Source organism: Haemaphysalis longicornis, unplaced genomic scaffold (genome assembly GCF_048455015.1).
Source record: "Haemaphysalis longicornis isolate Haplotype H1 unplaced genomic scaffold, Haemaphysalis longicornis Haplotype H1 scaffold_14, whole genome shotgun sequence".
Lineage (NCBI taxonomy): Eukaryota > Metazoa > Arthropoda > Arachnida > Ixodida > Ixodidae > Haemaphysalis > Haemaphysalis longicornis.
The window spans coordinates 33,373,458-33,517,636 of NW_027526245.1; the positions used below are offsets into that span (position 1 = coordinate 33,373,458).

At 48.7% G+C, this 144,179-nt stretch overlaps 2 protein-coding genes and 1 pseudogene across 3 annotated transcripts; 2 read left to right on the forward strand and 1 right to left on the reverse strand.

The window, feature by feature from the left end:
* Positions 1–4,812: 4,812 nt before the first annotated feature.
* LOC144165035 (uncharacterized) lies at positions 4,813–6,166 on the forward strand. The gene is made up of 2 exons (XM_077695195.1): positions 4,813–5,523; positions 6,034–6,166. The coding sequence occupies exons 1-2, from the start codon at positions 5,259–5,261 to the stop codon at positions 6,114–6,116; spliced, it is 348 nt and encodes a 115-aa protein (XP_077551321.1). The 5' UTR covers positions 4,813–5,258; the 3' UTR covers positions 6,117–6,166.
* A 262-nt stretch (positions 6,167–6,428) lies between these two features.
* On the forward strand, positions 6,429–7,622 carry LOC144165036 (uncharacterized; annotated as a pseudogene).
* A 6,964-nt stretch (positions 7,623–14,586) lies between these two features.
* On the reverse strand, positions 14,587–118,760 carry LOC144165037 (uncharacterized). Of its 2 annotated transcripts, XM_077695197.1 has the most exons (4): positions 118,428–118,760; positions 113,180–113,407; positions 108,587–108,828; positions 15,056–15,234 (listed from the first exon to the last, which is right to left on the reverse strand). In XM_077695197.1, exons 1-4 carry the CDS (start codon positions 118,608–118,610, stop codon positions 15,201–15,203), a joined length of 687 nt encoding a protein of 228 aa, XP_077551323.1. In that variant the 5' UTR covers positions 118,611–118,760; the 3' UTR covers positions 15,056–15,200. The 2 variants fall into 2 exon arrangements, with proteins under 2 accessions (XP_077551322.1, XP_077551323.1); XM_077695196.1 differs by lacking the exons at positions 108,587–108,828; positions 113,180–113,407; positions 118,428–118,760 and adding exons at positions 35,864–36,067; positions 47,819–48,262 and having other exon boundaries at positions 14,587–15,234.
* Positions 118,761–144,179: the final 25,419 nt, after the last annotated feature.

Consider the following 144,179-nt stretch of genomic DNA (forward strand, 5'->3'; position numbering starts at 1 on the left):
TTGTTCATTGTCAAGATGAACTCACTTCGAAAGGCGTTGCCACGAACCATTTCCTGTACAATATATGTAGATGATGTGCAAATATCTTTTAAATCATGCAATATGTCAATCTGCGAACGCCAAGTCCAGCTTGGTGTCAACAAACTAGCAGGCTGGGCAGATCAGAACGGTTTTAAGCTGAACCCAGTCAAGAGCACTTGTGTTGTGTTTTCCAAAAGGCGTGGGATCAGGCCAGATCCAGACATCAAACTGAATGGTGTCTCGATTCCGGTCAAAAAAGAACACAAGTTCCTCGGTATAATTCTTGATGAAAAACTTTCCTTTATTTCTCATATGAAACAACTAAAACAAAAATGTCTTAAAACAATGAATATCCTGAAGGTTCTCTCCCATCATTCGTATGGTTCTGACAAAGAACTCCTACTACGGCTCTATACTGCTTTGGTTGGGTCTCGTTTGGACTATGGCAGTGTGGTATATGGGTCGGCGAGTAAAACAGCATTGCGAATGCTTGACCCAGTACTACACTTGGGGCTACGGCTTGCGTCGGGTGCTTTTCGCACTAGCCCTGTCGAGAGTCTATATGTTGAATGTAATAAGTGGAGCCTTGAGAACCAGCGAACGTACATGGACTTGCTTTATGCTTTTAAAATTTCATCTCAGAATAACCACCCTTTTTATCCTGTCCTTAACGATACATCCACATCTGTGCTGTTTGTAAATCGCCCGTCCATTACTCCGCCTTTTTCACTTCGAGCGAGAGAGCGAGCCTCGGATCTGAGTGCTTCGTTTTTAGACGTGTACAGGTCATCCTCTTTAAACATTTTACCGCCTTGGCAAGTTCGCCCTGTGTCCTGTGACCTTTCTTTTATAAAGCTTGACAAAAATCGGGTACCGCGAGCTGCAATACTTCAGCACTTTCTTTCTTTGAAGTTCAAATACCCACGTGCTGAATTCTACAGTGACGCTTCTAAAACCTCCACTATGGTGTCGTGCGCTGCTCATGGTCCAAATTTCAATGCAGCCAGAACCATGAGCGTGCACACAACAATTTTTTCAGCAGAGGCGTACGGAATTTTACTGATTGTACGACATATCCTTGAAAATCAAATTCCCAATTCTATCATCTACACAGATTCTTTGAGTGTTGTTCGCGCATTATCATCGCATAAACCCCCCAAAAACCACATAATTAATCTTCTATTCAACACTATCATGTCGGTGTATGCGGAGAAGCATCGGCTGCTCCTCTGCTGGGTCCCAGGACACGCTGGGATCGCTGGGAACGAGTTGGCGGACGAGAGGGCCGGTGCTGCTTCACTCAGGAACACTGTCGACATAACAAGCGTACCATATACAGACCTCAAGCCTCACATAAAACAGCACCTGCGCAGAACATGGCAAACACACTGGGACGAACAGACAGACAACAAACTACACGTAATAAAGCCACACTTGGGACGGTACACAACTGACTCACACAACAGACACACAGAAGTCGCCTTGGCAAGGCTACGGATAGGGCACACCCATGCGACGCACTCGTATCTGCTGACGGGATCTCCTAGACCCCAGTGCGGCAGGTGCGGAGAGGCCCTATCCGTAGTGCACATACTAATCACATGCAAGGCACTTCACACAACACGACACAAACACTTCAGAGAACTCTACAGACAACATCTCCCCCTACATCCATCGTTTTTCCTAGGTGATGATGCCATTGTTTCCGTGAAACGTGTGTTTGAGTATTTGTCCGACGTCAAGTTTTTAAACCTCATTTCCTATCACGCATCATGAAATCTGGCCCTATACACCAGCCATGCTCATTGTCGTGTTGTGATTTTACTTTTGTTTTTGCTGATTTTACTTAGTGTTTAAGGTTTCACCCCTATCATCGACTATTGTTTTGGCGCTCTTTGCCCCAGTTGGCCTTGCGCCATAAACATCCAACGATCATCATCATCATCATCATCATCAAATCGCAGGCTCGTGTACTTCCTTGAGTACAACGGTCTTCTCGAGAGCTGCCAGGCAGGCTTCAGGGCGGGGCGATCAACGAACGATCTACTCGTAGCTCTTGAAACATATATAAAGGATGCCTTTGTGCATAAGCAATTTTGTCTGACGGTGTTTTTCGACGTAGAGAAAGCCTATGACACCGCTTGGCGGTACGGTATCCTTAGTGACCTAAAGTCAATACGTGTTGCGGGCAACATGTTGAACATCCTTTGTAGTTATATGTCGGAGAGAACCTTTCGCGTCAGAGTTGGTTGTGCACTGTCAAATGTTCACGTGCAAGAAAATGGCGTGCCGCAAAGTGGAGTGTTGAGCTGCACCCTCTTCATAGTAAAAATTAACTCTCTTGGAAAGGCACTGCCACCTACAATCTCTTATTCTGTGTATGTAGATGACGTGCAGATATCCTTTAAATCGTGTAACCTGTCCATCTGCGAACGTCAAGTCCAGCTCGGCGTCAAGAAACTTGCCGCCTGGGCTGACAAGAATGGCTTTAATCTTAATCCCGCGAAGAGCTCTTGTGTTCTGTTCTCCTGGAGGCGTGGCGTCCACCCGGACCCAGACATCACTCTTGCGAATGTGCCAATTCCTGTGAACAGGGAGCACAAGTTTTTAGGTATTTTATTCGACGAAAAACTTACATTCATCCCACATATCAGACAGCTCAAATGCAAATGCTTAAAAACAATGAATATTCTTAAGGTCCTCTCACATCAATCTTATGGGGCCGACAAACAACTCCTGCTGCGCCTGTACACAGCGTTGGTGGAGTCTCGGCTCGACTACGGCAGTGTCGTGTTTGGGTCGGCTACAAAAACAGCACTGAAAATGCTCGACCCAGTGCTGCATCTTGGCCTTCGCCTCTCATGTGGCGCATTCCGCACTAGCCCTGTTGAAAGTCTTTATGTCGAGTGCGACAAATGGTGCCTAGGGCATCATCGGGAGTATGTTGACCTGTTGTATGCATCCAAGATCGTGTCTCTGACCAACCATCCTTTTAATCCCATCATGAACGATACATCAAATTTACAACTCTTTTTAAACAGGCCATCCATTCCCTTACCGTTCTCTCTCAGAGTTAGGGAAGAGGCTTCTGCACTCCATGTCCCCCTTTCAGACACGCACAAGACAGCCATTCATAATTTCATCGCACCATGGCATCTTCGTCCTGTAACATGCGACGTGTCATTCATTCGTGTAGAAAAAAATAGGGTACCCAGGAATGCAATTCTGCAGCACTTCCTGTTCCTGCAGGACAAGTACAGGTGCGCAGAATTCTATAGCGACGTGTCCAAAACTAATTCTACTGTCTCTTGTGCAGCGCACGGACCAAACTTTAGAGTTATCAAAACAATGAATTTTCAGAGCAGTATTTACACGGCAGAAGCGTATGGCATTTTACTCGTGTCAAATCACATCCTGGAACATAAGATTCCAAAGTCCATCGTCTACACAGATTCTCTAAGCGTTTTGCAGGCATTGTCATTAGGAAGGTCGTCAAAAAACTATGTAATCAATGGTCTTTTAAAGGTCATAATGACTGCATATGCTTCAGATTTAGAAATAACCATATGGTGGGCACCAGGTCACTGTGGGATCCCTGGCAATGAGACCGCTGATCAAATGGCTAGTGCTGCTGCTCTCATGACCACAGTTGACATAACAACAGTACCTTACACCGACCTAAAGACGCACATCAGACGACAGCTTCGTAACACATGGCAACTACACTGGAGTGAACAAACAGACAACAAACTACATGTAATAAAACCACAACTGGGACGCTACATAACTGACTCACACAACAGATACACTGAAGTTGCCCTGGCTAGGCTTCGGATAGGCCACACACATGCGACGCACTCCCACCTGCTCACTGGAACTTCGGGACCCACGTGTAGGAGGTGTGGAAAGGGCCTATCCGCAGTCCACATACTAATCACATGCAGAGCACTTGACACAACACGACACAAACATTTCCCTGAATTATACAGACGACACATTCCTTTGCACCCATCATATTTTTTAGCCGACGAACCAATGTTTTCTAGTCAGCGTGTTTTTAAGTTTTTAGCTGAGGTGAGCTTCCTGCAGCTCTTGTCATATCACGTGTAATCATCCTGGCCCTATACACCAGCCATCTCCATTGTCCTGTTTTGCATCACTTTATTGTCTTTTAGTCACATGTTCTAGTATTTACGGTCTCATCACAATTCAGTAACTTCTTTTTGGCGCTCTTTGCCCATAGTCGGCCTTGCGCCAATAAAACCCAACTATTATTATTAATATTATTATTATTAGCTGCGCGAGAAGCAATTAAATGCACCTCTCCCCACTCGCCGATTGACTCCTCCTCCCTCCCTGCTTCTTTCAAAACAGCTGAAAACACTGGGAATAGCCATGTGACATCGCGACTCTCGACTTCCGTTCTGTGCTAGCTTCATTCCTGCGCCTAGGCACGCGTCAATCGCTGCGGGCCCGCCTTTGCCTCGGGATCGCGTAGGAAAGAGGAAGAGCAGCCGGAAGCCAATGGCAGTGACGTCACCGGCGGCCGACCTCGCCGGCGATTGGGCGAATCAGGGGGTGCCTTCGCCATTGCGTCACCCGCGGTCGGCTCGCTGCGGCGTCGCGCTCATCGGCTGAGAAAGGCGGTCTTCAAAAATTGTTTACAAATTATCCGTACAACGTATGGGGCTCACAGTTGGCTCAAAAATCCCTCGTTATGTGTTCTACCACCTGAATGCATTTGATTGCCACCTTCACAAAGCTTTTCTGGGTCCCTTTAATGATAAAAGCGTCCACATTAGAGGGGGCTTTGAGACAAGCTCGAGATGATGTTCTAGAAAGCTTTACTGCAAGCTTGTTCAAAAAGTGCAGCATTGAAAATGAATTTGATAGCCCCAAATATTGTGTGCAGTGTATGAATGTGAGGGCAACGGCAACAAAGCCAGCAACGCGACAACGATGTATAGTGTACTCGAGCAGGTTTGTTGCTCATAAATGTAGTTTTATCTTTGTAGCTGATATAGTTCTCACCTATTTTAGCAGACTTACATTAAAATTTTTTCCTTTTATTTTCTAAGAAAGCCTTGCAAATATCAGGGCTGATGTGAGTTGGGGCTGGCCTGGCCAAGATTCTAGTACATATGGTACAACTGCTTCTGTGAATCGTGTAGATTACTGTCTGCGTCTCACATTTTTTATGACTTCAGATCTTTATTCTGGTGACTTATGGTTCTCTCATGTACCCCAAAATTATGTCCAAATTTATGGCTCCTATTATGCAGGTGGACATCGGCAGTGGCGTGCTAGTTGAGGAGGGCGCACTGGAGGTGTTGCGCAGCAACTGCCCCGGTGCTGCCGCAAGGTTCGCGCGAGGGCTTCTTCGCATTGTGTTTGCCCCCGGAAAGCTGCGGGGCAGTTCCATGCTGGGCAAGCCGTGCAATGTCAAGAAACATGGCACGCGGAAGGAGGCGCTCGACCCCACGCGGCTGCAAGCTGTAATCAGTACGTTTCTTTTACTTTTTTTCTTCTTCAGAACCCTCCTTGTTTCTGCCAGTTATGCCGTTTGTTTTGCCATTTCTGAGTTTTGTTTTCACCTGTGATTTTATGGGCATACAATCTGTTCTGCTTTTAATTTTGGCAGGAAACTGGGTTGCTTTTTGGATAAGGGCAGTGTTGGTCTTAACAAGGCATAAGAAGTCTGAGCTCTTATGTGCTGGAAAGGCATGCAAAACAGTGAATTTACGAGGAATTTACTTTTCGCTTATTTTTGTGCATTTTCCTTCTTCCACTGTATTTAAGGCACTCATTCTGTGGAAGCTATATACAACTGAAGGCAGTCCACTCCCTACCTGAAGTTTCACAGGGTTAACATTTGGCTAGAGCATGTGCACATTTAGAACTGTTGCCTTCTAAAATAGCCAGCTTCTAAAACCGGCATGCATCTTGAGCATGTGATTTGATTTCAGACAGTGCCTGTGTAAACATAGGTCTGTTTCCTCTTGCATTGTTCAGGCTGCACAGTGAACCTGTACAAGGCGGACCCGGGGAGGGTCCGCAACAGCATTTCAAGCATGCTGGCAAGGGAGATAAAATGAAAAGGGCACATGTAATCCTGCACTGAAATAAAGGAGAGGTAAAAATGGGACATTTGTCACTGTTTCTTCATTCTATATAATGCATGTCTGGTCTTTCGTGATGAGGCCTAGCTGTATCGAGATTGTTTTTGCTGTATTGAAATACCAAGTAATGCAAGCAGCACTTTAATAAAAATGTAACTTGAAACTTTAGATGTGCTCGGCAGAGGCACCTGGACACATGTTCGAGAGCTGAGAGTTGATTCAGTACATTCAGTTGAACTCTGTAGGACATCTGCCTGAACATCCCAGCGCGCCGCTCTGTGGGCTCGGTGGCTGCGCCACGGAACAGTCATCTAACCCGCTCTTGTTCGTCATGCAGGTTAGTAGACAAAGCTCTCTGTTTTCTAAAAAATCAAGCAATTACTGTCTGGTACAGCTGCCGAGCCCGCAGTGTTGTGTATGCATGGCCTTCGAATGCATTGATGTCATACATTGTTTATTGCTATTACTGTCTGGGGACATTGAAAGCAATCCAGGGCCTCTTGATGATGGTACCGTTATTCTCGATGAGCTAAAAAAAAATATCTGCTGGGCAGGCTACGCTTCTCTCCGAGGTGCAAGACCTAAAAACGCAACTGCATACTACGGAAAAAACTATCAGTGACCTAAGTAATAGAATAACGCAGCTCGAAAAACACTACCAAAGCCTTTCAACCGTTCAAACACAAATAACGGCGTTACAGACCGGTGCAGGCGCCACAGCTCGTCACATTCAAACGCTGGAGGCCCGGTTTGACGATGCGGAAAACCGCTCGCGACGGAACAACCTAATATTCTATGGTCTTCCAGATACTAACCATTCTGAAACTTTCTCTGAGTCCGAAGAACTAATTATGAGCCTCTGCAGCGAACACTTAAACGTTGAAATTGACCCGAAAGAACTTGAAAGGGCACATAGGCTCGGCCGTCACAAGCCTGGCCAGAACCGCCCGGTCTTTGTAAAATTTACATCCTTTAAAACTAAAGAAACGATCCTGTCTAACGGCAAAAAACTGAAAGGCACAACTTACTCAATAGGGCAGGATTTCTCTCGTTCGGTCCAAAATTCACGGAAACACCTCATCGCCTTCGCTAGAAGCAAATCCACCGCTTTTTCATGCCCTTACAAAACGTTGCTGCTTGGCTGAAAGCGGTACGTCTTCGATGAAATGTCACAAACCGTCAAAGAAATCACGTAGCAATCCAAAAAGCACCGCCAACCGTCACACCGCCCATGCAATCGATTACGTCCAAATATTTCCACTTCCGTAATCTACACTAACGCCCGCAGTTTTCTTTCTAAGCGCGAGCAAATATCTAATCTTGTTTTGTCATCCGACAGCAATATACTCGTTTTAACCGAAACGTGGCTGTCAAGTGACGTTACGGACAATGAAATCCTGGCTGATCTCCCGAATTTTGAAGTTTTTCGGAACGACCGCAAAGGGGCTCGAGGGGGAGGTGTTTTAATCGCCACTAGCAAGTCGCTATCGTGCTCAGTTGTTGATATTACATCTGACATAGAAATATTATGGCTTCGTATTCGTTCTACGCCACTAACTCTGCTGCTTGGAGTGTGCTATCGGCCCCCACAAAGCAGCCCAGATTTTCCAGAGAAACTTAACAACATATTGAATTTCCTCGCTGTTAAGCAACCCAACGCGCATGTCCTGCTTTTTGGCGATTTTAACTATCCCGATATTGACTGGAAAGACCAAGCCGCTTTGACAGGGAGCAGTACTGAAACAAAAGAATTCATAAATATCTGCTTGAACTTTAATCTCACCCAGCTGGTTTCGGAGCCAACCCGCGTGACAAACAACTCAGCCAACATACTAGACTTGATACTAACAACGCACCCTGACAGTTTATCTTCACTTACATACCTTCGTGAAATCAGCGATCACAAGGTCATACACTCAGTCTGGAATTTCGACCAGTTGTCCCGCAAGCCTCATCCTAAAACTATCAGTCTGTACGATAAAGGAAACTACGGGGCAATAAATAACGAACTTCTAAATTTCTTTCCGGACTTCGAAGCAGAATTTTGGAACAGATCAATAGAGGACAACTGGACGATTTTCAAAAACAAAATAGGGAAATTGGCAAGAAAGTACATACCGAAGACCACATTTCGCGCATCTTGTCAGAAACCATGGTTCACAAAAACCCTGAAAAAACTAGACAATAAGAAGAAACGATTATTTCGGGCTGCCAAGATAAAACCTATAGCTCAGAATTGGGATAAATACTACGCGGCCGAAAAAGCATATTTGCTCGCCATACGCAGCGCGAAACACTCGTTTTTTCACACAGACTTGCCCAAGATTCTAACCAATAACCCCAGAAAATTTTGGCAAATCATTAACCCGCACGAATCCCGCACTGTTACATTGAAAAATGAAGCTGGCGATGATATGAGTCCTGCTGACAGCGCTGAACTGTTCAATGCTGCCTTTTCATCTGTTTTTACCAACGAAACCCATATACCGTTTCCTGCGTTACCAAACTGTATCCTGTCTAATATGTCGCCTATCACATTTGTTCCATCGGGTGTATTGTCTGTTATCGAAAAATTGAAACTGTCTTCTTCAGCAGGTGTGGACGAAATCAATTCTAAAATTCTTAAAAACACGAAATCTATTTCTTCAGTGATTTTGTCATTGTTATTCTCACAGTCACTTCGCACAGGCCACTTACCAGACGACTGGAAGGTGGGGAAGGTCACGCCGGTCTTTAAATCAGGTAACAAAGACAGCCCCCTAAATTATCGCCCAATCTCTCTTACAAGCGTACCCTGTAAAATCATGGAACACGTCATCTACTCCCAAATCATTCACTTTCTTGACGCCAATAACTTCTTCCATCCTGCCCAGCACGGGTTCCGTAAGGGTTTCTCTTGCGAAACCCAATCAGCCCTTTTTGTCGAGGATCTGCACACAAGTCTCGATACTAACCTACCGACTGACGTAATATTTCTGGATTTCTCAAAAGCGTTCGACAAGGTACCCCATAAGCGACTGCTAATGAAACTTAGATCTTTAAATATACACCCTGATATTTTAACTTGGATTGAGGAATTTCTAACTAACCGCTCCCAGTTTGTTTCACTCGAAGAAGTGCCCTCTAACCCCCTTCCAGTAACATCAGGTGTCCCACAAGGCTCCGTTCTCGGTCCCCTTCTCTTCTTAATTTACATTAATGACCTAGCTTCGTATGTCTCCTCTAGTATCCGTTTGTTTGCTGACGACTGTGTAATCTATCGCTCAATCACTAACCCGACAGATCAAACCGCTATTCAAGATGACCTTAACCACGTGCAGGAATGGTGTGACACCTGGCTTATGAAACTTAACCCCAACAAATGTAAAACAGTCTCTTTCCACCGCCGTCGCAACCCCTCTTTGTTCCCTTACGCAATCGCTAACGTCGCCCTCGAACACGTGCAATCATATAAGTATCTCGGTGTCACCCTATGCAATGATCTTAACTGGCGTCTGCATGTTACCAACATTATATCGTCTGCAAACAAATCCTTAGGTTTTCTGAAACGTCACCTTCGCCACGCCCCCCAGAATGTAAAGCTACAGGCCTACAAATCCCTTATCCGCTCTAAACTGGAATATGCGTCTCCAATCTGGAACCCACACCAAGCATATCTCATCGACTCACTTGAGGCAGTTCAAAACCGTGCTGCTATGTTCATTCATTCTTCATATGCGTATAATATTAGTGTGTCATCCCTCAAAAAAGAATCTGCTCTTTTAAACCTTGACGTCCGCCGTCGCATTTCCAGCCTCTGCCTGTTTCAGAAAATTTTTCATAGCCCATTCCGTCATCCCTACATTATTCCACCAGCCCGCATATCTCACCGCACTAGTCATCCACTTCAAGTTGCCCGTCCACGTATTAGAACGACCACTTTTTTTATGTCCTTTTTTTACGTACTGCACACGACTGGAATGATCTTCCCCACGACGTCGTGGCCATTTCCTGTCCATCAACATTTTTTGACCAACTGTCTGCACATCTTTCGCAATGAAAACCCCTGTCAATAAAAAAAAACTTTATTTGTTAACCCACCCCTTATGTAATACCCCCTCGGGGGTCTTTAAGGAAATAAAGTGAAGTGAAGTGAAGTGAAGTAGGCATTTTGCACTGCGACAAACCTTACGACCTAATTGGCTCGATTTTTCTTTCGAAGTAACTATGATCTGGGATGTTCCCACATGGTGACAGTGGTCAATACACTTTCATGTGACATCTCTGAACGGGATCTCAATTAGAACAGCCAATATACATGTCAGCAAAGAGTATATTCGAACTCAACAGGTACTAGTCAATAAACAATCAAAATTCGGCAGCCAATTTGCAATATGGTAACTCAATACTACATGTCAATAGAACTCTCAACACAATCTGATCAGTGAAGTCCACTAACTTTCAATTGAAACTCGGCGACCAATTTGCAATCGGAACTCAATAGAACGTTTCAATAGAAAGTCAATTGACTCTCAACACAATCTATTGAGTAAAGTCAATTGACTTTCTATTCAAACACAATGTTGAGTTTCAATTGAAACGCGGCGGCCAATTTTCAACGAGAACTCAATAGAACATTTCAATAGAAAGGCAATTGACTCTCGACACAATCTATTGAGTTAAGTCAATTCACTTTCTATTGAATCTCAGTAACCATTTTTGTAAGGGTTGTTTTTTACGGTGCATGTGAATTTTTTAAATTCCACTCGTCTTACTAACTAGCACTGTTACATTGTTCTGTTTACATCCAAAGAATGCGCTTGAATACAAGCAATTTTTTGCGCATAATTCCCTTCATTTTTTTTCGATTTCGTAGCCATCAGAGCGTGGACAAGAGTGACTAGTAAAAAATAATTGTGTGGCACTGCATTTCAGGCAGCAATACAATACTCTACCTGTAGAGCTCTCCACAAAATTCATGGCACACTGGCTAGTGCTAGCACAAAAACTCATGTCCTCCAAACCTCCTCTTCGATGGGTTCCATACAGTTATTTCTCGTAGCTTGTAATCGTGCAACGCTTAGTCATCACAGAGCTTGTGCAGTGGGTCTATTGATTGGGTGACCAAGCATTTTTTAGTGCATCTGTATATTTATGCAGTGAAAGTGCAGTGCTTTTTCTTTTTGATGCTTGGTGAAATGTAATGCCAATGGAGTTCGCAAACGTAAACTCTGTGAACAACGTTAATGCATTTACAAACGTAAATGCTGTGAACATCCTTCTCTCTGCAAATGCAATTAAGGTGCTTTGAAGTACACAGTTTACAAGAATTTTTTATGCGCCATAAATATGAAGCAGCGATATTCGAAACTGCAGTTGCAACAAAGTGTAACTTATAGCTCTTAATGTCATGTCCCATTATCTGCCTAATTATGACAATCACCAGAGCCATTGTGTACGGCATTTCTTACCTGCTGGATACAGATGGTTTGCCTTTGCTCTATTTTCTCTGTTGAAGAACTTGCAGGGTGTGAAATACTTGCTGTGTTTTCCGTGCCAAATATTATCACAATAAAAGACCAGTAATGCTTATAGCCATGCATCGGTGGAATAACTGATTGGAACGCATCATTTTTGTGGAAGTGAAGTGGCGACAGGTTCACTCACAACTGCTGTATACAAGCGCCTTGACTTTATGGGTGCCTTGATTCATAACGACCAAGTATAGTACATGAAACATCTTTTGCTCATTACTGTAGTGTACTACAACCAGCAAATAGGCAACTAAGTTAGGCAGTTAACTTAGGCAACTAAATAGGCAACTCACGGTGGTCGTTCGCACAGTTTCTATAAAACAAATCAAACCTGCTTAAGTTTTACCAAGAACTACGTGGTGATTCAAACACACTCTGCTACATCGTGCAAGATGGGAGGAAATGAAGAAAGTGCTACACTATTTTTTTATTCCCTACAAAAAAAGTGTCATCGGTCACAACGCAGAATTAAAACTTCAGTTCCAACAGTTAAACTAAAATATTTAGCCTTCAATATCCCTCTAAAGAAAGTTGACGGGCAAAATTCAGCCTTGCGGTAAATTTTTTATCTGTGACGTTGCTTCGTTTGCAAAAATGAAAATGAATAGCTCTGGGCAGGTCAAACATTTGACACTTGCCAAGCAAATTTTTCACATTTATGTAATTTTCATCTCACACTTATGCATGCTCATGAATTCGAGAATGACAAAATACTTAACATTTATACTCCCCACTCAGTTCCCTGTTTGTGTCCAAACCTTGTATGAGTAGACTATCACTTCAAGATCCGGATAGGTTTAAGGTATACAGATACTTGCTGTCCAGCTTTGCAACATGGCATTATGAATATAGGGATTTTTTTTTTATTTCGTGGTATGTGCATTGAGGCCTGATAAATCAGGTGAGAGATTACAAGGGTAAAACCTCATTGCATAAAAACGGAGGTCATGAAGATGTTCCAGAAGCGCACAAATTACAAATCTGTTAGTGCAATTGCAGCCATTGCAATCCATTTATTGGTGACATTGTTTTATACGGTCTAAACTTCCGATGCACAAGGGTGCGTTCATGCCCAAGTGCTAGGATTTTGGTGAATGGCCTTGAAAATGTTGAAAATGCTGAACCGCGACCTTGCGCTTCCGCGTACAATAATATAACTCGTTAATAAAAGAGCCGCGAATGAAACGAGGCCACTTAAAAAAATGCAGAAATTCAAAGAATTGTCTACTAATGCGCAGCATTCTTGTGCCGCTTCTCTTGAGTGAGAGTCTTTTATAGCCAAATGTCTTCGCTTTTCTAAGTCCTGTTCGTCAAATTATCTCCATCCACCCTATTATAACGATCAGGGGTGTTACTTTCGCCAAATCTGCATTTTTTGCAAATAAAGGGCGTTACACTACTCACCATTTGTGTATTTTTTATATTTTTCATGTTTAGTTTTTCAAAATTCTGTTCGACCAATTATCCCGATCTACGCAATGATAACAATTGTGGTACTTCCGTAAGTTGTTTATATTTTTCTTAATTTTTAGTTTCTCAAAATTTCGTTTGACCAATGATCTTCATTTCGATATAATCGTGAATAAACGTGGTACTTCCGCGAAACCTGCATTTTTCTGGAAATGCAGGGCGTTACAAGTTTCACGGCCGAGCGCTTATGCGGTATGCGCGAGAAAACGCTAAGATATTCTTTGTGTGCTCGTGATCCATAAAAAAAACGCAGTATCTAGAAAGCCGTCGACGGCTGTTTACCTGGGCGTTGGAGCGGCGTCAACGCAGCAATTCTGCAGGCGTCGCGACACAATGTTATATAGAGTGAGTGATTTAATATTGGTTCATTACCTTACAAGATGCGTAATTTACTACAGCCCCCTATTACAAAAACAAAGGTCAAGGCATGTAACCGCACCACCAGAAGAGCTACTACGAGCAGAAAAAAATCAGTACACCATTTCATGCTTGGTACACTTGCCACTCGCGACGAGACAGCTGTTATTTTCAGCACGACAGTGCGCCTTACGTGCTAGTTATTTGCAAGCATTGTCGTAAAGGGCACTTTCCGCCAATGTCCGAGAATACTTTTGGTAACAAGGCAGAAGAACTGTTATTAACTCCGTTTGCATCGATGGAATAAATCCCCGCACGGCGCATCATACTGTTGGAGCGGGCACACAGCTTGACAAAAGATTTCCGCTCGTACCAATGTACTTAAATTCCCGCAAACCGTAGTATTATGCCTCCTTGGTAGAGTGATTCAAGAACGGTGGTCTAAAGAAAGCCACCAGCCGCCGAATGCATTATTTAAGACTTATGCTTGACGCGGAACAGAATGAAAAATACTTGTAAGCCCATCTTTGCACTCCCCAACAGCCCGTGGGTCGTGGCGCAGTGGTTATGATGTACGCCACTTGATGTGCTGTAGTAGACCCAGGTTCGATTCTCCGCTCTCCGTGTATGTGCTTATGTGTTCTTTGTGTGTTTTCTATGATGTAACATGTGATAAGGCGTTTGTCACGGGGTGCTGGCGTTGGCCTGGCAATGCGAGCGAAAAAAAACAGATAAAATCAATTTTGGCTGAGTGGCTCTTTTTTTCTTCTTTTTGTGAAAAGCATTAACGCCGCTTATTTGAGGGGCCGTATGATTTGGGGGCCGCTTCGCAAGAGGGAATAGATTAGCATAACGGGCCGCGTAGAAAAATTACGGCCAGCGGCCCGCTGATCACACGTCCTGGTGTTTAGATAGCCCTCTGGTTAGGCGGCCCTCTAGAGGGCCGCTTAAACGCCGGGCCGCATGTACGATGGGCCGCGTGTTTGGCGGGCCGCTTGCGCTCGAGGCCGCCTGAACTGCGGGTTTATAAGCTGCTTTAAATTGACGCAGCAGCCCGCCTGCATGCGGGTCGGATAACCAGGAATTAACCAAGAGTGTAGTTCTTATTGGAGTGAACACATTCGCGTCGATTAGGAATCTGATGATAACGAATGCGAAATTTTAAATTAACGTGCGAAGGAACCAACAAAAACTATTTATTTTCCATTTCAAGTCTACAAAGCTAGCACATAGATGTTAACATGGATGTTTACACAAATCTATCCTCTTTTCTATCTACTAGGTGGCAAGTAGCAACCATACGTTCATTACCAGAGATGTTTTTTTCAGAAATTGTTACCAATGTGAGGTGCCTAAATGGAGCAAAATTATCAGGGCTGAATAACAGTTCCTATTTGATAAAGGTCAATTGGGCAGACTAATTAACCGTAGAGTTAAGTAATTGGTAATAATAATGTCGTAATTGTATGCAGTTCATGACGGCAACACATTCAAGTCAGCGAGGTCGTGCACAGGTCTGTTGAAGGGGCAGACAGCCGCGCGAAGGCGGACTTCTGGTGGCTCCGGCGTCATCGTGTGTTGTAGGTGCCGATGGCTAGTGCCTGAATAAGCGGCGAAGTCACATGTGGGTTACATTGTCCACTAAAGTCGTCTAGCTCGATGTCATACACCATGATAGGCACGTCCCCCATCCCGTCGTCGTACGAGTTGCGCATGCGCGTTAGGACCTCGTCGGGTCCCATGAAGGCCGCCACCTGGGCACAAAAAAGAACAACGCTGGCTGTTTACTCATCACTTTTTGCCTGCCTTAAAGTTTGGCACCTACGCCTAACTGTTGCGGTGCTCCTAAACGCGAAACTTTTGGTGGCTCTGTAAAGAGGTTGATTTGTCCGTCGAAGCAGATGCATAACATGCATCGATGGAACTATGCATAAGGTAACAGATACACACTACAAATGGGAAACGCTCTGTTTGTCACTCGATTCAGCCGACTGGTCAAAAGTTGAAGGAATGTGTAAACAAGTGCGTATAGGCAAGATGTATCGAAGTTGCGGAAACTGGTGGGATCTATCATAGATGCAAACACTGTTCAACAAATATAGAACATTACGCGCGATTCAGACAAAACATACGTATATACCTGACTACGGCAGCGTCAGGTATAGCAGAAACCTGATCATAGGAGCGTTTCTATAATTAATAACAGGCGTGAGTGTGGTTTTTGAGCGAGGAAATCAGAGCGCATTGAAAACAGCGTGCGCGAAGAGTATGATAAAAGCAAACCTAAAGCAGAAGATGTCTCCTTGTGCTGTTATAAGAAAAAATAGAATCACCAGACCCAAACAAATGGCGTGCCAGGATTGTCAACGGGGTAAAATAGAGTGGAGTTGGGCAAATTTCCTTTTATTCTATTAACCGTAAGCGGGGGTTGAGGGGAGAGAAACAGCGAGAGCGTTAAGTGGCATATCATCCGGACTGAGTTCGGAATACAAGTGGTAAGTGGGTAAGCTTATTTTCTGTCTATGGCATGACTTTGGGCTAGTCGTGTACCCATTGCTATTAGAAACAGCGCAAAAAATGTCGATGCAGTAGACAGACGACAAGCGCTGACAAAAAACTAAGGAAAATGTTATTAGAAGTGACTACATATAGACCGCACATGCGTAATCTGACGGTGCGAGCAGGAAAGCAAAAATAAAAGTATAAACTACGTGAAAAGGGCACAGTTAACATTCAAAACAGCCATTTGTTCTTTTTATGGGCCAAGATAGGCTATCTGGCGCCACCGAAGGCGAAGTCACGCAAACATCACGCCTAATGCCAATGAGTGATGACTCGTAGATTTCATGGGATCACAATCCACACGTTTCACGTATTTGTTGGCCTGGTTCTGCCCGCGACCGGTTTTGGGTCCCTTTTCATTGTTGACCATGGCAGGCAGAGTGGTCAACATGTTTGGCGCGGAAAAAAAAAACCATCTTCACAACTGCCTTGTCTCCGATCTTCTTGAGGACGTGCAAAACGCCGTGCACGTAGGGGATGATGTTGAGGCGGCCCTGCCGTCCTCCTCCGACCTTGTTGCCTTGTCCGGACTCAGCAACGACTCCGCGGAGCTGCGCAGCAATGAAACCGGGTGCCCTGCCCACCTGAGCCTGCGGACTTGGAAGTCTAGGCTCAAAGTAATCGTGTGGCGACAGGACTTGGACACGGCTTTCTTCATGGCAGCGAGTGGTATACCTCGTTTCACAACCTTCGAGATAGCCTTCGAGATAACCTTCGAGATTGAAGGGCCAAGAATCTTGACTTGTTGTCTCTTGGTCTCTCGTTGGTACGGGGAACGTCGTTGGAACCGCCGAGGTCTCCGGAATCCTGTATTCTGGGTTTGTGAATCTTCACATACCTTGAAGATCACCAGGAAGTCGCCTACGTAACGAAATGTCTTCACTACTGTCAGGTCAGGAATAACGAACTGAAATCGGCGGTCGTAGGGAGCAAGTAGAAGGTCACTGAGCACAGGTGCTATAGAGGAACCTTTGAACACCCCTCCCCCTTCAGGTAGAGCTCGTTGTCGTGCATCACTAAACGTGACCGCAAGTAGAATGCCAGGCGTTCTAGGAAGGCCTTCGTTTCGATACCACATTCACTTTGGAACTTTGTGTTTTCATACCCACCGATGGGCTCACTCACAGCTCCGAGTATCAAGGCATGAGGTAGGGAATCGAACATGTCTTTGAGGTCCACGGAAAGGCCCTTAAGAGGTGCCGAGGTCTGTACTTCCAAAAAAGTCTCAGGCCGCTCAGGGATTCCTCACCAGGAGTCTTCTGTCGGTACATTGGACAGAGAGCGCTGGAAGAAACTTCCATAGCAGTTTTCACAAGTAACCCTTTCCTGACGATCACTCTAAAAGGACATGACTCCTTGTGTGTCTTGGCACTGAAGAAACACTGGAAATCTATACCCTTGGCCTTGTTTATTGCGGAAGAAAGTTTATTCAACTGATGGATTTCGCAAAATTGGATGGCGTCTCTCTTTACGTGCCGAGGTTTCACCTCTATTTAAGTACAGTGTGTTTGTGTAGGTACAGTTTAGGTATGCATTTTTTGGATAGTATGTGTTAGTCAGGTACTGTGAGCCAGCAAGCGTCTTTATTGGGGATGACGACGAGGAACCGTAAGTGAAAACTTTTTTATCAGCAGAGCTGTTTGGGCTATAGCTCTGGCCACGACTTTAACAAAAATTAAAGCCGTTCTAATCAATGTGAACGCTGTCGAAAGGGCAGAGCAGCGATTCGCCATAACGGTCTGTTGGGCGGTTATCCGCTCACTCTTACCACCCATAACGCTATTCGCCGCCCTGTCTCACTCCTCTCCTGGTGAATTTAAGGGACGTTTGTCTTACTCATTTCAAATTTCCCGCCTTCACAGTGCTCGCGCGCCTCTTGCCTGAAACTGCGCCAGCGGGAGCTCTGTTCTTTTTGCGCTTGCTTTTCCTCCCGCGCGTGCAGGCGTTACAGTGCTACTTTTTTTCGCTTTCTGTCGTAAAAACCAACTCAACCAGCGTTCCTAACTAAAGGAACGCGGGCGCTGCCGGTTAATTACGTGTACTTTGCCTCAAATGTACCTGCAGTTTTTTTCGCGCCGAAGAACGGGTAAATGACGTGCGCCAGCGGTTCACGTGTTTCGAACGCTTATGACTATATAAACCGCATGGCTTTCGAGGCCTCGGTGGGAAAGCCGCGACGACAGCCGGTACGACGGAACGCTGCGGGACTGTACTTGGGTCCAGCGAGCGAGCTACGACAACAAGGCGAGTTCCTAAAGTGCTCTGCACCTAAAAAGTCGGCTCCACCGCGTGCGCCCTAAAAGCGCGCACAAAAAGAACCGACGTCCTACTCGCGCTGTTCCGGGCAGAACAAGTTTAAAAAAATTCAGAGCCCTTCCACCCCGTGAAGAGGGATGGCCAGCAAAGCTGCGGTGCCGAGCCTCAACGTGAGGTTTCACTGGGTCGTAGTCCAAGGGGTGCACGAAGCAAAACACGTTTTTTTGTAATTTGCGATTGAGCATTGTTCCTGGTTTTTAACTGAAAGTCCAGTCCTGTCCACTCACTGCTCCTCACGCATGCTCAGCACGGCTCTTCACGAGCCACGTGAAACGGCTATCAAGCGGCTCCGACGCAGCGTCAGACTTGGCTACTGTGCAATAGAGGCGCACACCTGGGCACGCGCCGGCGCCAGTGCGTCTGCCTCGGCTATAACGCAACAAAATCCACTTTAATCCAATCCAATGCAAGTCAAGCCATGCCAAGCCAATCCAATCGAATCCAACCCAATCCAATGCCCCTCGCGCTTGCGCAGAACGGCCCTTCGCGGCACACGCGAAACTGCTCAACCTCGGCCAGTGTAGCTTACGCTACAAAACACACAGGAATCGTGGGTAGAAATTTATAATAGCGCGTGTATGGTAATCACGGCGCATGCTCTATGAAGGCCCTATGACCTTTTTAATTTTGTATGATTTTTTTCCACGCCCCGGGGGTGTGGCGCACAGTTTTACGATTCCGGGGATTTCAGTGGGCCCCGCAACGTGGCGCTACGCTCGCTAGCGATTCCTGTCTACATCGCTCTGGGACCGGAGACGATCTGCTGGATCCTAGCCATTCACAGCTTTGCTGTAAAAGATGAAAGAAAAAGAGGTGCGCCAGAAAACTCCGTTTGGCGAAGAGGAGAGACGGATGGTTAGGCGTCGCGGAGAGAAGTAATAGCTGCGTGAGGTGTGGCGACGGGGAAGAGGTGGCACGCATGGTAAAACAACTAACGAAGCAGTGCAGGGAGAAATGAGATGGGCGTCGCTTGAAGTTCGAGCAGCTCACAGTTCAAAATGTGTTTTGAAGGTAGGTTGAGGGCAATATATGAACGTAGGTGAACAGCTAAAATTTTTAGGTACCTATACTTGAAAAGCGTGGACAGGCAGTGGTTCGGAAAACTGGAAGGCTAAAGATGAAATACGAAAGAAAAAGGGAGATTCCAAGACAGCTAAGGTAACAAAGTGAAAAGGAAGGCGTTTAGAAACAAATAAACGGAGAGAAAGAATGGGAGCTAAAACGTCGTTGGAGGAGTACGGGGCAGAAAAATTGGACATCAGAAAGCAAAATTTCTACAATAATTTCAATGGCAGTGCTTTGCTTTGTGAGACCACAGCAGGTTGCTTAAGAACTAAGAGGTTTTTGGGGAAGTATACGCAAAATGATGGGGTATGCTTGGTAAGTGGAAAAGAAACCAGCTATGCGGCAAATAGGGTTGGAGTGTGAGTGTATCCATCTCAATCTAGCAACTGTATTTATTTATTAAACACTTAAATTCCACCCCACAAATAAGGGTAAATGTTGTGAACCTGTTCCGGAACAGCTTCAGAATAACGAATGCACGAAGACAGCTGCTTGTGTATCATGGAAACGACACCGTGGAAAGAAGCGTGGTTTAGTTGAACGCAATCAAGCAAGCATCGCCTGGTCAGCGAGATATACACTGATACCTTTGCATGCAATTTAAAAACTATGTTCTTTCGCTTCGGAACGCTTATCCGGCAAATGACGTGACCCTTGAATTGCATACGCGTAACAGGCTACATCAGGACGGGAAACCTTTGTTGGCAGTCATTAAGCAGGTGGTCAGCAGTCATCGCCGAAGAGCAATGTTGTCAGCGTGTAATGTAGACCCGCGTACACCGACTAGGAACATTATACATAGCGATTGTCAGAAAATTAAACGCGCCGCTAAAATGCAGTCTGCCGCTCCAGTTTTAAAGCGAAGCTTTCTACCTCTACGAGCCAACGGTTCTTTCGCGGTTTGAGGGACAATAAACTCCAACGCGGCGGAGGAGGTGGCGGGGCGGAGAGTTTCACAAACGGAGCACATTGTAGATGGCGCGGCGAATTTACTCGGCGTTCCCCGCGCGGAGGTGCCTGTTCGCCTGCGGGCGCGTCGGCGGCACAGCTTTGTCGTCTGCTTTAGCTACGGTTGTTTTGGGCCTGTTTTCGCGCAGCTTCGTGTCCATTGCGCGCTTCCTTCGCACGGCTAGATAAACGTGTTCGATCGTACCTCCTGGGTAACCCGGGCCTGACGGAATTAATTGGTAGTACGGCAAAGGTACGCTAAGGATTGGTTTGCAGGGCGGGAAAACAAAATGTAGAGACCACATACAGACATCTGGCCATTAGAGAAACGCTGCTTTTTGCGCACTGCTTGCCAGGAATGGGACTCAATTTTCTAAAGTGATGAGTACCAATTCGGTTGTGTTTTAAGAGGTATTACAAAAGGTGGAAGGAGCAACTGGTTCTGATACTAAGTGATTATAAAAGTTCTTTCTCAGCTTTCTTGTAATTCTTAAACTTATCAAACTGACTAGTTTTAATCGGCATAAATAGGAATCACTAAGCTATGCGCATGTGTCTCGCGGTGGTGCAGCCCCGGGCTAGCCCATCAGGATGCCTAGGTGCCGCTGTCTCATCCTTCAAAAGACCCTCATCTCCGTTTTCTCTTTGCCACCGCACGGCCGGGCTAGAGCAGCGGCGTCCGCTGCTCTAGCCCGGCCGTGGTCGACGCTGCTGCGTTCGGGACGCCGCCCCACAAATTCTAGGTGACGCCTGGCAAAATCTCTGGTTTCACTCTTTATAGAGGTACGTGTATGAATCCAAGTTACATCGCATGGGCAATTGTTGTAGGTGTCGTTTAAGGCTTTGCTTTTCAATCACCTTCACAACGTGGACTGGAGCCAATTTTTTTATGTCACTCTCCTAGCAAGATGCCACGATCGTCTGTTGGGTTACCACGAAGGACAAACGAATATCTTTTTCCTGTGCAGCGTGATAAGGTATCCTGCTTCGTAAATTCATCGTTCTCACAAAATAAACTTTACTTGTGCTCAAAGAAGCGGCATTGACACTGCGTCAGGACATAAAAAAATACATGAATAGTAAAAGAAACAAGGAACTCGATAAGATAAGTAAAGATCAATGATATTCGTTTCCCCAATGTCCGGTGGCGATCAGGAACCAAATCGCCCGGGCTTCGGTTGATTTGGCAGGAGGCTCGCACGGCGATGGTGTTGAAGTTCGTGGAGAAGGTGGCCGAATTGACGAACTCCATGCGTTTGTATTTAATAAAGAAAAACGGAGAGTTTATATACAACTATTTACATTAAAGTAACTGGATACACCAGCAACAAAAAGCAAGAACTTCAAACTTCAGTTAGACGCTAGCTTTAAGTGCGTACAAATCACTCCAGAGCCTCAAACTCCGTCTAACTCTCCTATGCTCGGAGCGCACACAAGCCGCTCGAGAAACGACGGCCGGGATTCTGTTCCCGACGCAAGACCCGTCTAGTTGCCCGGTACACAGCTGTACCCTAAGCTTCCTACGCGATCCTCAAGTCTGCCACTCGCTTAGGGGGCTCAAAAATCCCAACCAAGCTTCAGTGGTCGAGACTCCTTCTCTGGTCGGGAACTGCCTACCTGAGAGCTCATACAAGAACGCTATTTTGCGGCCAAGTTCGGCCTTATAACACTGCGGTATTGCTCTCTCTTTGGCACGCCCCTCTAGCTTTCGTACACGCGTTAGGGAGGGCCCAAATTCACATTTACAGCTGTCACTCAGCCATTTGCCGAATATTCAACAATGCGCACCATCTTCGGGTCAAAAGCCGGCGCGCGGGCGACCAAGCATGCAGTGGCGAGTACACATGCCTCCGAAGGGAGGGGGTGAAAAGCGGCGGCCACCGAAATGTAGCCGTTCCGACAGTGACGCGCGACGATAGGATCTCGCGGAAAAGCCGACGCTGCCGTGAGGTCAGACAACGGTAATTACCCCTTCGTTTTTCTAGGGGCATTCCTCCGTACAGACAAGCCGTCTCCCGAACGTGCCGCAGCGAACTGGCGACGGCCGCAGCGTAGTGTCGGCAGTGCTGTGCCGCCAGATCGAGCGGCGGCGATCTATCCTTTGACAGGCGAGGGCGAGGCGCCTGGCCACTGACCTCATGAGTGGACCTTACAACGTCGTTACGTGTTAGCGACAAACAGTGGTGGAGCGTATGTTCGAGTTAGCCGTTGTCGCTTCTTTGAGACACCAAAGTAAACGATCAGCTGTTACTCAGCGCAAACGAAGCACCCTTTCACGATTTTGCGATAATGAAGAACCCACGTCGGGTAAGGCGATAAAAGTTAGACTTCGGAGTGGAAACGAACAACAACCGTTACTACGTACTTGGGGTTATGAGACACGTCGCTTCCCTTCCCGAACGAAATTAAACGCAGTACAGCCACCATGCTTTAGCCTCGCGCATCGCCGACTCGTACGCAAGAAAAGAAAAACAAGCGCTTCGCCGCCGAAATGCTGACTCCGCTAAACTCAGCCGGGTATGGAATGTATAAATCTCCTCCTTAAATAAAAGAAACCTGGGAAACTTTAATATAAAATTAACATGAAGTACAAGTTGTTTACACGACTAACAATTTATACACTCTTCAATATATTTAGAGCTTTTGTATTCCGAAAAAAGTACTTTAAGTCAAGTAAAGGTGGCAGTTCTGTCAAGCCAAGTTCCAAAACCACGTATCCTCCAAGCATGGCCGCCTCCGGGGAGGGGGGGGGGGGGTTGATGCTGCCATTCTACAGCTCTCATAGACACTAACGCCAGTGTCCCCGCTAGCGTAAATTAGTCTGAAACTCTATGTATCTGGTAGCTTTGTCCTGAGCTCGGGTCTACTTAGCACAAAAAGGCATAATGGTGCTCTGCAAGGAACCACAGACGGTTCCGTTCCTTCCAAACAAATACCTTCGTCATAGCTGAAGCTTCATGCACATCGAGGAATACTTGCCTAATATTAGGCACTTGGAGGCCATAGCGAGCTGCTTCATCTGCCTTCTAGCTCCCTGGAACACCACAGTAGCGTGGAAGCCACTGAGATTTTAATAAAGCTAAGCTTTTAGTCTGTGCCTAATGATGTCCATGCGCGAAAACGCACTGCAGAAACGCCATCATCCTCCGACGAAGATGCTGATCGTAGATAGAGTGAATAAAAATAAAAACTTTCCTGCGAAGCTTGGAAACAGCTCCTTTAGGCCCCCTCCGCTAAAGGATGGCGTGCAGTTGAAGTGACGCAGGCGTGCGATGGCGCAACGTATACAGACCTAACGTCATGTTCTGAGCTGAACGTCGAAAGCCGTTGCCCTTAGCTCGACGTACGATAAGAATTGCGTTGTTCTGCATGCCGCAAAGCTGTGAGCCAAAGGACGTCCAATCGAACGACGCACATAGAGGTTAAATACCTGGAACCGGCACCCACTCGAGAAAGTAATCACTGCACACCAAGCAGCCCGGAACGATTCACGCCATACACCCCAAACGCAAACGTTCCACCTTCGGATTGCATGCCCAAGAGTTGCTGCTGTTCTATACGCCTCGAGATTCGCGATCGCTGCGCCGCCTGCCGCCGCTTCTCCGCGGCGTTTGCGGGATTAGCGCTTCGTGGCTCATAGGTGGTCATGCAGTGTTTTGGTTTTCTTTCGCTTCTCTTTGCCTTTCCGCGCTCTAAACAACTTGTTATGGTGACGTCTGTAAGCTGTAAGCTAACTGCACGTTTAGGGCACTTAAAAAAAAACATCTGCGTCTTGGTAGAGCGCTCTAACGCCAACAAGAGCTACCCGGGGAGGCGGTTCTGCGCGCTTCTTGGCCGCTCTTGCGGGCGTCTGCGATGGCAGCAGCATCGAACACGTCAGCACAAGTGAATTCTATTTATTGTCGCCTCGTTTAGACCTGATATTGGCACTGTAAGAGGTTGGTTCGTTTTGCAGCGCGGACAACAAATGCGGCTTTGCTTCGAATATGTACGTCGTAGCAAAATATGTTTCGGGGACGTGATAGCCAAATAGCTGACAAAAACTTGTGCCTTTTATGAGAATATAAGCCATGCGAAAATGTTAAGTACAGAAAAGAAAATGTTAAGTCAGATATGTGCCCACTCATGCCTTATAGTAAGAACCAAGGTATATGTTAATGAAACCACGGGAAAATGAATGGTCTGCAAGTAAGGAATAAATAGAATAGTCGTACGGGAATGAAAAAAAAAAAACGAGTGCAGCTTCTGAAATGCTAAAGACGTTTGTTTGAGCAAGGTAGGATTCACCAGACCAACTAGATGCGAAATGCACTGATATTTCGCTAGAAATGCGGGGGGGGGGGGTGAGGAGAAGGACGCTCAACTATCGTTGTTAACAAATGCGGAGCGAAATCAACGAATGAACGTTTTAGTAATCACACACACAAGCTGCGTGTTCACTTTTCGTTTGTTTTTCGCCTTGAAAAACGGCTGATCCCTCGGCGGACTCATTTTTTGAAGAATACAGGGTAGGCAGTTCACAAGCGATACAAGGTGTCGTTGGAAGAGTTGATTGATTAATTGCAGGGTTTAACGCGTCGACGCAACGGAGACGATGAGGCACGCCGTAGTGGAGGGCTCCGGATTAATTTTGGCCACCTAGAGCCTTAACGCGCGCCGAAATCTCGTACACACAGGCTCGTTGGAAGAGTGTCGTATCTGATAAGGGTCTCCGATTTCGGTTTATGCTAGATTCTGCAGTCTCCCTGTGTCATGACTCATATGACGGTGTTTCGAAGAAGAGTTTGGTCAAGGACGCGGATTACTGTATAAGCCCATCTTCGCGCTTCTCGTGGAGGATAAATGTAACAGATGAATCTTTGCGAGCGCTCACCTCGGGACAAGACGACCCAGCATTAAATTTGTCGTCGTGTGCTGACTCCAGAGTGTAATTTTGCATTATCCATCGTACTTCTTTGGTACAATGTTTGTGAAATTTATGCCGCATTGGCTTGTTCATGGTACTGATCAATATCTGATATGTGATATTGGCAGGCGTAACTTGCGTGCTGTCAGGTATGAGTGCTCCGCTAGATTTTGTAAGTGTACAAAGTCGATTTACATCATAGTGTGTATGGCCGCAACATGACCATCGGAGGAAACACTGCTTACGGAGACACGGTCTCTAAATTTCAGGGCAGCGGAATTGCAATCAGCTGCATGCAAATGCTGGCTTCGGGACGCCGGCCTGTGACACACGCCCGGCGCTCATATAGATCTCACTAAGATCGCGTCATAAACGTTTATACGCTCGTGAACATACCACGCTTGCAAACAGAGTGCCTGATCCACGTTATTCGGTATTTCGAACGCTGACAAACGGTAAATCGCTGTCTTGAACGAGCCCCAAAAGCAACGGCGACAGGGGGGAGCGGGCCGGGGACTCCCGCGCCTGCTTTCGAAACGGGCCGCTAGGGAGATTTCAGTGGCGCCCCTACAGGCCGCGCTCGAGGCGTATAGAGAAGTGGTGTATACGTCTATAGTAGCACATACTAGAGTGTGCTACTGGCCAACCAAGGAATTCATCAAGACAAAGCTTCGCGTTCAACCATCATCATCGTTAGGTGTACGGGTGCATGATTTTTTGGTGTCCGGTGTCTACGGCCAGATGGTACAAGTATGTTATTTTACGAAAGTTAATTTTCGTGGGTGCTGAAGCAGGCGTTGCGGTGTATGCTATGGAGAGCTGCCTTGGAGTCTGTGAAAATATCTACTGCACCGATGGCTGGTGGAGAATGTACCGGAAGGCTTCCTTGATGGCGTGAAGCTCGGCTCATATGTTTCACGCTCGAGGCGATGAAATGACGAAATAAAATAAACTGAATGAAATGAAATAAATAAATAGAGATCGCAGAGGAATTGCGCTCAAGTGTACATAAGCCGTAGGCAAAAATGTGGTTTTTGCAAGTGCACAGCCGAATAATGTCACCGTATGTTAACTGTAACAGGTCACTTTCGACACATTCCCGGAACGTTGCATGTAATGTATAAAGGCGGAAGGGTTACAGGGTATGAAATAAGAAGCCTTGTGTTTTGGTGCCTGACGTGGAAAAATGCAGTCTTCAATGTTTTGCTGAAACTTGAGTTACCATTTTCTATGATACACGTTATTATATAGGTTTTGGCGTTCTGAGCTAAGCATTCCTTGGATAACGCTTGTGTAGTAAGGTTTCCTTAGCTCCCACATATAGCTGACCACCAGCGACTGCGTTGAGACTTTTTGGGCAGGCAATGCGGATATAGTTGGAGTGTGTGATTGATTGCCTCGTTCATCGTCCCCACGCGGGTGCTTGCCTCTGCCAGAAATGTACGCAACGTCACGAGTGTTACCCAACATGTCCCGTTTCAGTATAAACCACGCAGCTTCATGCTCTCGATACTTCCTGTCTGTACAAATACATGTTCGGTCACAATACCTCAGCTCCCCCGCATAATCACAATTTACAGCGGTTTCAGCCGAGCAAGACGACGCCGGGCGCCTTTCTGGCGAAGGTATTGATGCTATAAGACAGCGCCTCGCATGCCAACGTAAACACAGCGGCATAAGCTAATCTGTGGTGTAGGGACGGCGTGGCCTTACGTAGGCTACTACAAAAGCTTAGCTGACCAATTACCTGCAAAATGCCGAAAGTTCTCGAATTTTCAACTCTACTATCAATAGGCCTCCTGCTCTGCCCAGGGGGCGCTGCGCAAGCGGCTTCCGGGCAGTACTTCCGGGTAGTACAAAGCTGTACGGGTCCCATAGGATCCCGTGTTGACAGAAGCAAAATGAGCTCGACGCTCCCGATTATTTTGCGACGTGGTCACCAGCTCATCCCCGAAGCGTCCGATCTATTTCAGCGATCAACTTGGCATTAGGGTAAAAAGCTTTGCAGCGCTAAACACGTTTACGGCGCCGACGAAAGTGCCGGGACCGTGGCGGCGTCTGCTACTCGCAGGTTCACCGATCAATGGTCGTACGAAGGGAAATTTTAAGTGAAATTTATAGTGTAAACTAATACTCTAGGTGACAAAGTCTTCTCAAAAACAGCCGATCAAAAAAGAAGAGTGACGCAATCGACGATGATCGCGCTTTAAAAAGCCAGCGAGTCCGGCGGACCGCCGGCTCGCCTGCTGCGGTGCGCCGCTCTTTTGCGTACCTGCACACTATGCGTCCACTTTCATTAAACAGTGCTCGTTTGCGTCGCCGTTACGAATACATGGTGCAGCCTTAGCTTGCAGTTTTGCTGCGTGTCTCAGTGACAAAATGCCGCGAGCATCAGAAGCGTGAAATCTGTTTTACGATTCCGAAATTAGTGGCCGTAAAACAAAGTGGTTGGGGGAACTAAGAGGCCGCTCGCTTTCCGTGTTTGCTCTCACTTTACTTAATTACGCTCTTGCAGCATACATTCCCAGTTCGCACTTAATAGCCTAGAATGAGGGTCACCAACGGCCGAGTTCCATGCAGCCGACACGGCGGAGGGCTGGACGGCAAATCGGGTGGGAGGAGGAGGGGGGCTTTGAATGCAAAGAGAAAAAAATCACCGAATTTCTGATCATATTTGACAATAATCTGGCGAAGTGTGAAGATGGGGGGGGGGGGGGGATTCAACTGGAGGACGCCAATTCTCTGTTCTGGTCTCGCTGTCTAACTCCATTTGAAATAAAAATTGGCGTGTCGGCGTTCAGATTCGGCGTCCCCTGCACTAGAAAACCAACACAGTCAGTGATGATCGTATATGTAAATATTCGGGGCCCCGCGGCGTGTATGCGGCTGTGTTATGTGATGTTACAGAAGTACACATCTCTGCAGGCAGCGGGCGTGTGATTTGGTGCATGCTTTGCGTCCTTTAATAGCGCCTATTTGGCGCTATTGCCCCACCTACTCGCCAGTATGCATGTACCCTGCCCTTCGTAAATTGTGCGGCGCAAAACGTTACGCAAGAATCATTTAGTTTGCGAAAATACGAAACAAAATTTCCACTCGTTTCAAAGGCGGTGCCAGGCCAGCAGTGTCAGCTGAGTCGGCTGCGCAATTCTTGCGTTCACTTGCCAGCTCCCGCTGAAGCAACCTTTTGCAGTTACCTCAGGATATAGGATGAGCAGCGTTCCGTGTTTATGCTACTCGTGAACTTTCCTTTGTCGACCGCACGCAAGAAGAAACTGTAACTGTCGTCAAACAGTTAAACCACCTGACCTGGCGATACTGTCCCACGCCGCGACCACCGCGACAGCTCGCTCAAAAGAAAGCCGACAAATCAGCTTGTTTTTGCGGATATTATTTTGTTTAGCCTCTGCAACTACTTTAAGGGCTATTTCATACAATATGCAGTCATTTAAACACGTTACAAAGCGCCACAACCAACTTTCACTCTGGCTTATAATTGAAAATACATGGAGGGTGGCGAGGGTCGTCTGCTTTTGTACTACCCAGAGGCGTCGGTCACTAGGGGCGCTGCATGTCGCCAAAACTCCAGCGCAGGAGGCCTATATGCGGGTAAATGCAGCACACGAGAGTGTCCGCGGTAAGTAAAATCCCCACCCAGAAAGCTGCAAAAAAAAAAAAAAAAGCAGCAGCGCTGAGCATCAACTCGGTATTGGGCATTACACTCTCCCGCGCCTTTGCTGTTCGTATCAGACGAACACACGTAGGGGACACATGCAGCAGCGAAATCTGTGTACAACCGTTTCTGGGGGTGCTTCGCTGCGCAGTTAAGACCAAAGGTGCTACTTGTGCTATTCCAGACGGCCCGAAATTGAGCGGAACTAGGGAAACACGAGCTCCAGCGACGCCCACGCAACGTAATGATAATATTTCGGGGCGGAGTTCACGCGATTTAAAAATGCCATTCATGCTATTTGCTCATTATTGGGGTGACGTAACCTGTCCAGGGGAGCGCGTTTCGTGGAGGCGCGACTACTGCGTGGCGCATTTTTCACTGCGTTCTCTCGCTCTACTGCTGCAGTGGTATTCGTGTCCATGCTTTTCTTTTGTCTGTGTAGGAGTTTATTGATGTTATAAGGGAACGCCAACTATCTAGTTTGGCCTCATGGCGCACACGTTTTCCCATCGCCTTTCCCCTTTTGAACAGTAAAAAGTTTCCCGAAGTGGGGTACCGGCGGTGGAAACCCCACGGCTTGTCCTGGGCGTCTCGCGCCCGCCTACAGTCCTCATTCCACCACGGCCTCCTCTGGTTGCGCGGTGCACCAGAGGCTGGGGGAATTGACTTTTCGGTGGCATCGAGGATGTGCGCCGTGAGAAGGTGGGTAGCTGCTTCCACGTGTAGGTGTCCAATGGATGTGTGGAGTAGTTTGGATGTTTCTGTAAATGTACTTCAGTTCGCTCTAGCTTCATTGAACCTGTTATGGGAAGGTGAACTGTTCGGGCCTTTACCTAAGTATGTTAATGTGGTTGGGAGGTGGTCACTACCATATGGGTTAGTGCCAACATCCCCTTCAAGAGATGGAAAGAGTACTGCAGTGCCAACAGCCAAGTCGAGGTGTAAATAAGTGTTGTGTGGTATATTATGGTATGTAGGCTTGTTCTTATTGAATGGGCATGCTCCCGAAGATGTTGGATATTTTTCGATAAGGCGACCTCGGGCATCCGTGCGAGCAGAGCCCCAAAGAGAGTGACGGGCATTGAGGTCGCCCAAAAGAATGAAAGGTGCGGGCAGCTGATCTACAAAGCCCTCGAAATCCGAGTTAGAGAGCTGGAAATCAAGAGGGATGTAAACGGAGCATAGTGTTATTACCCTATTAAAAATTATGGTACAAATGGCAGCAGCCTCAAGGACGATCTGTAACTGGATAGTAACACGCCAAGGACTTTCGGGCAGTGATGGCCACACCCCCAGAAGATGTACCACCACCATCCCTGTCCTCCCTGAATACTAGGTAACTATTAAAAAAAATTGTATGTTTTGAATTTAAATGTGGTTCTTGTAGGCACATGACACTTGGCTGATTGGAGTGCAGTATCTCGTGCACATCGTCAAGATTTTTAAGAAGGCCTCTACAGTTCCATTGAATTATGTTTTCTCTTCCCATTATTTAGTGTGAGAGCTACCGGAGTGTGTAAGTTTGTGTCGCCTTTCGGGGCTGTGACTCTCGTCTTTTTTGGCTTGTCGAATGGCTTTGGCGTCCGGACGCGTTCCTTGCGGTGCACCGCAGACAAGAACGGTCCGATGTCCATTTCGTCCTCGGATGTCCGCGGAGGGCCTGTGTGATCAGTCTCCTTGGACCGGGCACCCTTTTGGGCGCGCGTTTCCTTGCCCGCAACCGCCGAGGGTTTCAAGAACGCCTCGGATGGCGCAGGAGGTGCGGTGGAGGTGGGAGCTGCCGCTGGTTCCTCTCTCTATCTCCTGCGTGCCCTCGCGTATGGTTTGGGACAGTGGATCGAAAGTGGAGGATGCAGCATTACTCCCACCAGACGTGGTTGTCTCCACAACCAGTGCTGGCTCAGCGAGCACTGTTGAGACGGGATGGGCCACCACAGGCAGCCCAGGGGGAAGAGGGGGGGGAAGAGGGGCGGGCGTGGGGGGACAAAGTCTCACTCGCAGTACTGTGTCCCCGCCGAAGCCAGACGCCGCTCCGCCCCCCGGCGAACGGCGTCGGCGTACCTGCCCAAGGGAAAGAGGCGAACCACTTCCGCGCCTCTGGGAAGGTGATTTTTCAGTGACCTTGATGCTGATGATTTTCTTTCTAATTGAAACTTTTCGCATTTTCTGGAGTAGGCCGCATGTGGACCTTGGCAGTCTACGCAAAGAAATTTGCACGTTACAGTTTTCGGACGAGTGGTCATGCTGGGCGCATTTTGCGCAGGTTAAGTCGGCCGCGACACGAGTTTGTGCCGTGTCCGAAACGTTGTCACTTGAAGCAGCGCCGCGGGTTCGGGATGTAAAACCGGGCTAAACATCGGATGTAACCTGCGTTGATGAGTTCTGGAAGCGTCGACTTGTCGAAGGTGAAGATCAGGTGCTTTGTCGGTATTTGTTTGTCATCTCTGCGGATGGTTTTGCGCCTGACCGCTGTTACGCCCTGACTATGAAGGCCCTCCAGCAGATCAGCTTCAGATTCATTTAGTAGGTCATATTCGGAAATCACGCCCTGGGAGCGGTTTAGGCTGTGGTGGGGCGTCACTCGGATGGCCAGATTGGCGATGCGGGTTTGTGCAAGTAGTTTATCAGCCTGATCCTGGCTAATGACCTCAACAAGGATTTCACCAGATTTGTTTTTTGGCTGTATATGAATCGCCGGTGACACCTTAAAGAAATTTGGAGACTAGAAGTACTAACTTGGAACCAAAAGGTTCAACTGGTCAACTGATTTTATCACTAAGAAGCGAGAGTAGTTGTTCGGTTTCGGAATACTCAAGTTAGGAAGTGGTGTGAAAGAAACTTCGGATCAGCCCTTTTCGGGGGCCGATCATGTTTGGGGTGGGGTTTAGATAATACCATAAGCTATATAGTATAAAAGCAAAGGACGGGTGTACTTCCTTCGCTCGGGTTACCCTGATACCGAGAGAGGTCGCGGAGCTCCCTGCCTGGTAAACTAACAGGGAGCCCATCCGCAGGAGCTTGACCTGGGCTCCGACGGCCACCGTTTGAGGTTTCTACCCTTCGCCTCAATACACATCGCCACGGTAGGATCCAGCTTATGTATGGGGGCTCGGGGTCCGGGATGTCGCCAATACCGTCACCATAATTACTCAAGGTGCCCCGTGCGGGGAAGAGCGAAAGGTAACAATTTATACGGGTGATTCCGTGCTGCGTCTCATTTTACAATTATTTCAATAATTTGTTTAGAGAAATTGGATACATACTTCGAAGCCGTGTACGGCTGGTGCGTAGCGTGTGACACAAAAATATTTATAGGAAGTCAATATTCGTTGATGAGTATGGAGTTGTTTTCGCCGGTTGCTTCCTACCCCGCCCCCTTCTTCCTATTTTGCATTGGCCCGTAGCCAGGATTGTAGCGAAAAAGATAAAGAAAACAAGAGCAGCAGCGGCGCATAGCTGGCCCGCAGAGTGGGAGACGCGCGCATCAGCGGAGTGGGCTCCCAGCGCCGGCTCATTGCAGGGGCCGCAGGCAGGAACTAGGCCCCTTGCGAAGGCCGTACCAATGAGCGCACGTTGCCGCTCTAGACCGGCAGTGGCGATTCCTGACACCGCTGGACTACCGAAGGCAGTCCGGCAAGAGACGGGACCACCGCAGCATCTACAGGTGTTGTAGAGGGAGCAGGTGGCTGCTCAGCCGTGGGCTGGGACAGCAACACATCGGCAACAAGGCTGCACTGTGTCGCTGTGCTGACCGAACGCCGCCCCAGCCCACGGCGGGCAGCGTCTGCATAGGATGCGGTCGAAAGCAGCCTATGCTTTTGGCGAGCCTGGGCAAAGGTGATATTTTCTGTTAATTTCATCTGTAGAATTTCTTTTTCTGCTTTGAATTTTGTGCAGGTTTGCGAATAAGCAGCGTGTGGGCCAGTGAAATTCGGGCATTTCACTGTGCTGTTTCGAGAGTCATCAGGCGGATGGTCAGTTTCTGCACATGTAGCACGCGTCAGATTTCGTCGACACGATAGAGTTACATGGCCATATCGTTGGCACTTAAAGCATCGCCTGGGTTTGGGGACATATGATCGTACATTACAGCTTAGGAAGCCCACTTCGACATTTCGGGTGGGGTTGTGAAATCGAATGTAAAGACAAGATGCTTTGTTGGGATATCTTCATTTGCTCTCCGGATTACAATTCATCTGATAGCAGTTACTCCTTGAGGTTGAAGCACCTGAAGAGGTTCCACCTCTGTCTCAGACTAAGTCGTTTTCAGAGATGACGCCGTGAGAGGAGTTTAGGGTTCTCTCTGGAGTCACAGTAAACGGCAGGTGAGCCAACGTGGCTTGTTTCGGGAGGTTTTTGCTTTGGTTTTTGCTTTTTACTTCAAAAAGTAGGTCACCGGATGAGAGCTTTTTTGCATCGTAGTCTGAGCCACCAACAGACTCGGTGCATTTAGCCAAGAGAATGACTGACTTCTTTGCAACCGGGTGTCCTGTGTGGAATGGACTACAAGATATTTATGAAAATGTTCTGCCTTCTATTTAGAAAGTACTACGGTGCGGCCTCTTTTGGGAGGCCGATCATTGGAATGGGTTTTTTTAGAAAATGCCACACGCTATAGTATACAGCAGGGGACGGGGGTACTTTCTTCGCTCGGTTTACCCTGATACCGAGAGAGGCCCCGAAGCTCCCTACCTGGTAGACAGGCAGGGAGCCCATCCGCCGGAGCTTGACCTGGGCTCCGACGGCCACCGTTTGTGGTTTCTACCCTTCACCTTACAACACACCGCCACAGTTGGTTCCAGCTTATGTTTGGGGGCTCGGGGTCCGCGGTGTCGCCAATACCGTCACCATGATTACTCAAGGTGCCCCGTGCGGGGACGCTGTGAAGGTGGTTGGAAAGCAAAGCTGTAAACGACACTCGTAACCATTGCCCATGCGACGTCACTTGAATTCACATACGTGGCTCTAAAAAGAATGAAACCAGAGATTCTGCCAGCCATTACCTTGGAATTCGCAGGGGGCCCGAGCGCAGCAGTAGCGTCGGCCACGGCCGGGCTGTGCGGCGGACGACGCCGCCGCTGTAGCCCGGCGGTGAGTCGGAAGTGAGAGAAAACTGAGAGGATAGTCTTTCGAAGTGTGGGACAGCGGAACCTAGACACCCTGACGTGCGGGCTACATCCCCGCGCGACACCAGCGCAGACAGCGAAACAACCCGGCATGCGAGCTTAGTGATTCCCATTTATACTGTTTTAAACTAGTTAGTTTAGTAATTTTGAGAATAGTGAGAAAGCTAAGGTAACTTTCATAATCTCTATTTATCAGAACCAGTTGCTCCTTACGCCTTTTGTAATACCTGTTAAAACGCAACCCAATTGGCATTCGCCATTGTAGAAAACGGAGTCCCAGTAAGGGCCAGCAGTGCGCAAAAGGTGGCGTTTATCTAGCAGCCAGATGTTTGTATGTGGTGTCTACATTTTGTTTTCCCGCCTTGAAAACCAATCCTTAACGTATCTGTGCCGTCGACCGCTTAATTCCGTCGGGTCCGGGTTACCCAGGAGGTGCTCTTGAACAAGCGGTGCAAAGGAAGCGCACAATGGACGCGAACCTGCGCTAAAACCGGTCCGAAACAACCGTCGCTCAAGGAGACGACAAAGCCAACGGAATGGTCCCGCCGATGAGCCCGCCGGCTCCAGCGCATAGGGAACCCTGGGTACTAGCGGCCTATCGCCGCGCCATCTACACTGTGCTCCGTGAGTGAAAACCGCCCACCCCCTCCCAGTTGCGTTGAAAGTTTCTTGTCCCGCACGCCACGAAAGAACCGTTGGCTGGTAGAGGTAGAAAGCTGCGCTTTAAAAACTCTTTCGGGATAGATATATGCCTGCTACGGTGACCCTGAACAATGAACCACGCTGCAGCAGCTGCGAACATGAGCTTCACGAGTTAATTAGGCCGTACAATATCTATCCCCGAGTTTCCTCCGAGTTCTCGTGTCAATCACACAATCAGCCCATTCGTGGGCGCAGCGTAGCGACCGAAGCCCCACCCAACCATGGCTGCCATGACGTCCACTTCGCCGGTGGGGTAGCATGGCAGCCACCAAGTCACTTGCATTTGATGCTCCGGTAACATAGCTTAGCATCAAACAATGGACGAACGAAGTCCCCAGGGCGCCACCAGTCAAATGCTGCCGCAGTCGCGGGGGGTCCTGTCCGCACGAGGAGTCCCATCCAGTCCGAACGATAGGAGCGGCCAAGACAAAGATTTTCCCACGGCAGCCGTATTCATACACAGCAAAAACACAAGCGATGACACACCTTCAACGTCTAAAACAGACTCGCAAAATGTTGAAACACGCTTTGATACGCTACTCTGGGGCGATATCTCAGACTACGCCCGCCGTGCGTACGTAAACAGCAATCACGTTTGACAGTCGGGTGAAGGGCGCGTTCCTTTTGCTACAGTGAACTGCTTCGCTTACTTGGTCTGGGCTTGCGCTGAGCTGCACTGGAGCCAAGGTAAAACCACGTAGGAAACACATTTCAGTGGAAGAACAGAACACGGAAAAAATCGGAGCCGCCCCGCGCCGCTTTTAGAGGGCGGAGCTTTACAAGAAGGCTGGGGCAAGGCCGGAGTTTTAAAAGGAATAGGTAGGTTATCTACCTTATGCGACGGAGTGCAATCGCAACTCCATTATAGATGGCGCTGCACGCTGATGTACGCACAAGCCGTGCTTTTTCAACGTGAGCGGCCTGAACTGGGCGCGATAATAATGCCAAGCGTGCACCGCACGATTGCGCCGGTGTCGCTTGAGGTTTGCCGGATCACTACTATCACTACTTTGTTAACCCGAGCAGGTGGAAACCCGGGAGCGAGCAATCTAGGGCCTTCTGTAATAGAGCCCCAAGCGACGCACCTCGAATTGCGTGCCAGCAGTCCGGGACGCCAGGGCGCACTCCGGGTGATTTGGAAAGCGCGCGATGCTGATACCCCGACGGCCGCCGCACAGGATTGCGTAGCGCATCTTTTCCGGCTGCTGCGTCACTCCAGCCCATTGGGCTTCGCCTGTGGCCGGAGCGTAGATCTGCACAGAGGCCGCCGTGAAACTGTCGGCTCCAACCTGGAACGAAAAAAATTTGTTTAGCGCAGACTTTCGCGGCCGTGGGGTAAGCCTTTTAAAGCCTTTGTTGTCGCTTCTAGTGGAACTAAAACTTTGCACCTTCATCCTGATGCCGCTGGACTCCGCATTCCCGCACAGAGGAGAACAGTCCCGATAAATCATCGCCTGGTGAAACTAGGGCCCACCTCTCTACGGCGGACAGTCACATTACGGCTGTACTTCGGGATGTGACAGAGTCTCATTACGGAGAAGAGTTCATTACGGCGGAACACGTCGTGATACTGCGGGCGGGAGGCTGTTTAACTGGCTAAATGTGCATTACTGCGGAATGTGCACTACGGCTTAATAGGCATTTGGGAAAAGGTTCACATTGCCGGGCCACTTCCTGTGTTAAGGTGGTGCATTACCCCAAAATTATCTAAATGTTTCAGAATATTTATAAGTCTGTATCCCTAAACGAAAGTCCTTCTAACACAACGCAGCCCAGCGGTACCAAAACTGCTGCTTACACTCGCAATCGTCTGCCAGAATAGAAGGGAATACTTCCAACTTGCCAATTATTATCCAAGTTTCGCGCGACCGGGCACTTGTAATGAGGCCCAAACAGTCTCATTGGCTCCGCAACAGCCCGCCGCCCACGCCACTAGTAGATTTCTCGATCGCCTATTTGTCTAAAGTGCTTTTAAACTGATACACTGAAGTCTTTACCACCGAGAAGTCTGGTTTTATCTAACCGTGCCAAATGTTATGAGGCTGCAAATTTTAAAAAGCTGTACAAGTTTATGGATACAAACGCTCTTTCGCAATCGCACACCTCAAGAACGAGCGTTTGGTGCAAAACGAGTTAATTCTTGATCTAGGCAACTCGGTTGCAGCCAAGTAACTCAATATTTTCAGGTGGAATACTTACCAGCAGTAAAATGTCATAGCTGCTTACTAGGTTAGAAATGATGTTCCCGCACACTTTCGCAATGACGCCTCTTTTAGCATTTCATAATTGTGTATTAAAGTACACACACTATGTACGGGAGAGAAGGAAAGTTCGGGTAGTCATTGCACAAAGTCGTTTGGTTTTAAATACAACAAATTAGTAATCATTCATAGGCGCCAGACTGGCTGCGTGTCAAGAAGTTAAGCTGTGAAACGCAAAGCCGTTGGTTAGACGCCCTACTGCGGCGGTTGTGCGGCTTTTTTGTGACGCAAAAAAATAATTGAAACTATATGAGACTCTGCGCGGGCCAAAAATCGGCTTGTGCGGTTACAAAAACCCCGTCTTGTGAACCCCCCTTACTTACTCAGGCAACTTAAGTAGGCGACTTAACAATGTATTCGACATCCCGTTAACAAGTCTCTGATCCTCCTTCATTTTGTATAGGCTGTGGAACCAGAACCGCAGCGTTGTTTTGAGCGGAACTGAACTCAACCACCATTTTTAGCACGGTGAACGCGAACCGGCACTGATGCGGAAAAAAATGTCTTCGTGAACCGAAAAGCGATGCTTAATTGGCGAACCTCTTTTGTGATAATGCAAGACATTTGCCCCGAAAGCGAATAAACGGATTCAAAGCGTATAGGACGACTGAAATGCGCAAAGAATTTCTTGTTTCGTGAATGTGTGTAACCCAATGAAGCCGAAGCAGCTTCGCCACCACACGAATCGTTCGGCGCTCAGTTCTTTTTGCGTTATGGCAGCATCTGTTGCAATGCAACGATGAGTTCAGTCGAGGAGGAACCAAAAAAATACTGTCGATCTTGCATTGTTTGCTTGGCCCCTCTGCTGAGCCATGGCCATTGTGAAAATGGGACCACACCTTTGCGTGTGGACCGTTCACCGTCTTTATATTCGCGGCAGTTGGAACTATATGTGCTTATATGGTGATGCATAGTTTTTTTTTGTGTTAGTTTGTTAGTATTTTGGGAACATGACGGGATACGCGGTTACTGACATAAATGCACGGTTTTTTTTGTCTCTTTATTGGGCCGCACTGACTTCAAAACACTGCTTTCGCTGCAGAAGATCGGTTGCGGGATCGCCAGTAACGGCGGAAGCCCTTTATTTTTATATTTTAATTGGTGCACGGATTGGCCTAAAGTGCGTATCGGTTTAATTGCGTTGATTCTTTTTGTTTACGTTCATAGGGCAAGCTCTTATGAGCTACCAAAGGAGGTTAAAGTTCCTCTACATAGGGGCATCACCTCACTACGGCGGACAGTCGCATTTCGGTGGAATGTGTGTTACGGATGGACGCTCCGATACCACTGAAAATCTCATTACCCCGAAAGATGCGTGATGTCTGAATGTCGCAACAAGGCGGAAAATCTCACTACGGCGACAAGTGCATACGGATGAGTTTTGCAACACTGCGAAGAGTCTCAATACGATTAAGTGTTGCATTACGGTGGGACGTCGCGATATGCAGGGCGGGAGATTCTTTCATTGCGGCTGAATATGCACTGTGGCTGAAGAGCCCTGCGATAAAAGGGTATTAATGGCGGTCCACTTGTTGTGTCGAACTAGAACATTTCGCGAGAGCCAATTACAAGTTCCCGAAGAGTCGGGATAAATGGAACTGGTGTTTTTCAAGAGGCGACCTCTTGTTTGTCCGGAGCACTCTAAAACTGAAAGTTTGAACTGAACTTTTTGTTTACCACAAGCTTGTTTGGTGTTCTTTATTCATGCCGAATTTGATAATGGTGGGAAATTTTAAAAATCCGCATATTTCGCCTCGATTCAGGGACACAGCGTGCTTTCTGATACGCAAAGCTCCATAACAAGCGCTTTCTTGCAAAAAGTCGTCGTAACTTCCACTCTATAAATTCGCGCGCAACCAAATTACATAACATTTTGGTACTAAAATGTCAATTGTCAAGTCATATTTACGGAGTTTGCGTGTCAGAATTACATTGACTAACAACTCAAAAATGACGTTCTTTTAGCATTTCAATTAATTGTGCGGTACTTTTATCAAATGTTGGCTAAGTACAGTAAATGAGCTGGCAAAAGTGGTATTGCACAAAGTTGTTTGGTTTGAAATCAGGCCACTTAACGATCACTCTCTACCCACCGGAGTGGCTCTGTGTCTAAGGAGGTAGGCTACGAAACATGCAATCATTCGTTAGGTTGCCTGCTGCGGCAGCTATTTCTTCAAAGTGGACAAAAAAAAAGATCTATTTTGTGATGGCGCGAAGTTTAAATAGGTGTGGGAACGTGTTTGTAAAAGCCTGAGGTTATGGGTGAGCATCCTCCCTCCCACCGGTCCACAATGTAAGCCGGACTGAAGATGCTAATGTTGCGAAGGCAGCATATTTCTAGTTCCTGTTCTTGCCGCCGTGCCCGCTCATTCAATCATCGCTCCATCTACCATGGTTCGTGCCTGAGGTCCTGCGCCCAGGAACAGTTTTGGTGGTGATGCGGTGTGTTCGTCCCCATCCTGGCCTTCAGCTTCGCATCGCCTCGGCCCTGAAGTGACTGTGGTGGGGATGTTGGCCGTGTCGGGCCGTCCCAGCCCTACCGCAAGCAGCACGACCACAATATTCCACGACCCGTGACCTGAGAAGACGAGATGAACCAGACCAGCTGACGCAGAACGAGACCAGCCGCGATCAGTTGGCCGTTAGTCCCCCTCCCTTCCGTTCGGCGCGGCTCCAAGCGCTTGAGCATCTCTTCTTGGCCTTAGCGAGCACCGCTGTTCCGAGGCCATTGCTCACCCAGATCATCTTCGTCCGTGGCGGCGAGGTCCATCTCCGTGGTAAGCATGAATAAAAGGGGCGCGCAACAATAATGTAATCCTATGATCCTGGTAGCGCGCGCAGATTGCAAGGGTGACCAAGAGAAATGTCGCATTATCGCACTTTCGGCAGCCTGCAGGCGACATAAAAAATAATCCAAAAGGGTGCCATGTTGGGCTAGTTGGTGGTTTTCAGATGCAAGGGAAGGAACAGCGCACCCAAAGCCCCTCTAGTGCACTGTAATAATGCATCATATTCTACCAATGAAACCGATTGAAACTGGTCTCGTAAACTGAATTCCAGAGATCGAAGCTTCCTCATTTTCCGCTATGCCTGTGTTGTTGGAGGTTCAAAATCATACTCGGGAAAGGTCGAGCTTGGTACAAGCCATGGCGAACAAGTTTATTGTCATTATTTCATCCGTTGTGAGATTAGCGAGGGGTCGCAGCTTTTTCGACATAGTAGTGGAAGCTTATTGCCGCTTTTGCAATACAATGCAATACATTGAACGTTGAGAACCTGAACTACAGCATACAACTCTTTTGTGGGCCTTTCATGCGCACATACCGCGCAAAAAAGGCACGATGCGCGTACACAAAGTCCATTCCGCCGCTACCGCACAGCGGAGCATCCACACTAGCAGTGCGACGCTGCCGCCACCTATATATCGATCTAGCGGCGAATAGGGTCGCCGGACGGCGGCGCCAGTAGTGTGTGACCAAATAGGACGAATATCCAGAGTACGCCAGGGACCACAGCTAGGGATTAAATTGTGGACGTGGAAACTCCGATGGTACAGCCCGAGGTCTCACTGGCAACGTCGGCTGGTACGTCAGGGAGGGGTCCTGCAATGGTCTCGCGGCGATGTCGCCGTATGTGATGGGTGCAGCAATCGGCACGTATTGCAGAGAAGGCGGAAGTGCTTCGGCAACTTGATCTCGGGTCGCATTCCCGAGAGTAGGTGCTAGCGTTGACATAGGCTTTGCCGTGACTGGTGCAAGGGACAACTGACGGCCCCCTCCTCCCGAACGAAGGACCAAAGGGTCGGTGTGAGTCGCCGACAAACTCCACACACAGTCATCCCGTTCAAGAGATGGTCGAATGAGAGCCCGTTGTTTCGGTAAATCATCGAAGCTTAGGCACAACTTAATGACTTCTGTGATTGTGCGTAAATACCTGGACCATTTGGAAGGCGTCATCTTCAATTCCTTTCGGGATGTGCTTGATCTTATCAGCTTCTTGCATACAGGGGTCGACGCGCCTACACAGGTCGACGACGCCTTCAATGTAGCTTGTGAAGTTTTCACCGACCTGCTGGTTTCGTAAGCGCAAGCGCTGGTCCGCTCGAAGCTTGCGCACGGCTGGGAGGCCGGCAACCACAACGAGTTGGCCCTTGAACTCAGTCCATGTCTCGATGTTACGCTCGTTATTCCGGTAACAAAGTTCGGCGACGCCGGTCAGGGAGAAGATAACGTTCATTAGTTTGAGGACGTCGTCCCACCGGTTGTATGGGCTCGGCCGTCCACATGATGCAAGCCAATCTTCCGAGTCATTTTCATCGGCGCCGTTGAAGTCCGGCGGGTTTCGCTGTCGTACGGCACCGGAGCGCATCACAGGCGGAAGCGAGGGCGCAGCGCTCTGTTGGCTTCGCTAGTCACCACTTCGGGTGGTTTTTGGCTCCGCAGTTGCAGGACTGGATCGTTACCCTGGCTTATCCACCACTTAAAATAAGGTTTATTGAGAAAAGTTGCTGTGCAGGTGAAAGGTAAGGAGGATATGCTCCGAGCAGTCGGCGCCGGAAGAAGCAGTCAGTAGAGGGAACCCCGTTGCTCTAGGCGATTAGGGTGCGGCTCCCACGTTCCGCTTCTGCTGCTGCTGATGATATGCTGGCGCACATCACCCGCAGGAGATTGGTGATGGTCATTATGCTTGAACAAGTAGGAAGGCTCGTTAAGAGTGTAGGCACGATCTCTTACCGAGCCTTCCTATTTGTTTGTAGGGTTGGCGTCACTGAAACATGTGTGCGGCTGCGACCGCTTCCTGTAAACTATTTCCGTAATGTCAGTGACCATTGGAATGCTGTGCCCCCAGTGATTGTGTGAGATCCTTTATGTTATTGCTTTGCGCTTTCCTTTCTTGAGCAGAGTGGCGCCCTTCTGAAGCGAGCGGTCCCTGTCACTCTTTCTACAAGCTGACGAATGATAGAGGACAGCGTTTTGAAAGATTTGTGTACTCTTCTCTCTTCTATGCATGTTTAGGTTTGTTTTTGTCTTCTTTTTTTCCTATCAGTATCTCTTTTTTGTTCACCTTTACCTCAACTCGCCGAGAGGGTGTGTTTGTTGTTGCTTTTCTCCCCAAACCCCCTCTCCCTCTCTCTCTCTCTCTCTTTTTCGGCGTCGTTGGACGACGAGCCTATAAATACGTGCAGAGAAATGCGAAATGTTGTCTTGATAAAGGTCGGCATTCGACCGAAACGTGGACCAATAAACAGTTTTGTTAGACGCTATACCTATTTTTTACTATATATATATATATATATATATATATATATATATATATATATATATATATATATATATATATATATGTCACACAGAAAATAAGGGTTGGCAGTCACGAATACCTAGGAAAGCAAAGGGTAGGTTGTAGTGGGTCATAGAAGTGATGAAGAATTTTTTGAGTCAAAGAAAGTGGTGAAAAAATACCCGCCGGATGGGATCCGAACACACGACCTCCAGAATACCGGTCTGGTGCGATAACCACTACGCTACCGGCGGGGCTGTCTCCCCACCACTTTCTCGGGTATTTATGTTAAGGGTGTTATGTTTGTTTTCTGCACTTGGGGTTCGTAGCCAGCGCCACCTGGACTACTCGGGGTGAAGGGGACCTTGTTTTTACCCCCGGGTAGTGACTCGAGTGTCTACGACATGTCGAGAGTGGTCAACCAGGGTTGAACCCTCTTAAGCTACCTTTGGCACCAAGACTTCCCTCGCTAACAGAGGCCCTCGCTAAGCATGTAGCGAATCATAAAATGGGAAATGAGGGGCTCGGTGAAATAAGACAGAAAATAAGGGTGGCCAGTCATGAAAACCTCGGAAAGCAAAGGGAAGGTTAAGGTTGTGGTGGGTCATAGGAAGCGATGAAGAATGTTTTGAGTGAGAAAGAAAGTAGTGAAATATATAAATATAAATATATATATATATATATATATATATATATATATATATATATATATATATATATATATATATATATATATACATAGGGAGTAGTAGAACTTTGAAGATGGTAGAGAACACAAGAGAAGAAAAACTTCGAACAAGGTAAAAGCACGATTGTGGCCTACGTTTCAGCAAAGAGAACTTGCTTTCCTCAGGGCAATCTCTCGCCTGGCAGGCACGGTTTATATAGGGGTAGGACCCCAGGTGAAACGAGAGGGAAAGATGGAAGGGAAATTGAGCAAGCTCATTTGTTTGGGAGTGTGTCGGGGGAGAGATTGAGGGGCCAAAAAGGTTGTCTAGTTTAAGCCGTGAAGTAGGTCACACGGAAGTCAGCTGGTGGTTGATATTCGTGGAATTTTTGCAGAGAGGATGAGAGGGTGTTTATTGACCCTCCGCGGGGTTTAGGGAAAGGAACCGCCGGAAGCAGACCAGGCGGTGGGGGTGGGGTCCTTATCAGAAACTATCTGCAAGCCTCAGGTCAAAAGAAAAGATAGAGACGGGGGGAAAACTAACTAGGTCAAGGAACAAAGAAAACAAAGGGAGAACAAAATCAGGTAACGAAACCACATAAACCCACACACAAAAGAAAAAGCAATGACCCGGCAACTGAAATGGCACGTGTCACCCACGGCAACATTCCTGAAACAGGCCTGTCCTGAAACTCAAAAACGAAAAGATAAAGTTAGAGTGACGCACGGGGCACAAGACCACGCGAAGTAAAAAAAAAGAGAGAAATAAAATAAATAAAATTGGATTCAAAAAGCAAAGGTTGGAGGGATGAGGGCGAGTATTAAGCTAGACGCTAAGGAATAAAAAAAAAGAAAAGAAATTAGGTGACCAGGTACAGAGCAGAGTGAACGGTCATAGTCTTTGGATGAGGTATATGCACGAAAATGCCTAATGCTGTATTCCCGGTGAATATCGCAAGGATTCCAAGTTGCCCTTAGACGCATTAATTCCAGCAGGTTCCATGGAGTTGAATTTGTGAATTAAGTAGGATTCTCGGTATTTCCTGTCCCTAGGAGACTTAAAATTTGACTGAAGTATATATAACTTAAGGTCATCAAAATTGTGGCCTGGTTGGTTGAAATGCTGCGCTACAGCTATGGAGGATTTGCCAAGAGTATCTGCCCGGTGACCATTAAGCCGTAGGCTCATAGGTGGACTCGTTTCACCTATATACTGTTTGTGGCACATTGAGCATTCCAACATATACACAATGTTGGATGAAGTGCACGTAAAACTTGAATTAATCTTGTGGACATAATTACTGGCTGTGCATTTTACAACGCAGTCTGTTTGCAGGTGCCTACAAGTCTTGCATCTGGGGCGGGAGCAGCTGGCTATGACTGGTTGCTTTGAAAGCCCTGTTTTAGCATGCACTAAAATATCTTTTAGATTCCTGTTTCTCCGGTAGGTTACCCTTGGTGCTTCCGGGAAAGTCTTTTTAAGTCGGTCGTTACTGGCTAAAATGGGGTAGTACTTCCGCAGTATATTGTTTACGTTTGGGAGGGCGTTTGAAAATTTAGTTATTAGGGCAGGTGGCCTGGCGCTTTCGTTTTGCCGCTGTTTGTTGAGAACGTCATCCCTTTAGATCTCCTTTTGTCATCTCCTGCCAGTATTCTGAAAAAGAAGTGAACTTCCGAGATACTACCGTCATTCTAGACAACGGTAAACTTAAAACCACGCTTTTTAGAAAGCCAACAGACAGGCAGCAGTACCTAGATTATAAAAGCCATCACCCCAGACACTGCAAACAAGGGATCTTTGTAGGACAAGCCACCAGGCTTAGAAGAGTATGCAGTGATGACAGTGACTACGTAGAGCACCTAGACGAACTCAAGGCCACCCTTATGAACAGGAACCACCCCAAAAGCTCGCTCGATCAGGCGTACCAACGTGTGTCTAATCTCAAAAGGGATGACGTTCTCAACAAACAGCGGCAAAACGAAAGCGCCAGGCCACCTGCCCTAATAACTAAATTTTCAAACGCCCTCCCAAACGTAAACAATATACTGCGGAAGTACTACCCCATTTTAGCCAGTAACGACCGACTTAAAAAGACTTTCCCGGAAGCACCAAGGGTAACCTACCGGAGAAACAGGAATCTAAAAGATATTTTAGTGCATGCTAAAACAGGGCTTTCAAAGCAACCAGTCATAGCCAGCTGCTCCCGCCCCAGATGCAAGACTTGTAGGCACCTGCAAACAGACTGCGTTGTAAAATGCACAGCCACTAATTATGTCCACAAGATTAATTAAAGTTTTACGTGCACTTCATCCAACATTGTGTATATGTTGGAATGTTCAATGTGCCACAAACAGTATATAGGTGAAACGAGTCCACCTATGAGCCTACGGCTTAATGGTCACCGGGCAGATACTCTTGGCAAATCCTCCATAGCTGTAGCGCAGCATTTCAACCAACCAGGCCACAATTTTGATGACCTTAAGTTATATATACTTCAGTCAAATTTTAAGTCTCCTAGGGACAGGAAATACCGAGAATCCTACTTAATTCACAAATTCAACTCCATGGAACCTGCTGGAATTAATGCGTCTAAGGGCAACTTGGAATCCTTGCGATATTCACCGGGAATACAGCATTAGGCATTTTCGTGCATATACCTCATCCAAAGACTATGACCGTTCACTCTGCTGTGTACCTGGTCGCCTAATTTCTTTTCTTTTTTTTTATTCCTTAGCGTCTAGCTTAATACTCGCCCTCATCCCTCCAACCTTTGCTTTTTGAATTCGATTTTATTTATTTTATTTCTCTCTTTTTTTTTACTTCGCGTGGTCTTGTGCCCCGTACGTCACTCTAACTTTATCTTTTCGTTTTTGAGTTTCAGGACAGGCCTGTTCCAGGAATGTTGCCGTGGGTGACACGTGCCATTTCAGTTGCCGGGTCATTGATTTTTCTTTTGTGTGTGGGTTTATGTGGTTTCCCTACCTGATTTTGTTCTCCCTTTGTTTTCTTTTTTCCTTGACCTAGTTAGTTTTCCCCCCGTCTCTATCTTTTCTTTTGACCTGAGGCTTGCAGATAGTTTCTGATAAGGACCCCACCCTCACCGCCTGGTCTGCTTCCGGCGGTTCCTTTCCCTAAACCCCGCGGAGGGTCAATAAACACCCTCTCATCCTCTCTCCAAAAATTCCACGAATATCAACCACCAGCTGACTTCCGTGTGACCTACTTCACGGCTTAAACTAGACAACCTTCTTGGCCCCTCAATCTCTCCCCCGACACACTCCCAAACAAATCAGCTTGCTCAATTTCCCTTCCATCTTTCCCTCTCCTTTCACCTGGGGTCCTACCCCTATATAAACCGTGCCTGCCAGGCGAGAGATTGCCTGAGGACCTGAGGAAAGCAAGTTCTCTTTGCTGAAACGTAGGCCACAATCGTGCTTTTACCTTGTTCGAAGTTTTTCTTCTCTTATATATATATATATATATATATATATATATATATATATATATATATATATATATATATATATATATAGGCAAGAAAACCGCTGGTCATTAAGGGTAACAGAGTGAATCCCTAGAGAAGGCAAGCGTTGCAGGGGGCGGCAGAAAGTTAGATGGGCAGATGAGATCAAGAAGTTTGCGGGGATAAATTGGACACAGTTGGCACAGGACAGAGGTAATTGGAGAATAATGGGAGAGGCCTTTGCCCTGCAGTGGGCGTAGATAGGCTGATGATGATGATGATGATGATGATGATGAAGCCGAGCTTCTTCGTGCTAAGCAAGCTAACTCCCACGCAATACTCGATCGGCCCGTGGCCCAAGTGGCTCTTCTGCCTTCTCGTCGCCGGGCGTGTACCAAGCCGAATACCCCCAACGGGGAATTGTCCTTGTATGAACGACTGTGCCAATTACTGATATCGCGTCCATAATAAACGCTACAATATATATATATATATATATATATATATATATATATATATATATATATATATATATGCGTGTGTGTCCGCGTAGGGACAGTATCACCGGAGGTGAGACTGACTGTCCCTACAAATTTAAACGGTATTTGTCCAGAGTTGTCGTCGTTGTTGCCTGGCCCGGAAGCAGAGCATGGGATGCGAGTAAAGGAGAGCGTTGAGGCCTAACCTAACAGCGTGACGCCAGAGGAAAGGTCAGCGGGAGCGCAAATGGAGCGAAGGAAGATAAGGGAGTCAGGGGATTGAACTAGCCGGGGCGAACGACCCCGTATCTCGTACGCTGGCGCAGCCGCGCGCCTTATCTCACGATTTCGCTCGGGCTGCCGCGGGAGGGGTGGCGCTCGATCCAGCGTTGACGATGAAGCTGCTGGTACAAACTAAATGAGAAAATGAAACAAGTGTGGAGAGCTCCGTCGCCAAGAGCTGTAAAGAGCAAATCGAAATAAAGCAAAGAAATCTGAAAGATTGTTCCTGCTATTTCTTTTCCTCGTAGCACAGGCGCACTAGGGAGATCAGCCCGAAGTCGGGAGCGTGAGGAGCTAATGCACTGACTTATGTTTGACCGCGATGAGAATTTGCAAGGGAGGAAGACGAACGACGGGGAACATATGCATGCGCAGCCAACTGCGCTCGTTTGAGTCCACTGAACAGTCAACTAAGGTTCTCAAGTTTGTGATTTGGTGAGCCCTTTTAGACTTTTTAGGAGTAGCACGATAGGCATCTTCCCGTGGGGGTAGTCACTCCGCATTTTTACGGCATAAATTGACTGCGCTGTACCTTTTCGACTAAACCCAGGGCTGCCCGTGCAGTCTAGTCCACTCAACTTCAGAAAGACAACTATTGCGAGCTCACCGAGACGGAGTAGGCCAGTTTTTGCTGGTAGTCGGGCGGCAGAGAGCGCCGTATCTGGTGAAAGACGTGCGCAGCGTACACTCGGGCCCCGCTGCAGCCGATGAGTCCGCGCAGGCGCAGTGTGTGCGTCTTCACAACCGCGTACTCGCACACGGCCAGGGCGCGCACCAGGTCGTAGTGCTTCACGACGTCTGGATCCGGGGGCACCGCGAGAATCACCTTGAGTCCCAGCGCGGCCAGCTCATTGATGAAGGCGATCAGGTCGTCGGTGTCCGTTGGCTTACCACACGCGTCCCCCGGATGATTCCAGTCCACGTACACGCCCTGCATCGGGTGGGCAGCTTTTCGCTCACGAGCACCTGTTTCCCACTCATTGCCCACGGCGAAGCGTCACTTAGCGCTATTCTCACCTTATAAGAGCTGTGCATGAGTACACGCGACTTAGGGGAGAAAAGTTTGGCCTGTATGTTTGTATTTCTCTCCGTCCGTCCGTTTCTTGATTCAGCCTTCCGGCGAAAAGTTTAAAAGATTAGAATTCGTCAAGAAGTCTATACAGAAAGAACCGCCCAATCTACTAAAACTGCAAGCGCAAGTCACACACGTCCCAATTATTTAGCGCGAAGGAACCCTAGGGTACATTCGAGGCAAGATGTAAAGAATTAAGGCGCAAGTACCGCGTTCTTTGATTTACGAAAGCACATTGGCTTGGATTTTGCGCTAGCAAGTGAGAAAGAAAGCACAGAGTGTCGAAACAGACGCAGAAAGGCTCCATTCCGTGCGTAACAAAGGCTGTCTCTTCTGCTGTTCTAGGCAGAAGAAAGACAAAAGTTTAAGTAAAAGATGGGTGCATTTCAACAGACGACGCGCAGGTAGTGCGAAAGTGGGATTATGTAATTGCATTGAAAGAGCCTCCATTAGGTTTACTAGAGAACACAGAGGGGAGAAGAGAGAGAGTTGTGAGAGCGGGCGAGGAGTTATGGGGCAGGAGGGGGAACGGTCGTCGTCCTTCGACTACATTTGCAGTGAAGACAGCACGTACGAAGGCAATTCTTGTATTGCCTTTCGTCATGCAAAGCACCTTCATCTCATGAAACAAAGCCCTTCTTTCAGCAACAAAAAACTGTTGAGGAGGAACTCAGTCTGCTGCAAAAGTTTACAAATCTTGCACAGGGAATTAATCCATGCATTGTGCAGGAGAAGGGTGGCATGGTGGTACATGCTGCGTGCCTGGCTCCATGGGACAAATTTTATCCGATTGTGCCTACCTTTTTGGTGGAGTTACGGAACCGTGAACGCGACTATGTTCACACTCTTGGTTCGTAGTTGCGGTGGTCCTGACAAAGCTTAGGTTCATGTTGAGGGGCCGAGATGCCTCTCATTCTTCATCCGAGGCAACAATGAGGCGTGAGTAAACAGGAGGCGGAGTGGCACATGAAGGTTGCCGAAGAAATAGCAGGACCTCCCAAACGGGAATTATGCAATGAATGCTCAAACCGCTCTGATATACTCCAACACGATTGGGCTCGGCTTCAATACCAGGGTGTCGAACCGGAACCGGAACCGAACCCGAATTTTTGCCCAGAACCGGAACTGAACCGAACCCGTATTTGTTCCGCCATTTTGAAACTGAACCCGAACCTGAACGAATCGAAGGAACCGTTCCCAACCGGTTCCGGGGCTTCAAAGCTCTGATTTCTAGTTTTTGATTATGGTGGTCTACCTTGTGTCTGAAGGTATTTTTGCCACTCTCCTGACAGCGCCACCAAATATTGCGCATAGTGTGTAGTCGCACAACCCATCAGTTTTTCTTCCTATTATAACCCTCAATATAATGTAAAGTTGTCCGTATATGAGACTGAACAGACATATGCGGCAGGTAGCATAGCAGCGACGCCATTACAGGGGGGAGTAACAGCTCGGCGTTTTGTCCTCCCGTTGCTCTCTAGATCGGCGGGGACGAACATTTACTCCGCGAATTATGCACACAGCACGCACACTCCCACAGTTACTCCTCTTGAGGAGCAACGGTCGCTCGCGAGGACTAACAGCTGTAGTTAGTCCTGTTTTCGTCCTCTTTGGCTAAGAGTGTATACTTTCAGTTTGTGTTAGATACTGTTCATTTCCCCAATTTTCTGTTAGCATTAAGAATAAGTTATGCTTAAACGTATATTTCGAGGCAACATATCATGGCTTATTCATCGTGGTTCCCATGTACATGGTGTTTAATATTGTGTAAAGCTTTCAATGTGTTACTAATTCGAATGCATCCCTGACCCCTTATGAAGGCCTCCAATGACATCATCAACTGCTGGAGTGTTGTATACGCTGGGTTAGTTGGTGCTGTTCCCTGATGGCTAACAGAGCAAAAACTAGGTTAAGACACGGAAGGGGGGGGAAACAAACAAGCGGTGTTGTCACTCTCAAATTCTTAAGCACTGCTCTTAAAGTCTGCTCACAAAACATACCTTTCGATAAAACAACGCATTGGTCCTCTTCCCCCGTTAAAAGCAGTTTCAGGTCATTGTTTACCATGTAATGTACCATAACGTTCCAGTTGAAGCTTATTTCGGGCCTGACTGTGGGCCGCACGACGGAATCCATGCACTCCCCGATGCGGCGCTGCTTATTACCCTCGAGAACATGTGGAGCGATGGCATGGGCTAATAAGCTAACCTTTTTCACTTTTTGAAAAACGGTGCTCAAAGGCAAACTTTGGGGCTAACTGCAGAACTTAGCGATGGGGCTCCGCGAGCTGCATGTCACCCAACGCGTGCACTTGTCCTTGCTTTGGAGTGGATCTTTTCCTGGATGGAAGGGTATGCCGGACGATGATACAAAACGCTTCCGTTACTTGATCAGCGGAAACTATAGGTACTTAAAAAGCGTAGCAGATCAACCAATTTTTTAATGCGAAATTTTTTGCCTTATTCTGCGAAAATACGCGTGTGTGCGGGCGTGCTTGTGTGATTCTTTGATGGTATTAAATACGATGGCGGTCGGGCAGGCTCTCTGCTACCCAGAGAAATCCTGCCAAAAGGGTGCCCGCTTGTCAGTAAATTACACCTGTCTGTCTGCCTGCCCACCAGCCGGGAGATTTCGGCGAGGATGCGTGATTTGGAGACGAGGGGCGGCCCGTCACCAGCCACCCAGGAGGGGGTGTGGGACGCAAAGCCGTACCACGGCGACACTGGATGGAATAAAAAAAAAATATATGGTAGACGGGCGGTCGCCTGCTTTGTGGACGGACTGGCAATGGGTAGTCTGCAGGGAAGGTGACCATTGCCAGAAGGTTCAGGCCAGTGGCGGTCCCAAGGGGGGGGGGGGATGGGGCGTAGGGGGCGGTCGTCCCCCCCAAAGAGGTCCTCAGTTTCTTATTTTTCGTTTTTTTAAGAATTCCACCTGCGCGAAGTTAAATCCCAGTGGGTTGCACCGCATACGCAGACACGCCTCCATGGTTATCACCACCTCCACAGAATTGGCGCAAGGAGGGGAGCGATTCTTTATTCGCCTCGCCCCCTCCCCCCCCCCCAAATTAATCTCTGGGACCACTACTGGTTCAGGCGAGGATCCCAGAAGGGGGAGGCGTAGGTGGCGTCGGCGGCACCGGGGTCTACCGGTGCCTCCTGGCCCACTGACCAGGAGGCTACATGCTTGTCTGCCGGAAGACTGCGGCGAGGATGCTTTATTTGAAGACGAGGTGGTCGGTGAGCGGACTGGAACACAAGGCGGTACCGCGGCAGTTCCATAGAGTCATGTTCTTGATAGCAGCGTTTAAGCACCTGTTGTTCTCGTTCTGCGTAGTCTCTCAGGGTCAGCCTCGTTGTTACCGATACAACGGAGAGGCCAACGAAGATAAAGCAAGCATGAAAGTGGAGGATGAAAGTATGGCAAAAGTGTGAGCGGGAGGGCGGTATGCTGAAGCCGCGTGAAACATGCTCCCGGCGACGGCCCGCGCTATACGAGAGAACGCCAGAACTTAGCGCGAGCCGTCGTGTGTTCGCTGATGACGCGATTACTTCGTGAAACGCATGTGCTATACGCCGTCGCCGAGAAGACGGCAGTTCATGCTTCCCTCAACTTTCACATTAGGGTGTATCGTAATAGTCAGTCATTTTTTTTTTTGTTTATGAAACTGAGGGTTTATGAGCCAAGAGGAAAATTCAAATTGAATTATATAAATGACCTACCTGAATCAATAAAAACAAATTTGCGGTCATGAAGACTATTTCTTTCACATTCACACACACAAGCAACCTTAATTTTCCCTGTGAACCTTTTATATCGTTTAAGTTAATGTTGAATCGTTGACCTCCAATTAAAAACATTTTGCAGTTGATTGTGCAGTTAAAGGAACTCGGCAAAACTTCCGATAAACGCGTTCACTCTTTCCTTCGCGTCTGGAAGCACTGCGAAAGATCTAGGTATCGCAGCACGGAGCGGTGCTGCCTGCTTTGCTCGTCGCAGCAGATACGCCTTTCATTTCTGCCTTGCCTTTGTGGCTTTCTTCTAACAGCAGAGCTACTTCAGCTTGAACCTGGTTCTGTGGCGTCCGCAAAAAAATACAAAGAACAAAACCTGCGCTGCCCGTAATCGGTGCACCACCGCAGAGATGATTGTATAGCAGTGGATCCGGCTTTCGCGCCTGCTCGAGTGTTAAATCTCCCGCTGGCTATGCGCCAGTCATGATCATCATCGTGTAGATTATCCCGTGTTAGTAGCGTGATGGTCCCCGTAAAGGGCAGCCTTGGCTTCGGTCGTTCTTCCGTTAACATGTTTTGGTGCCGTTAAGCCCGGGAGAATGAACATGGGCGGCGAAGGAGACCACCGACGTCCCCTTCGGCTAGAGGTTCGAAGAACCCCGTGATTTGACTGCCGTTGACCGCCGTTGCACCGCCCTCAGCCGGAGGTCGCCATGGCTGGCCCTGACCGCCCACCTACGACTGGCTGGAACCTTCAACGGGACGCAGATACACCCCGTCACGTCCAGGGTACCATGCTTGGGAGCAACTGTACGTCCCCCGAGTACCAAGCTGGTAACGACCTGGACGCCCTGCGTTCGTTGAGAAAGGTTCTTCGCGCTGGAGTTACGAGACTGCTTAAGGCAGCGACCGCGCTCCGGCGAGCTCCCTCACCATCTGCGTTGGACTTGGAGTTCGCTATCAACGAGCTGGAACAGAAGGACGCCGAACTCAACAAGCTCAACTATATGGTAGGTGAGCTGCTGGAAGGAGACGAGTTCGAACACGATTGCTACGAGATTTTGCACTACCAGGAGAGGATATGTGGCGCCCTCAGTCGGCTGCGATCGACTTTGAACGATCTGCGGGCAGCCAGCATTACGTTTACCGGAAAGGGAACTTCGCACTGTGCACACGACCCCTTCCACTTCGGCTCGCACACGTCGACTTCGTCAGTTGTCCTGCCGATGCTGCAGGTTTCAACTTTCAGCGGTGAGCCACGTGGGTGCAAGGGGCATCGGTGCCGTGTCGAGACGACGGCCCACAGCCACGTTCCAGCTATTGGCGACGTGGGAGCCAGCACCGAGTTAGCGTCGAGCGTTCCAGCGAAAACCAACTGTGATAAACGCGAGGCTACACCAACCGCATACAAGGACAAGTCAGCTGCTCCCATCCAAGTAGACGAGAGAACACGTGAAGTAAACGACGTGAACTAAAGGATAGAGCCACCACCCTGTGAGCTTCAGTTCGAGTACCTCTTCTTTCCCGAATTCGCGAAGGGTGAAACGTTACCAGACATTTGTGAAGGCAGGTTAGCACCAATCGTAGACGTAGTCCGGGAGGTTGCATCCAAACGCACATATGTGTCCTTCGGGGTACCTGAAGACACGAAGGCTGAGTAAGCTTTGCTGACCACTTCTCGTCCTTGTGAAAGGCCTGGTAGAGAAGCAGAAGAACGTCATTGGGAGCTGACGCCTATCAGGAAAATGCGCTGGTCAGGAACGGAGTCAGACACGAAAACCCACGGGAGGCTCAAAACCGAGCTAGGAACAGCGTTCGATGCCAAGACATTCCAGGTTGCACGCCGTCATCTTCAGGACAATCGCAGCAGAACACAAGGACATGATGTCTTTCGGGAAGCAGGGCGCATAATTCGGTTGTCGTCCGGGTCACCTTTTGGGCGCTTGGCTGTTCTGAAAGCGGCAAGACAGCGCAAGCACCGCTGGAAGAGCAAGAGGAGACAGGGTTTGCCTACAGCTTTGCAAGGATTGACCTCCTGGAACGAAACGAAACTTTACGGTTGGGGACCTATTTTTATCCACTAGGAACTATCTTGTGGGCCAGGGGAAATGCTAGATCCCCAGACAGGTATACGCTTATCCCGCAGGGCAAAGGTTGCAGCGTTCCAAAGCCACAAAGAACTGAATCAGTGCGTTCAAGTTGTACCGCAGGGCTGAGGGGTTGAAGACGCGAAGAATCAGCGCGTACTGATCAGAGCCCACTTGAATCAAGCTTTCGGATTAACTGCGAGACTCCCTGCGCGTACATCATCCTAAGAGACACGTACGAGAGGGCCATGTTGGAATTTGGCCTATACGCGGTCGTGGTGCCAGCTGGAGAAGCTGACGACTGGCCAGCAAGTAGGGTGTGCTGTAGCGCGCTTCTGCAGCGGCAGACACGCACGTTGCGCGCGCGGGAGGATGTTAAATCTCCCGCTGGCTATGCGCCAGTCATGATCATCATCGTGTAGATTATCCTGTGTTAGTAAAGTGATGGTCCCCGTAAAGGGCAGCCGTGGCTTCGGTCGTTCTTCCGTTAACAAGCAGAATGGGCATACGCGTGGGTGCACCATTTACTATATACCATCTTAAAGGTGTGAGACTTTTAAGGGCTACTAAAACGCAAAACCAAATTGGCGCAGATACACTAGTGGCGCAAGGCTGGAGAAACAGCTGAGCGGGGGGTCGACCTAGCTTCTTCCCCCTGGGATCCGCTGTCAGTGTTGGGGCCGACCGGAACGGCCTTGTAAAAACCGAATAAACTAGGCCTCACCCTTCAACGCTTAGCTTAGCCTAGCAAGAACATCCGGAAACCAAAAAAACTGAGTTGAGCCCAGCAAAACTTCGGAAAAGAGCAAGATCCGAAAAAACGAGGATGACCTTCAGCTCCGCTGTTTCTCCAGCCTTGTGTCAGTAGTGCAAGCTGCACCATTTTGAACAGCGAAGCTGCTGTTGCTGGCTGTAATGTGTGCGGCGTCATCAGAAAACCCCCGGGTCGTAGTTACTCCAGCCGCTAACCACGCGCGTGAGCAGGCGCCTTACGCGGAGTGCCTGCCATCGTTCAGGCTCGCACGTGGCGCTCGAAAGAAATACTGAGAAAACAGTTCATGTGCGACCGTGCCTCAAGGGGGATCCACAAGACAGCTCGCGCTACAGACGCATAGTTCGCGTACCCGGTTGCCACTGGTTCTAGCACGTGTTGACGCGCTAAACTTTCGAACACATGTGAAAGGGGGCGGACAAAGCGATCCTGGGCCGCCAGTCATGCGTGAGGAAGACGACGGTATAGATGGGTTTGACGATGCCTACTACTACCACAGTGAAACGCGACAACGGAACATGTAAATAAACAATTTCAAACCTACTGATAAATGGCGGTGTATCCTTCAGTGCTTACACAGAAAGAAATCCTCCAGGCCTTGCGCGACTTATATAGTGCAAGCATGTCCAATTTCATTACGTGGCTATCGAATGCTTTCATTGCTGCAGCTGAAGGAAAGCCGGCCAATAGCCCCTCCACTGCTGTAAGGGCGTTTTTCGACGTCGTGGCCGCGTCTTAAGAGGCTCGCCCCTACGGGGCTCGCTCCTAATTGCAGGCTTTAAATAAATGTTGTTCTCTCTCTCTTTCTCTCTCGGCGGTCGAAGAAGGGAATGAGAGAAAAATCTTTTGAGCAAGTTTCCTAGTTGCCTATTAGATATGGAACGGTAATTTTTGGCTGAGGTGTTTTGCACCCTTTATTATATAATCGTAGTATTGCACGTGTTGGTTGACTACGTTCTGAAAGCATTTGAGATTTCGAAAAAATTAAAAGGGTTCCAGGGTCTTTTTCAATCGCCAAAATGAGAACGTTTGCACAAAGAAACATACAATATGGATTTGTTTTAAACTGACGTTACAATGAAACGAAAACGCAGCACCAAAAAAAATTTAACACAAAAAACACCCTCGCTTTTTTTTCTTCTCCGAACCCGTTTGAACCCGTTTGAACCTGTTCGAACCGGAACGAAATCTTTCTCCGGAACCGAACCGGAACTGAACCCGAAAGGCTTGAACCCGAACCCGAACAGAACCCCAAAAAAGCCCGGTTCGACACCCTGTTCAATACTGCTAGGCATTCATTCCTGGGAAGGCACCTCTCCAGAAATCGCATGAGCAGACTGACACGGAAGTAGGCAGGCACTGGGTTTTATATTAACACCTCTGTAAAACTACATGCATGCTCCTTCCGCGCTTTATACTGTGCACGGTGAGGTTTGCTACACTACTATATACAATACTAACTCTGCCTGGGAGACACCCCTTTGCTGGAATATAACATGTCTTTTATATAAGAACATGCATGCCGTAGAACCTTATAGCGAATGCCGCCGTAAGCACCAGAGCTACAACAAGAGTGCGTTGGAGCCGGCTCCACTACTAAACACAAATAAATATCTGGAAAGACGTTTCTTCAGGGGTAGTGTAAGAGCTCTGAAGTAGTATGATGGCCCGGTGCCTGTTTAAAACATCTTCGTAAGACCCCGTGTGTCCCGAAGAAGTCCTGTACACCGAGCGCCTTTAAAGCAGGCTTCACTGCTACGCTCAAATGTAATACTGTGGAGTAATTTTTCCAGGAGAAACACAGGAAGCATGCGGGCCCCGCATCTTTCTATTACCAGCGCTGTCTTCCGCGGAGGGAGCGTGCCGCAGTGTTACAAGCGCAACTACTCGTTTCGCCTACGGCTCGCGTATTTACAAATGGTTCGCTGCACAGAGCACCCACGTGACATGTCTGTTCTCGCGATGCAGAAATGCAATTAAACGGCGCCATTGGCTGCGCCCCAAACCTAAAGCGACCTAAAACATACCAAGTCACTATTATTAACAAAAACAAAACACATACATTTGAGTATAGAAAAAATTAAATTTAGAAGAAAAGTTTAGCACTGAAAAAAAAAAGCTAAGTAATAGACCGGCTGGGGCTCGAACCCAAGCTGCCAGCGCCAGTGCTCAGTACTCTACACCGAGGCCACAAAGCCCGAACGGCGGGCTTCTTTTAGCAGGCGCTCAAAAGAATAGCCATCGCCTCCTGTATTTTTACAAATACAGGAGGCGGTGGAATAGCGCGCGCAGTGCCATCACACATGTCACGCGAATGCTCTGTGCAGCTAAGCGTTTGGAAACACGCCGAAGGCATCCGCATAGAAACGCGTGAGGGTTACTCCACGTAAAATGGCCCAGATTCCCAAACCGGATATTGACAATTTTCTTTTAAAAAATGAAGGACGCTCACACTAACGCGTTAGACTTACAGGTAGCGAGGCTGTACGCTGCCTTCACGACCACCACGACGGTTTAAGTCCACGATTTCAGCCGATTGGCGTCTTCGCTGCCGCAACGACCATCGTTGTTGCTATAAGTGTGAGCTTGGAATTTTTCGCAAAGTGATAATCATTGGGCATCACCTTCGAAGGGCGTACGCCATGAGGTGTCTTTCCGAGCAAGTGTTGCCATGATTACGGTGAACGCTAGAGATTTTTTTTTCGACAATCTTGGTCAATCTCTCCAATGCTTGTCTTGACAAACGTGCTCCAGGGACGCTGGGCGGTCGCCGTGAGGCTCGCACACACTGGACCCCTCAGTATTTTCTGGTCTTTATAACTGCCGTTGGGTCGCCGCGGCCAATCTCTCTAAGCGGGTATGCTTGGATTGACAAGCGTGCACCGGAAACGTTGGGCGGTCAACGCGAGCCTCGCGCACACAAGCGCTCGGCATTATGTTAATGTTTTAACTCAGGAACGCGCTCAGTAAATGCGCTCGGCATTTTCTTCCTTTTTTCAACTGTGGAGACGCAAAATAATGATTTGCTCAACAGATTCGCTGGTAAAATTTGGGCTAGGTGCCGGCTAGTTTTACGCCTGATTTTACTATAAAGTATTTCCGTTGACAAAAGTTGGTCTGTGAGCTTCTGCTAAAGCTTCTGCGAAAAATCAAAATTTAGTCGGAGGGATTAATTTTTAAATTAGAGTGAGGGTATGTATGCAAATATTACTACAAAACGTTCCACTTTTGCTGTTCTTCAATGTGGCGTCATCATTAAGACATGTACGAAATTTCGGCGTTTTCTTGGTTGAGCAAAAACGCAAGAAATGGTACCTTTTGGGAGACATTTTTGAAAAGGTAGCGCGAAAGCTTCAGCCGGAGTGTTTTTTTTATATTCCTCAAGTCTGTACAAGAAGTATTTGAGATCGAGTAAAGAAGTAAAGAATGTTTTTTTTTTCTCAAATAAATGGCCTCTAAATAGCAAAAGTTAATTTTTGGCAAAATTCAGGCCTAAATAAACCATCAAGACCGGGCAAGTAAACTCATGTGATGCAACTAATTATGTGCAGCAGCAGTTCAGGCCGAAAGCTAGAAGATTTCATTTGAGTACATGTTGTTTGAGACGAAAAAAAGAATTGGAAGTTCCTAATCACCCCACTAATATCAACTCCCGAACCATATAGTCTCCCTTGCGGAACATGTACCTATCGCCGGTATTTTTTTCCCTCGAATGTGCATTTTAGCTGTCTGAAAAACGAACATGGTTTGTGCCGCTTGGTAGCAAACACATGCATCGTAAACCACATGCTTCCGTCAGTTTGCCACACTACTTTTTCACTTGGTACAGTCAGGCTGACCAGCACAGCGAAGTGGGCGTTTCCTAGCAGACGTTAGCGGGAAGCTTAACTGGACTCGCGGCGGCAGAAGGCTCGCGCGGCCATTTCTTGTCTGCGCACAGCACCTGGCCGTGCTCACGGACATTCAGAGCAGGATGAATTCTACCTGCAAACATTTAATTCCCTAACATTCGAGTCGTTGGCGTTCTGTTTTGCGATTCACATGATAAACTCTACACCAGTTGAATAGTCAATGCCGTTTTCTAAAAAAGGGCTGTTTGTTTTAAAAAAAACACGTTTTTTTAAAGACGATAGTCTTCTTTGGGTACCTAAATACTGAAATTTTGGTCTGTCTGTGTCTGTCTGGCTGTCTAGGACTCGATTCAGCCACCTGGCCAAAGTGAAACAGAAACTGCGCAATAGTCCTATATACCCACACGGTAATCTAAACGTCTACGTCCGGTGTTAATGTTCATACTTGTCAACATTGTTGAACAAAAACAAGACATTACGCAAATATAAAGGGAAAAAATCAGTACATGAGTGATATTCACAGGGTTCCTATTTTGAAAAATTCACGGGTGCTTGGTTTTTGAAAGAAATAAAATACTACATCAGCTGCAGAAAACCGTTGCCTGTTGTTGCCCGCGCTGCCTGGCAGCATTAAAAAAATCAAACAGCAACAGGTACGAAAGGTTCCACTAGATAGGTTTCACGTTCCGCTTGGAACGCCCGTGGAGTAGTGCAATGTGGTTCTAGAAACGTTGTGGTAGGGTACCACGATTCACGCTCGTCTCCGCCGTACTACAGCACTGGCATCGAGGCACCCGACGTGGGGCAGTGGAACGCGGTAAATTGTATTTGACATGAGCAAACCTTCAGCGTGTTATCTCGGGAGGAACGAGAGAGGAGAGGAACAGCGTGAGAGGTCGGCGGGAAAGAGAAGGGATGCATTTACTTGCCAGGGGACGCCAGTCAACTATCGTCTTTCGTGGACATTCGCAACGAAAGGAGCTGACACGGCGCCAATTTTCATAATTCAATTTTTTTGAAGCTTGAATAGGATGTAAGTGCTGAAAACGGAGCTGGTCTGACGTGATGCAATTGTCGAATTTCTTGGACTGGTATTGCTACAGCAAATCTTGAACCAAGCCGTGCCTTCTGAAGTGTTTATGGCTTAATTCTTAAGTGCCCGATTGTGCGAAAAAGCGCCCTTGTCCGGTAAATAAAATGGCACCCGCTGTGCATATTAAATAGAGGCAAACACATTTTATCCGGTGGGATTGAAACCCGCGTCATCCGTTCATAGCAGCCGGATGCTGTATGGACTCTGCTATGCCGGCTTGTTGCGATTAATATTATTGTGATGATGATGATGATGCCCTCAAAGTTTTTGGCACGTACCCAGAAGGGGGTACGGGGGATAGGGTGATGTAATTCATCAGGCCCTCAAAATACCAATTTATCTCTGGAAAGACAGAGGCCGTAAAATGAAAGTTGTTTATGATTAAAACCACAATTGCCCAATAATAAGTACTTTTCAGGACTTGTTGCCAGCAGTGGGACAAAAGTAGTCGTTATTGTCTGCTTCTTCCTAGTGCAGGTGCACTTGGGGAATTGATATGTAATGAGGAGCTTTGATGGGCTAACGCTCCCAGTACACAGAGTTCACAGAACTCTGAATTGGAAACATAAATGTTGTTGAATCGTGCGTGACGCGTAACACTCAAACGTTATGGTATTGAGTAGAACAGGTCCACACCATCCGCGGGGAACCGTGATTCTGGAAAGGCTGTGGCGTGTGCCAGTCTGCTTGCTGAAGTAATTCGCCCCGAAGACGAAAACACGCAAGCGATAAAGGAGACGCATACAAGGAGTAACAGTACAGAAGGCGGTCGATATAATTCGTGCCAAAGAACGATGAAAGCGAACAAAGACAGGCAAATACAGTGTAACAGTAAACAAGTTGTTGTATCATCTGGGTTTCGCCTCCTAAGCACGCGAGCAGACTTAAGTGTCTCGAGGACTTTTTTTAATTCCGGTTGTTTTTTTAATTTAACTGCTATTCCTTTGCTCTTGATTTTGGTTCGGGAATGAAGGCCTTCTTGGGTCTAAATTTGATTTCAAGATCGCCTCTCAAGATTTTCTCTTTCGGCCAGGCGTTTACGTGTGTCGATGACACCTTCACGTGCGCTTTTGCCGGGATAAGTGGCAAAGAGGTTCTATTATGGCCGGACCTTATGGCCCTCCTTGTGGTAGCACAGATTGACGAATTTCTTATATTGCAAAAAGGCTCCATCAGAGAAAGAATTACTTTTCTTTAGTTGACGAAGATCAGGCTTCTGAATGTCCAGCACTGGGCTCTGCAACTGCGTCTTGCTCCAAATAGCCAGATATAAAAGGCAGAATTTCGCGCAGAAACCTGTGCTGGCTTGCTTTCCTGCTTGCGGATATACATAACTACAAGGGCGTAGTGGATCTGAACTTGAGGTATCCAATGTAGCTGGCTTGCTGGGTACTGGGAAAATGGTGAACCTAATTAGGCTCTGAACTTTCCCAAGAATTTTGCAGGTGTCACAAAACTGATCTCAAGTCTACAGTGTACCCCACTTCTCATTTACTGGATGTGTACAAGGTTTTCACTCTCAAAGGCATAGACAAAACTTCGCTTCATTATCAAGTTGACGTATTGTTGCAGCCAAGAGTTTTCCATATGTTGTGTCTTTGAGGTTACTGGACTGGAGCATTAACGCAAAGTTTATATGACGTATGCGGACACGTATGACGTATGCGGACACGCGCCGCTTTCACCAGCTTGATCACAAGGTAGAGGATGCAAAACTGCCAACGTCAAGGAGCCACAATTTAAATTGAACTCCTTCTTCCATTCTTCATGCATCTCTTAACGACTCATCGACAACAGTTGGTTTTGGTGGCATTGAAACTTGTGATTTTGCCTGGTAGCTAATGTGGCAATGACTAAACCTCATAGAAGCTCTGCTTGACCCTTGACGTCTTTGCCAATTGAAAGATTACGTTTTGTTTCTCGCAAGAATATAATGCCACGGCGCACCTTGATTTTTATTGCCACACGAAGTTGTCGTTCGGGTGCTCCAAATAATTTCATGCTTCCTTCAGGAGGCCTCAAATTGAAGACTAAATTAAGGTTCCGTACTTTTTTCCACATTTTTTTCCTGTAAAACTTTCTCGGGTAGTTCATCAAGACGACATAATCAGCAAGCAGGAATCCTCCACAGTTGTGTGCGGCACCAGCAGACGACTCGGACGGTTCCGAAACGTACAATTTACTCGCGTTGTGTCCGTTGGCCTCTTCGTGTAGAACTGCCACCCAGGCTGCCCTTGTTTTTTAAATGCAGAGCATTTCTTTAACTCACGATGTCACCCGTTCAAGGCGTCCGTAGTAGTCCGCATCGCTCGCCTCGACATGCCTGGCTCAGACGTTTCGCTATCGGCGCGATCAACATTCGATAGCGCGCCCAGGCACGTTTCAAAGACACTCTCTCCCCTCTCTCGGACTCAACGTGCGCCGAGGCTGCCAATTTTACTGCTGACGAGCGCTCTCACGTCAGCAGTTGCCACAAGTGCAACAACATTAACGTAAAGCAAACTACCTAAAGGGGCACTGACACAAATTTTTGAAGGCGAGATAACTTCGGAGATAGATTGGTGGGAACACATATACATCATCTGCAAAATATCAGCGGCGAATACAGCCTAGAACATATTTAAAATCATTTTTAAAGTGTGCGAAACGCAACCGAGCAGCCAGCAGAGGACCACGGGCAATCGACATCCCGCAGATATTTTGTAAATAAACAACATCGAAACACGTCACGAGCTTGTGTTTGCCGCTTCCGCACTGCCGGCGTTTTTCGCCGGCTCGCCCGGCTCGCCGCTCCAATCGGAGGGCCGGAGGGCGGAGCGTCTGCTCTCGAGAACTAACGACCCGATCGTTGGCGGCGGAGGCGCCGTGATTTCGTCAGCTCATCGGGCAGCTGGCAGCGACCAAAGTTCTACAGCGATTCCAGGCACTCTGCTTATATTACTTTTTACTACCATTGCATGCGAAAACGCGCCGGAGGCACGAAAAGCCCACTGAGCTAGCCGCACGGTCGCTGTGCAGGCGGCGGCCACGGCCGCGAAGTGGCCCAGGCCGGCGCAGGTAGCTCGAGTGATAGCTTGTTACCGCTGCACGAAATTGTCCCCAAGTCCCGACCATGGTGGCTTACATGAGAAAGGAGTTAATGATGCGATGGCGGGTTGCATTAAAAATTGTCATCTGCATCGCTTACGAGAGCGGCACTCGAATATCGCCGCAGTGCTTAGCCGAACACACCTGTAGGCGAACCTGTAGGCAGACCGGCCGGCTGCTCCCAGCGCGCGTCTTGCCACCCACCGTCTCGAGCGTCGCGCGTCGTCCGTTAGCCGCGGTAGCATTTGCACTCGCAGCCCCTGCGTCACATCCACGGTCGCTTTTTAATTAAGCGCCTCACGAGATCAGTACGTGAGGGCATTCGCAGAAACTGCCGTCGATGCGGATTCGACAGTGCTACGGCGGCTCTGCTCTGTGATATCCCTCCGACGGTCACGTGGTCAGCTTTGTTCACACAAAATCCACAAAATCCATCGTTTCGCGGCACTCGCTGAAACCGAAACTGCGACTGGCCGCATTGAAAATGCCTCTAATTAAACAACCGTCGCACGCTGAAGTAAATGAGGCTTCTACACTTAATAAGTAGGTCACTAGCTACTTATCGCAACAAAAAAAACAAGATGGAAAATTTTTGTGTCAGTGCCCCTTAATGGTCGTGCGCCCCCGGAAATGCTCTGCATTTGATCGTGCCCCTCGCGAGGGGGATGTTTCAATGCGTCGCCATGCGAACAGTTTCCCACGCTTTAGTTTCAGTTCCGTATCTCCCCGCCGCAGCCGTGGAGAGAAGGCGGCCGGCCGCGACTCTCGCCACCGCGGCGCTGCGGTTGCGAGTTGCGCTAGGAAAGCGAGCGTCGTCTGCTAGCGCGGAGCGGAACGCGTTCCGCTCGGCATATCCCGTCTTCGCCACTTCTGGCTGCGCACTGCAAAAGAAATAACTTTTAAATGCATAGCATTTTAGTAACTCACAATGTCACGCGGCGTTGGCGTGCCTTGTCGTAGTCCGCAGCCAGGCCACTACACTATAAAAGAAATAACAGTTTCCGGCGCCCGGTTTCGAACCCATGACGCCGCGGGCAGAACGCAAGGTGCCCGGCGCACTACCGACTGAGCCACGAAACCGACACAGATTTCGATGCACCGAACGCACCTTATATCCTTCACTCATTTCTGGTTTGTTTCGAAAGCGCCACAAGTTGTCCCGCGCCTCCGGAAGATGGCGACACGGGTCCCGCGATCGAGAGATACGACTTGCCGGCGCACCCCCTCGGAAATGCTGTGCATTTGATCGTGCCCCTCGCGAGGGGGATGTCTTTTTTCGTTTTGGTTACCCCCTCACTGGCAGCCATGTGCTGGCAGAGTGGTCAGCCTCAAACGTCCTTGCGCCTTTTCGTGGAAAGCCATTATTTCTGGGAGCTATTCCGCCACCTTTCTTTCGCATCATAGCAGTGCGACGACTGTGGTGTATTGAGGCAGACGGGTTCCGACCAGTGCTTTAGCCGGGCACCGATGGCTAGTCGAGTAGCGTATACCAGTGTTGCGGAATGGGCGTCCCCATTCCATTCCAATTCCATTCCGGGGAATGGCAATTTGCCTAAATTCCATTCCTTTCAATTCCTCGGAATGACAAAACTTCCCCATTCCCACTCTGGGAATCGCCCGGCGCTTCAATTCCATTCCTCTAATTCCTCAACGTAGGAAAGTCATGTTGGTAGTTTTATCGGGTTATTATAAAGTGGAGGACGATGTTATCTTCAACTGGCTTGAAGCCCCTTTCTCTCGTTGCGCGTACTCGCGCTCGTGTTTTCTTTTTAGGTGCCGAATTAGACAAAACTCCGACTGCAGCATGTACCGTTTTGAAACAGAGCTTGCAGCGTGCAATTTGTTTGTTTTCTTCGCGGGTAATATAAAAAACTGTTTCCAATGTGCCATGTTGGTGGACTACTGCGTCCGTGAGCCGCTGGGCGCAGGAGCCAATGTGCGACTACTGTGTGGTATGAAAGCGGTTTTTTTAACCCTGCTTCCAATTACTGATCGTAAGTATTCTATTTCTGCTACATTACCAGAAGCTTCAGGTTCACTTTTATGACTACTGCATTTGGCATCGAGATGCTGTTCTAGAGATTTGGCACTCCCTATTTTGTGAGCGCTATAATATGGTAGCTCAGAAACTTCACAAATCTTGAACTGAACAAGGTGAAGTGAAAAATAGGCATCAACAATGGCCAAAGTTGCCACCCACTGCCGACAAATGGCAGTAGTTTAATTGGTTAATATCAGGTCAGAGCCCAAATTCAATGTGGCTTTGGAGGTGTACCTGTGTATCTGTTATGGTAACGCTTCTTATGATGTTCACAAACTGTATCGTGATTGTCGCGAATTCAACCGCGATTCGAGGACCCGGAGTGAACCTGGTGTGAACGGGGCTGTCACAGGAGGTTACGCCGGTGGGGATGGGGATTCCGACTCTGCGGGCAAAGCGGACGGTGGGGGGTCGGGTGCCTCCGGTTGTTCTGGAGTGTTAAAGTCGTCGTTCCGGGCAAATCGTCGAGATGCGTTCCATGGAGGCTGTCCTCCTTTCCCTTCCACACAAATGTCAATTTGGATTCGTAAAATTTCCATGTATTCTTCCCCCGCGCAAGCTCTTTGTTGATGCATCGTCCGTGAGCCATCTCCTTACCCTCTCCTGATACGGCCGAGTCAAGTCATCGGGCAGGCATCGGAAGAGCACACGTTTGAGGACCACGGCGAATCGCCCTCACGGAACTCCCAAGCCTTCCAGGACGCTGACACGGAAATGCATCTGGTCGTGCAATTCGCGGAGTCTCAAGATATCCATTGAGCTTCGTTTCGGCCTGGATGCCAGGAGATGGTCGATGCGCTTGTTAATGAGGACGTCTTGCTGGCCAAATCACTGAACAGAGGTACTCACCGATCGCTCGTAGTGTGCAGTCGCAAAGCTGGTTCCCTAGATGGCTCCGCCGTAGTAGGTACTCGAAATTTTCCATCTTGGGCAGCTCGGTGTTGTCATAAACGGTTCGATTTAAAAGGTCCCAGAATGCTGGCCTTTCGTGGGGATTCCCTGCGAATGCTGGAATATGAAGCCTGGGAAGGGCGACTGACCGATTCCGTGACGCTTTCTCTCGCTACGCGAGTGAGTGGGTGGGCCTTTCTAAGTTGAAATCGTGTCCCAGAGATGGCGTATGAAACCTTACAAGTGAACTCTGCCGCTGCCTCTAAATCTTACTGCAGCGCATCATCATCCGTTGCCTTGGCGATTTTCCCATCGAGGCCAGTGAGCTCCCTCTCTTGCGGAACAACACAGTCGATGTCGGAGCTCAGGGTAGCTACGTCAGGACGGGCTGCTGCAGCGGGTCTTTCAAGTGAGTGCGAGCTCGCGTAACGCTGCTCCTGACGTCACCATGGGTCTTTCGAATGCGGTAGATCGGCAAAGCTATATTCGTGATGCTCCAAATGCGGCGTTCCCGGATTTTGGCACCGAAGATGTCACGGAAGCAACTGCGAGTATAGGACCTAGAGCCCTAAAGGTAGCTGCCGTGCTTTTTTATTCTCTTCCACCGAACGACTAAGCAACCACGATAATGAGCAGAGCGTCCCTCTCCGATTTCCCATCTTCCTTAGTTATGAATGCAGTGCTTTCCACTGATTTGAGCTCGGCGTGAGGTCGCGCTGATTTAAATCTGTCAGATCACGAACAATTACCCGTAGCCTCTGGCTGCAGCAAGTGGTCTTGTGGCAATTCCTCGGCCCGAAAGGGCATAGAAGTTTGCCAAGTTCGTTTTGAGAAAAAAAATGCGCGCCAATCCAGCCTGAGAAGGTGGTTGGAAATCGAAGCTGTAAACAACACCCGCAACGATTACACATGGAGCGTCCAATAAATATACACACGTGGATCTACGAAAAGTGAAAGCAACGACAATTGAAATGCACTTAACCCCTCGCTTTATTACTTCAAAGAGATATTTTTTGCTGAGGTTAAGTCAATGCATTGTTTATGAATGGTGGTCGGTTGAGGTGTATTGGTGAAGAACATAAGTGGAATCTTTTTTTTTATAAAATTAAAGAAAGCACTGCGGTTAAGTCAATGCGTTGTTTATGAATGGTGGTCGGTTGAGTTGTATTGGTGAAACACATGAGTGGAAACTTTTTAAAAAATTAACGGAAGCACAAACCCGGTGTTAGACGATCTCACTTCTCCGGCTGCCGTCGCCGATGAAAACACCGACATCGGCGGTAGCGATGGAGGAGTGAGATGCCATGCGTTGGTGTGAGCTTGCTGAAATTTTGTAGCGAAAGCCGCACTAAGCTGCCTCGGGCGCCCTTCGCGGGGTGACTAGTTTTGACCTTCACAGCTAGAGGTGAAACCACAACCCTTTGCACAAGCGCCCGACACGGAAAAGCGGGCTGATGGCGGGGAGAGATAGGCAGCAGGGGAGAGATTGGCTTAATCTTGGGTGAAAACAGCGCGGACTTTAACAAAGACACATTAAGTAGACCGAAAGGACAGCCGCTGGTTTAAAAACAGTTTAATATCAAGGAGGGAGCATATAAACACTTAACACAACACAACAAAAACCCTGCGCGTGAGCAAACCAAGCACAAAAACGTCACGGTGACAAGGCAACTAGATAGACACCGGCAACAGTCAAGGCCCACGCAGATATGCAATCTCTTTGGGATGAAGACACACGCTTGCTTGGCTGACACACTTGTCTACTGCTTGTGCCATGTGGAACGCTTCCATAATTTGGGGGCCGTTTGTTCACGGTGTTTCACTAAAATGTCAGTGGCAGGAAAATTAGGTTTACATCCGCGGCCCTTGGTACAATCTGAAGAAAGATAGGAAGATGGGGCGCCCTTTAATGACAATTCATGCTCTCTGAGACGCACGTTGATACAACTTGTGTTCCACTTCCTTAGTCTTTGTTTAAATTCGCGCTGGCTTCACCCAAGAATATCTTTCCATATATCGCAGCTTGCAACCATTCTGCCGTGGCGAGAGATAGGCGAGGGCGGAACGGAGACGTGCGCGGAAGCCATGTCGCCACCTAGCGCAGGAAGGCGAGGAGGCCGCCGCCACAGTGATAAGTGAGCGCCACAAAGGAAAGCCAGGAGGCCACGTGCGGCGCAGAGCCTTACGCGATGGAGGAAGACCAACATGCAGCTGTGGTCGCTCGTACAGCGGTGAGGCTTAAAAGACGCCGTTAGGCGAAAAAAGATGAAGAATAAGCAGTGTATTCATTGCAAACTTGTATGTATATCACTGCAAAATATCATTTCAAGAGCATCTTCTTCACTAAAACTACTGCTTTACAAGACACTGGTGTCATGTGTCAGGGCACCCCCCCGAGAGGGGATGCATGAAACCCCCCGAAAAATAGAAGAGAACAAAGGAGCGAGAAATTTGAAGTGCGCGCCAGGAGCGCACCAATCAGCAAGCGCCAGCGCCGACGCACCAAGGAATCCTGGGAAAAGGTGGCAGCACACTGTTCGGCCAATCAGGGGAGGCCACGCAGGGGACAAGTGGCGAGATGGCCATATAAGGACATAGCAGAGGCAAGAAGCCAATGGGAGTGCGCCACGGGAGAGCCCGGAGGATATAAAAGCGGGGCGCACGAAGAGAGCGGGGGTGGCAAGAAACAGAAGACAACCAGGAGGCGGCCGGAGCACGTGCGCTTCAACGAACGAACCAGGAGGACGCGGCCAGGCCATCGACCACGCCATCTGAGCCTGGGCGGGAGCGGGCCGACTGCGCATCGGTACCGTCATCCTTGGTGCACCACGAACCTGTGTCTTCGTGGCCCCAGCGGCATCGGTCGGGCACCAGCGGCCAGCGTCCACGCTCCGTCGACGTTCGTCTCGACGGCCCCGAAAGGCTACGTTCGGGCCGAGCCTACCTGAGACCTCCAGCGGCAGCGGCTACCAGGGGGTAGCCAGCGAGGAAGCACGCCGCCGAAGGGATGACCGCGCGCATCGAACGCCGGCATCAAGGACATTCAGCGGGAGCGGCTACCAGGAAGTAGCCGCAGAGGAAATGTCAGGACGCGCGGAGCCCACGCCGTCCACGTAGTGACCGCGCGCATCGAACGCCTCCACCGAAGCGAGAGGAGGACGGCTACCACCGGGTCGCGGCCACGCAACGGGTGCGACTTGTCAGCGCCGACGACAGCGGGGTAGGCCAGTCCAGTAGGGACGTAGTGGTAAGGGACATAACTAGGGAGTTGTGATAAGAGAGAAATGAACTAGAACTTGATTAAGGTGTGTATTTGAACTGATAGTGTAGGACTTTATGGTAGATTTTTTGGGTTTTGATTTGAATTGTATATTGACCTGTTAAGTTAGGGGTTTGTATGTGAGTTGTATTTTTTGGGATTGTAGAGGTTTGAGTGTTTATCGGGTGTGTGTAGTTTAAATATTGAGTGATTTGCCTGAGGGTTTTTTGTGTGTGCATTAAATGTATGTTGTTAAATAAGTCAACGGCTTCCCTGTGTCCATTGCTCCGAGCTGGTTAAGGCCACCCCACCATCCGTTCACGTGACAAATAATTGGCGAGCCTGCCAGGATAGATTTATCCTCACCAAGGATATTTCCATCGGGCCCAGTCACGTGTCTTACCAGCTGCGAGAATGGATCTGGGAAAGTTGTTGTCGTTGTGCAGCTCATTAGAATTAAGTAAGGAAGAGGCGATGGCTCTATTGGACAAATGCTCGCGTGAAGCAAACGAGAGGCTCGATAAGGAGAAGGAGGTGCTGGAAATGAAGTTGCGCTTGGCAGAGACAAGTGAACAGAGTTCTCGAATAGAACTGGATACTACCTTGACAGGGGAGGCGACGCCGCGTTCAGGGAGCATATGCCCCAGGAAACTGATTGCCCCGTTTGATGAAAAGCGTGACGATTTGGACGCTTATTTGCACCGCTTTGAAAGAATCGCCTTAGGGCAGGGGTGGAAACGGAGTGAGTGGGCCACAGCCCTGAGCATGTGCTTGGTTGGCGAAGCATTGAGTGTGTTTGGTAGGATGCCCGCGGAGGAGTCAATGGACTATGATAAGGTGAAAGTAGCGTTGCTGCAGAGGTTCCGCCTTACCACGGAGGGCTTCCGCGAAAAGTTTCGTGCTTCCAAACCGGAAGACGCTGAGACAGCCAAGCAGTTTGTCGCGCGCCTCTCTAACTATTTTGACCGATGGATAGAGCTGGCTGGAACGACCAAATCGTTCGAGGGTCTTAGAGAGCTTGTGATTGCCGAGCAGTTCTACGAGCGCTGCAGCCCGGAGCTGACGGTGTTCCTGAAAGAAAGGAAACAGAGAGGGCTGGCAGAAACCGTGGAGCTTGCGCACAGGTTCATGGAGGCTCAGGGCCTAAAGAACTTAGCCAAACTGAAGCAAGAACCAGTCAAGTTAGATGATCAGAGACAAAAAACTTGTGGGGCAGGGTCCTTGGCACCCCAGAAATGTTTTCTGTGTGGTCGGGTAGGGCATAAGGCCGCGGAGTGCAGGGTGGGATCCCGTAGGGGGGCCCCTCCGACTGTATGTCAAACGTGCAATAAGAAAGGACACCGCACAGAGGACTGCTGGGTGCGTACCCAAGACAAAGTGGCGTGCATGGTATGCCCACGAGCTGGTCTCCCAATGGGTCCTAAGCAGGAAAAAGAGGTTCAGGTAGAGCGGGCAGAGGTAAGGGAGCGGTTGGCCGGGGATATAGGGCCCAGAATGCCGGTGGTACGTGGACAAATAAGGGGACAAGAGGTGTCGGTGCTACGAGATAGCGGTTCGGATACGGTACTTGTCCGGAGAAGCCTGGTTAGAGATGAGGAACTTACGGGGCAAAACTCCGTTATCATCCTGGTGGACCGTACAGAGAAATGGCTTCCTGAGGCGGTGATTGAAGTCTCTACCCCTTATTACTCGGGAAAGGTGAGAGCCAAATGTATGGAAGATCCATTGTATGATCTTATACTGGGAAATATCGCAGGGGTAAGGAATGTAGATGACCCGGATCACAGTTGGAAGATCCAAGCGAGGAAGGGGGAATGTGAGCGAATGAGGCAGAATCACGGGCATCCCGTGGATGAAGGTGAGGAAAAGATGGGAATGATATCCGTAGTACAAACAAGAGCCAAATGTAAAGTGGACAAAAGGGTGATTGCTCTCAAGACGCCAGTATCGCAGGTGTTAGCAGTTACACCAGTTGAATTAGCGGACCAGCAGAAAAAGGATCTGTCTCTAAAACAATGCTTCCAAAAAATAGGAGAGGAAGTCAGACGAAACCGAAGCCGCACAGTGCATGAGTTTCAGCTGGTGGAAGGAGTCTTGTTTCGCAGATGTGTTTTCAGTTCGGGCAGGGAAGTGAGGCAAGTCGTAGTACCTAAGAATCTACGAGATTCTGTGCTTAGCCTCGGACACGACAGCATAATGGCCGGGCACCAAGGAGTGCAGCGAACTATGGCTAAAATAACAGGAGAGTTCTTTTGGCCGGGGGTTCAGAGTGATGTCAAGAGGTACGTGCGGTCTTGTGACATATGCCAAAGGACTTTTCCCAAAGGACGGGTAGGGCGTGTTCCGCTAGCTAACATGCTAACCATCGACCTACCGTTTCAACGAGTAGCAATAGACATAGTTGGACAGATAAAGCCGGCATCAGGGGAAGGCAACCGGTACGTGCTGACGCTAGTCGATATGGCCACCAGATATCCTGATGCAGTCGTTTTAAAGTCCATTGATACAGTTCGTGTGGCTGAGGCTCTATTGGAGATGTTTTCTCGATATGGGGTACCCAAGGAAATATTAAGTGACCGAGGAGCCAACTTCACGTCAGAATTGATGAAAGAGCTCAACCGGTTGATGTCCATCAAGCAGCTCCTTACTACACCATACCATCCAATGGCAAATGGCTTGGTAGAACGATTTAATGGCACGATAAAAAACATGATACGGAAAATGTGCCACGAGAGGCCGAAAGACCGGGACAGATACTTACCGGCCCTACTGTTCGCGTATCGGGAGGTGCCCCAAGCTAGCTTGGCGTTCTCCCCATTTGAACTGTTGTATGGAAGGACGGTCCGAGGGCCGTTGACAATTCTTAAGGAATTGTGGTCAAGTTCGGCACTGGACGAGGAAGTGAAAACTACGTATACCTACATCCTACAGCTAAGGGAGAGGCTTGAAGAAACTTGCCGATTAGCGCACGAAAGCTTGGATAAGGCAAAGGAGAAATATAAGAATGCCTATGACCGTAAGGCTGTAGAGCGCAAGTTAAAGGTTGGAGACAAGGTGTTGATACTCCTGCCATGTGATCGCAACAAGCTCCTCATGCAATGGAAAGGACCATTTGTTGTTACGCTTAAAAAGAATGAGGTTGACTACGAAGTATTAATCAACGGGCGGAAAAGGGTATTTCATATGAACATGCTTAAGAAGTATGAGGAAAGAGAAGTAACCCGACCCCCAGAGGTAGCGTGCATGGTAGTAGCTGAGGAGGCAGAGGACATTGATGTGCCGACCTACTCTATTAAAAGAAGCGTGGTGTTATTAGCCCGGGGTTGCACAGAAGGGAAGTGGAAGAGCTGCGGGGTCTGCTTAGAAAATATGAGGCGGTGTTTTCCGATTTGCCGGGGAGGACAGGTGTCATAGAATGCAAACTAGAGTTGACTTCGCAAACGCCCATACATGTGAAGCAATATCCGCTACCATTGGCTGTCCAAGAGTCTATCGAGAAAGAGGTGGATGCAATGTTAGAGCAGGGCGTGATTGAGCGGTCAAAGTCATCATACAATGCGCCCTTGGTGGCGGTAAAAAAGGCGGACGGTTCCACCAGAGTGTGTGTTGATTTTAGAAGGTTGAATGACGTGTTGGTGTCGGATGCAGAACCGATACCAAGAGTGAATGTGGTTTTTGCTAAAGTAGCTAGAAAGAGGTATTACTCAAAGTTGGACCTAACAAAAGGTTACTGGCAGATTCCCTTGAGTGAAGAGTCAAAGGAGAAAACAGCGTTTTCCTGCTCTTCTGGCCTTTTCCAGTTTAGATATATGCCTTTTGGGTTAAAAACCGCTGCGGCAACGTTCACGAAGTTGATGCGGCAGGTGCTGCATGGGCTACCCCATGTCGAGCACTACATTGACGACATATTAGTAGCGACAGATACCTGGGAAGAGCATATGGAAGCGTTGGAGAGACTCTTCGAGAGACTCCAAGAAGCAAATCTTACAGTGAAGCCCACGAAATGTGAACTAGGGTTTGAAACAGTCACGTTCCTTGGGCACAAGCTAGGCATGGGTAAAATAGCAACCAAGGAAGATATAATAGATAGAATCCAAGCGGTGCGACAACCGAAGACAAAGAAAGAGGTACAGTCGTTCCTGGGACTCACTGGCTTCTATAGGGAGTATATACCGAATTATGCAGATATAGCAAGCCCCTTGATAGATCTTACCAAAAAGGGTGCCAGTAATCTAGTAAAATGGACGCAGGAGCATGAACTCGCATTCGAGACGCTTAAAGCACGATTGGCATGCCCACCAGTGTTACTGGCACCCAATATACGAGAGGAATTTACGCTGAGGACGGATGCCTCAGAGAAAGCGTTAGGGGCGGTGCTCATGCAAGAGAAAGAAGGGGTGTTACATCCTGTGGCTTTTGCTAGCAAAAAGTTGAACAATGCGGAGAAAAACTACTCTACGGTGGAAAAAGAATGTTTGGCGCTGGTATGGGGAGTAAAGAAATTCCACATGTATCTATATGGCAACAATTTTATTGTCCAGACGGATCACCAACCGCTAGAATACCTGAAGAAAGCCAAACTAACCAATGGTAGAGTCATGAGATGGAGTTTGGCCCTGCAAGAGTATTCTTTCTATATAGAGTATATTAAAGGCAGGGAAAACGTGGGCGCAGATTGTATGAGTAGGTTGGTGTAGATGCATGAAATGTACATGTAAATAGGATAATTGTGAAAAAAAAAAAAAGATTTTTGGTGATGTGTTAGAGGGGAGTGTTTGAGTACAGTGGGATTTAAGAAAGTGATGTATTGTTGATAAAACGGGAATGTTGTGTAAACCAAGTGTGTGTGTTCGGGACACAAGTGAACTACAAAGGTGAAAAAAGTGGTGAAGTGTGAAATGAAAAGTACGTCGAAAGGAGTGAGCTGTGGTGGTGAACAGTGGGCTCAGGAGAAGTGACCAAGGGTTGTGGAAGAAGAGGACAGCAGTTTTTTGAGAAAAAACTCTTAAAGCGGGGGGTAATTGTCATGTGTCAGGGCACCCCCCCGAGAGGGGATGCATGAAACCCCCCGAAAAATAGAAGAGAACAAAGGAGCGAGAAATTTGAAGTGCGCGCCAGGAGCGCACCAATCAGCAAGCGCCAGCGCCGACGCACCAAGGAATCCTGGGAAAAGGTGGCAGCACACTGTTCGGCCAATCAGGGGAGGCCACGCAGGGGACAAGTGGCGAGATGGCCATATAAGGACATAGCAGAGGCAAGAAGCCAATGGGAGTGCGCCACGGGAGAGCCCGGAGGATATAAAAGCGGGGCGCACGAAGAGAGCGGGGGTGGCAAGAAACAGAAGACAACCAGGAGGCGGCCGGAGCACGTGCGCTTCAACGAACGAACCAGGAGGACGCGGCCAGGCCATCGACCACGCCATCTGAGCCTGGGCGGGAGCGGGCCGACTGCGCATCGGTACCGTCATCCTTGGTGCACCACGAACCTGTGTCTTCGTGGCCCCAGCGGCATCGGTCGGGCACCAGCGGCCAGCGTCCACGCTCCGTCGACGTTCGTCTCGACGGCCCCGAAAGGCTACGTTCGGGCCGAGCCTACCTGAGACCTCCAGCGGCAGCGGCTACCAGGGGGTAGCCAGCGAGGAAGCACGCCGCCGAAGGGATGACCGCGCGCATCGAACGCCGGCATCAAGGACATTCAGCGGGAGCGGCTACCAGGAAGTAGCCGCAGAGGAAATGTCAGGACGCGCGGAGCCCACGCCGTCCACGTAGTGACCGCGCGCATCGAACGCCTCCACCGAAGCGAGAGGAGGACGGCTACCACCGGGTCGCGGCCACGCAACGGGTGCGACTTGTCAGCGCCGACGACAGCGGGGTAGGCCAGTCCAGTAGGGACGTAGTGGTAAGGGACATAACTAGGGAGTTGTGATAAGAGAGAAATGAACTAGAACTTGATTAAGGTGTGTATTTGAACTGATAGTGTAGGACTTTATGGTAGATTTTTTGGGTTTTGATTTGAATTGTATATTGACCTGTTAAGTTAGGGGTTTGTATGTGAGTTGTATTTTTTGGGATTGTAGAGGTTTGAGTGTTTATCGGGTGTGTGTAGTTTAAATATTGAGTGATTTGCCTGAGGGTTTTTTGTGTGTGCATTAAATGTAGGTTGTTAAATAAGTCAACGGCTTCCCTGTGTCCATTGCTCCGAGCTGGTTAAGGCCACCCCACCATCCGTTCACGTGACAACTGGCTCTGCTACAGCTTGAATATGCGGATTCACGCCAAGTCAACCTGGCCCCGCAAATAGAATTAGTTCAGAATGACGCGACCTGTTACTTACTATCCGAATATAACCGCACCGCCAGTGTCACGCACATGAAACCGAGCCTTATCCTACCATCTCTAGCATCTCGTCGTAAAGGTCTTTGTCCGTGTCTTTTCAATGAAATATTCCATCACCCCGAACTACGCAGCGATTTCATCCTAGCCCCTGATTACATTTCTTCGCGTTTAGACAGCTCAGTCAGGATACCCGATGCACGGACTAACGCCTTCTCACAGTCATTTTTTCCTCCGACTGCCTAAGACTGGAACCACCTTCCCGACTCTATTGCCTGTGTACACAATCCGGTATTGTCGAAAAACCCCTGACGTGACATTGTATATTAAGAATGTTTTGTTACTTTTCTGCTTCTAATTACTGCTTACTGTACTTATATGCTTTGCTACCTAGTTGACATTGTACAATCAGGAAATGTTTGTGCTTCATGTTGCGTGTAATTTCACTGACTGTATATTCTGCACTCCCCTCTGTAATGCCTTCGCGTCCTGAGAATATAATAAAAAATGCGCGAAAAGAACTATTGCGCAGGTAGCTTATTGCCGTCTTTGCAAAAAAATCGGAAAGGACATCCTTTTGAAGTTTTACTGAGCCAGTAAACCGCCGAAAATTTCTACAGGGCTTCAATTACATGCACAACAAATAACTGAGTGGAGCGTTTAAAAAATGTTTAAAAAGAGTTGTTGGTTACTTCTTCTTTCATAGGAATCGGCAAAACACGAAAGTGAAAGGGGCCTTCACAGGAGCAATTGAATGTTAAAGGAACCACCTTCATGTGCGAAGGCTTCGCGAGCCTGACCCCGCCAGACGAAGTGACTCCGACACGCAAGAAAGAAAAAAAAACAGGGGAGGGTGCCTCAATTCACGCGCGCCCCCCGTACACGAAGGCGCCGGCATCGAGGCGCCAGCTGTCGGCGCTCATTGCCGTCATGGTGCGCTACTTCGCTTCGCCTCTTCTAGAAGGCGCGCACCTCTGAATGAGTCATGGGGAAGGTGATAAGTCGAGTTCGTTGCAATATCCTCACGTCTCGGTTCGTAGCGCAGTGGAAAGATTGCCGCGTACCTCCCGTTGCGGCCAGAGAGTCGTGGGATCGAAGCGGGGCGGCGCCGCGTCAACGGCACTTTTCGTGGCGACGTCATTTCCGTGACGGATATCACGCCACCAAAATCTTTGTGTAGCCGGGCATAAAACACTCGTGTTAAAAATAACCGGTTTATTCCGGGTCAACAAAACCAAAAATGACATGCACAGAAGCAGCAGCTTGAAACACAACGGTCATGTGAACAACGCCACAGCGGAGACTTCCCTAAATTCACGCGCGTACCCTGTACACGAAGGCGCTTGCATCGAGACGCTGTCGGTGCCCATTAGCGTCATGATGCGCTACTTCGCTTCGTCTCTCCTCTTAGACTGCAGCCCCATCCGAATGAGTCATAGATAGGGAAAGATAGAAGGCGCGTTCGTGGAGCTGCTCACGTCGCTGCTCATAGCGCAGACGGTGGAGCACGGACCGAAATATAGGCCTGAGCCCAGCCCGAGGCCAGCGCTTATCGCAGTAGGCCCGGCTTGACCCGACGAAGAAGGCCGACGGGCCGGCCCGGGCCTGCCCGAAACCTTAGCGTTATGGCACCGGCCCGGCCCGGCCCGGCCCGGCTGCGTGTTTCCACCCCAAATACCGTAGGGGCCCTCGCCTGATTGGGGCACGTTTGGAAGCGAAAACTACCTCAAGGCTGTAAAATACATCGTAAGGGAAATGATAACAGGCAACACCAACATTAAACGGGCAAACAAAAAACCCAATTAAACATAACAAGTCCTGATCCATGCTTTTACCGCGTCAGCAACACGTAGTTTCTGTGATATCATAGAAAACCTTAGTATTGCTTCACTGTGCCGGCCAGCCCGGGCTGCCAGGACGGCCCGGCCCGTCCGAAGCATTTGTATTTCGGCCCGAGTCCGGCCCGGGCCCTGGTGAAAAGTCGGGTAGCCCGAGTCCGGCCCGCGGGCCGGGCCGGGCTTGGGCTTTTGGGTAAGCCCGAGCGCATGCACACCTCTAGGTAGAGCGCCACGTACCTCCCGTCGCGGCGGCAGGGCTCGAGAGGGCATGGGTTCGAATCCGGGCGCCGCAGCGTAAATTGCACTTTTTCTGGCGACCGCACTTCCGTGACAGATGTGACATGACTGAGATGTTCGTGTACCCAAGAATACAAGGCCTTCGCGGTAATATAAGTACATCATCCACATTCTACGAAGTGTGTACCAGCCGTCTTGTCGGGTCATCCGGGCGCGAGCGCACCCGCGAGCAGCTTTCCTGCCGGAAAACATACGTCGTACCCCAGGTAGCTCACGGACTGCTGCGCATTGGCCAATCCGAACCCTGTTAATTGTGAGGGTGCTACGCCAAGTAATTATCCCGCCGTAGGGAGAGGGACCCAATGCGCTGTGCTTTCCGCAAAATGAGGAGGGCAACATTTAAATATCCACAGCATTCGCAACCTGATCCGTGCCTGGTAATATTCCATTACAAAATTCGGCGCTCTTGTCCAATTTAAAGTTGGATCGACCTTAGGGTGCGAGCTATATGCTTAGCTATTTGCAATTGCTGTTCATTTATTTATGTTTATCCCTGGCTTTACGACTAGTCGTTCTTATTGGAGGGGCTCCTCGATACTTTGCAGGTGTTCTGTAGGCTCGGTGAACGCTGTGATGTCTGCCAATCACAAGACGGTGTGAATTCGCGTGATACCCACCATAACAGTGAGCCTCTCAATCCTTTTATTGGCGGTGAGATGTTTGAGTGGCGCCCCCTGGCTCTGACGTCGGCTTAGGGACTCGCGCCGCTGTCGTATGCTACACTCCGCTTGTGGGAGGCAGCAGTGCCTGCGCTAGAAATCCCCCGCTTTGATGGTTTAGTGCATTGAAAAGCGTATTTTTGCTAATTCAGTAATTTATGCCGGCGTCTGACGCATCTGAATAATTTCAAGCTGTATCCCCCACACGCTTGCAACACACGAAGAGAGAGACAACTTTCTTCAGAGTATCGGTCTGAATTTCGGGTGTAACTCGTCTTTTCTAGCTTATTCCCGAGGTTCAACGGTCAGAGCTCCTCGATAAGTATTCAAAATGCGTACGCTTCCCTACAGTATTTTTGAGATGCCCTTATGGAGACTTACCAGTCTGTAATGCTACGCACCAAGCAGTGGGCCCCTATTCGCACATCGCACAGCAGCAAATAAAGCGGCTGTCTTCTATTTATTTCGTTGACTTATGTCAGATGAATATTTATTTTGTTCTGGGTCCAACGCATTAGTTTTTCTGCACCGTCACCAAAGTTTTATTAGTAGGTCTGGAGTTGTTTGGGAGGCTCACAAAGATCGTGTGGATATTTTCTTCAGGCTGTATTGCATACATTTTCTTCTTCACAAATTGGCTTTCCTTACTGCTGCATGCAAGAAAATGTATATTTGCGACGTGAGTTGTTTATTCACATCCAAATACAAAGAGAAGGTTTGGGCTACGCCACCGCGATCGCGCCTCAGACAATGTTGTCCACTACTCGAAGGCGGCTTTTGTGCTCCGAATTTCTATCGCAACCATCGTTATCATAACAAACTGACTCTTAAACTGAGCAGTTACGACATTATGCCGGTGTTGAAGGCTTGATATAGTCGCTAACGAACGCAATAAATAGTATATGTACATATATAACAAGAATGGAAACCGATGAATATTTTCAAGCAGCTCTTTATTGTTTTCCAACGTTTATTTCCAGGCGTAACAAAGAAAATTAATTTCACTCTCTTGTCCTGGACTGCGGAACCGGCCTACTAATCATCTCGATTTTACGGTTAAATAAAGTTTTCTCCTCCTCCTCCGAGTCCTCCTCCTCTTGAGTGCAGCTTTCCTTTAACGCATATCTGAATATTGAGAAGATATGGCTCTGGGAAATGTAACGAAATATCCCTCCAGCTTTGAACGAACGTAGTGTTACTGCATTTTTACCGTAGACGTGGCTCGTTTTGCTCAATAAACCTCCATACTGGTTAGAAGCCTGTATAAAATCAGCACGCGCCTATATACACAGTTGGCTTTTTTGAACTCAGCCTACAGTTTTTGCGGCCCATTGTGGATGTCGGCACACTTTTATTTCATGACAACGTAAAGTGATGTGATGCAATACCTTCGAGCATTCGTGAAGGTTGCAAAAACTGATTTGCCTTACATCGCCTTACATGCTATTACCGGGAATCGTAATGCCTTCTGCCAAAGCCGACAGCCGGGAAGGCCTAAAATTTGTTTTGGTCTTGTATTTTCGCTATTGTCGGCTACTAGAAGCTGGCTGTTCCCTTTGTTCTAAATATTGCATACAACAGAAGCTGACGCCTAGCACCGACTCTTAGCGCTGCGCATAAGCCCGGCTTCGCAAAGACTGGGGCGACGCCGGCAATGTTTCTTCCGTAGCGGTATCGAAAACTATACGTTAAATCACGCCTTGAGCTAGCGTAGGCGATTTTAAGTCTATTCTTATGATAAAAAGTTTCGCACACGCAAATAGTGGTGCGGACAAGCATCAGACGTCAACCGAGCGTAAAGAAACCGCAGGGAGAGCGAGCCCGAGTGAAGCAGACGACAAATGCGAGAATCCCTAAGCCGACGTCACGGAGGCGTAAGGTCCCTAAAATTACTAAGGTAGCGCCATCTTTAGATCTCGCCGCCTTTCGCCCTCGCCCGCGCTCCTCTCTTACTTCGTTTTTTGCCATTTTCTTTTTCGCCGGCGAACGCCGCGCGCCATTGGCCAAGGGAAAAGTCACGTGGTTTTGTTTTTTTTGCTCCGCCGCCGGGTCGCCTCGCCGATGCCTCGCCGGCTGGGACATTGCGCAACGCCGCCGCTGCGACGCCATTGCTGGCTTCCGAGCCACCGTCGCCACCGTGCTTCAGTACCGGCTTTATCGTAGGCGCCAGCTAATAGCAAAGTAAGAATTAGCTGCTCGTTTCGAAAAAATGTCGCACCGGTGTCGTTTTAGGTTGCTTCTCGGTGTCGATGTGTTGTGCCTTAGGCAGCGCGAATATCGTCAGGCAGGACACAAGACTTCGTTATTCCGTCCGGGAAACGCGACGCAGAAAGGAGAAAAGTTTGGTTGCATAGATTTGAACGGGCATACTTCAGGCCGACGCTACCATCACTCTTTTGCGAGGTAAGTTTCTGAATGCTTGTTCTTGCTCTGTTAAATTCTGCGCGAGCTTGAGCGGTCACTTACGAAGAAATGCGTATTCCCTTCGCGACCGTCGTCCACGCTTTGTTCTGAGTAGGCATTGCGCGCAGCGCCGAGTTCGTCCCGTCGTAAGCTTTGGTTTGGATAACAGGCCGTGTATTTGTCATGTGCGCGCTTAACTTCCAACATCAATATCAGCGGCGTAGCATGTTCAGTCAGTTGTCGTAAGGTTTTCGTGACGCGAGAATTGTTCACCTGAATTCATGCTTGTTTTGGCCGACGGCAGCTTGCGTCTGACCATGTATCGTGTGCGTTCCGAGTGCGTGTACGCTCTTTTTGGCGTGAAGTCATGTTTTGTGTGTTAGCTACCCGGGTGGTATTATAATCCCGTTGTTATGACATCGGAGTGATTTGCTGCGTAATATGGGCTTGGTCGGTGCGGCGCAAATCGAGGCTGTTGCGAGAAAAAAAAATTGCGGCTAGGTAAAACAATTTAAGGTCAGCTAATAATAGTGACCGCGCCGTTGACGTACGTTTGATGCGCAATTTCTGTTATTGCTTTATTAAATTCGCGCACGTTTGAATGAGCACTTCAAATGCATATTCGCACCGTAACGGCTGTACGCCCTTTCTTCCGTGTATGCACAGAGGAACGTTAATTACGACTTACGTTTGCATTACACGTGATGCCGTACATTTGCAGTGTGCGCGCTTACTTCATCTTAGTAGTCAATGGCGCAGCGTATCCAGTCATTGCGATTTGAACCAAAACACACTGGGCGACTATATTATTTTCAGCAGACGTATTTTTGTCCAGCAAAGCGCTTGCTAAACAGGTTTAGTGTAGCGAGTTGAGCGGACGCGGCACTGAGCAGATGCGCGAACACGAATTTGACCATGCTACGGTAGAACAGTCACTAACTCCCTTCTGCAATGCATTATTGCCTATATTTGCGGAGTGTTTGTGGCGCATCTCAAACTCGGTGGCGACATTTTTTCCCCTTCTCAATAGGATTATTTCACGGATCAATTTGAGCAACGGATATTGGAGAAGCTTGGCGTTAAAAAAACTAAATCCAAATGCCACTCCCAACATTTTTTCTCACGGTAAGCCACGTCAGCAGCACAAGCCACCTGCACGACGTCATTACGGACGTTTGTTCCAATAAAATATCTATTTGCTGGCACCAATTCATTTTTGTGATTTATTGTTTTCTCTTGATAATCATCGTGACATTGGTCCTCTTTCGAATTTCTTTCGGGTGTATCCCTGTGTTAGTGCAATGTACAAATCTGCCAGAATATATCCCAGCACAAAACAATTCTGTCCAGGCGCCTCCATTAATAACGGCTGTAAACGACCGCGCCCGGTGAAAAAACGTATTGCATGATTAATTAACTGCAGTAACTAGTTACATAATTTGTACCTAGAGGGACTCGATCTCTGGTTCGTATGAGAAATAAGAGGCCACAAATCTGTAATTTCAGTTTACCCGATCGATTGATCACCCGATCGATTGATCGCAGTCTTCTCTGGCGCGTATTCCCAGAATTACAAGTCTGCGTTTTTCACTAGGTTCGCACATGAACGTACGGCCGCGAGTGTAGTTTAGTGTATCCGGCTGCGAAGTCGGGGAAGCAGGGGCTTTTCACGTCGCTGTACGTGCACACACGCACAACAGCATGTGTATGTTTTTAGTCTACTCACAGCAGCCTATAACGACATGAAGGTGAAGGAAACATTTCTACAAAAACGGCAAAGCACTCTAAACTGCGCGGAATTAAGGTAGGCTGTAGGTCGTTAGTAAAAGCGGGCGCAGAGTGAACGCCGCTGAGGATACACAATTATCGCAAGAAAGGCGAGTGCAAGGACGCCAGCGCAGCGCTCGAACTACGGCATTTGCGAATGAAGCGCACTGTATACTGCCGCGAACCGTGCGCAAGACCTCTGTGCAGTGATTGCACGACCACAGTCACGCGAATGCAAGAACGGAACTACCGTAACAGAGCAGTTTGAAATGTCCACGCTCGATCCTTTCGCATTCACGAGCTATCCTGAGGTGTTATAGAATGCCGCACACGTAAACAAAAACCGCGCTGTGCGTTATGCGCCAGCGGCATCCGCCCCGCAAATATCCCCTTGTAGACAAAAATATAAAACAAAACACTATCACTCAGTGCGTGTTGGTAAAACGGGGCTCTATAAATCCTATAAATGCTACCAAAGAGCGATTTCAGCGCGAAAACAAGAGCAAACTGCAGCGAGCGCCCTGAAGCGTAGCGAGGGCGTCTGCTCTCAAGTGGCCAACAAATATGGCGGCCCCGCCGCGGAGTTAAAGGGACGGCGGCGCCGCGGGTGAGGGGAGAGAAAAAAGAGGAGGGCAGCGGAGAAGGAGGGAGCAGTTGGCGCTACCTTAGTTCTTTCAGGGACCTTACGGAGGCGCGCTTCGCAGCGCCGCCTGTGGTCGCGCTCACCGCCAATAGAGGAATATGCGCTTAAATAATGTGTATATGTCCTCTAGTTTCCCTAAGTAAGTATATACCATTCCCTGGTCTCCTGATGTTTCAATTACAACTGGAAGGCTCTACTCAATAAATGATGTCTCTTCAATAATGTTTATAGAACTGGAATAATTGCATGCTTGGGCAGTGTTTTTTGTGTTATCCACAAGCCCGTAACACTTCCTGAAACCAGGTATCTTCACCCAAGTTGTCCATTTAAGCTCGCATGAACTTGGTTGGGAGCATTATTTCAAGCGTCTGCGCATCTTCTTTACCTTCCTCTTATTTGTTTTATCTTTTTATTAGCTCCGTGTCTACTCAGATCCAGCCTAAATGCATGGGTACAACGTAATGCGAAAATGGGTACTAAAAATGCATGTAATTAAGGTAGTAACTTGGGCTGGTTGGTTCTGCCTGATATGGTGAAAAAACAGCGCTAAACAAGGACCAAGGAAAGAATACACCGACGCGAACGCTGACTAAGATCTAAGGACATTTTTTTGTCCCAGGCAATATAAAGGAGACAATAGAATGAAGCGGGAACGCGTCAGCAATAATAACGCTGCAAAAACACGAACAAATGCCTGAAGTGCAAGCGCATCCACTGAGCCATGTTCGCGCTAGACACGTGTTCAGCTATCCAAGTTGCTTTTGTAGCGGGCTGCTGAAGGGGTGTTCACACAATCCCCGCCACGCTTGGGTATCATCCACTCCTGATACATGTTTAGGCATCGCCCGGTTTGCCCCACACACGCGACCGCAGGCAAGGGACACCTCATACCCGACGCTGTCGGGGCATGGCACGAAGCGCTTCGCGGTCTTCATAGTGTACCGTGGAACGACCAGCCGTATTAAACATAGGTCGGCAGGCTCACTTACGAGTGCACTTCACCCCCCCTCATCACTCACGAGTGATTGATTAGTGAGCCTCGCCAGCCTTTTTGACTTGAGAGTGGAAGTGCGAGTGAGTGTGAGCCCCACTCACAGTGATCCCCACTCACCACTCGCGAGAGCGAGGGCCTCGCGCTGAGCCCCACTCACACCTAGCAACTCGGAACGAGTGTACACCAGACAGTCCGCCTCATCTCCAGAATTGCCAACGGGCATCATGGTATGAAGGAAGGTAACCTCGTCAGATTAGTGCATAGTCCTTAACCGCATAGTCTACGCGACGTCCTTCTTTGGACTAAAAGCAGATGTAAAACAAAAAATCGAGGACATCATTAAGAGCCTACAAGCAGGCACTATGTGTATCCCTTGCGGCACCAAATGAACGCATGCCCAACACCATAGACAAGCTTGTAGAAGTAAAAAAAATAGCACAGGTAGAAAGACTCTCGAAAAGCGCAACAAGTAGACACGTCCTACAAGAGCTTGAAATCACCGATGCGACTCTACAAGGAAAAAAGGTGGATGTCCTTACCGAGCAGAGGGCACATATATACACAACTCTTCTGCCCAGAAATATGCATCCCGAGCATAACCTACAGCGCAGGAATCAAAGAGCCAAAGCCCCCCAAAGGCGATTCGAACGCTCTGATGACGTGGTCTACGTGGACGCGGCCAAATACCGTGGACACAACGCCATAGCCGCCGCAGTAGTCGGTCGGCAGGTACATTGCATAGCCTCCACAACGATCCGCACGGACACTCCGGAGGTAGGAGAAAAGGCAGCCATTGCACTGGTGCATCTACAAAAGCGAAATACATAACAAGCGATTCCAAATCTGCGATCGTAAACTTCGCAAAGGGAAGGATCTCACCCAAAGCCCAAGAAAACCTTGAAGGATTCAAAGAATGAAGCCTTCGAGGTGTCCGAATTGTATGGGTACCGGCGCACTCTTCACTTCCGGGGAACGAAAACGCTTACGAGGCAGCTCGGGGTCTGAGCTTTCTAGACTGCCCAGAAGCACCTGAGGCATTGTTCCGCCTGGGGTGTAGGGACCGCATGGTGGCCTATAGGGAGATAATTGATCATTACAGATTAGGGACCGCCAGATATCCCGCAGCTTATCGCACTTTGGGAAAGCTGCAGTCGGTAGCATGACGTCTACTTCAGTCCAACACTTTTCCGAACACGGTAAGGTACAGTCATTGTTACCCCGGACTATTGAAAGTAAGTGTAAACCACACCTCAAGCTCTAGACATCACTTCCTCGGAGCAGTGGGAGACTGTGCAGCTCAGTTAAGACCCGGATGTTTAACTTTGGCCCGTCCAGATGGCCGAAGACGCGGCCAGGGCGCAAGGACTCCTGGCCGCCGTCTGAGGGGTGTTGGGAACCAGGGTAGCGTGGTCGATGTGGACCACGTGCCGGGGCAGTCATGATGGCGAAATTGACTGCGAAGAAGAAAACTTTATATCGTGGGGACCCTTGTTTCCCTACGCCTCGCCTGCACATGTTTTCGTGAGCTGGGAGCCGCCATTTTGGGCAGCCGGCGCGTCACGTCAGTCGTGACCTCTTTGTGACCCCGTGCGTGCGCCCAACCGGCTCGCCGCGAACGTGTGCGCGAGGGCGCGGGGGACCCTCTCCCCGACCTGGGGAAGATCTTCTCTCCCCTCCGAGCTGACCTTCGGGACGAACGAGCGCTCCGCCGGGAGTCGACTGGGCGAATTGGTCGGAGTCGGTTGGCTCGGCAGTGCCTACGCCGAATGCCCCGATTACGGTGAACCCAGTTGGCTCCACGGACTCTGCCGAGAGATTCTGCCCTGATCGGTCACCACGGGATGCCTCCCCTGCTCCCGCGGCCGTGATGACGGATATCGAGGTCTGAGTCTAGCGGCTTGAGCGAGCGACAGGAGCCACTGTCTCCCCGCGAGGGATAATCGTGTTGTCTGGTATATGCCCTGTAACTGCCAGGCAATAAATCCTCACTTTGGATTGCCGGAGCCTGTCTACCGCATGTGAGTACCAGAAACCGTGCGTGAGTCTTCGGATTCCGCAGGGCTAGTGTACGGCGCGTAGCGTTCTCTAGCGAAGCTAGCCGGGGTCCTCTGCTATCCCGTACGTTAGCCCACAATATACAAGTATTTACATCTCGGTATCAGAACGGGCAGTGCACTCCTGCGCGCGAGAGATTAAATAGGCGCGTTGGGTCCATTCCCCTTCACCCTTTTCCTCGGCTGACGTCAGGACGCACCAATCACACAATTCATGGCACTGATAGCAGCGCCCCCACGCACAAACACACACACGCACGAACGACCCACTGCCCTCCTGCGCAGGTGAGCGCAAGGTTGCCGCCGCCGTGGCAATCCGCCTGGGCAGAGACCCCTTTGTAGGGGGATCTTGCAAAACCATAAAGATGTCTTGCATCCCTCTGACGTGATATTCGTCGGGTGGCTTGTAGAACCCCACTCCAGCGTCATCAGAAACCCCACAAAAGGGCATGACAATGAGGCGCGGGTACGCCGCCGAAGCTTGCAGTGCGGCGCGACAAGCAATGCTATTGTTAGCACCACCGCTGGCCGGTTGGCGCTTGAAGGGCTCCGAGGTCGCCGAAAGGGTTTTTGTTCATCAGCGGCATAGTTCAGCATTGTGGACACGCCGGTTGGTGACGGGTTGTGCAACAGCATCACAACAGGAGGGAAGAATGAAGGGGAATTCCATCTCACTCTTACCTTACCCCCGTCCCGGGCACAATAAAGTTATGCACTCACTCACTTGGGGCCGATAACATGGCCCTCACACCTGCTTTCTCTGTGACCTTTTTGATCCGGTGGGAAACGCTGTGTATGTAGGGAATGACGTTCAGGGGCTTCTTCCGCATATCTTTTTGCCACTCGTGAGTAGAGCGGGCTTATTTCAGGTCTGGCTCACGGATGCCCAAAATCAAACCTGTGGATTTCCTGCCGCCATAACCGCTCCACTTGCGTGTCCAGACTGCGTTGCATGCCATGAGGCCGAGACCTAACCACCGCGCTTAACAGTGCGGCACGGGCGATTCCACGGGTCATAAGCATGGAATTGGCCGATAACACTGGCAAAATCCTTGTTTGGTTCTAAGCGTGTACCTCCAGCATGCGTAGTGAACTTGGAACGACAACTCCCGCCTCCGGAATTTACTTGATGAGCGCTTTTCACTCCGCTTTTCTGATGGATGCGAAAAGCAAGAACGCCTGTGTGTTAGAGATTTCGGCGCACGTTAAATATCCCCAGGTAGTCGAAATTCATCCGGAGACCCCCAATATAGCGTTCCTGATCGCCTGTGCAGCGCCGGGGCCTTAAACCACTTAAATCAAATCAAATCACAAACACACTGAAAAGATCACCCATGCACCTGGGCGTTTACCCCGGCGTAGCCTCAAAAACGACAAGAAAATCGTCCATCTACCGAGAGGCTCGCACCACGCCCATGTCATTCAGGGACGTTTGAAGTCTCCTGTCAAACGAGGCCAAGAGCAGATCAATGAGGACTGATGCCAAAAAAAGCTGACGCATACCCCTGTCTTTGGCAGGTGTAGCATATCCTTGTAAGCAACAACCGTGAAATCCAGTTAGAACTCCAAGGTGTCCAGGAACGTGTCCGTGCTAACGCTGCACGTAGTCTGGAACTTTACATTCCCGAATTCATCTATGGCGTCTGTGACAGCATGGATCAGTAGGTCACGACGCATGCTGCAGGAGAGGTCATTGATGTAGACAAAAAAAAATATGGTCGCGTATCTGCTCCTTTCGTTGCGAATGTGGACGCAAGACGATAGTTGACTGGTGCCCCTGGCAAGTAAATGCATCCCTTCTCTTTCCGCTTACCGCTCATGCTGTTTCTCTCCGGTCTCGTTCCTTGGAAGATAACACGCTAGACGTTTGCTCAAATCAATTTACATTTACCGCGTTCCACTGCTCCTAGTCAGGTGCCTTGATGCCAGCGATTGCGTACGGCGGAAAGAGAGAGAGACAGAAATAAACTTTATTGCGATACGTAGTTAGGAGGGGCTGTGACCGGCAGTTGCATTTTGTCGGTGACCCGTTCGGTCAGATTTTCTGCATTTGCGGGTCGGAGCTACCCAGTTCCGCCTCCGATTACTCGGTGGTACGGATTAATGGGAAGGGAGTTTTGTTGCATGTCCACATGGTACGAATGATGGTGTCTTTCAAGGCTGATACAGGGTTAGATGAATTAGTTGCAATTTTTCGCGACATGGCAAAGTGTTTGTTTGGATGAGGCGCCATAAGCGTTCTTGAGAGTGAGAGAGGCTAGGATGAGCTGGCGTGAATATGCTGCGGGCGAGGCGGCAATGCTCAGTTATTTCCCGATAGCTAAGCAAGCTGTCTCGGGCCGATCAGGCTCCGTGTAAGGGGACGAGGCTTGGGCCTGCTCGGACAGTAAGCTCTCGCGCTGCTTTGTTGGCTGCCTCCTTGCCCCCGCCCTGTATTGGCAGGAGTCCATATCAGCGCCACGGGGTCGGTAAGGGGATGTTGAACAAGAATTTGGAGCACCTGAGGAGAGATCGTACCTCTGGCAGAATTTTGAATGGCCGTTTTCGAATCAGATATTTTGATTTTCGGGGCTCGCCGTTGCGTTGGTGCTAGGGCGATTGCCGCTTCCTCCGCCGTTGTCGGATGACGGGTGCGTATTGTGAGGGAGCTGAAGGGTGGGAAGTGAGGGCTGAATATTGCTGTCACAGCGTACGCGTCGTGATTCCTGTAGTCTGTCGCGTCTACGTAAGGCGTGCTCGGCTTAATGGGGTATTTCTCAGTCAAGGCCCGTGCTCGCTGTTCCCTGCGCGTTTTGTTGTGCACTGGGTGCATATTGCGTGGAAGAGGGTGGATCCAGAGGTGCGCGTGAATGATTGGGGGAACGGGTACTTTGGGATCAATGACCAGCGGATCTCGCAGATTTAATCTATGCATAATTTGCCGACCAGTGGGTGCTGTGGATAGGCGCTTAAGGTGATTGAGTTTATGGGCCTCGACTATTTCTTGTGCAGTGTTATAGATGCTCGGCTGTTCCAATGTGGCAGTCGTAGTGCTGTGGGGTAACTGCAATGCCGTCTTGTATATCCAGCGAATGAGACAATTAATTTTTGCCAACTCTGCTTGAGACGGATTGAAGTATGGCAGAGAATACGTAATGCGGTTTATCACAAATGCTTGTGTGAGGCGGATTCTCTCTGCTTCTTTAAGGCCTTTGTTGCAAGCCACAATCCTGCGTAATATGCCGATGGTTTGAGGTACCTGACATTTTAATTGTGTTTTAAAGCAGGTGTTCGAGCGGTTGCGCTTCAGAGTATGACACAGAATTTTAATGCTAGGCACCTTCGACACTTCCACGTTCTCAACGTGGACTTTTATACAGGGAGGCGGTTTTGAACCCTTTTTAGCTCGAAAGACAAGAAGTTCTGATTTATGTGGGTCGCATTCTAATCCCACCTTGCGAGCTTCGTCAGCAACGCTTCTGGCACCCGTTTCTAGGATGTCTTCTATACGGCCATCACTGCCCCCGGACGCTGACAGGGTAATATCGTCGGCGTAGATGCTGTGTCGTAAATTGGGAAGCTACGCAAGTTGCCGAGGGATGATTAGCAGAGCAAGATTGAAAAGAAGTGGTGACAGAACTGCGCCTTTGGGGGTGCCTATAAATGGGAAAGTTATGGCGTCCAAGGTGATGTCACCAATCTGGAATATTGCCGTTCGAGCTGTTAAGAAGTTTTTAAGATAATTATACGTGCGGTGTCCCGGACCTAGCGATTCCAAGTTGCGGAGTATAGCTGAATGAGATACTCTATCAAATGCTTTACTGAGGTCTAGTGCGAGTATGGCCACTGCATCGATCTTTGAAGGGGAGATGTTTACGTCATGGGGGAACTGGAGGTGCACATCTTCAGTAGAAAGTCCTGTCCTAAAGCCAATCATGGGGTTGGGAAATGCACCTGTTTGATCTATGAGTTTGATTAATAGTGCGGGGATAATGTGTTCCAGCACTTTTCCCATACATGAAGTTAGTGAAATTGGCCGTAGGCTGAGCGGCTTTCTCGGTTTAGAAATAAGGGAAAATTTAGGATGTTTCCATGCTGGGGGCAGGGTTCCTGAGGACCAGTAATGATTATAGTATCGGGTTAGCGTGGTAATTTAGTTGTCATCGAGGTTTCGTAACATCTTATTCGTCACGCCATCCATACCAGGCGCAGACTCCGGGCGGAGGCGAGTCAGGGCTGCTCTGACTTCAGCTTCAGTTATATCGAGATCCAACGCGATATTGTCTGGTCCTCGATAAGGAGGTAACGGTACAGATGAGTCCTGCGCTATGTTTACTAAAGGGTTTGGATTTCTTCTATTTGTCCTTGATTGGTGCCTGGAAAGTTTTGGATTATTTGTGTTAGGTGGTGGTGATGTGCCGTTTCTGATTTCTTAGGATCAAGCATGTATCGGAGTATGGCCCAGATGCGACGCATGCCAAGATTGCCCCGCATTTGGACCCAGAATTCACCCCACTGTGCTTTCGCCAGCTCTGCAGCGTGAGACTCAATCTTTTTGTGGAGCTCTGCTATTTTGAGACGAAGACGCCGATTGTGGTTTTGGCGTCGCCATCTGCGTTGTAAGCTTGTTTATGCCTCCCACAAATGGTATAGGTGTGCGTCCACAGTTTCAGCTTGGATATCCGGGTCTAGCGGTTGGTCGTAGTGTCGTCTGGAGCGTTGAACGTGGCTCCAGGTTGGAAGAGAGGAATATGTTTAGTTGGGTTATGTAATGGCTGCTTTTCAAAGTGTGGGATGTGCAACTCCATTTGGAGTTTTTGCTTCTGTGTGTGAATCATAAGTCCGGGGAAGTGTCTTTCTGCGCGCTATTGGCAATTCTTGTGGGGATAGACGGATCGGACTCAATCGCGAGCCGTTGGGTCTGCGCCAGCTCCCATAGGGGGCGACCTTTTCGCGCAATTCTGGCATAACCCCACACCGTGTGGGGAGCGTTGAAGTCTCCTAGGATGGCTATAGGGTGGGGACCTGCTGTTAGCGTTGGTAGAAAAAATAGCTGAGAGAAATTGTGTGTATGGGCACGAAGGCTGCTGTATATTTGTAGGATCTACATTCGGGAACCAGTGCGTTTAGGCGGATACTGGACGACAAGATCGTGGGGTATTTCTAGGCTGTCGAAATGCACACATTCTGCAGGCATGTTCCTATCCACAAGGGTGGCTGTGAGTAGGTTCTCGGGGCATTGAAATGTTTGATAGCCAAAGAGTCTGACATTAAGGCCTGTTTCTTGACGAGCAATTACTAAAGGAGTTTCCAATACGACGGAGACACACGTGAATCGAGGCACCCGACTACAACGTTTATTGAACCACGTTGCCCCACTCCATGAGCATTCCAAGCGGAATGCAGAACCTATCTAGTGGAACCTTCCGTTGCTGTTGCTGTTTGATTTTTAGGATTCCGCCAGGTAGCGTGCCCAACAGGAGGTCACAATATTCTGCAGATATAATTTAGTATTTTTTGCTGTCGCGAAAAGGAAGCATCCGTAATTTTTTCAATAAAGGAACAAACACTGCCAATATCACTAATGTATTGATTTTTTGCCTTATATTTGCGTAATGACTTGTTCTTGTTCAACAATGTTGACAGGCATGAACATTAACACCGGACCTATGCGTTTAGATTTGGCTGTGAGTATATAAAACTATTGCGGAGTTAATGTTTCACTTTGCCGGCTGCCTGAATCGAGTGACTGACGGACAGACAGACATACCAAAGTTTTCTCGTTTAAGTAGCCGAAGAAAGACTATCGTCCTTAAAAGACACTCAAGAATGGTGCAGGCTCCGCATCTAGGAACGTAGAGACGACCTGTCAGCTACGCAGGCGAGAGGGGCGTTCGATGGTCAGCTTGGTAAGGGACGCTTGGAGGAACCCACCCCCGTCTCGCCGCCAGATACCTCTCTCAGAAATGATTGCCCGAAAAGTGCACCCCTCTTTGTGGGGTTTTACGGAGAAGATTACTTGAAGGCTGACACCGTTTCGTTTACGAACTGAAAAGGCCATCTCTGAAAATCCCCAGTTCACAAAACTTTCTGCAGCCTCGTTTCTTTTCTTCCCTGGGTTTCGCCAAAGAGCGAAAGCGGTGATGGCTGGCAGTTTCTGCCCTGTTGCTGCCTTTAATTCGGAAAACACCCCAAATTCATTTAAAGAATGGCAGAGAAAGAGACGCACCTCCAGAAAACCAATCGACCGAAGAACGAAGCTTTGGGCGACATTTTGTCTGACGATGGGTGAGGAAAGCTGGCTAGAGAAGTTGCGGCTGTCTTGGCGGTCGCCTCCGATGGCTTGGTAGAATTCGATTTTCTTTCGCCTGCGCATGTAGTAATGTCGAGTAGTGCGTGTATTTTTGAGTAATAAAAGCTGCCTTCTGAGTCCAAACCGCGCAACATAACACTTTAACCTAATAATAGGAGAACATTATACTATGGCAATACCAGTACATCTCCTCACTGAAAAAAGCGTGATTCATTGGGGCAGAGCGCACTTTTCACGTGAATTTGAAAACATTTTAAATTTCTTATTATACTACTGGCCTCAGCTGGATAGTAGCTGGTAGGATGAATGAGTGAAAAAATAATGCACGAAACGCTCGCGATTTTTTTCTCCCTGCTCGCGAAACATTTCTGCAGTACCATAAGAACCAGGCATATATAAACAATTCGAGCTTGTCCCGTAGTTCTACTAACAAAGAACATTTCTGCAGACGGCATTTCTGCTTATATTAGGATTCCGTCAAGTAGAAACATGCCTGTTGTATTTTAGTTCTAAATCAAGCATAGATGCGAATATGCAGAGCCACTACGACTGTTTTTGCAGTGGGTGAAAAACGCACGTGCTCTGGAAAAATATATGAAAATAATCACTTCGGCTTTTACGAATGTCACCGAAAGCTGGAGACAATTCCGCAACATGACCTGCAAATATTTTCTGCACGTCACAACAACGTCTCCGGCTCTTCAAGTAGCGTATTTGCATATACGAAGGGTAACGTTGGCGGTGCTATGAAGTGTGAAAACCAGTATTCAGCGTTTATCTACGACCTTGAAGAGCGACACTAAGCCGTGCGCGGTGATCCAAGAGCGCCAGTGCTCCAAGCTCGATCGCGTGCCTCCCGCAGTCGCCGTGCGGCAGTCACGCAATTCCAGTCCTTGCTTTGTTTTCGGAGCAAGCATTATTCATGTTCGTAGTAAATTAGTAATCCGCAACACAGGGATCGTGCAGTAGTGGTCAAGGGGATATGAACAATGCAGCGTTGGTGATCTTGGCTAGTGAAGAGCTAGGTCAAGGCAGGTAGTCTTCGTAGTAGTCGGCTAGATGACAAAATCTAGACCTTGGAAAGTTCACTAAAAAAGGGAAAGAGTCTGGGGCCATTCAGAGTTGAAGTCACCACTTGAGATAACTTGCTCGGCACGATGGGTAGCAAAAGCGTTTGGTGTCAGCGTTAAAACAGCAGAGTAAGTTTTGGGAGTCAGTTATTATAAGCCCGCGCCGCAGAGCGCCGAGTGAACTTCCGTCATCCTCTGAAAATGTTACTTGCAGACCTGCGTGGCAGAAAAGCAGCCACTACAGGCGTGATCGAACCCGCGTCCTGGGCTCAGCAGAACAACGCGTACGCCACTGCACCACCGCGGCGGGTATGTCCTGTCTTGGTGCTATTGCAGTCCTAACTGCACTGTCGGCGACGGATTACAGTTGGAGATGTAATGGCTTAGGCGCCGCCGCAAATCTCCGCCTGCGCAGGAGGGTTTTGGCCGCGCCACGGTCTGCAAGGTGTACAGTCCTTGTCTAAATTTCTCAGGCCACGCCGACCCTCGTCCAAGCTGGGGCGCTGTGGTTTCTGCTGTCGGCCGGTTGCGCGTATAAATATAACGAGGGGATGACTATCGCTCTTACTTTCGTAGTGTTGCTGGCGCGATAATTTCGATAAGTGCCACGCGCTGCCGCTGTCTCAGTGCAGGCAGCGCAGACACTGTAGGGACGCTTGTTGCGCCAGTCGCGAAGTTAGAGCGAAAGTTCCGCTCGCTCTCCTTAAGGGGGCTTCACACGGGGATAAAACACAGCCGATCCCTTCCTGCGCAACGTAACACGTGACCGCATGTCACGCCTCTGCGTGGACGTGCGAGGCAGCCCGCACAAGCGCACGCGGCGGGGTTTCAGGAGCGGCACCACTGGGATCGGCGGCGATGCCCGACCCGTCGGAAAGTTCTTCGCTTGTTGGCAGATTGTTTCCCGCATCTGGAAATTCGGCGTCCATGACCCGCTCTTATCTAAATTTTCTGTGCCCGTATTATGCGATACTGTTACTTGGCGCGTTGGCAGAAGCCACTGAATGCCCGGCTTTCCTGGGCCCGGCTTTCCCACCATATCCGTGATCTGCAGCACCTTAGATAAAAGCGAGTTCTGCAGAGCGATGGAAGTAAGTTGCGACACGACTGAGGAACATTTCGCGAGCAGCAACAAATTCCCGCGGAGGACGACCCTGATTGTGCGCAGCTCTTTGCATTTGGGAAGGTGTCGCTAATCGCCGATATTAGCTTTGGATCTCGCCTTGGAGTATGAAATGCCGCGCGGACGACGGTACTACCTGTGGACGAGTTGTCCGGCCACCCGTGCTGCGACGAACTGCTTCCAGTAGTCGTCGTAGCCGCTCGCGTTGCCTTTGGGGCTCGCGTGGACGCCCAGTGGGTCGTCGTAGAGGTACCGCGAACCAAAGACGAGCGCGGTGCAATAGGACACCGGAAACAGGAGGGCGTGGTATTCATATGACGTCTGCCAGTACCTGCATTGTGGTGCGCATGCAAGAACAGCCGTTTCTCGTGGGCTGCACAAAAGAGTAAATTATAGTCTTCGGTCTGTCTCATTCGATGTAACCACGGGGCCAAGAGCAATTAATTGAATGCTCGAACATAATGTATGCATAGGAAAGATGGTTCCATTCTACAATTGCTGCTGGCTTGGCTCTTGTCCCTATTTTTAAGCGGAAGAGAGCGTACATATATTTGTGCATACAGTACCAAACACCGAGTACAGGCGTTATTTTAACTAGGAATACGCGTTCGGTTGGTTTTTACGACAGGAAATGAAAAAAAGACGACGGCTTCAAATCTCTGTTCGAGCAAAAAGGGCAGCGAGAAGCTGGAGGGTTGAGAGAAGAAGGCATTGGAGACACGTTTTGGAAGAAAAGCACCATGAGTGCTTTTGAGTTGGTAAAAGGTTTGAAAGAGAAAGTCCTGCGGGGATATAATGTAAGGCATGAATATCTTGCAATCTACCGGCTATTGCGGGCAATAAAGCAGTCGGGCGAATATGTGAAGAACGTTTTTTTCTAGAAACGTGCTTGTAACAAGAACTGTGGTATGCCGCAGTATCTTAAAAACACTTTCTGTGGATGAACAACATCTATAATCCTGCAATGCACTAGCAAGGAGGAAACAGCCAACCCCTACTGTTAAAACTAAGGTCAGCAAGATCGCGGACGTGTCTAATCCTTGGGCACATAACCTAAAGATTCAACTGGAAGTAGCTTTTTGGAAAGGGCGAACTAACTGTTTTGCGCAAACATAAAAGGGTTGATATCCTGGCTATGCGCGCATGGTCCTAACTTATTGCTGGGAGTCATTGCTTCTGTTCTGTTTTATTACGTGTTTTTTGCCAGCGTCTGGCCTCCCCAGGCTCTCTTACATGTGCTCGTAACCAAGCGCATGTTTTCTTCCCTTCCTTTTGTGTGCCGCACGGCTGCCTCATTTGATAAGGATAGTGTTTCACCCTGTCGTCATTGTTCTAGAATGTCCTTCGTTTATCGCCAGTGTTTCCGTTTGAATTCACTGGTTCCGCATGAAATTACGCAGACGGATATATGCTCGCACAGCCAATGCCCCGCAATTCCACTCGCTGACGCTTTACTTTGCCTGTTGCTTTGATCATCGCTTTTTCTCCGCTTGTGTTTACTTTTGTTGCTTACTGCAGAGCAGAAGATTGCTCCATTAAACGATGTTTTTTGCAGAAAAGCCTGCACCGTTTTTGGCTACGTGACATCTGTAAAGATGCTGGGCAGGTGAACTCCAAAACCTCTGGAAGCCGTCAAACGAGTACAACTCATGACAGCCGCTGGCTGTAAGGTTTTCTACACAAATACGGTCTACAAGACAGTTCCATGGAAGTGGAAAGTGCGAAAATGACCAACCCTGAAAATGTATTTTTTTGTGGCTCTCCAACAGCCCCGGGAGCCACCATTGTGTCACGCATTGCTTTGTAAATATCCACAAGGATGGCTGGAGCAACTTTAGCGCGTCCGGATGTTTAACCACTGCGTGGAGAAGGAAAAACTTAATAAACTGTTTCCAATTCCTAGGGCTCTGGTAGAATTTGGATTGAGGAGCATAAGAGCGCCCTGACGACTTGGTCATTCTTCAATACTGTTTTTGAAAACGTTCACCGCTTTGGTTGGTAAAGGACGTGCGCAGCTCATGCTGCAGACTGACATACAACAACTTATCAAAGCAGTCGCAGTATTCGTCAAAAAATGATCCTCATCAGGCGAGCTGATCCATAGATGATCGGACAGAAGAAGATGTGCTTCCTTGTTCGCGGAGTGAGACAGGCACTCTTCGCTGGACTCGTCCGCTGACCCCCGAAAACCCTCGCTGAGCTCGTGTTTGAAGCTGCAATTCTTAAAAAGACATCGACGGCCGTGCGCAGTGGTAAGACCATCACGTCAACGCGTTCCCTGCAAACCACGTGAATGCCCTGAAGTCACAACGGACGCCTTACGGGATGCAAGCCCTGTTGTGTCCTACGAAGAACTGCGTAAACTCTTTCTGACGACGCCGCAGCCCCAGTCGCTTTCCTTAGCGGTGTGATTCAGGAAGAAGGGCTACAAGCACTGAGAACTTTAACGCCGCCGGAAGCACCTCGCGAGCCGCAAGCTAAGGCTTGCGGCGCTGCAGTTCGTTGCCGTCGCCCGCCTGTAAGGGGTCGCCAGGAAACCCTCTACCACCGTGCATTGTCTTCTGCCCCGCCGCTGCACTCCACCAAAAGACAAACTGGCAGGTGGCGAACCCTCCATCGCCGTCTGCTGGGCTACCATTTTGCGGAGAAGACGACCGCATGTACCGCCCCTGCCCCTACAAGCGACCTAAACTACGCGGCCTTTCCAAGCAAGTACCGCTGCCTTTGTCGTGCCAACCACAAACGAGACCGACGAGTACTTGTCGCAGACCAGCCGAGGCCCTTCGCGCCATAACGACACATCTATTGCGTTTCTTGAAGAATTACCGCGAAGCACGTGATGTGATCGCCTTAACCACGTATTACACGTGTCGGACGACGCGTGCAATCCAGCACAGTCATTCGACGTAAATCCCGCGGTACCACATAAAAAAACAAGAAAAGAATAGCGCCTTCCTACGCCGTTACTGTGTCTGCTTTTAGTCGAATTTACGTTAGGTCAGACGGCTCTGGCGAAGCACCGAATTATCAGCGAAGAGAGGAAGCTACCGCAGAAGTATCATCGGCCGACGTGCCATTAACCTTACTTCAAGTGTGCGCGCGAGCGCGAAGCTATCCGGACGCAAGCTGTGAACACTCTCGGCGACATCATAAAACCGTTGAAAATCCGTGGGCTGCCAGAGTTGTGTTTTTGAAGAAAACAGGCGGAGCTCGGAGGTGACCACCGGCGACTGAACGAAATCATGAGAAAAGATGTATATCCATTCCCTAGAATGGATGACGCCCTCGACCACCTCTGCCATGCGAACTTCGACTGACCTGATCGACTGACCTTCGACTGACCTTCGACTGACCTTCGACTGACTGACAGGATCGATTGCACTGAAAACAGCCTGAATGCAGCGTCGGACGGCCTGTACGAGTTCTAGGTGATGTCCTTCGGACTGTTCCTGGCACCAGCAACGTTCAAAGAGCGATGAACAGTGTGCTCCGGCGTACAGCGGGATACGTGTCTTGTCTACCTCCATGATGTCGTATTTGGCCGAAATTTTTAAAAACTTCTTTCAAGGTTTGAGTCTCCACTCGAGGCTGTCGGTACGTCGGGTTTAATACTGACACTTGCAAAGTACCGCTTGGCCTTGGAGGAACTGGGAGTTCTTGGACCACGTCGTCAACCCCGTGATAGCCCTGCTTGATCTTGCGAAAGCCGCAGCTATCGCCAAATTTCAGAGGCCGAAGGACAAGAGGGGCGTGTGAACGTTTGTTTGAAAGTTTATTGCGACAACATGTACAGGAATGACTATTCAGTTGTCGACGGGGACGGTCATAAAGGCTACAGGAAAAAAAAAGCCTGACAAGGTGACGCCCCCCTCCCCCCTCCCGTTTTGGTTCGACTCTGCGGTAAATGAGCGAAATGGTTCTTCGGAATTGTCGGTGTACAACCGCTGCTTCGTCGAAAACGCCGCAAAAATCGCCGAACCCATAACGCGCCTGATTAAAACAGCGTTCGCTTCTACTGGAAAGAGGCTCAGGAGAACACTATTTTCTAGCATTAAAAACGGTTACAGCGCCCGCCTGTGCTTGCACGTCTCAAAGAGTATGCCGACACAGAAATGCACACACACACGTGTCGTACCGTTAGACCCTGTCCTATAGTTCAAAAACAGAGCAGATAAAAATTATTCGCTTATGGAAGACGCGGTCTATCAAAAGAAGAAAAGAACCATTCGGCCTCTAAGAAACAGCGTCTCGCTTACAAATGGGCCATTTCTATATTCCAGCCTTATGTGTATGGTACACCGCTCAAGATTGTGACAGATGATTTTGAAGGACGCCTCTGGATGACTCAGGCGATGGAGTTTGAACAGCCAAAGAATTCGATGTTATCGTGGTGTACCTATCGCGCGCTCCCGTAGATCCACCGCCACAGTGCACCGACGAAGACGGCGCGTTTTCCGGGATCGTGACGGACAGCGATCTAGCCGCCCAGCAACGCGTCGATCCCGAGTTGGCGTCATGGTTGACTTCCTCAAAGGAGCCTTCAACGCACCTACCAGTGGGGCTCGACGCCGCATTGAACGTTTGACATAGACCTGAATGCAGCCATTCGGAAGGCTATACAGCTTCCTCAGAAACTTCGCAGTTGAAAAAAAATTCGTCCTGGTCCAGGATTCGAATCCGGGACAACCGCTTAACCGGAGCAGTCGCTTTACCAAGTGAGCTAACAAGGAGGCTAGTGGTATGTAGGGCCAGAACGAATTGATCAACAACTCGAAGTAATGGCCTCGTCAGTCAAATGTCAAACTTTCCTTCGCAGAAACTTACTCCACCTTGGGGATTTCCCCTAAATCTGGTCGATTAACCGCATTGAACATGTACTCCGGCTGCTTGTAACCCAGGTTAATCACTTCCAAAACTCTGTGCTTTCGCCGCTTTGATCGCTGCATTGTAGCGGTGTTGTGTTTCACTGACACTTGCTATCTGTTCAGAAATGTTGTTCCCAACTGCTTGCTTTGTGCTTCTCAGGCTATTACCATGAACCTGCTTCTGTTGCTATCTGGAGATATCGAGACCAACCCAGGGACTGATAGCGTCAAACTTCCACGCAAACAGAACCCATTGAAAGTTCTCTCCTTCTGGAAGCAATACAACGCATTGAGCAAGCACAACTGATGCTACGAACAGACTTGCGGGAATGGAAAAGTGGCATTGAATCTAAGCTGAACAACACAGAAAAAAGGGTGACGTCCTTGAACAGGAATAAAAAAATCAATTCCCAAGGTAACCCCTCGTCTTTAGCAAATCCGCAGAGCAACGCTTCCGCTCTAACTCAAGACTCAGCGTTGCTAAAAGCGACTGCAGAGTGCTGATGAAGCTGAGAACCGATTGCGCAGGAACAACCTTTTATTCTTGGGGTTTACAGATAGCCAATCGGTGACTTGGGCTGAATTGGAGGACGCCGTTTTTGGCTTGTACGTGCAGTCTCTGAACATACGATTTACAAATGTCAATCGGAAAGGGCGCACAGAATCGGTAGTTTCCAACCGAATAAAAATCGACCGATGGTTGCAAAGTTCGGCCGCTTTAAAGATAAAGATTTAATCTTAGCATACGGTGCTAAAATAAATGATACAGATTGTTCGGTTCGCGAATACTTTTCGGCTTCTGGGCTTCAATCCGCCAGGCACGACGGAAGCTTCTTGATTTTCCCAGGCAGCAGCACGATGGTAAATTTCAGCTGCGCTTTAAGAAACTACTCCAAGGTGGGCGTACGTACGGTCGGCGAAAGGCTTGTCTCTAACGCTCGAGCGGCGTGCACCGGACTGCGCGGGAGACACCTAGTGATAACGCCTGGTTTGAGACCGGTACAAAGTGAGAATTCGTGGCCGATATCAGCGCGATGGCTGTGTTCCTCCACTCTATGCCCATCGCCTTGGTTTCCGCACCTTCTTTGACCGTGATAAGCGCTGGATGCCTGTTCTTCCGGGCCGGGAAACAAAAGGGGAAATTACCCGCCTTAGCGCGCGCTGTGCGAGTCTTTCGTCTGCATTAGCTATGGCGCAAAGCTGTCTATTGCCCTGCCGTTCTTCAAATACGCTGCTTGAGTACCGCGTGCACCGCTATCCAGTTTCTGCGCCCGGTTTTCCACGCCAGTGCTGACGGGCTAACACTACAATACTTATTGCACTGCGCAAGCGATCATGGACCGATATCTAGTCACTGAAGAACAGCGTTAGCGATTTGTTTTCTGTGATTTTTGTTTCTTTTTGTCGCATACAGAAAAAAAAAACAGCGCTCTAAACTGCGTAGGACGCCAGGAAAATCAAGCGTTGCATGTAGTTGAACGAAGCCAACCATTTACTAACAATCGCTAATGTCCTTCATTGTTTCCCTGCACGGTATCGCAGGCAGCGCTTCTCACGTGGAAAGCTGGTACGGAAGCCAAGGCGGCGGGCACAGCGACAAAGGAACCAGCCATCGCGCTGATTCGGGTCGCGCATGCTCACATCCTACCGGTCTCAAACCACGCGTTATCACTAGATGTCTCCGGCGCAGTCTGATACCACTGATACCACCTGATACCACCGTGTGTGCCTTAACTACCTCGGGCCGCAATGCCCCAAACCATCAGACAAAATTAAAAGTTTTACTTGTAAACTGCCCGAGAATTAAAAATAACGATTCACTGACAGCATTAATCGCTGCAGTTGAGACAGATATTATCATCGGCACGGAGTCTTGGCTTGACGATACCTTCAATAATTCTGAAGTTTTTCAATCTTCATTTGATGTCCACCGTTGCGATCGCAATTCGCACAGTGGGGGCGTTTTTTTTCTAGTGGATAAATGTTTTCCCAATGCCCCTCTGGCTCGTGCCAACGGTTGCGAATCAGTTTGGTGCAATGTTTCACTCCCTGATGGCGAACATACCTCATTTGGTCTGTTCTACATTAGCGTAACAACTCTTCTTTGATGCCGTTTCACATATTGTCACGTCAATACTACACGTCAGGAGTTACAACCATGCATGCATCAGCCCCGGATTTGGATAAGGTAGAGAACGAGGCTGAGCCCCGGCTCAACGTCGATCCCCTTGGAACCGCTTTGACATTTCTGTGTCCCTGGCCAAATACCCTGTGCCTCTGGCAAATAAATCCGTCTCATAACAGTTTGGTGAGGTGTGGGGTACCCCACGGCGGACCTCCAGAATTTTCGTCGTAGCCGAAGCGTCGCAGGTCTGCAACCTCTGCCTCCTAGGATGCCTGAAACCGGTACGACCGTGCAAGCACCCATAGTCAGCTGGCGTCCTGAGCAACAGCCCAGCCTGAGCAACAGAACCAGCCGCTAGGGGGCCGACGCAGCCACACGCGCTTCGTTTCGGCTCCCGCTTCTCGCTTCGCCACCCGCGGACGGGCACCTGCTGCCCACCTGATTTCGCCACCAATCGAACCGGTATGATGCACGGATTCTCCTGATACCACTTTCGTCGTGATCCACCAAACAGGCGAGTAACCCTGTCAATTGCAAAATTCACGACCGCCAACGGAGGGCTAACCCTAACGCCACAGCGAGGATCAAAGCCGCCAAGATGGCGGGTCGAGCCAACTGTGTCGCCTGCTCGCAACGTGTCACAGCCAAGCAGCACTCTTTCCGCTGTGCTTCGTGTGGCAAGTGCGCGCACACAAAGTGCATTGCCTGGCCCGACGAGGATCTCCAACTTCTTCGCGCTGGCGATCTTCCTTTCCATTGCATCGCTTGTTGGAAAGCGGCACCACCCGTCAAGCCCGACGAGAACACCGGACCGGCGGCAGAAAACGTTGCTCTCGACCACAGCGCATTCTTTCCCTACCCCGGCGATGTTGGTAGCCAACTGAGTAAGATGAATGACCTGCTCGTCAACGCCGTGGAAGGCATCTCATTTTTAACGGACGAGCTCAGCCAACTACGGGAGGAGCACGCCCGCCTTCGAAGCGAAACCACGAAGGCATCGGAAATACAGGCGGCCGCAATTGCGTGTCTTCAGAGTGAGGTGCGTGTCTTGCGCGAGGAGCTCCGCCACCGCGGGTCACCGCGAAAGCCCTCCGCAGTGCTTGACGCTCCTGCCACACAAAGCCCCCTCAGCAGCTCTGTCCCGGCCTCCTCACCCACCAGCCAGTCGCCCATACCGAGTTGCTTGAACGGCCCCCCTTCCGCGTGGAGCCCTCTTCGCCCCGGTGGCCTCAACAAAAGGCAACCCCGCAACCGCTTCCCCGAGGCTTCCGTTGGGGCAAACGAAAACAGCGACCTTCAGACCGTGCCCCGCCAGCCCCTCAAGAAAGCCTTGTTTGTGTCCCGTCTTCACCCCGACACCTCAGTTCCAACCGTGCTGAAACTCGTCACGGATGTTTGTAAAGATGGCAGCGTCGTTTGCACGCGTCTAAAAGCCAAGCACCCGAGCTACGCCTCCTTTCATGTTGCGGTAAGCGATGCGTGTTTTGATCTTGTGAATAAGTCGTCAGTGTGGCCGAGCGGGTGCTTATTCCGACAATTTGATGGCACCCTGCGGGAAGACCGTGCGCTGAAGCCCTCCGAAGTAAACGCCCCATGAGTATTTCTTTTTACTACCAAAACACACGAGGCCTACGGACAAAAGCGCAACAGTTCTTTGATAATGTGGTTCTTTTCGATCATGACGTATACTGCATTACTGAGACGTGGCTCTCAGACCAAATTGCTTCTACAGATTACTTCCCGGACGAGTACGCTGTCTTTCGCCATGACAGAGACTACGAACGAACCGGTCAAAAGTACGGTGGAGGAGCTTTAATCGCCCTGCGAAAGTCTATGGTTGCGTTTCGCCGAGCTGACCTCGAATTGGGAAATGAATGCGTTTGGGTCGAAACAAAGACAAACCGCGGAAAAAACCTGCTCATTGGCGTGTATTATATGCATCCAACTCTAGACTTCCCCGCATTCGCGTCCGTTTTTCAGCACGTCTCAGAAAGTATAGACCCTGGAAAGTACAACATTCTTTTATTCGGTGATTTCAACGTGCCCGGCCGGTGGTGGAATCCCGGGGAAAATGTTGGCAATTCTACCAAAGCCGCTCACTTGTTTAACTTTTTCTCATTCGCTGGATTGGCATATGCTGCACTTCCTCCTAACCCCGTAGGAAATGTACTTGACATCGTCTTCTCCAACTTGACCTCCTTAGACCTTAAACACGCTCGAGAAGCCCTTGTTCCGGTCGACCCGTGGCATGAACCATTCACTGTCACGGCTTTACTACCGGTTGCCTATGAGCGGCGCATGGAGACCCCATTCTTTGATTTTCCCCGTGGCGATTACAATGCCCTCTACATAACGCTCCAGGAGACGAATTGAGAGCCAGTCTACACATCGCATAATGCAGACGCAGCGGTGCAGCGGCTCACAAAAATTGTCCAAAAAGCAATGGACGAGCACATACCAAAAAAGTCTAAGCGTCCTCATCAATTCCCTTTCTGGTTCAGCAAAGAACTCCGCAGCGCGCTGCGCAGTAAGCGTCGATTCCACAAACTAAGGAAAGCTAAAAACGACACGTCCGCCGACACTAACTTCAAAGAACAGCGCTCACTTGTGAAAGTGCTGCTCGCTCGCGACAAAAAACATTTTTCGGACTTCACAGAATCTTCGCTCACCCGATCCCCGAGCGACTTCTGGCGGATCTTTAGCACGCGCACAAGAAAGGCCCCTGAGCGGATTACTCTGCAGGATGGCGACACCATCGTTTCCGACCCAGCCAGCATTGTTGAAATATTCACAAAACACTTCTCGTCCGCGTACTCCTCGTCACGCGACAGCGGCTTCCCGCTTCGGCTCGCGCAGATAGGTGATGTCATACACACGCCCAACATAACCGTTGAGGATGTCACGGCTGCTATCCGAAGCCTACCTTCGAAGAAATCCTCAGGCCATGATAACATCCCATGCTTCATTGTAAAAGGCTGCTCTGCCATTTTCGCGCCGTTGCTCTGCCACATTTTTTGTCTCTCGCTTGAAGAGCGGCACTTTCCGACAAATTGGAAACCCGGCGTTGTTTTTCCTCTCCATAAGTCCGGAAATGCGTCGGTGCCTGGGAACTACCGACCAATATCTCTCCTTTGTTCTTTCTCAAAAGTTTTCGAAAAAGTAGTACACCGTTATCTCTTGTCCAAAATCCGGCCCCTCATTCATAGTAATCAGCACGGTTTTATACCTGCCCGGTCCGTCGAATCAAACCTTGCCTGCTTTCTGAGTGACACCAGCAAGTACATACTTTCACGTCAACAAATGGATGCCATCTACTTCGACTGCAGCAAGGCCTTCGACCGCGTAAACCATGATTTGCTCCTTCGCAAACTGTCTTCTTATGGCTTGGCTCCTGCTTTCTGCGAGTGGTTTGCAACCTACCTCAAACAGAGAACAAACTTTGTTCAGTACGCTGGTGCTAAGTCTCGCAGCTTCACTGTACCGTCCGGGGTGCCCCAGGGCTCTATTCTCGGTCCTTTATTGTTTAACTTATTTGTGAATGATGTGCAGTTAATCATAAAGCATTCATCTCTATTGCAGTTTGCAGACGACATGAAACTCTATCGCGCAGTGGGATCACAGGCGGACTGCGCCCAGCTTCAACGCGACGTACAAGCAATCTCCCTCTGGTGCAAAACTAACTACTTAGATTTGAATCCATTGAAGACCGTTACAATTACATACACTCGAAAAACCTCTCCTTTAACCTTCCCATACCACGTCGACTCTCTGACGATAAGAAGAGTAAGCGAAACACGTGATTTGGGCGTTCTGATGGATTCGAAACTACGATTCACACCGCATGCAAACTACCTCGCACGCTCATCTCTTCGGACTTTGGGCGCAATCTCTCGTGCAACAAGGGACTTCTCAGGAGGTTCGTGTTTCCTTGCTCTGTACAAAGCCCTTGTACTCCCAAAGCTGGAGTTTGCATCGGCAGTCTGGAACTGCATGAGTGCGTCGTCGTCTTTGCGCTTGGAAAGGGTTCAGAAAAGGTTCACGCGCATCTTCTCTCGCCGCTACACCCTACACGAGAAATACGCTTACAAGGATGTCATCAAGCGGCTGAAGCTCGAAGAACTGCAATCTAGACGCACAAACCGCGATTTAGTGTTTTTGTTCAAGTGTATCCACTCCAGATTCGACAGCCCGAAATTAGTGAGCTCTGTTCGGCTAAGGGCACCAATTCGAGCTCTCCGCCCCCACCTTTGCTTTGATGTGACCACCTCAGAGATGCTGTCTCCAGTGTGCCGTGTGCAACGTGTGTACAATGATGACTTTCGTGCATCTTTGGACGTCTTTTCCGGCAATGTTAACTCTTTTAAACGCGCCCTGAAAAATGCATGCATTTGAAGCCGCTGTTGCCCATTCAGTATGGTATAGAAGTTATCTCGTGTTCGTCGTGTTTTCCGTTCCCTTCCCATTTTCTACACTTGCACCGTTTGCCGTACACATACTCCCGTGCACCTATGTATGTGTGTCCGCAGGTGTGTGTGCACGCATGCACGTGCGCATTTGCCTGCACTTGTTCACCTTCACATGCACCCGCGTGGGCATGCGTGTATGTATGTTTTGTTTGCACTCACGAGAGTATGTGCCGTGCATACATATAAATTTTGCTTTATATGTACTTATTACCAGTATCCATGTTCCCCAGTAAGTTACGACGGTGGATTGTACTGAACTTGCGTGTATGCCAATGTACTTTGTAGTATACCTTGTCACAAGCCCTGTCTCAGCGCGTGCTAATGTACCTGACTGTAATCTCAATTCCTTAAATGTATACATTGAGTGTGTGTGTGTGTGTGTGTGTGTGTGTGTGTGTGTGTGTGTGTGTGTGTGTGCGCGCGCGCGTGTGTGTGTGTGTGTGTGTGTGTGTGTGTGTGTGTGTGTGTGCGCGCGCATGCGTGCGTGCTTACGTGTGTGTGAGTGCGTGTGCGTGCCTGCGAGCACGCGCGTGTGCGGTGGTACTATGTACTTTGTGATCCCTGCACTTCATAACCAGTCTCCATGTTTTACCGTTTGTTTATCTGTGTGTCGCCCTATCCTTTTTGTGTGCACCACCCAAGAAGGCCTAGTGCTGTTGGTGGGCACCACCCAATAAACAACAATAAACAACAATAAACATTCTCTGGCAACACGTCTGAGGACGTCGACAATTGGTTAAACCACTACAAACGGGTAAGCCGGTACGATCACTGGGATGCTGCTGCTCAACTCACGAACGTCGTGTTCTCCTTAGATAAGACTGCAGTAACTTGGTATGAGAATAACGAAGACACGCTCACAACGTGGGATCGCTTTGTGGAAGACATCTCGCGCTGCTTTGGAGACTCCGCAGCAAAGAAGAAGCGTGCGGGACAGACGCTCCTGCAGCCAGCGCAAATCCCTGTAGACACGTGCAGAACCTATATAGAAAAGGTGCTAAAGCTTTGTAACGTCATCGACCCGCGAATGACAGAGGAAGGTGAGGTTGGACATCTATTAAAAGGTATCACCGAGGACGTCTACAACTTTCTGATAGGCCGTGAAAAGTTGGACTCGGCATCAGACGTCGTCCGACATTGCCGCACCTTTGAAGCCTTAAAGATGCGCCGCATTACACCTAAGTTCGGTCGTTTGGCACTTCTGTTGATTTTCCGCAATCATATGATAACGACGCTACCGCCTCTGTCACCCGGTTGCGCGACTTGTGAAAGGCGCATCGGTGGTGGCGAGGGGATAAACCGTTGTGATAGATGTTTGGGGTGACGAGGAAACGTCCCCGAGTCTCCCCGAGTAAATCGGCTTCACCGGAATGAAAACTGGGGGGGTTAGACATATACTGCGTCGCAGTAAAACTGGCTTACGTAAGCTAGGAGAACAAAATTTAAAAACATTGATTGATTGATCGATTGATTGATTGAAGGGTTTAACGCGCCGACGCAACGCAGGCGATGAGGCGCGCCGTAGTGGAGGGCTCCAGATTAATTTTGACCACCTGGGGATCTTTAACGTGCGCCGAAATCTGGTACACACGGGCGTTTTTGCTTTTCGCCTCCATCAGAAAAGCGGCCGCCGCGGCCGGGAATCGAACCTGCGACCTCGTGCTCAGCAGCGCAACACCCTAGCCACTGAGCCACCGCGGCGAGTAAAATTTAAAAACAGAAAATTAACAGGTCCGGCTGAAGCAAGATTCAGTGTGTATGCGACCTTCTGCACTGTCCGCGTGGTTCCCAAAATCGGGAGAAAAGACAGTGGTGCGTGCGAGGGGCGCTTCCTGTTCCGGAATAAAATCGACATTTCAATGCTAAAAATGAATATAATTTAAACCATTTTCTAGATAATAAGGCGTTCCTTTACTTCTAAGAACACGACATGTTTTTTTTTCGCATGTTAGTTGTCAATGCTCACAGGAAATGGGAACTCCACGAAACTTGTTCCGTTTATTAGCTTTGCAGTTTTGCCGTTCTCAGTTCATCTATATGCATATTTTGTACTTTGCCCCGTTATGCACACCTGTCGTGCCGACATTTACCCGATTTTATGAAATTTTCATTTTACTTTGTTAATACAAATGCCGGTCACTGCTGGACATCGCGAGGGCTCCGTAAGCCGCTTCTTGCAGACTTTTTCTCGCAACTTTTTTCACTTCAATGTACTTTTGAGTGAAAATAAACTCACCTGTTCTTAAATTGGGCGTGAACGACATTGATTGATATGATTATTTAGTTATTTATTGCAGCACTCAGGTCCACACTGAATTTCGTGATGTTTCATTTCGTCTGAAATGGTCAGTCCAGGCTTTCACATCGCAATGTTATTATCTTATTGGCTGACTCTATCATTGCTGCAGAAGAGCACTCGACCGCCCGCATGTCCAATACATTAAGCACGACCACTCGAAGAAAGGAAGGTCATCAAGCGGCCGGGAATTAGACGACAGAGAAAACTGCGAGAGCCTGAATCGCTAGTGCCGGCTATGCATGCAGAAATCGCCTTTCTCACTGTGTGTCGAAGAAGCAGAACAGCTTGCGGTGCTGCAGTTGCGATTCGTTGCGGATGAACGTCGCGGCGGGTGCCACTCTCGGTGCCAGGGGGGGCGTTACCCTCGGTTCCAGGAAGCACACGTTTGCTGGACTCAGGCTGCCGACCGGGTCCGGGAAATACTCGTGCAGAAGGTTTTGGAAGGGGACGAGCGTCGTCGTCGTCGTCCGCGTACTCGACCACGAACTCGACGACCAACTCGGCTGTGATGGCAAGGTGGACGCGCAAGGCTGAAGAACAATCGCTTAAAATTTGAGGCGTGAACATTTCAGCTGCGAACCTTCACCTATACAAGGGCCCTGTTGTCGATAATTTGAACTGTGTAGAATCAGTTTAAATTACGCGCCACTCAATAAACAGCGGTAAAAGTAATTCAGGCAGTGTATCGGACTCGAGGGGTGTATACTTTCGACAACAGGACAATTATTTGTTGAACCGAGCATCTCGTCCATACCGGGGTGGTAACAGGTGCAATAACACTGAGAACGTAGTGTGATGCACAGCGTGGTATCTATTATGGACAATAAGATACCACGTATGCTTGAGACATCAGCTCCTGTAAGTAAGTGTGTTCCCGGATTGCAATTCATTTAAATCGTAATGGTATGTCTTAGCTCGCTCTAACATGTAGCGCAATACTTTACATAGAGTGGTACCATATCCAACTTTTCTCTATTGCTGTCCTTGACGACGCTTTTCGCCAGCATCTAATGCGTTGCAGCTAAGGTGAAAAATCAATCCTCCGGTTTATTCCAGTTTTTTGACAGGCTATAATACTGCAGATGGCAGAAACCAAGCAGTTATTACCGCATTGTTCTGGATCATCGTCACTATAGGAATTACCATTGGTGACCAATGCTACAAATATTTAACTCAGTACACCTCAGGCGCGACTAAACCAGTGCATTCAAATCCAAAAACATAGAGGTTATATTTGTGCTTTTGCTGAGTGTTTCTCACAACAGGTGTTTTGAATAGATTTTACATAGATGTATACAAGCATATACGACAGCAAACCTGGTAGTGCTTTTAACGCTATATACCTGGAACTTTTAAAAATTCGTTTTATCTTTTTTTAAAAAACGTTTTTCGGTTAGCAATAAAGAACACATGGCTAATTTTATAAGATGGTGTGTCAAGGTAGCTTGGAAGAATATGCGGAAGCATGGAAATACCAAAAATTCTTCAACAGCGCGGTGAAACATGTATGAATTTCTTTCACAGGTCCTGTACACGGACTGGTGTTGCGTAACCGCCAGAATCCTATAACAGAGCTTTGTGGTGTCACTCTTTTCTCACAGGAGCAACCAAATTGAGCGTCCAGCGTCCGGGCAATCGCTAATATTTTTTTCTGCTACTAAAAGGAGATGTTGGGACATTCTACTGTACGTTTGCAACGCCTCGATGCAGCCGCACCATTTCACCGCAAGTTTACGCGTACACACGGTCTCGCTTCAAGAGACCCCACCTCTCACCAGAGCTTCACCCCCCCCTATATCTGGCGCCCTCAAAATTTACCGCGGCATAACAAAAAATTCCCCGCATTTCCCCGAGGGGAAGAATGTGAAAGTGCGAATGCACGAGTTGAATTTGCGCGGTTCGGTAATGTTCGCGAAAGAGAGATCGCACACACACACACAACTACAAAGAAATAAAGATGCATTTATTCACAGACACCTATTTGTGTTGTCGTTGTACTTGATTGCTAGAGCGGATCTCAGCTTTGAAATTTCGTGTCAGTACTCCTTTAAGCGGGTGCATTAGCCCTTCTCACGCCCGATTCCTGGCCAATCCCTCACGTGGGTATGTGCCATGTCAGCGGCCAGGCAGCGCGCGCCCATCTCCCCCCGTTGCCAAGAAAGACGAGGAGATTCCTGGCCAATCCCCCACGTGGGTATGCAATGCGGACATCGCCAATTGATTGCTAGAGCGGATCTCAGCTTTGAAATTTCGTGTCCGTACTCCTTTAAGCGGGTGCATTAGCCCTTCTCACGCCCGATTCCTGGCCAATCCCCCACGTGGGTATGTGCCATGTCAGCGGCCAGGCAGCGCGCGCCCATCTCCCCCCGTTGCCAAGAAAGACGAGGAGATTCCTGGCCAATCCCCCACGTGGGTATGCTATGCGGACATCGCCCGTGGACGCAGGTTCAGGGTCGCTTAAGAAGTGCATCGCACTTTAAAAAAAATGCATTTAGTTGATGCTCCCATTCCATAGGGCAGATTTCTCGCACAAGCCGGATCGACTTCCCGATCACCCTACGCGGTGGCTTAGTGGATAAGGCGTTGGGCTGCTGAGCAACGCCTGCTGCGCTGCTGAGCAACGCCTGCTGAGCGACGACGGCTTCGATTCCCGGCCGCGGAGGCCGCTTTTTTGATGGAGAAAAGCAAAAACGCCTGTGTGTACGAGATTTCGGCGCACATTCAAGATCTCCAGGTTGTCAAAATTAATCCGGAGCCCTACACTACGACGCGCCTTATAGCCTGCGCTGCGTCGGCGCAATAAACCCTACAATCAATCGAGCGACTTCCCGAGCGTTGGCGCCCGTACGGGGGCCGAGCGCCGGACTGGAGACTCGCTTGTTCTGTTTCACCGGAGGGCGCCACCAAGGCACATGAATGCAGATCACAGCCACGGCAGACCCTTCACCCGGTAACCGCCTGTGGCGGGGGAACGTAGTTGGTGCTTGAATGGTAATTTACTGCAAAAAAGCAGAACTTTCGCGTGCCGCAAAAGGTCGCTAATTTTGCAGATCTGGAAATCTGCGGAAATTTTTGCGGGCGGAAATAGGGGTCTTACAGTATGATGGTGGGAGGGGAAGTTTCATACAGATACTGAGCAGAGAAACATATGTTCATGACTTAAGTTTGATGTCAGACACAGTACCCCCGCCATCTTGTCAGAAGGCAAAGCTCGCAGCGGTGACACCACTGCAGCGATTCATTATATTTTTCAGAAAAGTCGTCGCAAATTTGTCGGCGTTATCAGGTATTCAGAGGGGCCATGGACGCTTTGCCCCGCCCCACTGAACGAACGGACCAGCGAATTTGCCTAGTCAAGGAACCAGTGCTACCTGCGGACGACTTCAATATCGGCGTGCGCCAAAGAAACGGTCACCATATATCCCGTGCACACATCATCTCCCTCACCGCGTTGATGATATTCAGTTTGTTTTCTTGCGGCGTATGCGCAAACTTGGCGTCCATACGTATCAAATAAACTTAACCACAAAGTCCTTACTGCTTCAGAAAGTCTGCTACTGCAACGCCATTTTGTACGAAAATACTATGTGGGATACCCTGGTTTGCTTACGTGCTTTCAAGCCGTTAGCGCGGCTATACTTAATATAATAGATTCTTGAGTGCTATATTGTGTTGGTTCTCTTTTGTCGTTTGTTTTTGTTTTTTGTTGCCGAAAATTAGTTCGACCGGCGTCTTTACTGCTTACCGTGATCCCGTGTACCTTGTCGCTCCTGTTTCTTGGTCTTACGTCAGCAAGCATACTGGCACACTCCACAGCTTCCCTAGAAGCAGGGTTATGACTCGCTGGCGTGCAACTCTCCTAGTCACGTGCCATCAAGCGCAGATGTCGCGCGACGCACACTATTGTACAACACCTACGTTCCCAATTCGTACTTTCGGGGAGTTTTATGAAGCGGGCAGATTGGTCCCTCGAAGCTCCAGGTTTTGGGCCCATCTCTCAAGTGGGTACGCGCCACGAAGAGAGAAGCAACGACAGCAACGTTTGTTCCTCCACTGGTAACGGACGCAGAGAGAGCAGTGGTAGCGCATTGGGCAGCTACTGTGGAGACCGGGGTTAAAATACGGAACACGTGTGTTTTTTTTTGTAAGTGCGAATGCACTTTATAAGCGACCGTGAATTCCGGCGACCGCCGTCCGTCCACATAGCAACAGCTGCGGGTGCGCGCGCTCCTCGTCTTCCTTGGCAACGGGGGGAGATGGGCGCGCGCTGCCTGGCCGCTGACACGGCACATACCCACGTGGGGGATTGGCCAGGAATCGGGCGTGAGAAGGGCTAATGCACCCGCTTAAAGGAGTACTGACACGAAATTTCAAAGCTGAGATCCGCTCTAGCAATCAAGTACAACGACAACACAAATAGGTGTCTGTGAATAAATGCATCTTTCTTTCTTTGTAGTTGTGTGTGTGTGTGTGTGTGATCTCTCTTTCGCGAACATTACCGAACCGCGCAAATTCAACTCGTGCATTCGCACTTTCACATTCTTCCCCTCGGGGAAATGCGGGGAAATTTTTCATTTCCCTTATACAGCGGCGGAGATTTTCTTGGCCCGATGGCACCCGCACTAACAACGTCGGTTCTTTCAAAAATGCCACACTTGCAGCGTTTGCTATAGAAATTTTCAAGTTGTCGACGGAACGCTTCTACTTCTCCACTTTCTCGCCGTAAAACACCTAGCTCAATTCAAAATCAGGAGCTGCAGGCCCTATTTTTTCCTTTCTTACGTTAGGAAGTGTGTTATTGACAGGTTTTTTTTTACGCGGCCACATCTTCTGCTGCTGCCGTACCCAACCTACCTGGGTGCTTGTGGTAAACGGTAGGTATGTTGGTAGTTGGGCAGTGCTGGTAGTGTGCAGCGCGCTCGTTGTGGTGTCAGTGGTGCTGGTGCCCGTGGTGGTCTTGGCCCCAAAGATGGTCCAGTAGGGAATCACGAATATTGCCAGCGGGATGACCAGCGTGATGAACGCGACCGACAGCAGCCCCGTCAGGATGCACGCGGCGCGGCTGTGCATGGAGCTGGTGGTCTGCGAACACCGGGGGGAAAGCCGCCTTTAAGGGCAGCTGGCACCATTCCATGTGTGCACCCGTGGGAAACTTATCCTCACTGACACGTTGCAAGATGAGAACGTCGTTTACAGGAGCAAAGGAATCAACGAGTGGAACAGGAGGACAAGTCAAATATGCAGGATGTGAAGTCAAAGATGCAAACCCTGAGCAATAGATAAATGGATAGTCTACAGTATCCAAACCCAATACATCAGTAGCGCGTCCGGAATACTTGAAGACAAATGAAGATTTTGTGATTTCCTCAATGTTTGTGATGTAGCCCGTCACAATCATTTCTAGCAGGCGGTTCAGGTACCTGCGAAATTATTAAACAAAGAAAAAAATGCAGTACTCAAAATTACTACAAAACGCAATGGTGTAATATGTTGGGCAAGTTCGTACGCATTCATGGCATAATTTCGGTGCGAAGGACCATAAACAAAATACAAATAATTAAGACAGGCTCTCATTTTAATTACCTACGTTTTGTGTCTTGTTTTCTGCTTCGAATTTATACCGTAAAGAAGGGCAAGCATTTAATTCCTAGAAATGGAAGTGTAGCCAGTCAAACCAACATAATGACCCTCGTACAGACAAGCAGCGACCGTGCAGGATCAGTTGTTAGAAGGGAACAACACGCGAATCTTCAAACTATCGTAAATAAACTCTAAACTCTAATGTACAGCCGTCAGATTTGGTCAAGGAGCTTCAGCACTTCTCTGGCCTACGTACGAAGCACACTGACTTGTAAAGTGCTTTCTTACGGTGATCTTCTGACGCTGTAACTTATGAATGTATGTAATGCGAACAGCGTCAGTACAAGAAGAACACCAATTTCACCCCCAACCTGTCTCTAGACCGTTTAAGGTGTAAGTAAAGTTGCCCAATGCGGAGTCCACGCTGCTTTTCTTTGAATGCATCCTAAAAATCTAAAAAAAAAGAAACCCTTTTTAATGTGCAGCCTTGCTTGCCTATAGCACACTGGGGTTCTAGTTAATACCAGTTTACATTCAACAAAATGTCTTCATCCACGGGAAGTTTTCGAGGAGCGGAACGATACCGAGCGGGCGGATCATACGGCCATTGCGCCTACTTCTCCAGTACGGTTCAAATGCAAAGTAAAGCCACAACAGTTCGCCTGGAAGCCGAGGCAAGCAACGAATTCCCCGCGTTTACGTGTGACTGTGTTTAAAAAAGGTGGCCCCCTATTTCGCTCTTCGCCAGTGAGTGCGGCTAATTCGCGACTAGCGCTTAGACTTCGATGCATGCTGACGCGTCTATACACGCACATGTACCGGACATTTGCATTTCCCAGGGAAACATTGGATGCTTTGGTTGTTCAAAGTGAAATTTTGCGAAGTTGTGTATGGGCTCCGAAACGTCAAAAATTTTTTTTTGTCCTTTTGACTTGGTCAGTGATCACGATTTTATACTCTCAAAGCGGAATTGTGTGAACGTTGGTGTATCAGTTGCTTTATCTTGAGATTTTTTGTGGTTCCAAATTTTCCACGCTGAACGATGGCCGGCAGATCTGCATACCAGGAGAGAAATTGCCAAAGTTAGCTACCAATAGCCGTATAAACCGACATAAAATTGTTTTGCGTGTGTTTGCGTGTTTGGTTTCTGGTTATAATAATAATAATAACAACAACAACAATAATAATAATAATAAAGCTTTGTGCAGTGTTTAAGTGCATGATACATTTACTGTCACCACTAACCACGCGGCGGTTGTGAGTGGGCAGGCAGATCAGAGGTGCAGCGAACGTGCGAAAACGCAAAAAAGGAAAATAAGTAATAAATAAAGAATGCAAAATACATCAAGTGTGCACTCAAACACCATTGCATCATTTAAAAAATGCTGCGAGTAAAACAAAAGCAGCAGCAAGAAGAGCAAAGGCTAAACAGATTACGCAATACCAATACCACGACAATATCCAGCGGCGTAAGACACAATAAACGCATATCAATGTATGCGGCACTACGACCAGAAAACATAACGCATAGCTGCAAGCAAACAAAGTAGGCATTTTTTTTGTTTAAAGAATGAACTAGGCATAAAACCAAAGAAAGGGTAACCGAAAATTCCTGACAATATGCGCGATAGGAAAAAAAAAATTAGAAAAGAAATACAGGGTATTAGTGATAGATAGTGGAACACTTTCAAAAAGTTTTCTGAGCGAACCGCAGCTCTGTTCGCGCTCAAACTTCACACGAAGGTTGCATTTTGTGGTCTATTTTCTTTGATGTCGGGAAAAATGACGGTGGCTACTTTTTTATTATAAAAATAAATACCGATTTTCGTTAATGTACAAATGGCGGCCGATTTAGACGTGCCAGCCAGTGCAAGTAGATCTTGGAACGATGGCGCCACCTGTGGTATGCAGAGCGAAACGGACGCTTGGGATTCACGCTCCGTCCACGGCAGGAAGAAGCCAAATGGGGCAGACGAAGAAGCCAAATGAACCAGCAGACGATCAGAAAATGTGAAAGCAGGTGAGGAAACAAATCGAACGTTTATTCATAGAGTTTCATACAGAGTTACTCAATATAGACAGTTGCGAAACTCCGCTTCAGAATCCGGGTGGCGCTAGCCCCCCCACTCCGTGGAAGCTTAGGGGCAAGTCGACGCGCGCGGCACCTAGGAGATAAAAACGGAACTTCGCTAAGCTATTATTATACAATATTATTCAGTAAAATAAAGATTGCTTTTTAAATCAAAATACAATAATTACGTAAAACTTACTTGTGTTTTTGCGGCTTTTCTTTTTATGACTTACGGCAGCAGCCGCAATCACTTGAGTACTGCTTCAACGTCCTGCCGACAGACGACAGGCTAGTCAACTTGCCCCGTGCTTGCCCCGGCGCAGGGGGGCAACCGAAGACCGGCTTTTGATACATGGGGCCTATGGGGAGTTTCGCAACTGTCTATATCCAGTAACTCTGAGTTTCATACTAATATACAGGGTGTTGCGACGATAATTGGAACACTTTAAAAATTTTTCCTGAGTCATCCGCCGCTCTGTTCGCGCTCAAACTTCACACAAAGGTCGCATTTTGTGGTCTATTGTTTTTGACACCGGGAACAACAACGGTACTTACCTGTTTATTCTGAAAATAAATAAAAACGATTTTCCCCTATGGGAAAATGGCCGCTGATTTGGACGTGCGAGCCAGCGCAAGTTGATGTTGGAACGACGGAACCACCTGCAGAGTGAAACACATGTTTGGGATTCACGTACGGAGCCAAATGGTGCAGCAGACGATCAGAAAATGCACCTAGAAATGAGCTAACAGACGATCAGAAAACCCACCCGGTTTTCGGGCTCGCACGTCCAAATCGCCGCCATTTTCCCATAGGCGAAAATCGTTTTTATTTATTTTCAGAATAAACAGGTAAGTACCGTTGTTGTTCCCGGTGTCAAACAAAATAGACCCCAAAATGCGACCTTTGTGTGAAGTTTGAGCGTGAACAGAGCGGCGGATCGCTCAGGAAAATTTTTTAAAGTGTTCCAGTTATCGTCGCAACACACTGTATACTAGAGGGACATCTGGCGCTGCATTCGCGGGCCGCCGTGGGCGGCGCCATAGCAGCTAGCGACGTTCCTCGCCTCCTTGGCTTGGTTAGCCGCATGGCTTCTTTTCGTCTTGAAGCCAAAAGGGGTAACATTGTTTTTTTCCTCATCTTCCATGAAGCTTCTAAATAATCCCTGACAAATAAATCTTTCTGGAGCTCCAATTTTACAATAACAGAACAAATTCGATAAACATTCTGCAGCAATATTGTTGCATTTTTGCAGCCAAAGCCAACTTTTCAGCCTGTTCGCGAGCCATGCCAAGGACAAGTGGAACGTTCCTGCTCGGTACATGACGGCACGCTCGCTGAAGCGCGGCTCCCCTAGACAGTGGCGCCAGATTTCCCTCTAGTATATATTAGTATGAAACTCTATGCGTTTATTGGCAACGATGAACCGCCGGAATATCTTATTATGATTGGTATCAGCTGTTATGCAAATAGTTGTGATCATGGTAAACTAGGGATGAAAGAAATTTTATGATCGTCTGCTACATCATTTGGCTCTTTCCTACCGTGAATCTCATACGTCCGTTTCGCTCTGCATACCCCAGGTGGCGCCGTCGTTGCAAGATCAACATGCGCTGGCTCGCACGCCCAAATGGGCCGCCATTTTCCCATAGGCGAAAATCGTTGTTATTTATTTTTAGAATAAACAGGTAAGTACCGTCTATACAGAAACCCAGATATTTTACACTTTGACTGTACTCTAAATATGAAAAAAAAATAATCATTCCAGATTTCTAAGTGCAAAAATATTTTTTCTGTTCAATTGAACTTGGTTATAGGGGCTTCTAATGCATAGAAGTTTTGTTTTTGTTAACGTGTATGTTGTTCTCAAGCATCCAATGAAGCACTTTGCTTGTATCGTTTTGAAGAGCGTCAACGGAAATTGTTAATATCGTTCGTATAAATATTAGGTGAAGGGCCAATAGTGGAGCCCTGTGGAACTCCGTTTTAATTAGTAATTTTACGCTCATGAAATTTCTTATTCTGACAGATTGGTACCTTCCTGCAAAGTAGATATGGAATAATTGACTATATTTTCCTGTGAATCCCACGTGCGCTAATTCCTGTAATTTCTGTAATGGGAAATTTTCATCAATATCCACATTTAATTATTGCAAATGAATACAGGCCTTAACTTCCCCAGTAAGGTAATTCTGACATGTACAAGGCATTACACCGTTTGCATTGCAGTACTGGTGAACGCGAGCCTACGCAGCAAAAATGCTGTTTTCTTTTCCCCTAAATTTACTACCATTTTCTAGGGCCGTTAATCTCGAGACTAGCAGACTGCCACTCGCCGATACAAAGTGTGCACCGTCGCACAATTAAGCAATGCATTTGCTGCGATTGCTCAGTTCGAAGGGGAGTATCATACTACGGACAGTACGGGGACAAATGCGTGCAGGCTGGCCCACCAGGGTGCTTTCGGGGAGCCCGGTCAGGCCCAGGGACTCCGACTCGTAATCCACAGGAAGATCCTGCGCCTCTTGCTCTTGCTGCAGCGCTGGAGTCCGTGCTTGCGCGGGCGGTGGCGGCGGCTGCGGCTGCGGAGTGCTGACGGCAACGGTGCGCGCTGGCTGATAGGATGCGAACATCATGGCCCTGGCGGCCGCCTCGTTCGCCGCCCGAGCCAGGGCCTCGAACGCAGCATGGGCGCTCGTACGCCGTGGCGCCTTCGCCTCAGGTGTCGCCGCTGGCTGTGGAGTGGCAGCTGGCTGCGCTGCGACACGCGATAAGCGCCTCGAGAGCGTGCGTCCCCTCTGCAACGACACCGCCGATTCACGCCGATTGAGAGGGCCGGAAAAGCGAAGGAGAAACGCGAAACGCACCTAGCTGACCAATCCAGCAGCGCTGTGCTTGCAAACGTCGTTTGTTGCGTGCTGTTCGCCAGGCACGTTTGTACTATCAAACAGGTCGATCAGGTTACTCGAAAGCATGCACAACGTCGCGAAATTCGTCGATCTTTCAAATTTGTTCTCACCGCAAAACTGCGGTTCTTGTCTTATCTCCCACAAAATTTTCGCGTATGTTTGCTTTTTGAATAATCAGTAAAGCGTGGGACCAAACCACAATGCCCAGCCAAACCATTTCGTCCTAGCAAGGGTTCCTGAAACATTATTCTGGAGCCCTCCAGTAAGGCTCGTCTCTGCCTTTCGGTGCCTGAAACGTTAAACCATATGAAAACTCGCGCCGACAAGAAATCTGCTCTTGGAACAATAATGGAAGCTAACTGAGGTATCAACGTGGGCTGTTCGGTTCTGCAGCATTTGGCGAAAGAACGCTAAACAAAGCCACGAAAACAGACACGAGCGCTTTTGTTGGTTCTTGTTGAGCACTCTTTTTTCGTCACATCAATAATGGAAGCGTGAGCTCCTCGCGCGGGCGCGGCACTTGCAATGCGCGGAGTTCTAACCACGCGCAAAATGAAGCAGACTACGCCGCAAATGAAAACAAGCAGGAGGGGGAGCTTCATTGGGCGCATGCGCTCCGGTAAATCCTCCAGCAGTATAGCATTTACTCCGTACTGCGGAGTGTACAGAGGACTATACGCCTAAGCAGCCCGCGACCACAGTCATGTCATTCTTAAAAAATTCACCCGCATTTCCCCGAAGGGGAGCATGGGGAAGTGCGAATGCACGGGTGATGCTATGAGGGGGGGTTATGTTGAACTGTGTTGGCATTCGCCCGTTAGTTGCATTTAACACCCCCGCGTGATCAAGTGGGGATTCACACACCCCGTTAGTCGTTCTCTGGAAATCTTGGTGAATTAAAGTGTATGTTCGAGGAGATCACACACACACGCAAGTAAAGTGAAACGACAGTATTCTTTATTCAGCACTTGTTGGTGTTGTCGTTGTAGTTGACGGTCATTATGACCGCCTTGTGGTCACTGAAATGTACGGTCAAGTGTTTTTGCAAGACCGCGCGTATCAGACAGTTCCTCGCAAAGGCCAGGTCGATGTAGCTGCCGTTGATGGTGGTGGGAGCCTCTAGCGGTAGGCACGTCATGGAGTGGTTGGCGAGCATGTATTCCATCAACCACTCGCCGGCCGTTTCGCACGTCCACGTTAAAGTCCCCAACAACCACGACCGGGTCCGAGGGCTTTACGCGCCTGGCCACACTCTCCATCGCCGCGTCCACGTATTCGACGACGTCGTCGCGCGAGATGTTTGGCGCGAGGTAGAGGGTGACGACCACGATTCCGTCGCCCGAGTACGCGTCGGTGTAGACGGCACTGTACGGCGACTCGTCCCTGACCGGCGAGGTGGACACGGCGTGCGACACGAGGTTCGCGTAGACGTGACCGTCGAGGTAGACGCCGTAGTACTCGCCCCGACTTCCGCTCCTGGCGAAGCAGCAGTCGTGTCGTGGTTATGCACGGGTGATGCGAAAGAATTCTTCTTGGCCAATCGCCCTAAGTGGGTATGTGCTAAAGAAATTAGGAACTCTTCTTGGCCAATCGCCCTAAGTGGGTATGTGGTGCGGATGGACGGACGGCGGTGGACGCGTGATTCAGGGTCGCTTAAGAAGTGCATTCGCACTTAAAACTGTCATTCATGTCATTCTTATAAGCTTGGTAATACTGCTACTCGCCAAATATGGTGTGATTTCCCATGTGACTTCTGTTTTAAATAAACCACACGGTTTAAACAGGGAACCGATCTTACTTCCGCGTTACAACGTCTAGTTACTTTCTTTGAAATGCGCGCTAATGAGGGAGTATAATATAGATGCAGATGTGATGGGCTTCTCTTGGAACTGCATATAAAGTATATCGGGGTTTCAACGAGCCCAAGCTTTTACGACTATGGGGTGCGCCGTAATAGAAGGTTTTTGGCCGCCTGGGGTTTCTTTACGCGGGGAAAATATCGACACACGAGATTCTTTTGTTTCTCGCTTTCATCTGGAAAACGCCGCTGTGGCGGGGCATCCTTGGGCTTAGTAGCACAACCCCACTAGGCCACCGCATGGCTGATAGCCGCATATATTTTCAACCACGCTTCATGTGTGTTCAACTAATCGGTATTTGATTTGAGTTTAAGGCGATTTATTTCTCGATGTGAGTTAGTCTTTATTACCGTATTCACTTGCGTTCCATCTATATGTTAAGGTATCACGCGATGTATTTTTGAACGCAAATATTTTGTTCTATCGGGAATTCGACGTGCACCTACTGGGACAATGAAATGAATGTCTGTTTTGGTACTGTCCTGCTCAGCGCGGTTCTTAAAAACATCAAATACCTCACTAGACACTAAAAACACCCCTTTTTGTGGCGGAGCCTTGGGTGACATAAATTACTCCGTCGGATTCTTAAACACGTGCTCCTTCAGTGGTGTTCTTAATGACGTGAAATACTCCGCTGAGTGCCAGAACAAGGTCCTCTCCGCAGCGGAGTAACGGACAGCACGAAATTCTATGCTAAATTCCCCCAAAAGCTCTCCTCTTAAGCGAAGTAATAACAGCAAAAAGTGCTCCCCGAAATGCCTGAAAAAATTCTCACCCTTAGGGTAGTTTATAAAATACTCTTTCTTAGCGGATTAAAGAAAACCCCGCATACGGAGTGCGCTAGAGGAAAAGTCTTTTACTCCCTGTCAGGAGTATTTGCGTTTACGGTGTACGTCGCAGGCATACCTGGAATAGAAAGCGCCTTGTTAAGCTCACAACAGGTGATACCCAGTGCTCCGATTTTATTAGCGATTGTCCTAGCTTCGTCTACTTCTGACTTAACGCTAAGTTTCTGAGATGGCATGAACGTGTCGATAAAAATTACCATGTTTTTTTTTTTCAACGTTCTCTGGGAAGTTTACCACACGACAAAAACTTTGCGTTTGTTGCGGGCAAAAGTTTGGACGGAGGGTGTTCCGCTTCGTTTGCATACGTATCGTACCTCTCTAGTGTGCATAGAACAACGTTCTGCAGGACTCTAGCAGGCCTTTTCAGCTCCTAAACACCAATACCCGTCTGTTTGATTGTGAGGAATGTAACTAAAATAATATATGAAAACAATAACAAAAACATGCAACACACGCGCTGACTCCTGTTTCAGGCACAAAGAATGATGCACTTATTTGTTTTACGTGTCACGAACAGTGCAACCCCCCACCCCCTCAAAATAAAAAAAAATTAAAGCCGTTCCAATCAATATGAAAGCTGTCGGAAGTGCGGAGCGTTGATTCGCCATAAGGGCTGTAGCGCCGTTCTTCGCTGACTGCTAGCTGCCAATGCAAATAAAATTTCTCGCCTTCGCAGTGCTCGCTCGTCCCCTGCCTGAAACTGCACCAGCGGGAGCTCTGTTTTTTTTTTTTTTTTGCTCGCTTGCTTGCTTGCTTTTCCTCCCGCACACGCCGGCGTTGCACTGCCACTTTTTTTCGCTTACTATCATAATAACCAACCCAACGAGCGTTTCTAACTAAGTAAACGCGGGCGCTGCCATTTCATAACGTATATTTTGCCTCAAATGTACCTATGTTTTCTTTGAGCTAAACAACGGGGACATGTATGACAAGCGCCAGCGGTTCACGAGTTTCGAACGCTTATGACTATGTAAACCGCTTGGCTTTCGAACCATCCGGGTTACGCCGCGACGGCGGAACGCCGTGGGGTTCTACTTAGGCCCAGCGTATATATGGGAAAAAGAAATGGAGTGCTTTCAGTTACACCACCACCATCGTTTTTTGCCACCGACAGACAACCGATTTTAATGCGTCACTTTCTTCGCAGAGTACCCCCACAGGGAAATGCAGGGAAAACAGCCTGCATTTCCACAAGAATGCAGATATCGCGGAAGTTCCACCCGTGATCGCTATAATGGCGTAAATCGAGATATCTGGTACTATGAAATTTTGGAAAACTAAAAAATAAAAATATAAAAAATAATGGAAAATAGCGAAACCTGTAGCACCCTGTATTTCCACAATGTAGATTTCGCGAAAGTTCCACCTGGAATCGTTATAATAGCGTAACTAAATAGGTCGAACGAAATTTTTAAAAACAAAAAAAAATGACAAAAATCTAATAATTACAGATAATGGTGAACCGTGCAACGCCCTGCATTTCCACAAGGTTTCAAATGTAATCGTTATAATGAAGTAAATGATAATCGCAGGAAGAAATTTTGGAAAACAAAAAATAATTAAAATATTGTACAATTACAGAAAATGGCAAAACGTGTAACGCATGGCATTTCCGCAATAATGCATATTTTGCAAAACCTCCACCTGTAATCGTTATAATAGCGTAAATGCAGATAATTGGTCCAAGGAAATTTTGAAAAACTCGAAAAATAAAAAATAAAATAATTACGGAAAATGGGGAACCGTGCAACGCTCTGTAAAACAGATTTCGTAAAATGCAGATGAAGATGCAGTAATGCAGATTTAGAAAAAGTTCCAACTGTAATCATTATAATAACGTAAATGGAGGTAATTGGTCGGTCAAGATTGTGAAAAACTAAAAAATAAGATAATCATTCAAAAAGTACGGCAAATGGCATCACGCATAACGGACGGCACGTCCAGAATAATCCAGATTTCGCGAACGTTTCACCTGTAATCGTTATAGCAGCATAAATAAAAATAATTGGTTGAACGAAATTGTGAAAAAAAAGCGAAAACAAACTAGTTACGCAAATGGCGAACAGTGCATTTCCATAATAATGCACATTTCGGGAGGAGGGAGGGAGAACGTTTATTTATATTTTAAGTTGCAAACGTAGTCGTTGTACTAACGTAACTGGAGGTCGGACCAAATTTTGAAAAACCAAAAAATAAGAAGAAAATTTAAAAATTTCGGAAAATGGCAGAACGTATAGTGCACGGCCTTTCCCCAATAATGCAAATTTCTGGAAAGTTTCATCTGTAATCGTCATAATCGCGTAAATAGATATAATTGGTCGTACGAAATTTTGAAAAGATAAAAAAAAATAGGAAGAAATATAACATAATTACGATAAATAGCGAACCATCCAACGCCCTGCATTTCCACAATAATACATATTCAGCGAAAGTTCCACTTCTAAACGTCATAGCAGGGTAAAAGAAATAATTGGTCGGACAGGATTTAGAAAAACCAAAACATTTGGCTCGAAAAAACTCACACTCAAGAGAAACGTAATAAGAATGCTACGCATTAGTGGATACTTCTGCGAATTTCTGCTGAATTCTTTGGAGTCAAGTGCAGGTCCTTTAGCTCACATCAAAGACAGTGTTGTGTACACTCAGGTAACGTCAAGAAATTTATAAACGAACAGGCGGAAATAATTTTAATTTTGGACTAAAATTTCCAAAGCCTCAAAGGTGGCGCCATGTATACAGTCTGACCGTGACGCCTCCTAACGTGTCCAGACAACTCGGCCGATTTCAACGCGTCATTCAAAAACCGCATGAAGGAAAAGGAAAGGTTCCACAACATTGTTGTTAAAAAGTTATGCCCTTTCATTTGGGATACAGAAAATCAACACGAAAAAAATGCGTTGCCTGTCCCTTTAAGCCGTGGATTGCAATGTCCGAAATACCCGAGGAGGCCGAGTAACACTTCAGAAATCGAGAAGGAGCACGCAAAGATGCGTCAGTATTGCGCGATCCGAAGCGAACGTGGCGCCCCACTGTCCTGCGGCACAGGAAGGCGTACACGTCGGCCATCCTACCTGTGGCTGCACAACGGTCGTAGCGATGTCGTCTGCACCTGTGGCCCCCGCGACCGATTGGCGAGGAGATGGTGGTGCAGAGGTCGTCCCAGCGGCTTGCTATGGAGGGCACGATAAAAGAAAACAACACATTCGGTTGCAGGGTGTACACTCTAGAAACCTACTTTGGAATTTGAAGTTGTGCATAAAGAAGGCACCGTGAAAATGTGCCGCGGCTATACCTAGCGCGATGTTACAGTGTTTTCGAACAGCATAAATATCACTAAATGGCGCCTAGATGGAGGGTTGCCACTTAAGCGCAAACTTGCCTGCTCAAAAGTGCAACATTACGGCAAGAGCCTGAGGAGTTACCCGTGATTAATGAAAGAAGAGAAACGATTTCTCACGAAAGACGACAAAATAGTGAGCTTCACGAATGCGCACTCTATTCCCTTTCCGTGGTTGTTTCACGTGAAGCAGACGACAGCATAACCACAATAGGAATCGGAAGCCGTGCATGCCTCAGGTGTGCAACAATTGTGCGCCAACGAAATCCCATCGGCTTAATAGCCTAACATCGCCCCGCTACTGAAAGCCCCAGACTTTAATGCGAAGCATCTGCGCCGGTTGGGAGTCCTTCCTCGCAAACAGAAGGCCACCGAGAAGGCCCACACTGGAACAACAGCAGTAGTCTGTATCACCGTATGCTCTCTTAGCCACGGTGCCCGTCACCCCGCCATCAGGTTATGCAGAAAAATTGGCGTCGAGACTACTACTATGCACCCAACTCAGTGCATCGATGTCTAAAACTGTAAGCGACACTAACTGTACGCACGGCTTACAGAGCGGCGGCCCGGGCGCAGCCATGTTGGAGGATGTGACGTCACTCGGCATTGCTCGACTTTTCCGCCGCGTTTCTCGCCTTGGCCTTCAGTGGGCCGTGCTGCGTCGGCGTGCGCCGGCTTTATGGGCGCACTGTGATAGTTATTTTGGAGTGTCGTTTCGAATGAAGACTTATCCGATGTGTAGATATTGGGTGTCAACCTTCAGAGACTTCTTAGTCCCAAAAGATGACCCGCAGTGCGCCCATCGCCAAACTCATGTTCACGCATTTCATAGCTTTTTAACGGCATCCCATACAGAAATGGCTTATGGGCGTCTATGGAAACATTTACGGTGAGCTATGGCCGCCTACGGGTCCGTACGGTCACTCATAAAAGGGCATAGATTAGGCTATAGCCAGCTATTTAAGTTTTTATGCGTCCGGCACCAAATACAGTAAGCCGTACAATTCTCTTGAGATGATTATAGAATATCTAGGTGTGTTTATTCTATAGAGTCACAGCTATTCAGGTTACTTTATCCAGCTGAAGAAATATGTATGGCTTTAGTTCTATAGACCAGCCGCGACAAATCTCTTTTGGCTGGCTATAGACCATTACGATACGAATCGCTAAAGACAGCCTTCGGAACATCTTTAGCCAATAACAGCCATAAAGATGATTTTCTATCGCCGACCACACGATATTTTTGTATGAGATTTTTTTTTCTATTCCGACGTACGCAGCAACCATGTGTATCAGGAACGGCAACCTGTGGTTGTCATTCCTGATTATGCGGCCCCTGGCACGACGTCAGAATCCCCTCCGCTTGTCACTTGCGAAGGCTGGCATGGCAATTCTCTAACCACTGATGGGATTAGACAGAAACAAATCAAGATCGCTCCCAGTTTGCATTGCTTACCATCTTCACAGTTATGCAGATAACGTCTTCATTTCCTTTCCTTGCACTGGTCCAATAAAAGCTACACCTCCTGCCCCCTCCTCCCCCCGCCCCCATTTGCATTCGGGCACTTTGCGGTGTTGGCTTCATGCAAATCATCCCTCCACCTCAAAAGGTTGACGACTCCTGATATAACTGAAACGGTTTTGATCCGGTGGTTGCCACACTTTTGTCTCATGAGCATGTACTGATTCGTTCGCACACGGATTATTAACAGAGTTGGAAATAACGTAGAAGCTGCCGCCTCCGGCGCAAGGGAACTTCCGCAACGGCTTGGCTGGCTGTAAGTGCGAAAACGTGCGTAATACGGGTCTGCAGTGCGATGAAACACATTAACACATGCAGTGCGACGAAACACAATGAAGCTAGGTTTCTTCGCTCGTCACGAGTAGGAAGGATGGGTTAGCTGCAGCGCCGAACGGCGAAGTTCCGGGGATGCCGACGGTGCGATGAAAGGCTTTTACTCATATTAAGTGCAACGTGACCAGATATTTTACGCCATTGCAAAGCCAAGATGCGCTAGCAAAAACTAGAAGAGAATCTGGGAGTCACCGCTCCGGTCTATACCTTAAGCAGCCAGGTTGGCTGATTTCGTCGGGACACACGCACGCAACGCGCAAAAACAATAAGAAACATGCTTTAGAACAAGCGCGCCGAGGCACATTGGTGTGGACTACACTACGCTTGCAAGTAGCCTTCCGTTACGGTCTGAAAAAGTCACCCTTGCCAATGCTCTTTCAACAAAATTCTTTCGTTGGAGAATGGCGATCCAGCGAGGCCTCTTACGCTCACTGTGGGAGGCGGTGCATTGCGAAAGGCCATGTTTCCCATGTGCGGAAACTTCCCATGTTTCTGTACACTCCAGCGTTTCCTCGAACGTTGTTTCAGTTCGCGACGGCCAACATGAGATCCGACTGTATCAGCGATATTAATTATGACTTCGTTCCGTGTTTAACACATTCAGCGAACGACGCACTTCGAGCGGATAATGGCAGTCTACGGCGAAACCGAAACAGAAAAAGGCCAGTTGTGGCGAATTAAGGCCCCTAAAATTAGTAAGGTAGCGCCATTCTTTGATTTCGCCGCCTTTCGCCCTCACAGGCGCTCCTTTCCTCCTCCGTGTTTTGCTATTTGCTTTTTCTCCGGCCAGCGCCAGCGGCTATTAGCCAACACAAAAGTCACGTGGTATTTTTCTTCTGCCTCCGCCGCCGGGTCGACTGGCTGATGCCTCGACGGCTGGGACATTGCGCAACGCCGCCGCTGCGGCGCCATTCCTGGCTGCCGAGCCACGGAGCTTCCGTGCTGGCTTTATCGTAGGCGCCAGTTAATATCGAAGTAAGAATTAGCAAAGTAAGAATTAGCATTAACAAATGTCCCATCGGTGTCGCTTTATGTTGCTTCTCGGTGCCGATGTGTTGTGCCTTAGGTAGCGCGAATATTGTCAAAGAGGGCAAAAGACTTCGTTATTCCGTCCAGGAAACGCGAAGCAGAAAGGAAAAAAAAATATGGTTGCATAGATTTGAAAAGGAATGCTTCAGGCCGACGCTGCCATCACTCTTTTGCGAGGCAAGTTTCTGAATGCTTGTCCTTGCTCTGTTCAATTCTGCGCAAGCTTGAGCGGTCACTTACGAAGAAATGCGTATTCCCTCCGCGACCGTCGTCCACCCTTTGTTCTGAGTAGGTATTTCGCGCAGCAGCGAGTTCGTCCCGTCGTAAGCTTTGCTTTGGATAAGAGGCCGTGTATTTGTCATGTGCGCGCTTAACTTCCTGCATAATTATCAGCGGCGTAGCAGTCGGTTGTCGTAAGTTTTTCGTGACGCGAGAATTCTTCACTGAATTCGGGCTTGTTTTGGCCGCCGGCAGCTTGTGTCTGACCATGCAGCGTGTGCGCTCCGAGTGCGTGTAAGCTCTTTGTGGCGTGAAGTCATGTTTTGTGTGTTAGCGACCCCGATGGTATTATAATCCCGCTGTTATGACATTGGAGCGATTTGCTGCGTAATATGTGCTTGGTCGGTGCGGCGCAAATTCAGGCTGTTACGAGAAAGAAAAATTGCAGCTAGGTAAAACAATTTAAGGCCAGCTAATATAGTGACCGCGCCGTTAACGTACGTTTGTTTCGCAATTTATGTTATCGCTTTGTTAAATTCGCGCACGTTGGAATGGACACTTGAAATGCATATTCGCACCGCAACGGCTGTACGCCCTTTCTTCCGTGTATGCGCAGAGGGTCATTAATTACATCTTACGTATACATTACACGTGATGCCGTACATTTGTGTGTGCTCGCTTACTTCATCTTAGTAGTCAACGGCGCAGCGTATCCAGCCATTGCGATTAGAACCAAAACACGTTGGGCGACTATATTTTTTTCAGGAGACCTATTTTTGTCCAGCAAAGCGCTTATTAAACGGGTTTAGTGTAAGCGAGTTGAGCGTGGGCGCGGCAGTGAGCAGATGCGCGAACACGAATTTGACCATGCTACGGTAGAACGGGCACTCTCTTCTGCAATGAATTATTGCCCATATTTGCGGAGTGTTTGGGGCGCATCTCAATCTCGGTGGTGACATTTTTTCCCTTCTCAATAGGAATATTTCACGGATCAGTTTGAGCGACGGACATTGGAGAAGGTTGGCGCCAAAAAACTAAACCCAAATGTCACTCGCAGCATTTTTTTCTCACAGGAAGCCACGTCAGCATCACAAGCCAACTGCACGACGTCATTACGGACGTTTTTTCCAATAATATCTATTGGGTTGCACAAATTCATTTTTGTGATATGCCTTATTGTTTTGTCTTTTCGGGGAACAAACTGACACTCGCCAAAAAGTAAAAACAATAGGTAAAAAAATCCTCCGTCGCATGCCCCCGCGCGAGGGACACGAGTAAATGCAGAGCATTGGGGGTGGTCACGTGGCGTAGGTTGTGGTAGTTGGCGGTGGTAGTTGTAGTTGTTGTTGTCGTAGGGGTTGGGTAGTTGGGTTGCGAGACGAGAGAGAGAGAGAGAGAGAGAGAGAGAGAGAGAGAGAGAGAGGGAGAGAGAGAGAGAGAGGGAGACGAGGGACGTAAGTACGTAACGTATTATTTATTGCCATCGTTTGCACCCCACCCTCTCTGCGGGGCAATCGGTTGGATCGAGACGGCGCGCTGCCGACGCCGAACTTCGTGCACGAGAAGCCGCTGCCAAACGTCAACGTCGGGCCGCGGATCCTTCGCTCGGGCAACGAGTATATTCATAGCGCGCGCAGTAGAGGGAGAGGAGGTAGCACCTGCTGCTGCAACGCCTCTTTCAGCGCCGGAGCACGCGCATGCGCGCCCGCACCTGTTGTTGAGAGCGAAGAGGAGCGGGGGAGGGGCGCACGTGCTTACTGGCTGCGGACGCCGACTTACGGACGCATAACATCGTGAGTTAAATAAATGCTCTGCATTTAAAACAATAACGTTTCGGGGTCCGTACGGGTCCCTTGTTCACATATGAAACGGAAAGCGGTTCGGCCGTAATTATACATGCGTGGAACGTTGCAAAGCGCATGCGTATGTCGTAGGCATGGGCCCACGTGTCCGATTAAGAGCGTGCGGGGTTGATTGGATATGGAATGATTCTCAGAGTAGGCGCGTTGATAACATTTTCTCGGTGGCAATGATTCTGGCCGAGTCCCAAGCGATGACATGACCGGTTGCGTTATGGTGCGTTAAAAGGCGTTTAGCTGTGTGCGGCCGTCAGCAACGTCGTTTTTGTGCTCCTTTAGGCGCCTCTTGATCGGCAAACCCACCGACTTCACCGAGAAAGCAGCGTAAGCGCGCTGCTGTTCAACATTAACGAAGCTACGCGCGATGAGAAATCGCGCATAATCGTTCCCTCTCAACACGACCGCGGCCAACGCGACGAAAGCTGCGCGCTCTCTCCCGGAGAGGGGTGCGGCTCGCGGCGTTCTCTTAGGCGGCCTTCGATATATCACCTGCCGGGTAGTTTTCTCCTTTTCTCCGCAACGCGGAGGGGCCTATTTCTGGTCTGGTGCCACAAAAAAGCAGGCATGGGTGCCTGCTCGCAAGTGCGCGCTCGGGCTGGTAGGGCGTTTTTGAAGCAGTAAACATTTGTAGTCGAGTGGTCCCGTTGAAAGGGAAGTATTGAGCTCATCACTCAAACTCCGCGCGCGCTCAAAACACAAAAGAAACGGCAAAACTGTGCCTACAGGTTCAGGCATAGAAGAGGTTCGTACACAGCGATGACGACGACGGAAATGGGAGAATCTAGCCGCGAAGTTGACCAGTGACAGCCGATCGGGCAGCCATGGCCTATGTGACGTCCCTTAGGCCATGCATAATGAGGACAACTGAAGAGAGAGCGGTTGGTTTTTCCGTGTCTTTCACATCGATTTGCGCGCTCACCGCTTCACGTGCACGTGTAATATTTGGCTCAGGTATTCCTGGCAGTGTAATCTAAACGTCGCGCAGGTTTACTTGCACTGCTCAAAGATTGCTGCAGGGTCCCTTTAACTGTAGTAATTAGTTACATAATTTGTACGTAGAAGGACTCGATCTCTGGTTCGTATGAGAAATAAGAGGCCACAAATCTGTTTTTTCAGTTTACCCGATCGATTGATCGCAGTCTTCTCTGGCGCCTATTCCCAGAATTCCAAGCCTGCGTTTTTCACTCGGTTCGCACATGAACGTACGGCCGCAAGTGCAGTTTAGTGTATCCGGCTGCGAAGTCGGGGAATCAGGGACTTTTCACGTCGCTGTACGTGCACACACGCACAACAGCATGTGTATATATTTTTAATCTATTCACAGCAGTCTATAATGACATGAAGGTGAAAGAAACATTTCTACAAAACGGCAAAGCACTATAAACTGCGTGGAATTAGGGTCGGATGTAGGTCGTTAGTAAAAGCGGGCGCAGAGTGAACGCCACTAATGATTCACAATCATCGCAAAAAAAAAAGGCGAATGCAAGGACGCCAGCGCAGCGCACGAACGACGGCATTTGCGAATGAAGCGCTCTGTATACTGCCGCGAACCATGCGCAAGCCCTCTGTGCAGTGATTGCACGACCATAGTCACGCGAATGCAAGAACGGAACAACCGTAACAGAGCAGTTTGAAATGTCCACGAACGATCCTTTCGCATTCACGAACTATCCTGAGATATTACAGCATGCCGCACACGTAAAAAAAAAACCGCGCTGTGCGTATGCGCCAGCGGCTTCCACCCCGCAAATATCCCCCTGTAGACAAAAATATAAAACAAAACACCCTCACTCCGTGCGTGTTGGTAAAACGGGGCTCTAGAAATCTTATAAATGCTGCCAAAACGCTATTGCGGCGCGAAAACAAGAGTTAACTGCAGCAAGCGGCCCGAAGCGTTGCGAGGGCGTCTGCTCTGAAGCAGCCAACAAAAATGGCGGCACCGCCGCGGAGTTAAAGGGACCGCGGCGCCGCGGGTGAGGAGAAAGAAAAAAGAGGAGGGCAGCGGAGAAGGAGGGAGCAGTTGGCGCTACCTTAGTAATTTTAGGGACCTTATGGCGGATGCGGCGCTAGCGCCATGTGGCTGAGGCGGGCCTAATTGCTCGCTTTAAATGGTCTATGCCCCTCGAGCTTCGCGATTGCTGCTCCGCCTGCACCGCTTCTCGGCGGCGTTCACGGGATGTACGTCGTGAATTATGTGCCCGCTCACGACGCATGGCAACAGGTAAGGTAGGTTAATGAAACCGCGGAAAACTAAATCGTCTAGCAGTCCGCAAGAAACAGAATAGCTCGTACTGGAATGCAGATCCCAGTGCAGATGCTGATGAAGGTCGGCTAAACTTAAGCCAGGTAGGACTCACCAGACCAACTAGATGCGAAATGCACTGCTATTTCCAAGACATGGGGGTGGGAAGTGAGGGGGGCGATTATTATCGTTGTGTTCATATGTGGGGCGAAATCAAGCAATGGACGTTTTGGTAATCACGCACACAATCTGTGGGTTCACTTTCCTTTTGTTTTTAGTCTTCAACAAACGGCTGATCACTCGGCGGACGCATCTTTTTAAAGAAGAATACAGGGTAGGCAGTTCACAAGCGACAAGAAGTGTCGTTGGAAAAAAACTGTCTGATAAGGTATATGAAGAGGCCCTCTGATTTCAGTTCGTGCTAGATTCTACAGGCCCCCTGTGCCATATGACAATGTTCCGACGAGTTTAGTCGCAGACGCGGATTACTCAATAAGCTCGACCCCGCGCTGCCCGCGGCGGATTAATGTGACATGAATTTTTGCGAGCGCTTATGTTACGACAAGACGACCTAGCATTAATTAATTGTCGTGTGCTGATTCACAAGTATAATTTTGCATTATCCATCGAACATCTTTCGTAAAGTGATCGCGAAATTTTATGAAACGCTAGCTTGTCAAAGTAGCGATAAATACCTGAGGTGTGATATGACAAGCGCACCTGGCGTGCTGTCACGTACGGGGGCTCCACCAGATTGATTGATTGATTGATTGATTGATTGATTGATTGATTGATTGATTGATTGATTGATTGATTGATTCATTGATTGATTGATTGATTGACTGATTGATTGTAGGCTTAACGCGCCGACTCTGCACTGGCGATGAGGCGCGCCGTAGTGCGCTTGGGGCCAACACATCCATCGTGCCATCACATCCAACGAGCAGAAACATCCAATTTCGTGCCAGCACATCCAACGTGCCATCACATCCAACGAGCAGAAACATCCAATTTTGGCCACTGCATCCAACGTGCCATCTCATCCAACGTGCCGCTACATCCAACGTGCCGCTACATCCAACGTGCCACCACATCCAACGTGCCATTACATCCAATTTCAGCAAGTACATCCAATGCACCACACCTCCAACGTTTCATTACTTCCGGTGCAAATGCCCTCTTGCCTAACATCTTGTTTACGAACGTATTGAAAGGGCGCATGCAGTACGAACGAGTGAAGAAACAGTACACGAGAGTTTATTTGCGATTTAACCTATTTTTAGTTCATGATAGTAAAGAAACCTGAAAGGGCTACAGTTTTATCCAGGATCGGGTATGACCATCAGTGAGAGGAACTATTTTCTCTTTGCACTTTACGGGCCTACGACAACGCCTGCGTAAATGAGCGCCACTGCAAGGGGAAAAGAGTCTGCGCCTTTATAACGTAATAACAAAAAAGTTTCAATTTCTTGGGATTTTGTATTTGTGTGCGTTTCTTGCTCCTAATAACGGAAGTACTTAATTCGCTATTAGCAATGGGGTCCTATTCTGGCCTCGCCATACGCTATTCGACGGGGTTGATGCGTCCGCTATCCATAAAGATGACGGGTAAACATTGCAAGGCTTAAAAAACAAACTTTAATTAAGGATAAATGAAAAAGAGGAAAAGGTTACAAGTCTAAAAAAGAAAAGTCCCTTCCTCTGGTTAGCTCCCTAAAAAAAGTGGTGCTGTCTCGAGGGCTGGCAGCGGCAGACTGGTGGTCCTGGCGTCTCTGGACCCAGTCGCCGCACGGTTCCGCGTAACGTAACTCAACACCTCGCCGGGGTTGCAGGGCAGCGGGAGAAACGGGCCGAATTCCTTTTCCGGCCGTCCCCGGTTCGGAGAGGGAAGGAGAAGCACGCATTCACACGCAAAAGAACAAACACACAACACACTAGTTTCACCCTCCCAGGGACACCGGCTGACTCGGAGTTCAGAGTTTGTGGCCTCTCGCTGCGCAGGAATGCGAGGAGAACAGCAGTCATGGGCACGTTACCAGGAAAAAGTAACTGTGTTACAGCTGCAGGCGAAAAGCAAAAACGCCCGTGTGTGCGAGATTTCGGCGCACGTTAAAGATCCCCAGGTGGTCAAAATTAATCCGGAGCCCCCCACTACGGCGCCCCTCATCGCCTGCGTTGCGTCGGCGCGTTAAACCCCACAAATCAGTCAACCTAATTTGAGTGCCGCCGTGAAAGCGGAAGGTGACGACGGTTTTGGGAAAGACTGTATGTTCTGTAATTAACAAAACATTGAGTTTTGTTTATCACATTGAGTTACAAAATATAAAGTTTTGTAACCTTTAATGCCACTGTTCCGACTGATAAGTTTTTAATAACTACATAGTTAAACTATCTCATTCTCATTTATAAGTCACTTTGTTTAACACCACGGAAGAGCGCTTAGTGCGTAAGAAATATTTTACGCAGCCGTTATTCACATCAAAGCAGCGCCTCCCAATATGGGCGATGTTGGATCGCGGTTCATTGGTATCTCTGAAGCCCACATTCGGTACTTTTGTGAAATAAATCTTCGCTACTCAGAAGAAAATTTAAAAGAATGCCTTGAAGGAATTTATTAACCAATTCAAATAACATTTACGAGAAAAGCACACAGAGATGATCGAGGAACTATCCTCAACAAATATTTACAGGAGAAATCGCTTGAAAAGTATGCAGATTCATAAGTAGGCGCTAAATAATCCCAAGAGCACAGATGCCATAGATCCTGTCCATAAACAAATCAAAGGAAAAACAAAATAAAAGACAAATTTATATGTTCATGCACCGAACGCTCCTTAAAACCCCTAAGTTTTTTATGCTGAACCGAGATTTTCGACCGAAGGGGCTGCGGAATTCTGATGTACGTTCGCCGTGAGGGTCAGCCACCTGTCTTTCCCGAATTCCTGTCGACGCCCTTGAAGTGGGGAACGAGTGTGCATGGCGCCTGCTTGCGCGGGAACTCGCCTAAAACTTTCGCCCCGGTTGGATCGGGCCACGGATGCCCTTTGTGTCGCTAAGTACGCGCAGCAGCTTCGTCTATGCCAGGCAAGGGGGTGTCAAGGCACTATTTTTTTCCGCAGAACGTGCGGAAGCGAAAAAGATCACGGGATGGGAAATGCCAGGGTGCGAATAAAATATTCTTAGGCGCCCAGAAACCGCCACGGGAGCTACCGCTCTTGGTAACAGCTCCGGACGAACGAACTCGTGGACGGATGCGCGAGTGGTCGTAAAAGAAGCCGCCTCCCCTCCGCAGCGCACCTACAGTCAGGATCAATTTGAAGGCTATCGCGGGAGCACCGAGCAAGCAAGACCAGAACGCCGTTCTGTGGCACTTTTTTTCATTCACGAAGATGAGATTATGCTGCCCTGCCTCACCCCCTGGCTGTTGCATAGAATTCGCTCACCCCCTTCAGCAAAGGCCGACTGCCGCAGTTTTTTTTTTTTTTTCATTCCTTGACGTATCCGCGTTTCGTTCCTCGGCAACCTGATAACACCGAAGACACCTCGGCATTGCGGCATTGGGGAAGCAAATTACAATTTTTTTCTACACAACAATGCCCCGGCATGCCGGCATAGTTACTCTGAGAAGGCTGCGTATCAGTGCGAAGTATGTCTATGACAAGAGAAAAGGATAAAGAAAAAAAAAAACGAGCGTGTCCTTGATCGTTTTTTGACGGCAGTGCGCGCACTTCCTGGAACAGCCATGGGAGAGAAAACCTAGCATAATCCCGTTGTGGCTGATGCTAAAAAGTGTCACGCTAGGCGCTGTCGTCACGGTCGGTCAGCGCTCCCGCGATAACCTTGGAATTGATCCCGACTGTACAAATTAAGGTTTTGCCCTGGGATACCCCTCTGTCCGTCCCCGAAGGGCAGGAGGAGGACACGAACGCCTTCCCGGACGCCGTGTAAAAAGCCCCGACTAGGCCCATACAAAGGGTTGCTACTCACTGGCGTCGGCGGAGGCCACACCTCGCTTCCGCCGACGGAGGGGGACACAACAAAGCCACGAGAAGGGAAGGGGGTAATCGTCACGGCAGTGCCTATTGACGCTGCTGTCATTCCACCTTCCCTCTTCAGAAGGGTGAGCAACTACATCCAACGTGCCATTACATCCAACGCGCCATTACATCCAACGCGCCATTACATCCAACGTGCCATTACATCCAAAAGCATGTCAATACATCCATCGTGCCATCACATCCAACGAGCCAACACATCCAACGTTGGATGTGATGGCACGTTGGATGTACTGGCTCGTTGGATGTGTTGACTCGTAATCGCCGTAGTGGAGGGCTTGGGATAGATTTTGAGCATTTGGGGATCTGTCACGTGAGCCGAAATCTCGAACACACCGGCGTTGATGCTTTTCGCCTCCACCAGAAAGCGGCCGCCACGGCCGGGAATCGAACGCAAGTCTTTGTGCTCAGCAGCTCAACGCCATAGCCACTGAGCCACTCCGCCGGGTGAGACATTGTGTAAGCGCGCAAAACCGATTTACATCGTAGTGTATAGCAGTAGCAGGAGGCGGACTCTTAGCCTTCAACCCAGCGTCCGGGCTAATTGCGACTCATGTGGCATATTATCCCCTGGTGAGCCTGGGGAAACATTACTGCGTTGTTGTTGCCCTAGCAACGCCACCGCCATGTTGGCCTTGAAGGCGTTATGTTTGCCATGGCAACAATGCGAGCGCGCAGCTTGCGTGGGGGAGAGGTAACGCTCTCCCCTCTCATGCCGGTTGGATTCCTTCCCCCCTCCCCGTGTCCCCATCCCCACCCGGCAACCGCCGCTGCCGCCGCCGCCGCCACCCCGCTGCCTCCAACGGGCAAGCCTCGCTCCGACGGCACGAAGCCACGCCGCTTGAGCAGTAACGACGCCAGCTCGAATATCACTTGAACACTTTATTCGCGTTACGTGCGCGAACGCGACGTGTGGCGAGAAACACCGATGACCAATACAACACATACAAGGTTGTCTGCCTTCAAGCACAGCACACGCACGACACAAGTCCTATCCTTCAGCCCAGCTTCACGTACGGCATACGAACGACGTTCTCACCTTTTGCTAACAACACTCAAAGAGTCTTCGCGTTACGATTCATCCTGGTGTTCTTGGCGTCCCTTTTGCAGCACCGTAATGTCCAAGGGAGCACATACGAGAAATCGCCCACTACATGAGACGCGCGTCGGCCTCGCTGCTCGCCGCGCGGAAGCAGCAACTGCGGTGACCGTTATCGCGCATGCGCGGCCCCAGTCGCGTTGGAGAGAAGCGGAAAAAAAAAAAACGAGAGGAGGAGTGTTTCCCCAGCGCCACTGCCTCTAGGCGCGCAATAATAGAACCGAAGCTAGAAAAAGTAGCATTGGCAGTAGCATGACCACCTCAGTAAACGCTGGTTGCAGAGACGTTGTTGGTAAATCAGGAAATCAGCTCCGTGCACATGGCGGTTTTGCTACGCCGGCTTGTGACCCACACCTGGTGCTTGTGCAAACGAAATGTACCACACTAAGGCCACGCCAGAAACATTTACACTTACGTAAATTCACTACTTGTGCAGGAAGCGTGACTCTGCTCCACATAAATATGAATTTCTAAGGCATGCACACGGTAAATCTCAATCGTGAACGTGCCGCAAAAGCAGTGGCGACAGTGGGGAGCTCGCCGGAGGTACGCGCCGCTGCTTTCGAAACGGGTCGCTAGGGGGGTTGCAGTGGCGCCCCTAGCGGGAGCGGTCGAGGCGTATAGGAAAAAAAAAAAAATGGCCGCGTATCTGCTCCTTTCGTTGCAAATGTCATCAAAAGACGATAGTCTTTGTAGGCATTTGCAAAGGAAATGCCCCCCCCTTCGCTTTCCCGCTCACCTCTTATCCTATTCCTGTTCCGTCGCGCTCATCCCAAAGTACACACACTAAAGGTTTGCTCAAGGCGATGTGAATTTACCGCGTTCCACTGCTAAAGGCGGGGTTCCTCGATGCCAGCGCTGCAGTACGGCGGAGACGCAAAGAAATGGTGGTTTATCTTGTACGGCGCATTACTCTTTGCCGCAGGTGACATCAGCCGTGCTGCACTACCCATGGTGCCTCATTACGTACTGCTGCCGCAGTGACCGTTCCCAAGTCCTGCTGGCAAGCTCAAGGACGGATATTTATCAATCATTATTTCAAAAATGAAACAGCCATACTTCGCAAACTCACCGCAGGGGCAATGGACTTCCGGGCGCCATGGGGAAGGTCGTGGCGAGAGGGGCGGCGCTGCATTAAAAATTACACCATTTAGTTTGTATCAATCGATGGAGGAGACTGTAGGTAAAGGTGCTAAGAGAAGAGAAGGACGGTAGCCCACCCCGTGAAAACAGGCACAGGGGCGAACGCAGAAATGAAAAACAAAGACAGTTTACAAAATAAACAGGAAAACAGGTGTATTATGCTGAAAACAGTTAAGCGAATTTTGATATAAATTGAGAAAATTCGCACTACCATAGCAAGGAGAAAACAAAATCGGAAGCGGTGGAAATGAAGAACTTTGCCTACGTGTTTAACAATAAAACCTACAGCCCTGTGGATGTTTCACAAGACTAATAGATTGTAAGTCGTCACTGAATAAGTCGGCCGTACAGTTACATTCGGGGTTATCGTATCAATTTATAGGTACATCCGAGAGTACGCACAAAAGATTTGTATTTTTTCAAAGGAATTTACTAGCTGAGGGACATATACCCACATAGGATGTTCAGTTTTAGGAGATTTATAACAAAAATTAATTTGCAAGAAAAACTTTGGGCATACAATATTGGGGGAAATTTTTTTCTTTGGAGCAAGTAACATCTGTGAACTTTAATGAGCAATCTTCAGCAAGACCAAGAAAAATGAACAATGTCAAGCGTTTAAATGGAGGATGACATTCGATTATCGTATTTACTCCCATAATGATCGCTCTCGCGTAATGATCGCACCCCTAAAGTTCGTCGTCAAAATACTATTTTCTTATTTCCCGCGCAATGATCGCACCCTAAACTTGCAAAAGCCATGTGTCGTATGTGTGCCAGGTCTAGGTAATGATGGTCGTGCTTACTTTAGTTTTCTCCTCTTTCAAAGCGGAAATAGCTACGTTATTGCCGCGGACTTGATATTGGCGATATCGGCAAGCATGAGTTCATTATTGTGGCGGAAGAAACTCTGACTAAATACACATAATGTGTTCACAAAACATTTTAAAAAATTAGCAGTGGCTTAGCTCGGCTATGCCAGGACATACGTAGCGTGAGCTAAGGTTCAGCTGGTTATTCTTGGGTTTCCTGGTTGTCTAAGATTAGCTTATTAGCATGCGTACTCCTGCTAAAACGATTTCCAATCCAAGGTAATCCAATCCAATCCAATCCAGTCCAGTCCAGTCCAGTCCAGTCCAGTGCTGTCCAGTCACTGCTCCTCGCGCATGCGCAGCACAGCTCTCCAGGAGCCACGCGAGACGGCTGTCGAGCGGCTCCGGCGCACCGTCAGACTTGGCTACGGCGCAACGGAGGAGCACAGCTGGGCACGCGCCGGCGACAATGCGCCGGCCGCGGCTATGACGTCACTCCTCTGGAATGCGCATACCGGCGAATGTGCAGACCAAATTCTCTACACACCCGTACTCAAGTTGGATTGGATGTCCAGTACAACCCAATACAATCCAATTTAATTCAATCCAAGTCAGTTCAATCCAGGCCAATCAATCCAATCCAATTCTCCTCGCACTTGCGCAGCACGGCCCTTCAAGGCCCACGCGAAACTACTTAACCTCGGCCAGCGTAGCTTACGCTACAAAAACGCGCTCGGCTTGCTGCGTCAGCAGCCCTGTCTTGATGTCCCACATTGTGACAGCAGTCGACCTGTTCGCACATCGCAGCAAACTCGTTCCGGCGCGTTCCGTAATTCTGTGATTCCGGCGCGTTCCACGACGAAAACACTGCATTTTGCGTCACTCGTTGGTCATTCGGTTGTCGGTGGAGTTTTTATTGTTTTTATTTGTTATGTTCAAGTTCATGAGACTTATCGTAAACATTCTCACCTGCAACTCGTTTTCTGCGCTGAAACTTTGTTCGTGAACAAATTTACATCGCGTAATGAACGCACCCCCAAATTTGCATCATATTTTTCGAACAAAAAGTGCGATCATTGCGTGAGTAAATACGGTATGTCTACAATATCTGGTAATATGTCGACAGTTCAATAAATCACACAGTAAATGTGGGATAACGTATTTGTAAATGTCCCGATGTAATTGTCCAAAGCATTTCTTGCAAATACGGAACACGAAAAATTTTATTACTAAGTAACCCGGAAGCGTGCGACACCGGCAGAAATTACTATGAATTATCAGGCATTGTGATTAGGTATTAACTGTTGAGAAGTAATGCGATGACAAGGAAATGGATACATACAGTTTAACGTAAGCGGAGGCAATGGGCTGCTCAGACTGCTCTTAATTGCATGATTTCCTTCATTGAAGGGCTATAGGCGGCCTATAAACTTTGCCTATACGAAAGCGTTGTCCCGCGTTATTCAGTTATTCATTTATTTATTTATTTCCTCAGTACCCACAGCGCCTGAGGCATTACAGTTGGGGGGGGGGGGGGGCGTAGTTCAACTTAGATCAGAAAAGACAGAACAGGGGAAATCAAAGGAAAAGAAATTAGGTTGCGGTAAATACATCTCCATAGCTGGAGCTGTGCCTACCCATGAACACGAACCTGCACTGCCGAAGAGGGCCGGTAGAGTTTTCAAGATAGCTAATAAATTGAACAAACAAGGCGAGGTGATCATGCTCGGTGTTTAAAGCGCCCATAGTGACTCTGCCTGAAGCGATGGGCGTCTTTCATGAGCACTGCTTCCTTACCTTTATTTTCGGTGGCTGCAGCCCGTGTGTCTCAGGGCTGCCCGTCAACGTGAACCCGTCCCCTCCGCTGCTGCGCCTTCTTCCCGATAAACTGCTGCTGCGCCTTCGTCCTGAAAAGTCCGAGTGGGAGAGCGCAGTCCCCGGCGGTGAAGGGGGGCTTTGCGAGTCCGTAGACGGCGTTTCGCTTCCCGACAAAGACATGGCCTGCAGCTGCTTGGGTTCCATTGTTCTTCTTCTTCTTCGCCCTCTTCTTCTTCGTTGCTGTCCACCCAGCCTCAGCCTCGCTGCCGCTTGCGGGATGTGCCACTCTTAGGTGTCCTCCTTGATTTGCGACAGGCCGACCTAGGAATACCTACGGTAGTCGTCCCTTGGCTGTCGCTTTATTTGGCGCAAATGGAGCGGACTGAGTGAGAAAAAAGGTGGTATCCTCCAATCCTCGATTCCAGGTGTATAATCTGGGTTTGTGATTTTATACTAAAACTTTAGCCTCGTGTCGGAACGGAACAAAAACCGCAACGAAAAAAAAAGACGAAACAGAAAAGTCTTTTTGGCCGGAACCACGGAGCAAGAATATATGGGAGGGGAAACGGCCCATGGCGGCAAGTGCGGGCGAGCGACCAGATAAGGTCACAACAAAAACCAAGGCGGACTGCAAAGTTTCGTAGCTTCGACGGTGAAGGACAGGGTGGCGGCACCTGGTGGACGAGATGATAGCGGCCGCAATTGATTCCGTCGCTGCGCAGTGAAATGCCAATCGCAGCAGCCGCGCAGTTTCTTCACCCGCCGCAGATGCCGCTAGCTTAACCTATGACGAGCGCTTGTGACATTATCTGGCCGCGCTAGAAAGCCTCGTTTCGCCTCCTATTTTCTTCTTGCTCCGTTGCCGGAACGAAAACGAAACGTAACTTATAATTGCGTTTAGAAGCCGACCCAAGAAAAAAATTCGTTTTGGTTTTCGGTTCGGGTTGAAAGTCCAATATTTAAGCACTCATTCAAAGATCCATGCAGCGAGAGATGGGAGATTGCCGGCGGTTCGCTGGCACAAAATCGCCTTCCGTCTTCGTGGCGCTCTCTGTCATTCGGCAGGCTCGCTGCCGGCCTCCAGTATCTCTCCCCCTGTGTCTATAGTACGAGCTGAGCTGCCCGCGTGGTGGCTGTGCGCAGCTGCTCGTTGCGAGGCAGTCGCCACGGAAGTGTTATTTAGTTACTAAAAACGATGCTCTGTCTTGGGCTACTTAAACGCAAAAATGTTGGTTTCCAGACTTTGTCTGTCTGTCTGTCTGTCTGTCTGTTTGTCTGTTTATTCATTTGGACGCTTGATTGATTTATTTCGGTGTTGAATGCAGCGACGCTACACCGGTGATGAGGCGCGCCGTAGTGGAGGATTCATATTAATTTTGGCCACCTGGGATTCTTTAGCGTGCGCCGAAATCCAGAACACACGGGAGTCTTCGCTTTTCGTCTCCATCAGAGAAGAGGCCGCCACGGCCGGGAATGGAACCCGCGTCCTTGGGCTCAACAGCACGTCATAGCCACTGAGCCACCGCGGCGGGCTAGGACGCTGCGGCAGGTTTGATGATGCTGTGGTGATTGGCTAGAAGACACCAAAGTGGAGGGAGGAACGCAGAAATTCTTTAAAGAGACGTTTATATTGTCGCGTACAGCAAATACGCGTTGGGGGTGTTGGTGAGCTTTACTAAAACGCTAATAGAAGAAGCAGCGGAGAAGAACGCTCTTGACTGCGAAGCACTCGAGCTGCCAGAGCAAAACACTGATGATGATGCGTTCCGGGTAGCGCTCGTTCATCGTCGTCGTCGCCTCGGCTGGGATGTCACAAATTAAAAGTTCATTCAGATGCTTGTGGGTACGTGACAATATATATGCAAAGCATTTCCATACTACGAAATCTGGCACCAGTTTTGAACTTGTGGACATTATTTACTGTGAGAAGTCGCGCCTGTATCTCCGTGTACAGTGATGTGCGAACTCGTGACTGCCACACCATGTGTGTGATACAACGCAGTCACATATTTCTGTGCCTCAGAACACTCGCGGTCATCACTACGTGCATCGAGTCACGTAGGCCAGACAGGTGTGAAGTGTATGTGTCCGTGTAGTGATGTGAGAACTCGTGCCTGCCACTCCATGTGCGCGTAATGCAATTGCGGTCTCATGTTCACGGATACTCGAACTGCTTCGCGCCATGCGAACGAGCCTCCAGTCACGTACGCCAAGGCCTCCCCCTTCTCCCCCCCTACCCTTTAAATTGAGCAGCTCCTGTGGCCGGGGATCACAATGGCTCCGATGAGGGAAGACGTGTAACTTGCTTCAACAAGTATTAAACGCTTTATCTAACCCTCAGCCATGGACCTGCTCACATATGGCGCAGTCGCCCAACGTTACCTGCTGCAGCTTTAAGCGACACGACTGACGAGAAGAGCCTGCTTCATGCTTCAAGCAGTAAGCCCAGCCTCAGCCCGACAAGCCCAGCATCAGCCCAAGCCGAAGAGCACCGGAGCAGCTCAACTCGCTCAGCAATCAGCCGTCGCTTCCGCCACTCTCAAACATCTTCGCCTGCAGTCTTTACGAATCTGCCCGAGATGCCGTTCATCAATTGGAGCAACGCAACCGCCGATGACATCGCACAAATCACAATGCCGCTCATAAAACAAGAACTTGAACGCCGACAGCTTAACACCGTAGGCAACAAAGAAGAACTTGCCGCCCGTCTACTCGCCGACATTGAAAGTCACGGAGACCAAGATGATTCCCCGGATGCAGCCCAAGACAGCCACACTCCTCCTTTCCAAACTGGATTCCCTCAAATGCCAAGCTTGTGGGGATCCTGACGCCTAAGCCATTGCGCGATCACTGGGTTTGTGGCCTTGCGCGGCGCTCTTCCCCTCTCTCCCCGAAATTCCGGCTCGTCTTGGCGCCCCTGTGTAGAGCCGAGCCGTCTCTCAAACTCGTGCGTGAGGTGAAGCCTGCAGAGACCGTTGCGGCGATAAAACACTGTCACGCAGCGGGCGCCCCGCCCTGGTAGCGGAGCTAACCTCACCTCATTGGTCCGTTTGAACGAGGCCCGAACCCGACTCTCGCCGGGAGGCGAACGCGCGCCCTGCGCGGGGGTCCGTTCGGGGAG

Bases quoted from the DNA above. Each gene is read 5' to 3' on its own strand.
- LOC144165035 (XM_077695195.1), top strand. From the start codon at position 5,259: ATGTACCCCAAAATTATGTCCAAATTTATGGCTCCTATTATGCAGGTG. The intron at 5,524-6,033 runs GTACGTTTCTTT...TGCATTGTTCAG, and splicing joins GCGGCTGCAAGCTGTAATCA to GCTGCACAGTGAACCTGTAC.
- LOC144165037 (XM_077695196.1), bottom strand. From the start codon at position 48,148: ATGCAGGGCGTGTACGTGGACTGGAATCATCCGGGGGACGCGTGTGGT. The intron at 36,068-47,818 runs GTGAGCTCGCAA...TTTTCGTTCCAG, and splicing joins AACTGGCCTACTCCGTCTCG to GTTGGAGCCGACAGTTTCAC. The intron at 15,235-35,863 runs GTGCGTCGCTTG...TTTTGTGCCCAG, and splicing joins CTGCTGGCACGCAATTCGAG to GTGGCGGCCTTCATGGGACC.